Source organism: Sorex fumeus, unplaced genomic scaffold (assembly GCF_029834395.1).
Source record: "Sorex fumeus unplaced genomic scaffold, SorFum_2.1 ptg000030l, whole genome shotgun sequence".
NCBI classification, from domain to species: Eukaryota; Metazoa; Chordata; class Mammalia; order Eulipotyphla; family Soricidae; genus Sorex; species Sorex fumeus.
The window spans coordinates 20760061-20901253 of NW_026606087.1; the positions used below are offsets into that span (position 1 = coordinate 20760061).

At 55.5% G+C, this 141193-nt stretch overlaps 2 protein-coding genes across 2 annotated transcripts; both read right to left on the reverse strand.

Annotated features, from left to right (window-relative positions):
- Positions 1–22371: 22371 nt before the first annotated feature.
- Positions 22372–33398, reverse strand: LRRC32 (leucine rich repeat containing 32). The gene is made up of 3 exons (XM_056116121.1): positions 33323–33398; positions 28802–28895; positions 22372–24471 (listed from the first exon to the last, which is right to left on the reverse strand). Exons 2-3 carry the CDS (start codon positions 28889–28891, stop codon positions 22555–22557), a joined length of 2007 nt encoding a protein of 668 aa, XP_055972096.1. The 5' UTR covers positions 28892–28895; positions 33323–33398; the 3' UTR covers positions 22372–22554.
- Positions 33399–45459: 12061 nt separating this feature from the next.
- LOC130025501 (guanylate cyclase D-like) lies at positions 45460–88617 on the reverse strand. Its single transcript, XM_056116432.1, has 18 exons — positions 87996–88617; positions 81880–82181; positions 79420–79774; positions 75681–75765; positions 74482–74578; positions 74157–74285; positions 73222–73302; positions 71890–72066; positions 71544–71700; positions 71133–71282; positions 66423–66571; positions 62303–62466; positions 61698–61890; positions 56172–56346; positions 54744–54842; positions 53393–53487; positions 51377–51462; positions 45460–45556 (listed from the first exon to the last, which is right to left on the reverse strand). The coding sequence occupies exons 1-18, from the start codon at positions 88615–88617 to the stop codon at positions 45460–45462; spliced, it is 3213 nt and encodes a 1070-aa protein (XP_055972407.1).
- Positions 88618–141193: the final 52576 nt, after the last annotated feature.

The window sequence follows — 141193 nt, forward strand, 5'->3', positions numbered from 1 at the left end:
CGGGAGGAGGCAGTGCTGAAGGGCTTCCCGGGGTGACGGGGCAGCTGTGTCTGAGGTGGCCCCGAGGAGCGGGGAGCATCGTGGCCCTTGCCTGGCCGCCTTCCGGCCATCTCACCTCACTCTGCCCAGCTCTAGGGCCTGGAGGGGCCCCTCTTCCCCTCTTGAGTCACAGTCTCCTCAGAAATGTGAAGTAGGGGCCATGATCTCCACCCCACGAGAGCTTAGGAGACACCACACGCTCTGGGAACTGAGTGCGGCCTCAGATGCTGACGCTAGACAGACCAGCTCTGTCCTGTCCTTCCTTTCCCGGGAGGCTCAGGCCCCAGACTCGCGCATGCCTGGAGTCAGCCTGTGCCAATGACCTGATGCCATCCACCCTGTGTGTGGGGGGGTGGGGGTGGGCCTGCCCTGGTTCTGCACCCCCCCCCGCCCCTGCCCCACTAGTGGGAAGTCGGAATCACGGGTAGTGCATACCACACAGTGATAACCCTTAAAAACCTCCTCCCCCCGGACCCCCTTGTGTGCCTGAAACCGCCCTCTTCTACCCAACTGCCCTGCTCCCATGCATGGGTCTGGCTTGAGATTTCCCAGTGGCCCCCTCCTCATCCCCCCCGCCCGCTGGGACGTGGCCTCCTTGCACTTACTCAGGGTGGAATTATTCTGGGTCCTCCCCTCCATTCATAGGTTGAAGTTCCAGCCCTCAGTGCCTCAGAATGCGGCCTTATTTGGAAACTGGGTTGTTGAAGGTCTGAATCGTGATGCTAAAGTTGGGTGGGCCCGTCACCCAGTGTGACTGGGGTACAGTAAAAAGGGGGAGCGCAGGCCCAGAGGCAGGAAGGGGTGGTCCAGGGATGGGAATCCTGCAACAGAAACCAGAACTAGGAGAGACGCCGGGAGTAGGCCTTTCCTGGCAGCCCTGTGGGTGTGGGCCTCTCTCTGCCGGCACCTTGACCATGGGGGTTAGCCCCCCGGACTGGAAGATGATGCGTGTCTGTCGTGTCCAGCCACCTGGCTTGTGGCCATTCATGACGGCGGCAGCAGCAAACTAGTACGCCTGAAAGGAACACTTGTTTTTCTGCGCCCCAGATTAGCTTCCAAGCTTTCCCTCTCGGCCCAGCCCTTGAGCTCTGTCCGTGCTTCTCTTTATTTTATTTTATTTTATTTTCTAGTTTGGGGGCCAGAACTCATGGTTCTCAGGGGTTCCTCCTGGCTCTGCACACAGGAATCACTCCTGGTGGTGCTAGAGGGACCACATGGGAAGCCGCGGATCGAACTCAGGTTGACCGTGTGCCGGCAAGTGAACTACACACTGTACTACCACTCTGGCCCCCGTGTTTCTCTTTATTGATCAACCCCGGGAAGCAGAGTCTGTGTCATTATTCTCACTGGGTCTGAGGACCTCAGAGCCTGGCACACAGTGGCCATGCTGTGCAGATTCCCTGGTGGTATCCGGAGCGAGGGTCCTCAGGGCCCTGACTCCTGTGCCCTGCAGAGCTATCTGGGGAAGGCACCCCGGAAGGAGAGCAACATGGGCCAAGGCACAAAGGAAGGAAAGGTAGCCAGGAAGAAAGCTACCTGGGCTGGGTGTGGGGTCCTGTCAGGGCCCAGGGGCCAGGGTGGTGACTGTCAGAGTCTCAGGTGCAGGGGACATTGGGCCGGGTAGACAGAGGGGCTGCGAAGAGACATAGAAAGGAGCTGGAACAGACGCGGGACTCTGGGGGGCTTCTTTGCCTCTGGAGGGCAGAGAGACCAGGGAGGCTCGTGTGGGGTCTCTGTGCAAGCCGCGGGGATGGAGGAAAGTCGGGAGAAGTTTAAGGGGAAAGAGGCGGACCTGAGCTGAACTGGGGCTTCCTGTGAAGGGCCTGCCTCCAAGCCCGGCCTTCTGAAGCCACCAGCCGGAGGTTTCCAGAATGTCTTGGGGGCACAAGGTCCACACCCCCGGACTCCCAATAGCTGTCAGTCTTGGTCAGGGCATGAGCCCCCCTCCCCCTGCCCCAGGCAGCTGACACTTCTGGTCCCTGGTTCAAAATGTCAATCCCTGGAAACTGGTCATCCTTCATCTTTAAAAGATCATCACTGGGGCTGGAGCAACAGCACAGCGGTTAGGGTGGGGCGTTTGCCTCACATGTGGCCGACCCGAGTTCAATTCCCAGAATCCCATATGGTCCTCTGAGCACTGCCAAGGGTAATTCCTGAGTGCAGAGCCAGGAGTAACCCCTCTGCATCGCCGGGTGTGACCCAAAAACAAAAAAAGAAATCACCATTTCTGGACATTCAAGAGTAAGTTATCAACTCTGAAGACACACTGGGCGTCGTCACTGGCTCTTGTGAGTAGAATGTTGAGATTGACTCGGGGTAAACACGGCCCTTGAAGAACCCTGAGATGCACAGACCTGGGGAAGGAGAAATGAAGAAGACAAAGAACCCCTGTGGCCTGACCTCTCTGCGTAAGCGAGACTCCTGCTCCCTGGACCACCGGAGCCACGGTCTGCCTTGCAGTGGACAAGGAGGCAGAGTATGGAGGGCGTGTGGGGCTGGATGAGATGTCTCATGGGCGGGACCCTTCTGTATGGAGTCAAGGAGGAGTAAAAGGCGCCCCAGCGCGGCACCCAGTAGCCTCCTTCAGCCTTGTCCTTTCCCTCCTCCCCCACCTTGCTGATAAGGTACATTCTACTCAGCGGAATAAAAGGCACCCCCAGATGTGGCGTCTTGAGAAAGGCATGTCACTCTTGTGGGATTTCTGCCAAAAAAGCAGATCATGACAGAGGAAACCTTGACAAACCCAAACTGAAAGCCGGTCAACACAAGAATCAGCCCAGATTCCAGCGACCTGTCAGCGTTGTGTGAGTCGGTGAGAAACGAGAAACGCCTCCAGATTCTGAGAGCCGAGAGTCACCACAGCCCCATCAGACGTGAGGTTTCAGACTGGATCTTGGGTCCAAGGTTTCTCAAAGAACAAAATCGAGGGCATTCAGCGACATTTGGATCTGGCTCAAGGATTGGATACTGCTATGATGGCAACGTTAGATTCCTAAGTTTGATCACTATCCTTAGGTCCTTATTTTTTTCTTTTCTTAGAAATACATGTTGAGGGGCTAGAGTGATGGTACAGTGGGTAGGGCACTTGCCTTGCACGCAGCCGACCTGGGTTCGATCCCTGGCACCCTATATGGTCCCCTGAGGAGCCCCACCAGGAGTGATTCCTGAGCACAGAGCCAGGGGTAACTCCTGGATGTTTTCATTTCAAAAATGAAAACAACAACAACAACAAAAAAGAAAGAAAGAAACTTGAACTGCTTGGGCTAGGGGCCAGGCATGTGGCTCAGTGGTAAGACACATGCCTGACATGTATGAGAGCCTGGGTTCCACTGCTGCCACCAAATCCACCAAATGAAAATGAAACAATGAAATAAAGTGTTTTTAAAAGGAGGAAATTAGAAAATATATCGGGGAGTGAGGCCTGCAGTGTATTCTCAAATGGTTCTGGGGAAAGATGTATCCAGACAGATATGACAAAGCAAAGCGTTTGTTAACCATTGTTAGCAGCTGGCGAGTCTGAGAAATCTTTGAACTATACTTTCAATTCTTCTGCAACTTTAAAATTGTTTCTAAATAAAAACTCTTTAAAAAATCTCATTCGATTCAAACAGAAACCTTAATCTGTTGGAGAAATATTTGGAAGGGTCTTATCTGAGGGTGAGGGAGAAAACTCAGAGGGGAGGAGCTTTGCACACTGATCTCTAGTTTCAAGCCTTGGCACAACAAGGCCCCTGGGAGGAAGCTCTGAGCACTGAGCTGGGAGTAGCTCCTGAGAACCTCTGGGTCTGGCCTCAAAGTTAAACAACTAAGCCAAAAGGCTTGTCTGAGGGCCCAGAGCAATAGTTCAGAAGGAAGAGTATTTGCCTGCATGCAGCCATCCTGGGTTCAATTCCCAGTACCTAACCACCAAGCCATACTCAAGGTCCCTAATTTGAGAGTATGATAATAAAACTTGGAAATGATCATTCTAGACAAGAACTGAGTGTTAAAAGTAGGGTAAAAAGTAGGTAAAGGGATATACATGATAACCTTTCAGAATCTGTATTGCAAACCATAATGCCCAAAAGGAGAGAGAGAGAGAGAGAGAGAGAGAGAGAGAGAGACAGAGACAGAGACAGAGAGACAGAGAGAGACAGAGACAGAGAGAGACAGAGACAGAGAGACAGAGAGACAGAGAGAGTCTGCCATTGCCATAGAAATCTCCTGAGCACCGTCAAGAGTGATTTCTGAGTGTAGAGTCAAGAGTAACCCCTGAGCACTGTAGGGTGTAACTCAAAAGGGTGAAAAAAAAAAAGACTTATCTAATCAGGACTGCTCTACAGAAAACCTTGCTGTTTAAACAAAACAAAACTCCAGTTTCCTACTGTACTCTTTCCTATGCAATGGATTTGAAGGAACAATACTGACAATATCAAACTGTTGGTGAAGGTTTAGAGCCACTGGAACTCTTACACAGGGCTGAAGGGAATAAAAAAAAAATCCCAGTAATTGGTTAAACATACCCGCTGTTGGATCCGGTATTTATCCAAGAGAAATGAAAACCCAAAGCCTTTATGTGAATGTTCATAGCAGCTTTATTGATAATACAAGCCCCAAACAGAAAACAAACCAAACGGTCCTCGATCAGTGAATAATTAGAGAAACCATCGGTAGAAACCTTGAAACTTCAACCCAAAGATTACCAAAAAAGATGGATCTGTGATTGCTAAGGACTGGGGTGGTGAAAGAGCTGATTATCAGCGGGGTACAAGGGCCTTCTCCCAGGGGAGGGTGCTGTTGGGCACCTGGTGGTGCTCACACACCCATACCCTTTGGGGGGCTGTACTATGGAAGTGAAGTTGACAAGTGCAAATGAGATCTCAGGCATACAGACCACTTGTTTCTCTCATCCTTAGAGCTTACAGCCAGGGTTCAGAAGCCTACACTGAGGAGGGAAGCATTGCTTGTGCCACTGCTCTGATTTTTCAAATGGGGCTCGAAGTTGATTGGGGCTCAGGGAGCCTTCAAGGATTGTTCTAGATCTGCTTCAAATGAACTCACAGGAAACCGGCATGAGACATTTCTGGGTGGAAGATCCCAACCTCTAGCCCTGGCTCTCGTGGAGCAATCACTTTCTGGGGAGTCTGGTGCCTCTGTTGTGGGTCTCTGGGCTTGGAGAAGCTTCTGGTGGTTGAGGAGCCTTTCTACTGGGCGCCTCCAGGTCTAGAGAAGGACGTGACCAAGATGGCTCAGATCCAGCTACTTTGCACTGTCCAGTTGGTCCCACAGAAACACTCTTCTCTTTCTCTGGCCAACTCTGTTCCCACAGAAGCCTCAGCCCTTACCTCGGGCTCCTTCTGGGCCATCCCTTCTATCCTCTCTGCTTCAGACCTTTCCAGGAACAAGGCGGCCCATCTGTGTGCATTCCTTGTTTTCTGTACATTCCTGTGTATGTCCCGGGCCCCAAGTCTTCAGCCATGGGGCGCCTGTGGCAGTTGACTCTCCCCACAAAAGTTCAATACCCACTTTCCTCTCTAGGTTAGTACCTGCTTGGGGGCTGGAGGTGGGGGGCTGAGGGGACATCCCAGACGCTGCCAAGTCCTGTTGGATTTCATCGGGGGGCTGCTTATTTGCTTGTTTGTTTGTTTGGGGGCCATACCCAGCAGTGCTGAGGGGTTATTCCTGGCTCTGCACTCAGGAATCATGCCTGGCAGTGCTCAGAGGACCTTATGGGATGTCAGGGATTGAACACAGGTCGGCCACAGACAAGGGAAGTGCCCTCCCCACTGTACTATCTCTCAGGCCCCAATCTGGAGCTGCTCCTCAGGCCCTGGGACACAGCATAATCCAGAGAGTGAACACTCTATTCAACATCCTATTATACATGACTAATACGTACAAGCAAAGATGGGCACTTACACACATTTTATGAACTGCTGCTTCCCCCCCCCACGCCCCACCACCACAATTTTGTACTGTTTTGAGCCTCTCTCCAGGTCAGTCAATAGATTTCTACATTCATACTACCAAGCCATACCCAAGGTACCCTAATTTGAGAGTATGATGATAAAACTTGAAAATGATCACTCTGGACAAGAACTGAGTGTTGAAAATAGGTAAAAAAGTAGGTAAAGGGATATACATGATAACCTTTCAGTATCTGTATTGCAAACCACAATGCCCAAAGGGAAAGACAGAGAGAGAGAGGAGAGAGAGGAGAAAGAGAGAGAGGAGAGAGAGAGAGAAGAGAGAGAGAGGAGAGAAAGAGGAGAGAGAAAGAGAGGAGAGAGATGATGAACATGGATGCAAAGATTCTCAACAAAATACTAGCAAATAGAATTCAACAACTCATCAAAAAGATCATACACCATGACCAACTGGGATTCATCCCGGGGATGCAAGGATGGTTTAACATTCGGAAATAAATCAACATAATCCATCATATCAACAAAAGAAAAGATAAAAATCATATGATCATATCAATAGATGCAGAGAAAGCATTTGACAAGATCCAGCACCCGTTTATGATGAAAACCCTCGCCAAAATGGGAATAGAGGGAACCTTCCTCAACATAATTAAAGCCATCTACCACAAGCCTACAGCAAGCATCATCCTCAATGGGGAAAAACTGAGAGCCTTCCCTCTAAGATCAGGGACGAGACAAGGATGCCCACTCTCTCCACTGCTGTTCAATATAGTACTGGAAGTACTCGCAATAGCGATTAGGCAAGAAAAAGATATTAAGGGCATTCAGGTAGGAAAGGAAGAAATCAAGCTCTCACTATTCGCAGATGATATGATACTATACTTAGAGAACTCTAAAACCTCTACCAAGAAACTCCTAGAAACAATAGACTTGTATAGTAAAGTTGCAGGCTAGAAAATCAATACCCAAAAGTCCATGGCTTTCCTATACGCAAATAGTGAAAGAGAAGAAAGTGACATGAAGAAAACAATCCCGTTCACAATTGTGCCCCAGAAAAATCAAGTACCTAGGAATCAGCTTAACTAAGGAAGCAAAAAACCTGTACAAAGAAAATTACAAAACGCTACTTCAGGAAATAAAAGAGAACACGAGGAAATGGAAAAATATCCCCTGTTCATGGATCGGGAGAATTAACATTGTCAAAATGGCAATACTTCCCAAAGCACTGTACAAATTCAATGTGATCCCTATTACGATATAGATGACATTCTTCAAAGAAATGGAGAAAACACTCTTGAAATTTATATGGAACAATAAGCCCCCACGAATAGCTAAAGCAATTCTTAGGAAAAATAAAATGGGAGGAATCAACCTCCCTAACTTCAAACTCTACTACAAAACAGTAATAATTAAAACAGCATGGTACTGGAACAAAGGCAGAGCTATAGACCAATGAAACAGGGTTGAATATACTGACATCTTCCCCCAAGCATATGATCATCTAATCTTCGATAAGGGGGCAAGAAAAGTGAAGTGGAGCAGGGAAAGCCTCTTTAACAAATTGTGCTGGCAAAACTAGATGGCTACATGCAAAAAAGTGGGCTCAGATATCTGCCTAATGCCATGTACAAAAGTAAGATCAAAATGGATTAAAGACCTCAACATCAGACTGGAATTCATAAGGTTCATTGAAGACAAAGTTGGCAAAACCCTCCATGATATTGAAGCTAATGGTATCTTCAAAGATGTCACGTCACTGGCCAAGCAAGTGAAAACAGAGATAGACAAATGGGACTATCTTAAACTAAGAAGCTTCTGCACCTCAAAAGAAACAGCAACCAAAATACAAAGACAGTCTACAGAATGGGAAAGGATATTCGCTGAATACACATCCGACAAGGGATTGATATCAAAGATATACAAGACACTGGTTGAACTCCACAAGAAGAAAACATCCAACCCCATCAAAAAATGGGGCGACGAAATGAACAGAAACTTTCTCAAAGAAGAAATCCGAATGACTAAAAGGCACATGAGAAAATGCTCCACATCATTAATCATCAGGGAGCTGCAGATCAAAACAACAATGAGATACCATCTCACACCTCAGAGACTGGCCCATATCCAAAAGAACAAAAGGAACCGGTGCTGGCGTGGATGTGGCGAGAAAGGAACCCTCCTTCACTGCTGGTGGGAATGCCGACTGGTTCAGCCCTTTTGGAAAACAGTATGGACGATTCTCAAAAAATTAGAAATTGAGCTCCCATTTGATCCAGCAATACCACTCCTGGGAATATATCCCAGAGAGGCAAAAAAGTATAGTCGAAGTGACATCTGTACTTGTTTGTTCATTGCAGCACTCTACAATAGCCAGAATCTGGAAAAAAACTGAGTGCCCAAGAACAGATGACTGGTTAAAGAAACTTTGGTACATCTACACAATGGAGTACTATGTAGCTGTTAGAAAAGATGAAGTCGTGAAATTTACATACAAGTGGTACTACGTGGAAAGTATCATGTTAAGCGAAATGAGTCAGAAAGAGAGGGATAGACATAGAAAGATTGCATTCATCTGGGGAACATAAAGCAACAAAATAGGAGACTAACACCCAAGAACAGCCGAGATTAGCACCAGAAATTTTGCTCCGTGGCGTGGAGGCCAGCCACACATGCTAGGTGAAAAGGGAACTCAGATAGAGAAGGGAGCACCAAATAAAGGGTGTTGGGAGGATCCTCCCAGGATGGGAGAAGCATGCTGAAAGCAGACTATAGACCAAACATGATTGCCACTCAATGTCTCTTTTGCAAACCACAACACCCAAAAGGAGAGAGAGAACAAAAGGGAATGCCCTGACACCAGAGGCAGGGTGGATGGGGGAGATGGGGGATGGGAGGGATACTGGGACCCGTGGTGGTGGAAAATGGGCACTGGTGGAGGGATGGGTACTTGATCATTGTATAACTGAAACCCAAGCACAAAAATTTGTAAGTCTACAACTGTACCTCATGGTGTTTCACTAATAAAAAATAAATAAATAAATAAATAAATAAATAAATAAAATAAAATTATGATGTAATAGGATAAAAAGAAAGAGAGGAGGGGGGAAGATAGAGAGAGAGAAGTGTCTGCCATTGCTATAGAGGCACACTGGAATGGCGGTAGCAAGAAGGAAACTGGGGACATTGGTGATTGGTGGTGGGAAATGTACACTGATTGAGGGACGGGTGTTAGAACATTGTATGACTGAGACCCAATCATGAACAGCTTTGTAATGCTCTATATCACAGTGTTTTGATAATAAATGTATAAATAAAAATAAAATAAAACGGATGTAGTGTGAGATGCCTCATTCCTCGCTAGAACTCTGCCTTGGGAGAGTTCCACGGGCTATTTTCCCTTCATGATTTCATCTCCTTTCTGCAAAAGACATCCTTGATTTTTATTTTTTTAATAAAATTTGTTTTAATATAAAAGTTGTAGATATACGTGGTAAAATCCAAACACTATTTAAAGCCATAAGTTAAAAGTGAAAGTCTCCTTTCTCTTACACCCCGTATTCCAAGAGCTTCTTCCTCCAAGTAAGAATTTCTAATAAATTTTTATGTATTTCTGCAGAAAGAATTGAAAGCCTGGTTTGAAATACAAAGTGTTTTTGTGGTGCTGAGGATTAAACTGAGGACCTCATGCGTGCGAGGCAAGTACCCTTTGGCTGAACTTTATCAGTGAGCCCCCTACATGTAAACATTCTTTGCTCTTCTTCTGTGCTCGGTGCTCAGGGAGCACTCCTGGCACTGCTCAGAGACTCTTTGGGATCCTGGGGATCAAACTTGGGTCGGCCTCATGCAAGGTAAGCACCCTACTACACTGCTATTACCTCTCTGGCTCCATTTGCTTTTCTTTTCCCCACTAGGGATCATCATTCTCTAAGAAGAATTCTGTTTTAACCCAAAAGGGCCCTTTACCCCCTCTAAGCTGCAGGTAAAAGCTGACTAGGGGTCGTCATCACACTCAGTGTTCCTCTGGCAACGCCTTTGTTCCTTAGGAGAAACTCCGAGAACTAGAGTTGCTGGGTTTAAGCAGATGCACATTTTTAAGATTTTTGGAGTAGCCTGCCAAAGAGCCCTCCAGAAACAGTAATCTAATTTACACCCAGGCCTGCCTGACCCAGCACACGCAGGACGGGGGGCTCTGTGGGATCCTGTTTCTTTGCTATTTGCTTTGTTGTAGCTGCCATTAGCGCCTTCTTCCCAAAGCAGGCGTCTTGACCCCAGATCCGTGGGAGCCTGGGTCGAATTCTTGGGGTTTGCAAACTTGGATGAGAACAGAAATGACATCTTTCTTTTCCTTGTGAGCCCCTGATCAAAGCAGAACAGCTTCTTCTGCTGTGAGCGGACGCCTCAAACTCCCCAGAGCTCACCTCTCTGTGACATGAGGCAGAAGACACAGACATCGCAGCTGTCTCCAGCCTGGCTGGAGCCGTGACCTTGCTCACGGCCGGCAGTGTCCGTGAGGGCAGGCATTGCTGGGCCTCCTTCTTTTATATGTTCATTACAAATATTTGTTTCTAAATCCAAACTTTTTAATTTGGGGGTGGGGGCTTCTTTGGGGGTCACAGCCAGCGGTGCTCTGTCTGGGCGTAACTCCTGGCTCTCCACTCAGGGATCACTCCTGGCACTGTTCTGGGAACCCTATGGGATGCCGGGAATTAAACTTGGGTCTGCTGCATGCAAGGCAAACGCCCTCCCCACTGTACTATCTCTCTAGGCCCTCAAATTCTTTTCGATGTTTTGGCAACAGCAGTCAGTTAATTGATTTCCTTTATAATTGTGTGCGTTGTATATTTTATGACATTTCGAAATCATATTCCAGAGTTGGAGAGTTGGATTAAGATACTTGCTCTGCATGCAGCCAATCCTGTTCGATCCCCGGCTCTGCAAATGGTCCCCAGGCCTCTGCAAATAGTGGTTCCTGAGTGCAGAGCCAGGAGTAAGCCCTGAGTACTGCTAGGTGGGGTCCAAAAAGCCAAAAACAAGACCAAAAAAAAAAAAAAAAAAGCAACAGAGTCCGCAGTAAGATGAAGATCGTATCTTGCTGGTAGGGATTCCCAACTTGGTGTCCTTGCAGCCTGCAAATGGGACAGTAGAGAGAGTTTTCATGAAGGGAGTCAGATGGGTGTCATGCCCTGGGGTGCAGAGGGGACTGGATGCTGGTGTCCTTGAGGCCCGGCTGTCTAGGTGGGAAGATAAAGTTTCGTAGCTTCTGCCGCTCATGGGCCTGGGGGTGGGGGTGGAGGTGGGGCCCAGCCCTCAGGTTTTCTCATCTTTTAAGAAAAATCAGATTCCAGATCCTTCTGTGTTCCCATATGAAATGACTCCTCTATAAGTTTTAAATGTTGGCAAGTAATGCAGATTTTTTTTTTTTTTTGCAAACTGTTGTGTGGGCCAAGTAAAGCATGCCCAGAGACTAAATCTGGACCCTGGACCACCCATTTTAACCTTTGCTCTACAGCAGAATTCCAGTGAGTGGAACAAAATTGCTCTGTGAAACAAAGTAGCCAGAAAGGGAGGGGGTGGGGGCTGGTGAGGGGGGGGCAGGTGCCACTGGGTGAGGCCCTCGAGGAAACCCTGGGTACAATGGAGCCAGCACAATGGGGTTCCCAGAAAACCCAAGGGACCCTCGCAGAGCAACCAAACACAGATGCAGAAACAAAACCAATGGATCTATTTAAACTCAGAAGAAAGGGGCTGGAAAGAAAAGTCAGAACGGGTCAGGTGCTTGTCTTGCATGGAACTGGCCCTGTTGGGGTTGACTTCTGGTAGAACATGGGGTCCCACGAGTCCTGTCAGAAACAAAACAAACCAACCAAACCTCAACATGACCACAAAAAGAAAGAAAATAACTATTTTTTTTTAGTTGGGCAGGAGCTCCAGTACAGGAGTTACAGCAGGCAGGACAGCTTACAGGGGCTGGACACTCCCCCGCACCACACACAGCATACTGAGCCCCACCAGGAGTGAGCCCTGAGCGCCGCCAACCAGGTTCCAAAAACAAAAAGGGGAAAAAAGAAAAATCACACAGTTTTTGGATATTAGAAAAATATATAAAAACCAATCACTGTCCTCTATTTTGTCAGCAAACATGTTTAAATGGAAATAGAAAAAAAAAAACCCATATTCCACTTACAGTGTTGACACGGAATATAAAATAGTCAGGAATGAAACCAACGGAGGCCAGATCAATAGCGGGCCTTTCGCCTTGCCCATGGCAGACCTGGGTTCAATTCTCTGGCACCCCATATGGTCTCCCCTGAGCACCGCCAGGAGTAATTCCTGAGTCGCAGAGCCAGGCGTAAGCTCTGAACATCTCCGGGTGTGATTCCAAAGCCAAGCATAAAATAAAATGAAATAAATATTTATGGTAAATAGTGGCAGGGCGTTTGCCTTGCACGCGGCCGACGCCGCCGACCTGAGTTCGATTCCTCCATCCCTCTCGGAGAGCCCAGCAAGCTACAGAGAATATCTTGCCCGCATGGCAGAACCTGGCAAGCTCCCCGTGGCGTATTTGATATGCCAGACACAGTAACAACAAGTCTCACAATGGAGATGTTACTGGGCCCGCTCGAGCAAATGGATGAACAACGGGAGGACAGTGCTACAGTGGTACTAAATACTAAAATATTTTTTTTAAAGGATGAACCTAACAGAGAGACCTAGAGCCCATACAGAGACGGGGATGAAGGTTATATAGTCGTGGGAAAGGTAGAAGTCTGATCTAAGCAGAGAGAGACACACCGTGTGGCTCTGGGTGGGAAATTTTAATATTGGAGACGTGCCAATCGCCCCAAATCAAGGGACTGGACTTCCATGTGACCCTCTCTGTTCAGTCCCTGGCACCCTATACGACCCCCTGGGACCTGCCAGGAGTGATTACTCAAACACAGAGCCAGGAGGAATCCTGAGCACCGCCGGTATGACCCAAATCCCCACCAATTCACCTCAAATCAATTCCAGTGAAAGTATCTTAATATTTATGTGGAATAATAAAGGCCCAAGAGCAGCATTATTATTATTTGAAAATAATAACGATGCAAACAGAGGAGTTGCCCAGGAGGGCATTATCACAAACTCTAAAACTAGCCGCAGAATATTGCTTCAGGGTTTGAGAAACCGACCAATGGAATGGATGGAACAGAGCCAACAATAGATCCCAAAGATAAATAAGAGCAGAATTTAATAGCTGATGGATGAGCTTTTAATTATTGAATAAGCTATATTAGCACCATTATTTTCCCTCTGGACAATCTGTCATAAAAATGCATTTATTCCAAAATTTCCCATAAAAAATACATTTTTGATTGAAGATCGAAATGTAAAAGAGGAAGTAAGAAAATTTAAGCGACTGTGGAAGAATCAAATGAAGAAACTATAAAGGAAAAACAAGGCATCAAAAAGAAACAGAGAAATCAAAGCAAATAGAGTGTTAACTAGAATTCATCTGCCCCACAGGGACTGGGAGGGGTGGGGGGTGGGGTTTTATTGGGGTTCTTCATGGTAAAAAATAAGTATTGGTAAAGGGAAATGTGTTTGATATTTGCAAGACTGAGACCTAAACCTGAAAGCTTTGTAACCTTTCCCACCGTGATTCAATAAATAAATAAATAAATAAAGAAGAAAAAAAAAAGAAAGAAACAGAGAGAAGGGGCTGGAGCGATAGTACAGAGGGAAGGGCTCTTGCCTTGCCGCAGTCAAATGGAGTTCGATCCCCCACATCCCATATGGTCTCTGGAGCCCTGTTCCTGAGTGTAGAGCCAGGAGTAACCCCTGAGCACCACTGGGTGTGCCCCCCCAAAAAATAAACAAAAATAAGCAATATAGAACTACAAAGCAGGAGTTGGAGAGATAGTAAAGTGCTTGCCTTGCATGGAGCTGACCAGCGTTCAATCCCCAGCACCACATGTGGTTCCCTTGAGCATCTCCATAAATGATCCCTGAGCTCAGAGCCAGGAGTAGGCTCTGAGCACCTCCAGGTGTGGCCCCAAAACAAAACAAAACTACAAGGTCAAAAGACAAGGAAGGAGATTTGGAAAATATTTCTTATAAAATTGCTAGGAAAAGCTCAATAGCCACAATATACATCAAGCTTTTACAAATGAAGAGGTTTGTGTGTGTGTGTGTGGGGGGGGGGGGGGGGATAGTTCAACAGGAAAAAGGGGCAAATGACAAAATGGACAATTCTCTGAAGTCTTTGTCCAAACAGCTGCTCAGATCCCACTGCAGAGAAATGCGATTCAAGGTAACAATGAGATGGCCAACAGGCACGTGAGAATAAAATATGTATCATTATTTATTATCCAGAGCTGTAAATCAAAACAATAATGAGAAGCCACACCTGTGAGAATGGCGTATATCACAAAGATCAGAAACAGCATCTGCTGAAACGCTGGAGGCTAAAGGAACCCCCAAGACATGGCTGGGAATGTAAATTGGGCACCCTCTTTGGAAATAAGTACAGAGGTTTCTCAAGATGCTAAAAAGGGACCTGCCATATGATTCAGCAATAATCCTGGTATCTGCTATCTGTTCAGTGAGTGAAAAAAAAAAAACACGAATTTGAAAGGAGATACGCACTCTGGTGTTTACTGAAGTTCTATTTGCAGTCGTCTAGATATGGAAGCAACCCAGACACCCAACAACAGATGGATGGGGAAAGAGAGGCGTACAGACACGAGGAAACGCTACTCGGCTATAAGAAAAGATAAAATTTTGCGTTTTGCAAGGACATGGAGGGTGTTGTACTAAGCCAAGGAAGACAGAAAGGGAAAGATAAATACCAGATGAGCTCACTCCTATGTGAGATATCAAGAGACAATGCAAGAGAACAGACAAAACCACTTGAAAACTGAGCTTGGATTTGAACCACAGAACTGAGGTTGTGGGGGGAAAGTGGAGTGTGCAGAGAGGGTGGAAGGGGACGGACAGCGCCGTGGTGATGGTGTGATGTTACAACGCTTGTTTGAAGGTCTCCTGAAATACACACACTGAAGCCAAACGATGTGATCTCAAACAATGAAGTAAGGAGACTGTTTTAGAGCTGAAGTCACAAAATTGCATTTGACAGGGAGGCTTGGAAGATGCTCTTCCCCTAAGGGTTCATGGAAATATGAAGCACTGCTGTCTTGTTTCAAAGCAGGCTTTGGGGCTAAGTCAATAGTGCAGTGGGTAGAGTGCTTGCCTTGCATGTGGCCAGCTGGGTTCAATACCCGGCACCCCAGATGGTCCCCTGAGCCTGCCAGGAGTGATTCCCGAGTACAAAGCCAGGAAAAGTCCTGAGCCCAGCCGAGTGTGACCGTCCAAAACCAAAATAAAATAAAGTATGTTTTTTTTTAAAAAAAAAGCATATATCATGGGTAACGTTCATCAGTTGAGAATCTCACTTGTAATGATAAAATTGAGCAGGAGCCTGTGAGCGGCAAGAATGCTTTTGTGGCAGGTTTGTAGGTGCCAGAAAGGATAATAAAATGACTATCAACTAGGGAATGGCTGAATAACTGAGGAAATAGTCGCACTATTTGACAAAGTTGCGCCTTGTCAAAAATGAATCAGAGTTGTACGTTCCTTGGCAGGGGATGTCCTTGAAGTTACTGCTGAATAAAAGAAGAGGGATCAAAGAAACTGGACATAACAGAATTTTGTCCTTATATATATAGGAAGATAAAGCCCTAGCACATGATCACACGTGCATGTTTTTTCCCCAAGCTTTTTAATTAATTTATTTCGAATACCCATCCCTCCACCAGTGCCCATTTCCCACCACCACGGATCCCAGTATCCCTCCCACTCCCCATCCCTCCATCCCACCCTGCCTCTGTGGCAGGGCATTCCCCTCTGTTCTCTCTCTCCTTTTGGGTGTTATAGTTTGCAAAAGAGTTTAAGTCTGATTTTCAGGGAGAAACTTGGATGATTTACTTTCCATTGATCACTTTGTGTATAAGGAGATGTCACGTGGCCGCTTATGCGGCTGCGTGGTTTGGAAAGAATGTCCTGGTGCCCGCTTGCAGGCTCATGGTCATCGGGGTTCCATCTGGAGAAGGCGGTATGCAACACCTACCCCATCTGGGACCTCCTGGTGATATCGGCTCTGTTTGGGATCTGGAGCATTCTCCGAGAGCTGTGGGGCCCCCCAGTCGGTTTTCTTCTTTGTTGCGCTGTAACATGGCGCTGGGGGGCAGGTTGTGGGCGTTACTTCCGGAATCAGAGGTTGCCTGGGAGCCGGGGCAGCCCATTGTACATGTGCATGTTTGAGTACAATTTAAATGTATCTGTCAGTGATCAATAACCTCAGAGCAGAGAGAGTTCATGCCAGTCACCAGGGGGCAGAGGGGAGGACTGGCATTAGCTGGCCGGGGAAATGAAGGGAGGATTTTTATGCACAATAGAAAACAAAACAAAACACAAAAGTCCACAATGAAATAAAATTCAAAATCAAAGGACTTTATTCTTTGGATTTTCCTTATTTATTTGGCGGGGGTGGGGGTGGTGGCAGAGGGTGGGTCACACTCGCAACACTCAGGAATTAGTTCTGGCTCTGCACTCAGGAATTACTCCTCGTGGTACTACTCCAGGGGACCATATGCAATGTCAGGGATTGAACTCAACCCATCATGGACGGGCCATGTGCAAGGCAAGCGCTCTACCCACTGTACTATCTCTCTAGCCCTTAAAACAGATGACTTTGGGACAAGACCCTCTCACCCGGTGACCTAGCCAGCCCCATTTTCACAGCGCTTAACTTCGGGACCCCTCCCTTGAGAGCATCACCCCCACCCCCCTGACAACTTCCTTCCCCGTGATGGTAGAATCAGGCCACCAAAGCACAGAGGGCAGAAGTGGTGTGTGAGTCCCAGCATAGGGGGCCGCTCCAAAAATGACAAGAGGGGCCCGAGTGACAGGACAGCAGTCCTTACATGCAACCAATCCAGGTTCCATCCCTGGCATCCCAGAGGGTCTCCTGAGCACAGCCAGGAGTGATTTCTGAGTGCAGAGCCGGGAGTAACCCCTGAGCACAGCTGGGTGGGACACCTCCCTCCCCGCCAAAAAACAACCTGACAAGGAGTGTGTGGGCATCCCTGGTGGCTCTAGCTCTACCCAAGCGTTTTGATAAATTCAAGGGCGTGAGGGGCTATGGATCCACGTTCCGAGAGACTTCCGGCTCCTCTAGCCAAGCTCCGGCCCCTCCCAGGCCTTTTGGTAGATGGCGCCGTGAGCGTGTGGGGCCAGGCACGTAGGTCGATTTCCCGGCCCCCTTGGGCAGCGGTTCTCCTGCAGGGCGTCAGCTTGTATGTTTAACACCTTGTATGGCGTGCGGGCTCTGCGCACCGAGGGTCCGTGGGATTTATTTCCTGACTCACTCACTCTCTTTCCCACTGACTCACTCTTCTTCAGTCCTTGATTCATTCCAGAAGCATCTGCTCTTGACCACTGGCTTTCTCCTATCCTAATCTTACACTTTCTAGGATGATCTTTGGGGGGATCTCGGGCTGGGGACATGCAGTATTCCGGGAATGTCCGTCTGAAGCACTCCAGAGGAAGGAAAGTTCCAGGAGGGAGGAATAAGCTCAGAAAAGAAGGTGCTGGAAGATCAGGAGGCCAAGTCGGGAGGGATGGGCTGACATAGGGCGGAGACAGACCAGACCCTCAGCTGCACCCCAGCCTGTGTCTGCCTGCAGCCTGGATGGGCTGGAAACTCTTCCCCCCGGGCTGTGATCCCACCCTGCCCTGTGAGGCCAGCACGGATGTCCCCCAAATCTCCCCTCACTCCATCCCTCCAGCTGGGAGAGCCACTCCCTGCGGCAAACAAACTGCCTGAGCCCCAAATCTGGACCTCCCTCGCCGTGCTGACCACTTCCTCTTCTGGTGCTCGGCCACTGGCGGTCTGGCCGGCTCTCCAGAGAGCCCGCAGGGGCCAGCGCAGAGCAGATGCTCAAGTCACTGTTGCTTCACAAGCAGGCTGAGTGGGGATGGAGGGCGGGGAAAGGGACCGTGACCCCATTTCACAGCTGGGGAAACAGAGGCACAGGCAAGCAGCCCGACTTGCCATGTGCCCCCCAAAACGAAGTCGAGGTGGAGTCCAGGCCCTGGATCCTTCCCAGGCTGCCTTGGGGGAGGAGGAGGGCGGGGCGGGGGCTGGGCCTGAGAACGGGCAGGCTGAGAGCCGGAGTTCAGATTCAGATGGCCAAGTTCAGGCCGAGCACAGCTGGGGCAGGGCCGAGGCATTTATTATCCTTGGGCCCCGGCTCCAAACAGAGCTGATGGATGGAGCCGCTCCAGTTCCTATAAACAGCCTGGCCTCCCTCCTTGCTCTCTGGGAGGAGAGGGGAGGAGGGGATCAGAGAGGAAGAGAAGATGGGAGGGGGGGAAGGGGAGGAGGGGAAGGGGAGAAAGGGGGAGAAGGGGGAGGAAGAGGAGAGAAAGGGGAGGGGCAGGGGCAGGGGAGAGAGAGGAGGATAGTAGGGAGGGAGGGAGGAGGAGGAGGAGGGGGAAGGGGGGGGGGAGGAGGCGGGGAAGATAAGACAGTCCCAGAGGCAGAGGGACTGGAAGGAAAGGAGGAAGTGAGATGAAATCCCTGGACTCTCCCCCCCCCCCCATGTCCTCTGGGTCCCCTGGATGTGTCCGAGAATATTTGTCTGAGTCTGGACTTAATCCCCACAAGTTTGGGGGGTTTCCCAAAGGGCAGGGGTCACAGGGTCAATCAACCTCTGCTGCACCCGCCCAGTGCTGGCTCCCACAGTAAGGCAGATGTAGGACCACTCTCTCTAGCAAATGACGCAGATGGGAATTATGAGCGGTGGGAGGGGAGAGCAGAGAGGTCTGCCTGGAGGTGGTGATGCAGGCGAGTGTTGAAAAGGAGGAGTTTGGCTAGTGGGTAGGAAGCGGGCTGTGGTGAAACATTCCAGGAGGCGGCTGGTGTTGGGGGAGGGCCAGGAGGCAGTGCTAGGCAGTGGGCAGCTTACTGACTCTGCATGGGCAGCCGTGGGGTCGGTCTCAGCCCTGGCCCCTTACAGCTGTGGCCTATGTGTCTCCGTTTCTCTACAGGGAGGCATCACACCCAAGCCGGCGGGACTGAAACAGGACAGCAGTGCTCAAAGGGCTCTGTGATTCGGTTTGGAGGTGCTAGAGATGAGCCCAGGAACTGCCTAAAGGCCCCGCAGAGGATGAATCTGGGCACTGCACCTCGGCCTGCAGAGGGCCCCCACCCTGGGGTGCTGCCTCTCCTCCCTCCCTCGTCCGGCCCCCCTGACCCTCGGGCTGATGTGGCAGGGGCTGGCGCCTGGAACCTGCCACTGCTCCCATGACCTATTTGGCAACGGTGTCCGTGTTTGGCTGAAAACAGGAATTTCTGCCTCGTTGGGGGTCTCAGCCAGGTGACTGAGCGCTGCTGTTTTCCAGGAAAAGGGGTCAGGGACCTCGCGGGCTTGGGGCCAGGCGGCCCGGCCCGCACCGCTCTCACGCCCATTTCCTCCACTGGGACCTGAGTGGCCCAGGCAGCAGGGAGGAGCAGACTCAGGCACGCAGATGCCGGCACTGGGGGAGCAGCCTGGTCCTTCCTGGACCCCAAACTCTCCCCCCATCTGGGGGGCTCTCCTTTGGCCCTCCTGCTCTCCTAAATTTAACTGGGATCTGCCACCTGCGATTACCCCTCCCCCCACTCTGCTGTCTGCTTTCACTCTGGGTGCCAGGACGCAGGCGTGGGTGTCATCAGAGCCAGGGGTGGCCACCAATGAGGCAGGACAGGCACCGGGGAAGGTGGTCCTTCAGACAGCCCAGAGAGGGGAGCAGAGCAAGGGGAGGCCCGAGGACCACAGCGCCCTGGGATTGGCAGAAGCAGAGGGGAGGCGGGATGGGCAGGGTGTGGATGGGAGGTGAGGTAAGGCCCGTGTGTGAGGGTCAAGGAGGTGGGCGGGGGGGGGGGGGCGGCTGAGATTGCCTGAGTCTGGAGAAGGCCCGTGGGGTGCAGGGCTGAGGGAGTCTCAGGATGGGGGGCTACTGTACCCAGAGGGGGATGAGGTGGGGAAGTGGGTCGGGGACTACTGGTAAGGAGGGGTGGGAGGAGAGGGGAGGAGGGGATCAGAGAGGAAGAGAAGATGGGAGGGGGGAAGGGGAGGAGGGGAAGGGGAGAAAGGGGGAGAAGGGGGAGGAAGAGGAGAGAAAGGGGAGGGGCAGGGGCAGGGGAGAGAGAGGAGGATAGTAGGGAGGGAGGGAGGAGGAGGAGGAGGGGGAATGGAGGGGAAGTGGGGAGGGGAGGAGGGGAAAGGAAGAGGAGAGGAGGGCAGGGGACAGGGGGAGGGAAGAGGTAGGGGAGGGGGAGGGGGAGGAGGGCAGGGGGAGAGGGAGGGAAGGGAGCAGGGGGAGGGGGAGGAGGGCAGGGGAGAGGGAGGGGAGGGGGCGGGGGAAGAGGGCAGGGGGAGGAGAACAGAGGGAGGAGGGGGAGGGGCAGCGGGTGGGGGAGGGGAGGGGAGGGGAAGGAGAGGGGGAGGGGAGGGGCACTCTCAGGAGGCAGTTGCTGGCCTCTGAGGGCAGGGAAAGGGCTACGGGCACCAGGTTCCTGGCCCAGTCCCCCTCCTCAGGGCCAGGCAGTGTGCCTGCCCAGCCCCAGGCCCCTCTAACCCCTCCTGCAGAGGAGAGCACTGCAGCCGAGAACCCACAGCAAGCTTCCAGGCCACACTGTTTCTGCAGAAATGGCTTTATTCCGTCACAGGGGTTATACAAAGAAGGGGCCCCGGGCCCGGGAGTGAGCAGCATTGGGTAGTGTTCCTGAATCTCGGGCAGGCGAGCCGGAGCCGTGCCCACCCGCCATGCCTGAGGAGTGTTTGTGTGCACCAGTGTGAGCCCACCCAGGGCTGGAGCCCCCCACCCCCTCTACCGCCCCCCGGACCCCAAGCAGGGCAGGAACCAGCCCCAACTCTGCCATTGACTCCCTGAGTCCTCGACCTCCTCTGGGCCTCAGTTTTCCCGTCTGTAAAATGGGGTGGAGAGAAGGAAGGACCTTTGCTGCCCGACGCTTTCCTAAGCAGTAAGCAGTATCAGAAGCGAGCACAGTGACGGGGGAAGAGAGCAGCCGTACGCCTGGCCCAGCCTCTTCCTTCCCGGACAAAGGCAAGTCCCTGAGGGATGGCTCGGAGGGTCACGTCAGGAGGGCTATTTCTACTCCTTGTTCTAGGGGGAAAAATTCCTGCATGGTGGGAACCAGAAAGAGCCTTGGAGCCAGCGTCGGCTTGTCACGTGAAGCTGAGCAAGCAAACCATACGGGTCCGACCCCTCTCACCCCTGCACCATCCCTGTGAGGTCGGATGCCCAATCGGTTTTCTGGTTTTAGGTGTGTTCCGTTTTGTTTTGGAGGTTTACCTGCAGTGCTCAGCGCATACGCCTGGCTCTGCACTCAGGGGACAGTCTTGGTGGGCTCGAGGGAACAGATGGGGTGCTGGGAACAGAGCCCCATCAGTCGTGTCTAAGGCAAGTTCCTACTGGCTGTCCTATCGCTCCGGCCCACAATGGCCCCACTTCTCCAAGTCCTCACCTCACCCCAGCCGCTGTCAGTGACTTGCGCAGCTCTGAGCAGACGAAGTATTTCTTTGCCTGCCTCAGCTTCCCTATCTGACTGCAACGGGGAGACTCAACGAGTCTCGAACACTGGCTCTGCTCAGTGGAGGGAGCAGCTGGGTGAGGGGCTCGAGAGACGAGGAGAGGACACAGAGAGAAACCGAGGCAGGGCGGGGCGAGGGGGCCTGGCTGGAGAGCAAGGGGCAGCACGGAGAGGCTCAGCTTCCAGGGCCCCGTCCCGTCTACACCCCGTCCTGGGCAAGGCTCTGGGCTTGCAGCCAACAGGGTAAGCACCTGAGTCCCAGTCCTGGCATTTCTTGGCCAGGGACGCCGGTTGGGACCTTCGAGAGCCACATTCATGAAGAACGCCAACCTCAGAGGGTTGCGGTGAGAGGCACGTGGGGTCTGCATCCTGACTGCCACGCCTGGTGCAAAGCAGAACCAGATGCCAGAGTTCCTGCCCGTCAGACAACAGGACCGAGATCACAGGAGGGCCGGGGCCAGGGTGGCCACCCCATCCCAGGGGGCCCGGAATGGGCCGATCCAGGGCAGAAACTCCACAAAGCCACGGACAGGGCGCCAGCAGGTGCTGCTCCTGCCTCAAGCACCCACCATCCAGGCCACCAGCACCTGGTGTCCCGGCAAGACAGAGCGTCACAAGGAGACATGACAGTCTCCCTGGAGCCCAGGCGGGCAAACCCTCCTCCCTGCAGCCCTCGGCCAGCTGCAAGCTCAGGGGGCTCCTACGCGCCTCCTGCCGGGGTCTGGGACTGCCGCCTTCTCCCACCTGCACCGGTTTGAGGGCTGGGCTGTGCCCTCCTCACCCACACCCCGTGTCCAGGGCGTGCCGCAAGCTAGTGGACCGTGGGAGTGCTGAGCCGGCGGCCTCTCTTGCTTCCGGAGTGCACCGCGGCTCACCCACGACACCCACCAGGGGAGGGCGTCACGTGCACCCCTTGGGCGCACGCTGAGTGGCCACCCCCCACATCGTCCACCCGCCTTGCACGCTCCTCTAGGCCTTGTACTGTTGGCTGAACTTCTGCCGGCGGACACAGCAGCAGGTGGCCAGCGTGGTGAGCAGGATGGCCGCCACCAGGGCAAAGGTGAGGAGGAGGAGGAGGTTGAGGTTCTTGAGCCCACCCTGCTCGCAGTCCTCGGGGCGCACGTGGCCCAGGGAGCCCTCCTCCTGGGAGCCGAAGCGGCACAGCAGGTCCTGGGCGGCGCCCACGTCCACGTCCACCTGGCCGCGGTGCAGCTGCGAGGCCAGCCAGCCGTTGCCGCAGCAGCTGAGCGGGTTGCCCTGCAGGTAGAGGCGCCGCAGGCTGGGCTCCAGGCCGCCCATGGCGCTGCCCGGCAGCTGGCGGAAGCTGTTATTCCGCAGGTCCAGCACCTCCAGGGACACGGCCTGTGTCCAGGCCGGCAGGGCACTCAGGCGGTTCTCGGCCAGGTTGAGCCGTTTGAGGCAGCTGAAGCAGGGCAGGTCCACCTGCAGGACGGTCAGCCCGTTGCCCCGCAGGGCCAGCACCTCCAAGGAGGCCTCCAGGCCCTCCAAGGCCCCCGTGGCCACCTCCAGCCCGGGATTGGCCGAGAGGTCCAGCTCGGTCAGCGGGGTGCCTCGGAAGGCCCCCGCCCGCAGCGTCTCCATCTCGTTGTCCACCAGACTCAGGACGCGCAGCGAGGGGATGCCCGAGAAGGCCACGCAGCGCGCGGAGCCGGGCGCCCCGGGGCTCCCGCAGGGCCGGACGCGGTTCTGCCGCAGGTCCAGCCGCTGCAGGCTGGCCAGGCTGGTAAAGGTGTCGGCGGGCAGGTCCTGCAGGCCGTTGTCCTGCAAGAACAGCGTCTGCAGAGAGCCCAGGGCCCCGGCCCCGACCTCCAGCGTCGCCAGCGCGTTGTGGCTGAGGTCCAGCAGCGCGAGGCAGGGGAGCGCGCCTGGACGCGGGGCCGCGAAGGCGCGCAGGCAGTTGCGGCTCAGGTTCAGCGCGCGCAGCCCGGGCAGGCGCTCCAGGAACTCCTGCGGGACGCGCTCGATCTCGTTGTAGCTCAGGTCCAGGTTGAGCAGCCGGGGCGCCAGCGAGCCATTGCTGGCCGCCCCGCCGGGCGCGGACAGGGACCCGGCCGGCCGGCCCGCCGAGGGCAGGTGGGCGTCGGCGCGGCCCGCGCCGGCCGGCCCGGCCGGGAGCTGGATGAGGTTGTTGGACGCGTTCAGGTAGGTGAGCCGGGGCAGCGCGTCCAGCTCGGGCAGGCGCAGCAGCCGGTTCTCCCGCAGGTCCAGCCAGGCCAGCTGGTACTCGGCGCGCGGCTCGGGCTCCGTCTGGAAGGCCTCCAGGCTGTTGCAGCTCAGGTCCAGCGTCCGCAGCTGGGGGAGGCTGAAGCCCGAGATGCAGGTGAGGGAGTTCCTGGACAGGTTGAGGTGGGCCAGGCGGGGCAGGGCCTCGAAGGCGCCGTCCTCGATGTCCAGCAGCACGTTGCTGTGCAGGTCCAGGCGCTCGAGCGCCGGGCAGCCGCGGAAGGTGTGGCGGGCCAGGCGGGTCAGGCTGTTCTCGGCCAGCGAGAGGGCCCGCAGGGTGGGCGCCGGCCCCAGCAGCCGCTCCAGCAGGCCGCTGTACAGGCTGTTGCCCGACAGGTCCAGGGTGGCCAGGCGGGGCAGCGGGCCCAGGCCCCCGCCGCTCAGCGGGGCGCCCACCCCCAGGCGGTTGCGGGCCAGGCTGAGGCTCTGCAGCAGCGGGAGGGCCTGGAAGACCCCCGGCTCCAGGATGCTGATCTCGTTGGCGCTGAGGTCCAGGTGCCGCAGCGCCCTGTAGAAGCCCAGAGGGGTGGCCAGGATGTCCCGGATCTGGTTCCTGGACAGGTCCAGGGCCTCCATGTCTAGCGGGAGCCCAGTGGGCACCTGCAGCAGGCCAAGGCCCTGGCACAAGGCCTCCTTGTCCACCTGGGGAGGAGGAGAGGGGAGAGCAGGCATGAGACCGGGCAGGAGGGTGAGCCAGACCTGACCCCCGCGGGCAGGTGGCTCGGTGGGGCCTCTTCTGGTAACCCAACATGCCGGACACTCCTCTATCCTCGCTTCATGACCCCGAGTCTGGATGGAGACCCCCCACAGCTGCACCCGGGACAGGCCGGGCCTCTGGGAAACTGATGGTCAGAGGGACAGAGCAATGACTGGCCAACCAGAGGACAGATGAGCAGCTGCCATGGGCCATAGTCTCTCTCAGGCCCAGGCAGTGGGGCCAGGCCTCGCCCAGAGTCCATCTGCTTCAACTGTGGGGGCGTGTAACTGAATGTGGGGGCTCGTTTAGCAGAAATGTCTTCAGAATGTCTGGCGTAGTCTGTCCCATTGACCCATCTACCCGAGCTTACGGGTGAGAGAGCCCCCCCGCCCCCACTCCACCCCTGAAGACTGCCCAGTGGACAAAGCTTAGGGAGCCCTAGGCCAGCAAGCAGCAAGTCCCTGAGGGGGTACTAGCCTCCTGCCTCCATGGTTCAGGACCATCTTTGGGCCCAGAGCATCCACTAAACCCAGTTGGGGTCAGACTGAAATCCACGCGTGGAGAAATGTTTGCAAAGGGGAGGAAGCGCCCCCGACCCCCCAACCCCCCTGCCCACAGAGCTTGCTGGGGCCATCTTTTCTCCCGATGCACCCCTGTCGTGACCTCCTTCCCACTGCTGCGCCCCAGAACCCCCTGTGCCCTGGGGGTGAGGGCAGAAGTAGGGATGGGGGGGAACAAGATGGCTACGGGGCCTGGCCAAGTCCTTCGGGGGCAGGACTGAGCCCTGCCCCATCTCCTCCCCAGAACGTGGCCCTTTCCCCACCACCGACCCACTCAGCAGTTCACATGACGGAGCACTTTAAAGCCTGTGCCTCAGGCCTGGAGCACTGCACAGCCGGGATGGTGCTTGCCTTGTATGCAGCCAACCCAGGTCTGATCCCAGACACCTCATACGTTCCCTTGAGCCCACCAGGAGTGATCCCTGAGCACAGAGCCAGGAGTAAGCCCTGAACACTGCCAGGTGTGGCCCCCAAACAAAGCAAGCAGGGGCTGGAGTGATAGCACAGCGAGTAGGGTGTTTGCCATGCACGCGGCCAACCCGAGTTCGAGTCCCAGCATCCCATGTGGTTCCCCAAGCATTGCCAGGAGTGATTCCCGTGTGCAGAACCAGGAGTAACCCCTGTGCATTGCTGACCCAAAAGCAAAAAAAAAAAAAAAAGCAAACAGAAAAGCCCGTCACCTCCCTGGACCCCATCAGAGCCTGCCAACAAGAAGGAGAACCCCTATTTATAGGGCCCCTAGCTCAGAGAGGCCAGGGGGGACCCGCAGCTGGTAAGGAGCAGACCGGGATTAGAGCTTTGTCTTTCCATCACATTTGATTTCTGCAACTAAAATTCTTCAGTGTTTGGAATTGATTTTGTGGTGCTAGAGGTTGAACCCTGGCCTTCCACACACAAGGGCTCTCTGTACAAGCCATAGCTTCAGCTCTTGGAGCTAGGATTCTTGATTTCTATTTTAAGCCATTAATTATTGTGGCAGTGCTAGGGGTCTAACCCGGGCACTAGAATTCCCTCTGCAAATGTGCTTCCCTCCCGCAGTCTCCAGCACCTGGGACTCCTGACTCTCCCCACAGAGGACCACACAAGCCCACCTGTCCATTCAGAATCTCCCCTCTGCCATGCACCTGACAAAGGCTCGGACCCTGCCCTCTGCCCGGTGCCCTCTGCACAGTGTCCTGGTCACTCTCCACCCCCTACAGGGCACTCAGGCTCTCTGTGGCCCTGTGCCCTGGCTCCCCAGCTCCCTGCGTGTCCCGGAGCTGCCCAGTCGCCACAGCAGCCCCTGTCCCTCTCGTCCACCGTGGGCTGTCCTCCACATCCCTGCTCCCTGAGGTCCCCCTGCATACCCAGCTCCAGGACCCCTCATGGCACTCACTGTCCTGTGCTCCTCACACTTATCCCTGAACTGGGCCCATCAGCATGGGGACCTGCTAGACAGGGAAGGGGCTGGCCAAGCGGCTGTGGGGGGCCCTGGAGGAGTGGGTGAAGCTGAGAGTCCCAGACACCGTTGGCCCAAGTGTCAGCCGCCTTCCGGAAAGGAGAGAGAAGGGGGATGCTGTGTCCAGCCAGGGCCAGAGAGCAGAGAGCCTGAGAGAGGGCGTGGGAGATGGGGGTGTCAGGAGATCGGGGTGCCAGGAAACAGGGGGTGTGGGAGATGAGGGTTTTGAGAGACAGGGGTGTTGGGAGATGGGGGTGTAGAGAGACGGGGGTGCCGGGAAACGGGGGTGCCGGGAGATGGGGTGTTGGGAGACAGGGTGGTGGACCCTGGGAGACAGGGTGGGGGATACCAAGAGATAGGGTGAGGGCCTCTGCAGAAAAGAGGGGTCCTGGGAGATGGGGGTGCCAGAAGACAGGGTGTGGGGCCACGGGAGACGCAGGGTAGGGGCCATAGGAGAAGGCAGCCCCCCACAGACAGTGCTGGGCAGCTGGTGGGCATGGCCTTTCTCCTGGCTCTGTGATAGGCTGGTCCCCTGCAGTGGTGGCCCTGAGCTAGACGCTGTGCGGAACAGATGCCCAGCCTGCCCTCCTTGCCTGTCCCCTCTGCCAGCCTCCAGGAACACTCCGCACAGCCTCCAGGGCCCTCCTGGGCTCCTACAGCCTCACCTCCAGGAGAAACACCCGTCTCAGAGCACCCATCCTGGCTCAGGACACCCTCTCCTTTACGTGCCCCAGGACTCACCCCACTGGAACCACTAAAGAAATGGAGGCCGGGGGCCAGAGAGACAGCGCAGCGTGGAGGGCACTGGCCTCGCACACAGAAAACCCCATTCTGATCCCTTGTATTCCATGTGGTCCTCCAAGCCCCGCCAAGAGCGATCCCTGAGCACAGAGCCAGGAGTAATCCCGGGTACCTGCAGGTGTGGCCCGAAACCAAAAAGAGGAGAGGAGAGGAGGGGAGGGGAAAGGGCAGGGGAGGGCAGGGGAGGAGGGGGGAGGGCAGAGGAGAGGCCGGAGCAACAGTACACGGGTAGTGCATTTGCCTTGCATGTGGCTGAGCGGGTTCGATCCCCGGCAATCCAGAGGATCCCCTTAGCACCACCAGGCGTGATTCCTGAGTGCAGAGCCTAGAGTAAGCCCTGAGCATCACCAGTTGTGACCCAAACATCAAGAAGAAAAGGAAACAGAAAAGCAAAGAAGCGGAGCAGAGCAGGGTGGACTCCCCCGAGATGAGACCCCTCCAGGACCCCCACCCATCCCACCCCGTGCCTTATCTGACAGAGCCAGGGCTGTCCCAGCTTCCTCCTTGAGCACAGAAAGCAGCCACTAAGGGTGGGACTGGTGATGGGACAAGCCAGGGATGTGATTCCATGTCCCGCCTGAAAGTGTTTCACCTCCGGACTTTCTGGGGACGGGCCCGAAAGCTCAGGCCAGGGCCCAACATGCTCTGATCGGGCTCCAGATGCCTGCACGGAGCCCAGACAAGCTCAGGACAGCACCAGGCTACCCAGCACAGCCCGTGAGGAAGGTGCTGGTAAGCCGTGATGGCCCAGATGCCCACATGCCCGGGGTCCTGTTGCTCCCGGCACTCCAAGCCCCCCACCTAACTGCGCCCACACTTCCAGGGGTCCTGGGGAGGAGTATGAGGTCTGCCTTTAGAAGGACCTGCACCCCTCCTCATTTTGCTGTTGCAGGGAGCACTGTAGCACAGTCCTCCCGTTGTTCATTGATTTTCTCGAGCGGGCCCAGTAACGTCTCCATTGTGAGACTTGTTGTTTCTGTGTTTGGCATATTGAATACGTCACGGGTGGCTTGCCAGGCTCTACCTTGCAGGCAAGATACTCTCAGTAGCTTGCCGGGCTCTCCGAGAGGGGCGGAGGAATCGAACCCAGCTCGGCCAGGCCGGCCGCGTGCAAGGCAAACGCCTTACCATTGTGCTATCGCTCCAGCCCAGTTGCAGGGAGAAGGGCCTGGAAAGGAAGTGCAGGGGAGGTGCGGGAGCTGGGCGCAGTGCCCGGCTGGTGCCTGGCTGGTGCCCGGCTGCTCCTCCCCTGGGTCCGAGCCCCAGCACCCCATATGGTCCCCTGAGTTGCTCCAGAAGTAACCCCTGAGCACAAAGCCAGGAGTCAGGGCATGGTCTCTGCAGGGTATGGTCTCAAATAAACCACCGCCATAAAAACCCCAAAACCTCTTTGAACGTCTCTGACTTCTAAACTGGGGCTGGGGCCGTAGAGCCCCGGGGTGTGTGTGGGGGGGAGGGGGCTTACCCTCTTCTTACCATCTTACAGGGCACCTTGTCTGCGCGGTGTTGGGAGGTAGCCAGGGCCAGCGGCAGGACGGCCAAGGACAGCAGGAACAAGCAGTTCATGGCTCTGTGGAAGGAAGGCAGGAGACACGGGGTCACATCCCTGGTTTGTCCCACTACCACGAGTCCCACCCTCACACGTGTCCATCCTCACCCTCTGGGACCTCCAGGCCTCTCCTCCCCCGGCTGGAGCTGGGCAATGAGGGGCTGAGCCCATCACGAAGGGCCCCCAGCATCAACCCAAGGGCTTGGCCTTGACTCTCTGCCCAGCAGGAATTTTGAAGCTGAGGGTGATCCGATTTCGGTTTCCAGAGACACCCCGTGCGGCGGAAGGGAGTCTGGAGTGGGAGGTGGGCTGAGCTAGAGCCGAGGAACCCAGAGGGCTCCAGACCAGACTCAGGGCCAGCTCGGTGACATGGGGAGCGAGGCCAGTCCATGGCCAGCACTCCCCCACCTCCACCCAACCACTGCCCAGCCCAGCCCCTCCTGCTGGACCCAGAAGGAATTCCACCCCCCACCTGCCCCCAACCTCTCATTTTTATTTTGTCCCTTTTCTTTTGATTTTCTGGTTCTGGAATCCCTGCCATTGTCTGCAGGTCGGGCCTGAGGCCTGGACAGGAAGTGCGGGCAGGGGGCCAGCCCTGGCCTGCACCGCTGCCCTCCACGCTTACTCTGGCCTCGACTTTCACTTGCTGGGCCAACGTTTCTCTCCTAGCAGGTGGGTGGGAGGGGGCAGGAGCCAGAGGCTCCAGGTAGGGACGAAACTCCGTTAAGTTCATTCATTCATTCATTCATTCATTCATTCATGCACGCCTCTCCCCAACGCCCCCTTCTGGTGGCAATCTGCTAGTATTCTTGCTGACATGTCTAAAGGCAGAGGCTGCTTCACCAGCCTTTTTTTTTTTTTATTGGAAAGGGAGTTTCCACCTGCAGGACTCAGGGGTCACTCCTGGTTCAGTGCTCAGGGATCACTCCTGGCAGGGCTCAGGGGACTGTATGGGATGCCGGGGATGGAACCTGGGTTGGCTGAGTGTAAGCTGTGCACCCTGCCTGCCTGAGGGACTACTATTGCTCCAGCCGGTCATCTACTCTTGCTCCAACTCGCCAAGGTTACACGGATCTTTTAAATCCCTTCCTTAGGCTGCCACCCCCCACCCTGCCCCCTTCCCCAGCCCTGTGCCCCAGCTTTTCTCTCTCTCTCTCTCTCTCTCTCTCTCTCTCTCTCTCTCTCTCTCTCTCTCTCTCTCTCCTCTGCCGGTGGGGCTTTCACAGATTTTGTTTTGCCATTTAAAATGCAAAATCTTCACATTCTCTTGAATGCTCTGAAGACTGGGCCCTGCCTGGCCTCTGTCCCCCATCCTGACCCCCCACTTGGGCCCCTGACCATGCCCGTTTCTTGGGGGGCTCCCCTTCCCCATGCCTTGCTTCCTCCCTTCCACATTCAGTGCTCCTGGCCCTGGATCTCCCTGAGTGTCACCTCCCAATGGGGCCCGCCCCATCCTCAGGTCCCAAGGACTCAGCTCGGAGCAGGCTCCCCTGACAGGAAGCCCCCGAAAGTGTAGGGCCATCTCCCGCTCCTCTGGGACCCATGTCCCCGGCTAGCGGCCAAGCACTGGGCACCCAGAAGCAGTGCTTCTTGCCTTTGAACACCTGCCATGCCCTTAGCCCCATTCTGGGTTCTGTCTGCACTGCCCCCACCCCCCCCATACACCTCCCACGAAAGCAGTGCCCCCCATACACCTCCCACGGACCCTTCCCTGGAGCAGTCGGTGCCTGCTGTCCCCCCTCAGGGCCACTCTGGGGCCTGTGGACAGACAAGAAACCCGTCCTGGCCTCATCCCCTCGCCCTCATGCAGCCTGGAACTGCCCCGGGCCTCTGCCCCTGCTGCCCCTCCACCCCTCCCTGAGGCCTGTTCATCCCCCACGGGTCACTGTGGGGACAAGGACTGAGGGAGGATTGCTCTCACTGGGAAGGGAGGGAAGGGGTGAGGGGGCGCTCACTCTCACTGGTCAGGGAGGGGTGAGGAGAGCTGACGGGGGGGGGGGGGGGGGGGGGGGGGGGGGGGGGAGGGGGGAGGGGAGCTGACTGGGAGGGGAGGGGTGAGGGGGTACTCACTCTCTCAGGGAGGGGAGGGGTGATGGGATGAGGTGGTACTAGGGGAGGGGTGAAGGGGTGTTCGGGAAGAGGTGAGGGGCTGTGGTGGTGGTGTGGCGAGACACTCGGGTGGGGGCTGGTGGCGAGTGTGCGAGGGGAACCTGAAGTCAGAGCTGCAGGGGATGGGGGGGGGGGGGGCGCCCGTCCCACCTGCCCGCACAGGGACAGACCCCTGCCTGACCGCCATGCTCTGATCTCTGGCTGGAAGGGACCCTCCACAAGGGCACCCCCCCCCCCATGGTGCCCAGGAGGCTGTGAGGAGCCCAGAGGACCAGGCGCCTGCAGTCTCTGGGCCCAGCCCCTCACCTTTCAGCCCCTCAGCCTGGCCGCAGCCTGGATCTGGCTCTGCGCCAACTGCCCCCAAGCACTGTGGTGGGGGACAAGAGCAGACACCCCATCTTTGCCTGGCTACTGCAGAGACCCGGCCTGGGGAGGAGGCTGGGGGCAGAAAGGTGGAGGCAGGGTGGGGGGACCTCTACGGCCCGTGGCCACCCGAGAGATGCTGCAGCCTCTAGCGCGGGATCCAGACCTCGGTCACTCTCCTCAAGCCCAGCTGCCAGCAGAGCTTCCACTCTCAGGCAGGGACACCGAGGCTCAGAGGCGGCTGCCCCCAGCCCAGCTCTACCGGCCCAAGGCTGGACTTGCTCGGGCAGTGCCTGTCCCCTGTGGAACGGGGCCTCCTTCTGGCCGGGATGAAAAAGGAAAGCGCGGCTCTGTGAGCCCCAGCAGGGACGGGGCTGGCTTGGCAGGCACCCCACCTGCTGGGACCCATCCCGGGAACCCCTGAGCACTGCCAGAAGTGAGCCCTGAGCACCAGGGGGGAGTGGCCCGAAACCAGAAAGAGAAAAGAAAAACTGAGTCTTGCAGTGACTTACCCAGAGTCCCAGGGTACAACCCACACCCCAGCCTCATCTGCCTCCGGGGGAAGATTCCAGCACAGCAGACGCCACCCCTGCGCCTCCCTGCCTCAGCGCCATGCACACACACACTCACGCACGTGTGCTCCCTCCCACACACTCCCACAGGACCCTCATGCACTCACTCACACGGGCACACCCCACACGCACCCTGCACACACCCACACCCATGTCCACCATGCACTCGAGTCCACCCACGCACCCCGTGTCCACCCCCACACCCATCACCATGTCCACCCACGCACCCGAGCACCCCATGTCCACCAGCTCACCCCGTGTCCACCTGCTCACCCCGTGTCCGCCCACACACCCCATGTCCACCTGCACACACACCCACCCCGTGTCCACTGCGCACCCGTGTCCACCTCACACCCATCACCCTGTGTCCACCCCGTGTCCACCACACACCCCGTGTCCACCTCACACACATAACCTTGTGTCCACCCCGTGTCCACCGCACACCCATCACCCCTTGTCCACCCGTACACTCACTCACCGTGTCCACTGCACACCCCATGTTATGTCCAGTGTGCACCCCGTGTCCATCCGCACAGACTCACCCAGTGTCCACCCACTTACCCCGTGTCCACCTGCTCACCCCGTGTCCGCCCACACACCCCATGTCTACCTGCACACACACCCACCCTGTGTCCACTGCGCACCCGTGTCCACCGCACACCCATCACCCTGTGTCCACCACACACCCATCACCCTGTGTCCACCCCGTGTCCACCGCACACCCTGTGTCCACCGCACACCCCGTGTCCACCTCACACACATAGCCTTGTGTCCACCCCGTGTCCACTGCACACCCATCACCCCTTGTCCACCCGTACACCCACTCACCGTGTCCACTGCACACCCCATGTTCATGTCCAGTGTGTACCCCGTGTCCATCCGCACACAGACTCACCCAGTGTCCACCCACTTACCCCGTGTCCACCCGCTCACCCTGTGTCCACCGTGCACTCCGTGTTCACCCGCACACGCGCCCACCCCATGTCCACCACGCACCCCGTGTCCACTGTGCACGCACCCCGTGTCCACTGCGGACACCGTGTCCACCCGCTCACCCCGTGTCCACCCGCGCACCCCGTGTCCCCCGCGCACCCCGTGTCCACCCGCTTACCCCGTGTCCCCCGCGCACCCCGTGTTCCCCGCTCACCCCGTGTCCACCGCGCACCCCGTGTCCACCGCGCACCCCGTGTTCCCCGCTCACCCCGTGTCCCCCGCGCACCCCGTGTCCCCCGCGCACCCCGTGTCCACCGCGCACCCCGTGTCCCCCGCGCACCCCGTGTCCCCCGCGCTCCCGCCCCTGCTCTGGCCCGGGTCGAGTCGGGCTGGGCGGCGCGGTGGGTCGAGCTGGACCTGGCCCCGGACAGTGGGGGCCCGGAGCGGGGGCGGGGCGCGGGGGGCTCCTACCTGGCTCGGCGCGGCCGCGGCGCATCTTGCGGCTCGGCCCTGTCCCGGGGTCCGGCCCGCTGCCCACCGAGCTCGGCCCGCGAGGGGCGCCGGCCGGTTTAAATAGCCTCGCGCGCCGCCGGCCGCCCGCCGCGCGGTCCTAGCGCCCGGCCGCCGGCTCGGGGGCGCCGCCCCCCGCACGTGCAGTCCGCGGGCCGGCGGGCCGGCGGGGTCAGCGGCGGCGCGGCCAGGCGCCGGGAGCCGCAGGTCCGCGCAGGAAATCCGGCTCCGATTCCCCCGCGGCCGCGCTCCGCGGAGGCAAACAGGAGAGGTGAGGGACCGAGCGCGGAAGGAAGTGACCCCTCCGCCAGCCCTGGGGCAGCCGCCGAGGGGGATCCCCCGGCCGGGCCAGCCCCGCTGTCCAGTCCTGGCTGGGCACTTCCCCTCCGGATCCCCGCGCGCCCTCCCCGGTCCACTCCGGGGTCCTTAGTGAACTGGCCGGGGAAACCGAGGCGAAGGGACCCGCCTAAAGGTTTAGTGACCGGTCCCGAGTGAGCGCCTATGGGAGGGTCAGTGTCCTGTCCAGTGGCCTTCCCGGGCTCGCTTTGCGGGGCCTGTGCTGGGCCGCCGAGCACTGCCGCCGTGAGCAGCAGGGCTTGAGGCTTCCCAAACTGCCGGGTCCAGGAGCCGGGAGCGCCTCCTGGCCTGCCGGGCGCGCCCCAGCTGGGTGCCTGGGGAGGGGCTCCAACCGCCGGACCCAGCTCCTCTCCCGCCGCCTCTCTTCCAGGGTAGACCGGCGGCGGCGGGGCGCCCCCCTGTACCTGGGGGCCGGGGCGGGAGGAAGTGCCGCCTGGGACCCGTGGCCTGTTGGGGCGGAGTGAGGCTTGCACGCCGGGTTCCTTGACTCCCCTCCAGGAGGCTGTTCTCTCCGGCCCCATCTGTGTGCTCATGGGGACCCCCCGCAGGGCAAGCGCTGGGCACCCTTCCCCAGAAACCGACCCCCGATAGGAATGGGGGTGGGGGAGGGCAGGACCTGGGGAGGAGGAGGTCCAGGTCCTCTGCTTCCCTCCCAGAGACTCAGATCTCAGCCCCCTCTCTGCCAGGTGTCCCAGGGACGAGCCTCCTTTTTCCTGTCTCTAAAGTGGGTGGATAACGTGGCCTTCCAGCTAGCCGCCAGTGTCAGGGCCGAGTGTAGGGGACCCAGCCTGTGCCCGCACTGCCCAGGCTTTCCCGCCCTAGCTGCTGCCCCCCCTCCCCCCCTGCCCCCCAGCCCAGGCTGAAACCACAGGGCTTCCAGTGGGGCTCGTGGGAGGTGATGCAGGGGCTGTGGGCGTGCCCATCTCCCTACACCCCGAAGGCTGTGGCCCTGATCACTTAAGTCACTCAGTGCTTGGCTGGGGCCCCCCGGGACTCCGACAGCTGGGCACCCAAGCATGCCACCTGCTGCAGGTGGGTGGCTCTTGGGTCCAGAGGGCTTGACGCGGGAAGCCACACACCGAGCACCCCTTCAGCTGCCGCGTTGCTCCGCAGTTCTGATTGCCTGAACTTGCTGACCTCAGTTTGCTGATCTGCAAAATGAGACTAATAATAGCGGACACTGCCACCCCCACCCCCACCCCCTGGGCTGACTCGGTGCAGAGTATGTGTGTGTGTGTGCAGCACCTGGTGGGCGCTGGCCCTGCTCGGTAACTAGGGCCTCCTCCCCAGGGGCCTCCGCGCAGTTCCTGGATGAGGTTAAATGTCCAGGACGGACCCTTGTAGAGAGGCCGGCCGGAGGGGAGGCAGATGAGGACACAGTGATGACTGAGCCCAGGGGCCCCAGAGGCCAGATCTAGGAGCCTGAACTTGACCGGAAGGAGGAGGAGCATCAAGGCGGGGGAGCCGATTGCTTTGCTGAGGAATAGATTGGGGGAGGGGAGTCTTTCCTCTAAAGACCACCATACCGACTTCCTGGCCAGTGTTGTGTGGTTCCTGCCCGCACACCTTTTCCCAGGTTGCTCATCAGTGGCCGCCCAGCCTTCCCCGGTGGGTGTTGGTGGACGTGTCTGGATCGCTCCAGACATCTCGCAGGGAAGACAGCAGGCGTGGTTTCTGGCGTCTTCACGGCAGCCGTGCTGGTGGGACAAGACCCCCTCAGGCACCAAGTCAGGCGCAGGGTTCACCGGGACGGTTTGCCTCAGTCGAGGAGGAAATCGATGGTCCCAACAGAGATGAGTGGCCTCAGAGGCAGTAACTAACGCGCACATCCTGTGTGACCGGGCACCAATCGCTAAACCTCTCTGACTCTCACTGTCCTCATTTGACTTGTAGAACGAGAGAGGGAAGGACCGGGGAAGGCTTAGACCCTTCCCGCCAAAGGCCTCCCACTGGGGAGAGTGGGAGAGAAGAACAAATGCTTCCGGGTCAGCTGTCGGGCGTTTGGGGACCCAAAGCCAACGCTGGGTGCTTGGGACGCAAACGCTGCTCAAGGGACCGTGTGTGTGGGCCTCGCTGCGAGGAACAAGGGGTCCTGGGGCGGGTTGTGGGACTGACTGGTGTCTGGTCCTTGACTGGAACTGACCGGCCCCTCCCTGGCAGCCAGGGGTGAAGGGGAGCCTTTGCATAGGGGCGGCTGCACAGAGAGACTGCATGGCTGCCTGAGGCCCCACAGCTCCGGGCAGATAAAGGCTCGAGTCCTCGGACCCTGAGGAGGATGGGTACCAGGCTGGACCCTGCTCCCCCATGACCCCTGGGAGACCCCACCCCCAGGGAGAGGAGGAGTGTGAGGGGAGAGGGGAGTCCGGGTGCAGCAGGCAGGGCCACGGACCGTGAAACCGCAGCCCCAGGCCTCACCTGGCAGCTCTGCCGAGAACCTGCCACCCGGGCCCTGGGGACCACCAGACACGTGCGTCCAGGTTAACCACAGGGCGGTCACATGTGTGTGCCCTTCTCTCCACCCAGGGGGGTCTGGGGTGTCATCGGCGTCACTGCTGAGCTCATAGGCACAGCTGCAGAGCCAGGCCAGGAGGAGAGGGAAGAAGGTTCTGGAGAGCACCCCAAGGTGGCGTGACCGAGGGCCCAGCAGCCGTGAGAGGGGCCAGTGTCTCACCAGCAAGTCCTGCTCTCGCGTGCTTGTAGAACAAGGGAGCTGTTCTGCTGGCTCTGAGGGGCTGTTGAGCTGGGGACCCTAAGAACTGTGTCACCTTGATTATTGATTATTGACTCTGACTTCCTCCCGCCAAGATCTGTGATCCTGCCCCTGGGTGGAGGGAACTGTTGGCAAGTAGGGCACCCAGCGATGGTGAAGTAGAGAAGGGGCTGCCTCAGAGGCCAATGCCCCCAGAGCTCAGGAGACCCGGGGCAGATGTGGGCCCTTTCTGCCCCCGCGGGCATCGCAGGGTGGGGGCACCCCGTCTCTTGGGCCCCCCAGAGATCCTTTCCCAATACCTGACCCTCCCTAAGTCTGGGTTCCCAGTGCCGAGCTCCGAGCTGCCTCTGGGCCTGAGACCTGCAGGGCCAGAAACGGACTCACGTGGCCCTGAGTGAGCCCCACAGGTAATAGCACCCCCACAATCTCAGAGAACCCCACCGACGCCTCGGCTTCCACATGGCAGGACACGGGTTCTTGGCCACGTGCTGGGGTCATGTGGGCAAGGGGGGGGGGACAAGGTTTCTTTCTTTCCATGGGCTCCAAATGCCCAAACAGCGTCAAACAGCCCCCGAGGGCTTGTTCAAGCAGATTGCCAGCTTACTCCTGGGCCCCAGAGTCTGGTTCAGGGAGCGAGGGGTACCAGAACCTGCTACTCAAGCAGACTTTGACCTGGGCCACACAGGTGAGGTGTGAACAGGTGAGTTTTGTGGTAGGTACTTCTGGGGCAGCCTCCAGCCCACGGGGAGATGAAACCCCGCCTCCCTCCCGTCAGGCTGCAGAAATGAAAGCATGAAGCCAGAGTGGTGGTGACAGGACTAGGAATCTCCCCTAGGAGAGAGCCCTGAGGCCAGGGCCGGGGAGGAGCCTGCACATCCCCCACGTGGGGGACAGATGGCTGGCCAGGACTTTCCAGGGCACGGTCACCTCATGAGTCCTTCAGTCCCCGACTCCTGGGCTGCAGAGAGAGAGAGAGAGCTCAGGGCTTAAGGCACATGTCTTATGTGCAGCCGAGCCCACATGGACCCCTGAGCCTCATGGGGATGGCCCTGGGGCCCCCCACGCTCGACCAGGTTGGCCGGGGTAAACCGAGCACCACATCGAAGGGCCTGAACTTGAACTCCTCGATTGGCTGAGAGTTCCGGGACCTCCTGAGCAACTCTTAGCACTGTAGCCCTGTCCTCCCGTTGTTCATCGATTTGCTCGAGCGGGCACCAATAACGTCTCACAACAAATTGTGAGACTTGTTGTTACTGTGTTTGGCATGTTGAACACATCACTGGGAGTTTGCCTGCCGTTCAGGGGAGAGATTCTTGGTAGCTTGCCAGGCTCTCCTAGAGGGGCGGAGGAATCGAACCCAGATCAGTCATGTCAGCTGCGTGCAAGGCAAACGCCTTACCCACTGTGCTATCGCTCCACTTGGGAGACAAAAATCAATAAGTCCTCCGACTCCTAATAACGTATCGCTACTGCTGCTGCTACTGTCATTAGCTTTACATGCTCTGCGCGAGGAAGCCCAGAGAGGTCATGTCACTGACTTGGACCTTGCACAGCCAGCGCAAAGGCGCCATTCAGAGAGGGCCTGGTTGGCTTCCGTCCCGGCTGCCCGCATCTGTGTGACGGCTCCTGACCTTTCGACGGGCAGCGAGACACGGGGCCTCGGTGAGGTGGGAGCTTGAAGAGAAGTTCCTTTGTGCTGGGCCCAACAGCCACCTGGTTGCTGGGGCCCAGCATTTGCTGACTGGGCTTCCTTTATGGTGGCTCATGCCCCCCACGCCCCAGCCCCAACCGTGCCTGGGCCATGTGTGTGGGGTAGGGAGTGGAGGGGAGGAAAGGGAGGTGGGCAGTGTGGCCATCTTTCCCCAGAGACTGGGTGTGGGGCATAAGAGACAGAGCCCTCCTGGGCCGGGGTCCTCTTTAGCACAGCCTATGGGGGACCCCTTTCATCTCTGTCACGTGACTCTCCTGGAGTGGGTCAGACTCCGGCCCAGGGCTGTGAGAGGCCAAGATGTGAGCAGACACTGGACTCCAACCTTTTCGGCGGCGTTGGGCACCCCCAGTCCAGTCCCCGCCCCAGGTGCACTTAGACATGGTCATGGCCCCTCTCCTCAGAAGCCCACCCCAGGTGGGCCGGCAGCGACACCAGGTGCTTCACGGGTGTGGGCGGGAGGCAGGGGCACATCTGCATAGGAGTCTGCTGTCTCGGGGCGGCCCTGGAATGAGGAGATGCACCCAGAACCCCAAGCTTGGCGGCTGCTCCCTGAGAGGTGCTCCCACAGGCCTGACCCCCAGACGCCCTGCGTGAGGCCTGGATGCGTGGGGATCCGCCTCCACGTGGCTCTGTCTGACCTCTCCTGGGGGAGATTCCTGGCAGGACTCGGGGACCATATGGGGTACCAGGGGTCAAACCCAGATGGGCTGCGTGCAAGGCAAGTACCCTACCCACTGTACTATCTGACCCAATTCTCCTTTATTTAAATAATAAAAAATAAACTTCATGATTGAGTTTCAGACGCACCATGTCCTGACACCAGTGTCCACTTCCTTCCACCACGTCCCCGCCTTCCCTGCCGACCCCAGCCTGCCTCCACTTCCTACTTCCTTTCAGCACTCCGTTCTCCTCCAGAGTGACCAGGCCTCCCCGCCAGAATCCTCCCTGACCGCTCCCACGATCCATCCAACTCCCCTCCCCTGTGTCTGGGCACAGGAGCCCCCGGCTACCTGAACCAGACCCCCCAAACCACCCTCACCCCACCCACCTCCACGCCTGCCGGGCCTCTTGGGACATGCGGGCAGCCCCTGTCCCCGCAGCCCCGCCCCTACTTTGTACCTCCCAGGTCCCCAGCTGCTGCTGGCACTCTGCCCGCCTCACCCCAGCGGGGCAGCCGGGGTCTCTGGATGGGTGCTCGGGTCCCTGGTTCCCCAGGCCACCTGATCACCTTCCTCCCCGCTGCCCTACCCAGCCTTCAGTCATTGGTACCTCAGGGCACCTCTCCTGGGCCTCTCTCTCCCCACCTCCCCATCCTGGACTCATGGCTGGCCCCCTCTCCTTCTCATCCTCCCCCTCCTTCCTGGGTCTGCCTCCCCTGCCCCCCCCCCAGGCCCCTGGGACGGCTTCCTTCCCCCTGGGGTCTCCTTCCTGCTGCTTTCTTCCTCCACGCGTGTCTGAGCTGTCGCCCCCCTGCTAATAACTGTTTGCGCCAGGGGCCAAGGCACCAGCCAGGTTGCGCACACACGCGCCCTCCATCCTCCACACTCTCCTTTCCTGTTCTCTCCCGACAGTTTTCTCCATCCAAAAGGAAAAATAAAGGCTGAACTCATGGGTTTGGGGCTGGGGAGGGCAGCATCCTTCAGTGCCAAGGGAGAGGGGAACTGAGGCTGCAGAGGGGAGAGAAAGCACTATTTGGGGGCCGCCCCTGGCGGGGAGCCTGGAGGCCTGAGGGTCCCCTCCCGGCTCATCTGCTCACCCCACGCTGCCGCTCTTGGGTTTGACCCGTGTCCACCGTGTGCTCTGACACCGCCCCTTCCGCCCTGCCTCTGCCCTCCGGACACCTGACTGCTGCCCTCGGCTTCCCCCCCACCCCGCCACGCCCCACCCTCACTGGCGCCCGTTTCCCTCAGCTGGTCTGGCCAGACTGTCCCTGGGTCTGCGTCATCTCTTCCCACGGACTGTGTGACCGGGGCCGCGGCCTGCACGCGTGACTCTGCAGCATCCAGGCTCAGTTCCAGCCAGTTCTCTGGCGATGGTGTCGGGAGCTTCTGGGAATCACGGGGAAAGACGTTTCCCCCCTGCACCCCTTACAGAGCGGGTCCTTTGTAGGACTCCTGGGTGCCCTAGGACCCTCCCAGCTGCTGAGATGGCGGGAAGGTGGGTGCTGGCTGGCTGGGGACTGCAATGGGGTTGGCAAGCCGGGGACACAGGATAGACCGTGCAGTCGCTGGGGGTGGGGGGTGACTCACAGGGAGACTGAGTTTAAGGGGCTTATGAGGCTTAGTGGTGTGGTTTCTGGGGACCCCCAGGAGCTCTCCTGTGTCCTGGATGCACAGGCAAGTTGGAGCTGGTTACAGGGTGATGCCAAAGTGCTGAGTGCCCTACACGGTCCACGGTGCATCATTGGTGGCCCCGAGGACGGGGTGTCGTCCCCAGGGGCCTGGCTTCTCCTAGGGCACACACATGACAACTCTGGGAAAGGGCCTAGAGGAGGAGCTTGCGAGGAGCCTGAGGCCTGAAGGGTTTTGTAGCTGGACCCAGAGGTGACAGGCCACGGCCACAGCCTTCAGCCCACTGGTCCAGGACTAGGATCCATTTACAGAGATTAATTTTTTAATATGGGGGGGCACTCCCAGAGGTGCTCAGAGGCTACTCCTGGCTCTTCTCCGGGGCGACTCCAGCAGCGGCTGGGAGCCATCTGGTGCCGGGCGTCAAACCTGGGTCTTCAGCATACTGACGCGCACAGCCCAGCCCCTTCAACCACCTCCCCAACCCAGACCAGGTGACCTTCGGGGTGAAACTGTTGGCGTCGCGAGAGGAAAGGTGGGCCCTAGTGTGGAGGCAGGAGAGGGTGGGCAGCAGGGTCCGGAGTGCAGTGGGGGTGGGGGGCTGTGCTGTGGGGTGCCTGGACAACAGCAGCAGGAGGGGCTGGAGGCAGTTGGGGCATCACCGGGTAGCCCGAGGATGGGGAAGAGACAGAGGTGAGTCCCTGGCAGTGGGGGTGGGGATGGGAGCAGGAAGGACCTGGCGAGGGGGTGGGGGTGGGGTAAGGGGAATTCCCCCTCGCTCTGGTCAGGCCAGCGAACAGAGCAGGGTGGGGACGCCCATGGCTCATCGGGGACCTGCCACGGGAGACGCTACCCACAGGACTGTCCTGTCTGTGGGGTCCCCACAACCCCTCACACGACAGCCTGCGCCCCCCAGATGTCCCTGCAAAGATTGAGAGGCACCTGGCATCGTTTCACGGAAAGTGCAAATGGCTGAAACTAGACAAGCCTTGGACGCCGTGTCCCCTTGGGTCAGGCCTTTGGTCTAGGGACAGCTGCTGTCCTCTCACTGTCCCCTAAGTTCATCTCCTTGGAGTCTGGGAAACGGGCTTGCCACGGGCGCTTCTGCCTCTCTCTAGAACGCCGTGGCTGCCCCCTAGTGGGGGGCTGGGGTCTGTGCGCATCACTCCCGCGCTGTCGGGTGCTAAGGGCCACGGCCTCGGCCTCGGGCAGAGCTGGGGCAAGAGGCTGAACCCAGCACCCTACAGGCCGCAGCTGCAGGGGAGCTCGGCCACAGCGGGGATGGCACCTGCTCAGACGACACGTGCCCTTCCCGCCCACCCACGGCTAGAGCAGTGGCAGGCGGGCACACTGCACCTGCGTGCACAGAGCTAGGCAGACACACGTGGATGCACGTGTGTGCAGATAGACACCTTATTTGATTGCACGTTGGGGATTTGGGGGGGGCTGTGCTCCCACTGGTACTCAGGGCACCCCTCCTGGTGATTCAGCAGGCTGGTGGCCCGTTGCAAGGGCCTGAGGCTATCTGGCTGCCTGGCTTACCTGGCCAGGATTACCTGGCCTACCCTGGGCGCTCAGGGGTCTCCAGGACCCCACCCAGTGATGCTCAAGTCACCAGCTAGTGCTGGGGGCCGGCTGCTTTCAAGGTAAGTGCATCCAGCTCTCCGGGCCCTCGCGCTTATCTCTGGACGGCGCCCTTTGGACTGTATCTCTCCTGTCGAAGCCTGTCTGCATGGACCTCGCACTGGGTGCCTTCTCCTGCCCCCCGCCACCCCCCCCATGCTGCTTCGGGTCTCCAGAGGGGCTGCGCTTCCTGAAGGTCTCTGCTTTCTTAGATGCCATGCTTCAGCTCGCCGAACAAACTGCAGTACCAACAGATTCTCTGCGCGCTGGGAAACCCACAATTCAGTGACTCATGATGGAGGGATTTCTGTCTTTGTGGTGGTCTGGAACCCACCCCGCCCATCTCGAGGGCTGCCTGAGTCCGCGGGCAGATGGCTCACACACAGACGCCCCCAGACAAGCACACACGTGCAGGCATGCACGAAGGTGCTGTCACGAGACCGCAGGGCCCTGGGCCACATCGTCACATCATGTTCCCAATCACACACGTTCACACACGTGCCCCCCCCCCACCACCACCGCTGAAGCCCCTGGCACAGCTGCCGCCTCCTCCGACCTCACAGGCTGCCCTGCGCCCTGGCCCAGCCCCAGGCAGGCTGCTGGTGGGTGCTGCCATGCCCAGGGCTTGGGGACTCACTGCGCAGGGATGAGTCCTGTGTAAGGGGCTTGGCGGTGGCCAGTCCCTGTCAGTCTCACCCCAGGACATCAAGGCTACCAAGGCCAACACTCCTTTACCCACTTTTTTGGGGGGCTTTCTTTCTTTCTTTCTCTCTTTCTTTCTTTCTTTCTTTTTCTTTCTTTTTCTTTCCTTCCTTCCCTCCCTCCTTCCCTTCTTTCTTTCTTCCCTTCCTTCCTTCTCTCCCTCCTTCCTTCCTCCCTTATTTCTTTCCTCTTTCTTCCCTTCCTTCCCTCCCTCCCTTCCTCCTCCCTCCCTTCTTTCTTTCTTTCTTTCTTTCTTTCTCTTTCTTTCTTCCCTCCCTCCCTTCCTTCCTTCCTTCCCTCCCTCCCCCCTCCTCCCTCCCTCCACCTTTTCTCTCTCTCTTCCCTTCCTTCCCTCCCTCCCTCCCTCCTCTCTCCCTCCCTCCCCTCTTTCTCTTTCTTTCTTTCTCTTTCTTTCTTTTTCTTTCTTCCCTTCCTTCCCTCCCTCCCTTTCTTTCCTTCCTTCCTTCCTTCCTTCCCTCCTTTTTCTTTCTTTCTTTCTTCTTTCTTTCTTTTCTTTCTTCCCTTCCTTCATTCCCTCCCTCCCCTCTTTCTTTCTCCTTCCTTCCTTCCTTCCCTCCCTCCCTCCCTCCTTCCTCCCTCCCGTCTTTCTCTTTCTTTCTTCCCTTCCCTCCCTCCCTTTCTTTCCTTCCTTCCTTCCTTCCCTCCCTCCCCCTTTTTCTTTCTTCTTTCTTTCTTTCTTTCTTTCTTTCTTTTTCTTTCTTTCTTTCTTTCTTTCTTTCTTTCTTTCTTTTTCTTTCTTTCTTTCTTTCTTCCTTTCTTTTTCTTTCTTCCCTTCCTTCATTCCCTCCCTCCCCCTTTCTCTTTCTCCTTCCTTCCCTCCCTCCCTCCCTCCCTCCTTTCTTTCTTTCTTTCTTTCTTTCTTTCTTTCTTTTCTTTTCTTTCTTCCCCCTCACCCCTTTCTCTCGGTTTTTTGGGCACACTCAGCAGTGCTCAGGTCTTACTCCTGGCTCTTCACTCAGGAATCGCTTCTGGTGGTGCTTGGGGGCCCACCTGGAGTCCCACAGATCAAACTTGTGTGCCAGGCCAGTGCCCTACCAGCTGTCCTATCACTCTGGCCCCGCACCAGACACTCCTTTTACAGATTGAGGTCCTGAGAGAAAACCCACTGACTTCAGGTGGACCACACAGAGAGGTCAGAGGGACTCAGACACAGTCACACCCAAGTGTCCCCTGAGGATCCTTCCTAGTCCTGCAGGGCCCAGTGAGCTCTGTCCTCCTCACACAAGGACACACAGTGGAGCCTTCCAGCTCCAGTTTGCTTCTGAGGAAACTGTTCCTGTGAGTGTCACACCTGGCAATGATCCCCAGGTCAGTTAGCGCCACCCTCCACCCCCTGCAAGCCTGGGGTCTTTTGAAGCCAGATGGCTTTGTTTAGGGCACAGCACCCCCCACCCCCACCCCCATCCCTCTCCCCTCATCAGAGAAATGAATCCCACCTGCCCAGTGCTCTGAACCCCTCCTCGGGGGTTGGTGAGAATCCTTTGATGTTAGGAGCCAGTTTCATGAGGGTGTGTGTAGGTGTGTATGTGTGTGTGTGTGTGTGTGTGTGTGTGAGAGAGAGAGAGAGAGAGAAAATGTGTTATCTGTGAACATGTGTTCGTGTGAGAAAGCATGTGTTGTGCACGAGTGTGTATAAGTGAGTGTGCAAATGTATGTAAAAGTACGTGCAAGCATTTGTGTGTGAGAAAGTGTGTATTTGTATGTAAGTGTATATATGTGTATGTGTGCATGCATGAAGAAGTGTGTATATTTGTGTGTGACTAAATGCACGGGTGTGTAAATATATATACGTGAGTGTGTGTATTTGTGTGTAAGTGTATATATGTGTATGTGTGTATGCATGAAGAAGTGTGTATATTTGTGTGTGACTAAATGCACAGGTGTGTAAATATATATACGTGAGTGTGTGTATTTGTGTGTGAATCTGTGTATGAGAATATGTGTGTGAGTGCATGTCTGTGCATGTGTGAGAAGGTATGTGTTCGTATATGTGTGTGCGTGAATCTGTGTGAGAGCGTATAATGTGTGTGAGTATATGTTTGTGTGCACGTATGTGTGAGAAAGTGTGTTTGTGTGTGTGAGTCTGTGTGTGTGAGGATATATGTGACAAAGGGTCTTGCGAAGACAGAAATGTCCTTTTCCTAGGAACCAATGAGCTAGCAGTCCCCTTGTTCCGTCCCCTGAGATTCCGGGAGCCCTGGCCCCCAGCCCCAGCCCTCACAGACACCCCAGGGAGAAGCGGTCTCGGAGGAGAGGTGGGAGGAGGTGCGGCCTTGGAGTGCTGGCTGTGTTGGGAACAAGCCTGAAGGGGCCTTTACGGAGAGGAGCAGAGGCTGTGAGGTGCTGTGAGGTGGGGCGGGGTGAGGCTCTGGGTATATCCTGGGACCAGGCTGTAGTGTGTGGGGAGGAAGAGCCTCTCCTAACAAGCTCTCAGAGACAGGGGCATTTATCAGAGCCCAGCACTGCGTGAAAGGCAGGGAACATTTCTATTTTTACTGCCTCGGTGACAAGAGGCATGTTTATCCATAGGACTCCTGTGGAACTGACAATTAATCTCGCTCCAGGGTACTGATTAATGAGCAGGGCGTTGGCCTTGGGGAGCTCATCCACACAACTCCTGGCTGGAACGGAGAGGCCTGGGGCAGCGTCTCTGGGCCCACTGAGGCCCCATCTAGGTCTCTCCTCTTCAAGGCCCTGGGGAGCTGCTGGGCCCCTGAGGACCCTGACGTGCTTTGACAAAAGCCACCTTGATTTCTTGCTTGATGAGGTCCTGCCAGGGCTCCCTAGAGGAAAGAGAGAAGCCAGAATGAAGCTCACTGCTCAGAGCACGCGTGAGGGTGCAGCACCCGCCCCTTACAGAAATCCCTCCCCGCCTGTCTTCAGGTGCCCCCTTCAAGAGCTCAGAAAGGTGAGGTGGTTTTTCTTTTTTTTTTTTTTTTCTCCCCACACCTGGCATGCTCAGGCATTGCTCCTGGCTCTGTGCTCAGGAATTCCTCTTGGTGGGCTGCGAGGACATGAGATGTGGGGATCATACCTGAGTCTGTCTGTGGAAGGTAAACACCCTCCCCCCACCCCACCCCTGCCCCGTGTTCTTGCTCCAGCCCCTAATACTGACCCCTGAGGGTGGGCTGGGGGTGGAGTGGGGGGGGGAATTGTCCGAACTGTCCCCCTTCCCTGAAGATGACAGGAAGGCTGTGAAGCCCTGTCCTGGGCAAGAACCCTGGGCCCCCTCCCTATATGCTTATTTTCCTCCCTGGTGTTCCCCAGAAGGTCGAGTGGGGCATTAGCTTTACAGGGAAAAGCTCAATTCTGGGGGGTGGCCAGGCCCTCATCAGCCTCACAGGTACACATGTGAGACGGGAGGGGCGTGGAAGAGCCCATGAGGAGTGTCCTGGGGACAGGACGAAGCCCTCCCTATGGCCACTGCAGCCTGGGCTATGACGACAGAGAGGACTTTCTGTCCCCTTCCTCTGTCTCCCCAGTCATGTCCAGGCTCTAGTAATTTCTACAGATGGTACAAATTCATAGCATATGAACACTCAGACAACATGCCTTTTTTTTTTAAACCAAAAAGAGCAAGCTCAGCATAGTTAAGCTTCGCTCAAATTGGAAGAAGCGTCTGCCTTATTGACAACCCCTTGACAAATGCCGCCCACCGGTTCCCGAAGTCCTTTCCACAGAGACTGTGCGTCTGTTGACGACCTCCCAGCAGGCAAGGTGAGGGGCAGGGCTGTGTCTCCACTGGGGAAGGCCCCCTGCCCACAAGAAGTGTTGTGTATGTACACCCGTGTGTGAGCATATGGTTCCAGGGACTCCGGGGTGAGCACGCAATCCTGTGTGTTCATGTGTGATCCCATGTGCCCATGTGAGCACAGTTCTACATGCACATGAGAACATACTGTCCTGTTTGCCCAGTGTGAGCACGTGGTCTTGGTCTGCCCAGGTATGAACACGTGGCCCCGGGTACCCAGGTGTGAGCATGTGGCCCCAAGCGCCCAGTGGTCCTGGTCTGCCCAGGTGTGAGTGCGTGGCCCCAAGCGCCCAGTGGTCCTGGTCTGCCCAGGTGTGAGTGCGTGGCCCCAAGCACCCAGTGGTCCTGGTCTGCCCAGGTCTGAACACGTGACCCTGGGTGCCCAGGTGTGAGCACGTGGCTCCGGATGCCAGTGGTCCTGCAGGTGTAAGCACGTGGCTCCAGATGCCCAGTGGTCCTGGTCTGCCCAGGTGTGAGTGCGTGGCCCCAAGCACCCAGTGGTCCTGGTCTGCCCAGGTCTGAACACGTGACCCCGGGTGCCCAGGTGTGAGCACGTGGCTCCGGATGCCCAGTGGTTCTGGTCTGCCCAGGTGTGAGCGCGTGACCCCTCCGTGAGCCCGCGTGCTGGCTTTGAGCCCGAGCCTGGTGTGTGAGGATTCAGCCCCCTGCCTGGAGACCCCACGCGGCTCCGTGGGACTGATCTCCACTCTCCTCCCTCCCTCCCTGAGCCAGCAAGATGAAAATGTTTCTGGCACTTCCTGAAGTTTCTGTCCCGGAGTGTAAAGGCATCTGCAGAAGGGAGCTCAGGGATGACAAATGAGGTCAGACGTGCGGCTCCCACCCAGGATGGCAGTGCAGGAGCGCAGGGGGCCGGCGAGGGCCTCCTGCAGACTCACTCCCAGCCAGGGCGGTTGCGTGGGCGCAGACACCGCCCGGGTTCCCGGCTTCTGCAGCTGGGACCAGACTCCACCAACTTGCCAAGACACAACAGTGCGCAGAGACACGAGCGAAGACCGAGAGAGCCAAGAGCGACCCCTGCGCCCCTCCCCGAAGCAGAGACAGGAACAGCAGGGCAAAGGCCCCCCTGGTCAGGGCGGCAGCCCTGCGGAAGGGGGCTGGGGCGGAGGGGAGCGAGCTGGACGAGAGGGGCCTGGGCGGCAGCACGGAGGAGCCTGGCCCTCAGGGGTGTGGACACAGCTCAGAGTCACTCCCACGCTGCCGCTCCAGCCCTCGCCCATCTGAGGGGCGCAGGCCCCTGGGAGTGTGACCCCTGGGCACTGCTGGGCTGGGGCCTCTAGTTTGCTTTTGTCTGGTGTTTGAGCCACTCCTGGAAGTGCTCAGGGCTCACTCCTGGCTCTCCGCTCAGGGGACTACATGGGATGTTGCGGGTAGAATCCAGGTCAGCTGCAAGCAAGACAAGCGCCCTCTCCTCTGCACTACCACGCCAGCACCCACCCACTCAACAACCCAATTTGTTTTTTTAAAAAGCAGGTAAGGTGCTTTGCACTTGCTGGAGCATACGCCCAGCAAGCGTGAGGCCCTGAATTTGGTCCCCAACACTACATGCTCTCTTGCCCCAAGCCCAGCTCGGTGCCCGAGTGGCCCTGGAGGCTCCTGAGCACTGCTCAGGGTGCACCTTTGAAACTATCAGTCATTTCATTTCATCACAGCTTCCTCCTGCACCGGCTGGAAATGGGTGGAGGGCCCTGTGCACAGAGGGATGCAGAGTTGCCGGGAGCATGTCAGGGGACAGGAAGTGACAGGGTGGGCCCTGATGGGGCCGAGACCAGGACTGACTGACAGAATCAGGTGTGGGCATGGTGGAGGTTCCCGGACAGGGTTCGGATGGTGAGGCCTCAGGAGGAGAGTTGGGTCACCAGGGAGATGCCCATGGGGGCCTGAGGTGCTAGGAAGAGTCAAGGCAGTGCCACACAGCTGCCCACGAGCCAGTGACTGTGACAGAGGTCATGGGTCTTCCCAGGACCTTCTGGAATGTGTTGAGAGACTGTGGGGCCAAGATGGAGAAGGACGAGGAGATGAGGCAGCAACACCAGAACGGGGTTCTGAAAGAGTGGCTGGGCTGAGGGGGGAGGGCAGGGGGCCATGGGCCCCTCTCAGAGGGGAGGCCAGGGCAGGCAGATGCCCTGCAGGAAAGGAAGGGCAGAAGGCCTATCTCTCCCTCGCCCAGGGACCCCGGAGGACCCCTGAGGAGAGCAGTTCTGGAGGGGGTCCTCCCCAGCTCACACAGCTTCCATGCTCCGGATCCTGGTGGTCAGGGGTCACCCCGAAAGCTGCAGTCCACAGACATGCCCCCCAACCCCCCAATCCCCAAGGACAGGCCGGCAAGTGGCTCATAAACAGTGCGTGGTGGGGGAGCTCTCGGGGGTCGGGGTGCAGGCCTGCACGAGTGTGGTCCTCAGCGCTGCGTGGCCCCCAGACATGCCCCTGCGGGCACCCGAGCACTGTCTGTGTGGCTCTGGAGGCCCCACACCATCAGCCAAGTTATCTGGGTAACACTATTAGTGCCCCCTAAATAGTGCTGGGGGTCCCCCACTCTCATAGGGGACACGTGGGTCCCTCTGCTACGCTGCCTCTCCTGCGGCGTGGCCATTTCCTGCTTCCTGAGGCCTCAGGGCTCTGAAGCAGAGCAGCCCTGGCCTCAAGTCCCTGCCCTGTGCAGAAACCTCCCCAGGAAGCCCCAGGGCGTCCCACGTGTCCCTCATCTCTGAGAGAGGACAGGGGGTGGCCTGGGCTGGGAGTGCCATCCGGCATGGGCAGGAGAGACCAGCTGGCAATAGTCTGAAGGATAAACTCGGGCAGGGCCCTCTGGGCTGGTCCCATGGCCAACCCTGGAGCTCCTCAGAGGAGCAATGAGCCCAGGGCTGATGCAGTCCATGACGAATCTCAGCCACTGGGGGCCCCTCGGCTCTTGCCCCGTCTCTCTGGGGACCACCCTGGGCTGGTGGGGTGCAGCGAGGAACAGCTCTTGCAGTAAGATCCCTGGGTCTCCCACACCTCTGCTGCTTCAGGGAGGAGCCTGGGTCCCAAAGGATGGAGGACTAAATAAGGATCCCCACAAACCCTGAGGCTAAAACTGTGGGTGCCCTCTGCTCTGTAAACCCCTCCACAGGGGAAGCCGGCTGTATGGCAGTTTACTGACATATGTCAATTAAAATATTTACCCACCCGTGACGCAGCCATCAAGGACTAAAGAATCTTCCCACTCAGAATGGAAAGATTACAGGCTCAGGACAACAGCGGGCCCGAGCCAATCAGGACATAGCTCCTGCAGCAACAGCGGGACTGAGCCAATCAGGGCACAGCTCCTGCAGCAACAGCGGGACTGAGCCAATCAGGGCACAGCTTCTGCAGCATCAGCAGGAATGAGCCAATCAGGGCACAGCTCCTGCAGCAACAGCAGGACTGAGCCAATCAGGGCACAGCTTCTGCAGCAATAGCAGGAATGAGCCAATCAGGGCACAGCTCCTGCAGCAACAGCGGGACTGAGCCAATCAGGGCACAGCTCCTGCAGCAACAGCGGGACTGAGCCAATCAGGGCACAGCTCCTGCAGCAACAGCGGGACTGAGCCAATCAGGGCACAGCTCCTGCAGCAACAGCGGGACTGAGCCAATCAGGGCACAGCTTCTGCAGCAACAGCAGGAATGAGCCAATCAGGGCACAGCTCCTGCAGCAACAGCGGGACTTAGCCAATCAGGGTACAGCTCATACAGCAACGCGGAACTGAGCCAATCAAGGCACAGCTCCTGCAGCAACAACGGGACTGAGCCAATCAGGGTACAGCTCATACAGCAACGCGGAACTGAGCCAATCAAGGCACAGCTCCTGCAGCAACAGCGGGATTTAGCCAATCCGGGCACAGCTCCTGCAGCAACAGCGGGACTGAGCCAATCAGGGCACAGCTCCTGCAGCAACAGCGGGATTGAGCCAATCAGGGCACAACTCCTGCAGCAACAGCGGGACTGAGCCAATCAGGGCACAGCTCCTGCAGCAACAGCAAGACTGAGCCAATCAGGGTACAGCTATACAGCAACGCAGGTCTGAGCCAATCAAGGCACAGTTTCTGCAGCAACAGCGGGACTGAGCCAATCAGGGCACAGCTCCTGCAGCAACAGCAAGACTGAGCCAATCAGGGTACAGCTATACAGCAACGCGGAACTGAGCCAATCAAGGCACAGCTCCTGCAGCAACAGCGGGATTTAGCCAATCCGGGCACAGCTCCTGCAGCAACAGCGGGACTGAGCCAATCAGGGCACAGCTCCTGCAGCAACAGCGGGATTGAGCCAATCAGGGCACAGCTCCTGCAGCAACAACGGGACTGAGCCAATCAGGGTACAGCTCATACAGCAACGCGGAACTGAGCCAATCAAGGCACAGCTCCTGCAGCAACAACGGGACTGAGCCAATCAGGGTACAGCTCATACAGCAACGCGGAACTGAGCCAATCAAGGCACAGCTCCTGCAGCAACAGCGGGACTTAGCCAATCCGGGCACAGCTCCTGCAGCAACAGCGGGATTTAGCCAATCCGGGCACAGCTCCTGCAGCAGCCCAGATGCTTGGCTCTGTCCAGGCCATCAGTGAAGTGCTCAGACGCCCAGGCAGGGCCTGCCAGACTGGCGCGGGTGGTCCTCACCCGGACCCTGAACCGTGACTGTCTGTCGGGCATCTGCTTCCTAGCGTGGGGAGATAGTTGGTTCATCTCAAAAGAATTCTGTCTTTCCCCAGCTTTCCACTCTCAACAGCTAGTACTCCTATCATCAGAAAAATAACAAATATCAAATATCAAAAAAAAAAATGCCGCCAAACCTTGGAGGGAAATTCCTCTTACTCACCCAGGCTTGATCTGCAGCGGCGGCGGGAGTGGCCTGAGGAAGCCGGCCTTCCCTGCCAGCCAGTAGGTCTCCTCCACGCCCTTCCCCTGAAGAGAGAAGTGATCAGCACACCTGCTCGAGCAGACCACCCCCTCCCTCGCCCACTTCTTACAGGGGCACAATTTCCAGAGCTCGGGGAGAGCAGCCTAGAGCCTGGAGTTCTTGCAGGCTGCATGACTTTGGCCAACTAGCTTGACCTTTCTATGCTTCAGCACACCCAAAACCTCAGACTTGTGAGACTGAAAGAAGTTAATGGGGCGGGAGTCACAACTCAGGGCGAGAGTCCTTGCCTTGCATATAGGAGGCTCTGGGTATGATTCTCAGCCCCACAAAACCAAATAAGCAACCACCTGTTCGAGAAGTTGAATGAACACTGCACCGTGAATTCTATGAGCAGCGGATCCGTGCGAAAGACACCAACATTGTATGATGTGTCATTCTCTCCAACTACTGAAGGACTGGGCTGGCCCCCTCCACAATGGCACAGCAGGCCAGAGACTAGGATACAGGACAATTCCATACCCCAGCCTGGGCCAAGGATAAGTATTGCTCCTCAGGATCCCTGGGCCAGCGTGGAGGCCCTCCCTGAGGCTGGGTATAACCCATCCTGCTCCTTTTCTGGCCCCCTTTCTGTTCTGGGGGTCTTCAGATACCCCCTGTCTTCTCCCTGAACAGGAACAGCTGCCTTCATTTACTTCATTCTCCCTAGGTCCCCATCTCCTGAGCCAAGGACCCCAAGACACCGGCCTGTCCAGCTCTGCCTGCAGCTGCAAACTGCCAGTCCTCTCTCAGCTGGGCCCTCCCGGTGTGCCATGACCCTGGGTGGGAAAGGACGCACCACCCTCGGGACCAGCTGCTGCCCTGGGCCCTTCCATGCCCCGGTCCTGCAGTGTCCTGCTGGGCCAAGCTCTAACCACTGACCTAGGGGATTGGAAGTAACGAGGGAGGAAAGGAACTTGGTGCCATTTCCCTTCTCACATGCTGACAGTCAAACACAGGCACAGCTCCACTTGGTGGCAGCTTCTGCTTATGTTTGGGAGGGCTCAGAGGCAAGGTTTCCCCCACACCATACACACAACAAGCCGAGCTCTGGTTCCCAGACTGGATATGTCCAGAGAGAGCACAATCGCCACTGCTGGGAGTGCCAGAAGTCTGGTCAGAGCAGGCTGCAGAGCAAGGACATCCAACTTAGGGTTCTGAGGGATGAGTAGGAGACTAACAGTGCTTGAGAGCAGGCACAGTGCTTGGAAAGCCAGTGCGTGGAAAGCCAGCTGTGTGGCTTTGGACAAGTCACTGTGCCTCTAGCACAGCGGTAGGGCGTTTGCCTTGCACGCAGCCAACATGGCCGACCCGAGTTCGATTCCTTCGCCCCTCTCGGAGAGCCCGGCAACCTACCGAGAGTAGCTCGCCCGCACGGCAGAGCCTGGCAAGCTCCCCGGGACGTATTCGATATGCCAAACACAGTAACAACAAAGTCTCCAATGGAGACGTTACTGGGCCCGCTCGAGCAAATCGATGAACAACGGGAGGGCCTTTACCTTTTACCTTTAACTGTAAGATGGGCCCCTGGAGGTGGTTCAGGTGAATCTAACATGTGGGGAGTCCTGAGCTGGATGCCCGGCACCCCCAAGTCCAGGCTGCACTGCCTGGCACAGCTGGGCCAAGCACGGCTGGGAGTGGCCCCGTGGCCCTATAGAAAGCAGAGACACTGACCCTCCCTTCCTCATCTGTCCCAGCACGCTGCACTCTGTCTGCTGCCCAGGCAGATTGTGGACAGAGAAATGACTGCCCAGGGCATTCTCACACAGCAGGAGGAGGAGGAAGCCTCCAGGAAGAAAATATTCCATGGGATTGGGAGATAAGTCTCTAACCGCAGGCGGACACTCCCGTCAGCCACTTAGGAAAGACTCTCCCACTCCTCGTGGAAATGGGCATTTGGGAAATTCCCCACCAATCCCAGGAAAGCAAATCTCCCACCTTCAGCTCTGTCTGGCCTCTGATGTCGATTTTGTAGCCTTCATCAAGGCTGAGCAGCGTCTGGACAGTGCTGTGGCTGATGTGGATTCTGTAGGCTGAGAGGCAGGACCCAGTCACCACCTGTGGTGGCGTCCCTGGGGGCAGAGCGCCTCTCCCCCACCCCCCGCTCTGGACAGAAACACCCACAATTCTGATTCCTTTGGTGGCTTCTTCTCCCAGCCCATGGCCCTCTATCAGGGAGGGGGTCACTAACACGGAGGCCTCGAGGAAAGCAAATGAATTACTTCATGGTCAGAAACTCAAGGGGGCTGGAGTGATAGCACAACAGGTAGGGCACTTGCCTTGCACGCAGTCAACCTGGGTTTGATTCCCAGTATCCCAAATGGTCCCCCGAGCACCACCAGGATTAATTCCTGAGTGCATGAGCCAGGAGTAACCTCTGTGCAATGCCGTTTGTGACCCATAAAAGAAAAAAAAACTCAAGAAACCCTCAAAATTTCTACCTGCAGGGGGGTTGCTGGCAGTTAAGGAAGGACAGAGAAGCATTTTTTTTTAATTTCTTGTTCTTTATTTCCTTTTTGGGTGAGCCCAGTGATGCTCAGGGCTCACTCCTGGCTCTGTGCTCACTGCTGGTGGGGCTCAGGGAACCCTACATGGAAGGCATTCACCCTACCCACTGTACTACCTTTGTGGCCCCCAGAGAAGTTTAATTTTTTTTATTGATTTTTATTTTTAAGAAGGGAGCACCCCTGCAGGGGCAGCTGGTGGGGGCTCGTGTGTGCTCAGGAGCAGAGCAAGTGGGACCATCACCGTGTTTTCAGCGGTTCTAACCATGTCATCAAAGGGATCCACAGGAGCCGGAGCGATGGTCCAGCCAGCAGGGCGTTTGCCATGCATGTGGCCGACCAGGGTTCAATCCCCATCTCCCATATGGTCCTCTGAGTACTGCCAGAAGTGATTTAGTGATTCCTGAGTGCAGAGCGAGGAGTAAGCCCTGAGCATCGCTGGGTGTGGCCCCAATCCAAAAAAAAATCCCTAAATAAAGGAATTAATAATGGTGCTACACGGGGAAGGAGCTCCCCACAGTACAGATGAGGAATCAAGGCCCAGGGAAAGCACGTTTAGCTCAGAGCTACAAAGCAAGGCAGCTGCCTTCAGGAGAAGAACCCTGACTCTCTCTTCACAACACCACAAAAAAGGCCAACCCCAGGGCAGGTGAAAAGTCCTGACAGCTGCTTCACCAGGATGCAGCCACTAGGGGGTGCTCCCGTTACTGGGCACCTAACAGCAGGTAGGGGTCACTGACAGAGTCCTGCCCGGCGCTCACTTGAGAGAAGTACGCGACACTTACGCAGCCCCGTGGACTCCATCCGGGATGCCGTGTTAACAGTGTCCCCAAAGAGGCAGTACCGAGGCATGGTGAGACCCACGACACCTGCCACACAGGGCCCTGAAACCCAAATGTGCCCGGTGAGTGCCAGTAGGGCCTGGAACCAGAAAGGTCCCTGTGGCAGTCTTGCCATCCCCACTCCTCAGCCCGACCTCCAGCTGGGAGGAGGGGATGAAGCTTTCTGTGCCATTCAGAATGGGGACTCCAGCCCAGCCCAGAGGACTTCCTGGAGGAAGTGGTATCTGAGCAGTGTCTAAGGAGGAACAATTGAATGGATGAGTGTGTGTGTGTGTGTGTGTGTGTGTGTGTGTGTGTGTGTGTGTGTGAGTAAAGCAGAGAACCACAGATCTGTGGGAAACCGCATGCAGCCTAGAGAGCGGGCCAGCAGGGAATGATGGGAGTTGCGGGTGGCAAGATTAGCAAGAGGCTGCAGGTTCTGAAGGACGCCAGTTCTGATCTCGTCTGATTGCAACACCAGCAGGAGGACAAAAAGGACTCAGAAAGGGCCCACCGGAGAGCACAGAGCTCACTCTGTGTGCAGGACCACAGAAGGTCGAGCATGGACTAAGATGCCTTTGCCGGCTGCCCCAACAAGCAAACACCGATCAACACACAAGACTGGAGGGTCTGAGCACCCCCACTCCCTGCTGTCACACCTTAGAATCCTAAAATAATATGAGAAAACACACGGAGCTTTTCTCTGGAGCGTTTTAGAAGCAAGAAATTCCAGAATTCTCTCCTTGAGGCCTGAGCCCCAGGGAAGGGAAGGGGGAAGGGTCAGAGTCCAACAGCCACCCGTGTCCACCACTACTCAAGCCCCTCATCTGAGTGCAGGCAGGTCCTGATGGCCCCCACCCCATCCCAAGCCCCTCACGAGTGCAGATCGCCCCATGAGCCCCCACCCTGCTCCTCAACACAGCTCAGGCCGTCTCATGTGCCCCCACTGCGCGCCCCTCACCTGAGTGCAGGCCGCCCCATGCACCCCCTCCCCCCACGGCCCTCACCTGAGTGCAGGCCAGCCCTGATGCAACCCTCCCCACCCCACCCCCGTGCCTCTCACCTGAGTGCAGGCCGGCCCTGATGCGCCCCCCACCACCCCGCACCTCTCACCTGAGTGCAGGCCGGCCCTGATGCGCCCCCCACCACCCCGCGCCTCTCACCTGAGTGCAGGCCGGCCCTGATGCGCCCCCCCACCACCTCGTGCCTCTCACCTGAGTGCAGGCCGGCCCTGATGCGCCCCCCACCACCCCGCGCCTCTCACCTGAGTGCAGGCCGCCCCATGCACCCCCTCCCCCCGACGGCCCTCACCTGAGTGCAGGCCAGCCCTGATGCATCCCCCCTCCTCCCGTGGCTCTCACCTGAGCGCAGGCCGCCCCACGCGCCCCTCACCTGAGTGCAGGCCAGCCCTGATGCGCACTGGCACATCGGGCGCGTGCCGCATGCGGAAGTCGCCCACGGAGCTGAGGATGTCCAGGGCCATGTTGGCGATCTCCGCCGCGTGCCGGCTGCCGTTGCGCCGAGGTAGCCCCGAGGCCACCATGTAGGCGTCCCCGATGGTCTCCACCTAGAAGTCACAGCCTCACCCTGCGGTGGGAGCTCACGTCCTCCCACCTTCCCCCAAGTCCCCACAGCGCAAGGCGTTGCCGGACCCCATGCCAGCCCTGGCAGGGGACTCCCAGGTCCACAGCGGTGAGCGGACTGGCCTATTTCTGCCCCTGTGCCTGATTTTTCTCGTGTTCTCTGAGCCAAAGAAGCCCATGGCCACAAGCAGGTGGACTTCCCCCAGGGAAATGCATGTGCACATGGACGTGCATATACACATATACATGCATGCCTGATGTGTGCTTATATGCATATATGTGCATAGACATATTTACATGCATGCCTGATGTATGTGCATATACATGTGTACCTGCATATACTCATGTTGGTGCATATATGCATGTGTGTGCTTATATGCATACAGGTGTATATACACATAGTTGTGCCTATATGTGCATACACTGATATGTATCGTACTTTCTAAGCCCTTTGGCCTCCCAAGGTGAACATGGGAGAATGTGGTTTTGGGGTGAGAATTACCCAGCTCTGCTATTTATCTTAGATGAACCACCTGTGTCAGGTCATTTCCTCCGAAGGGAAGGACGTATTAAAGTACTCACTTAACTCCAGAGGTTGGGAGCCTGCCTCATGAGCTGGGGGAGAAGACAGTTGGGATAGAGAAGGGACCACTAAGTCAATGATGGTTGGAGGGATTGCTCGGGAGGGAGATGTGCACTGAAAGGAGACTAAGAACCAAACATGATGGCCTCTCAGTATCTGTACTGCAAACCATAAAGCCCAAAAGGAGAGAGATGGAGAGAGAGAGCGAGAGAGAGAGAGAGAGAGAGAGAGAGAGAGAGAGAGAGAGAGAGAAGGGGCCTGCCACAGAGACAGGGTGTGGGAGGCAGGAGGGATATTAGGGACATTGGTGGTGGAGAATGTGCACTGGTGGAGGGATGGGTGTTTGATCATTGTATGATTGAAACTCAATCACGAAAGCTTTGTAACTGCATCTCATGGTGATTCGGTAAAAAAATAAATAAATAAATATTCACTTAAAAATTTTTTTTAAAGCAGGTCCATCCCAGAGGCTCCATAAGCAGAGAATTTGTCTTTAGCACTGGCACTGCCTCCTTGGCTAATGCTTTTGGAGGAAAGACTACCCAGGATGTCGGAATTGGAGGGGAGACTTTGGTGCCCCTACCACAGCCTCCCCAGTGGCTGGCCTGGTCTGCTCATATCCCTGTGACTGGGTCCCTCCTGGAGGTGGCCACTTCCCGACTGTCAACACTGATTTTGGAACACTGAGTTGAATCAGGTAGACACTACTTCTTGCCTGCTGAACACCCGCTGCAGACGGTTCCCAGCATCTCCTTAGGCCAGCCAAGGCGACGGCGCTGGTCCTCCCTGGCCCTCCTCAGTGTCCCCTGCAAGGGCTAAAGCACCCAGCTCTTTCCTGCCTTGCTGGACAGTGACAATGACGGTGATGCTCCTCCCAGCCAGAGGGGGCGCTGTAACTCTACAAGGCAGAACCATGTTCTGCAGTCCCGGCCCCCAACCTTCCCTCAGTGGGCTGTCCTCAACCCCAACGCCTGGGCCTGAGCTGTCCTAATCACCTTCCACTCAGATACGTTCTTGTTGTGTTTGGGTTTTTTTTTTGGTTTAGGAGTCACACCTGGCAAGTGCTTGGAGCTACTTCCGGTTTGTTGCCTTAGGCTTGCTTCAAGATCAACCCCCGGTTGGTGCATGTGCTCCAAGTATGTGCTCACCCCCCTGAGCTGCCTCTCCACCCTCCACCTTTGCTCCAGCAGAGACGTTCCTGGTTGGCAGGACCTCCTGACTTCATCCCCTAACTGGCATCCCCATGCATCCCTGCTTCACCCCACTCTGTCCACTCCACAGAGACCCTCCCGCCCCTGTCCACCGCCAAGTCTCGCAGGAAATGCCCCATGGTGTGCAGGAGAGAGATCTCCACGTCACACCCCAGAAGGGAAAGACAAACCAACCCTGTGCCCCTCTGTATTGCATGTCAGCCCCACAAGCAGGTGTGTGACCATCCTGCAGCCCTCCACGAGCATCAAAGCCGTGACTCGTGTTTTCAACGCGGAGACTGAGTCCTGACAAGCATGTGTGCAAGGGCAGAAGCCCCAGGAGCACCAGTGTCCAGAAGCACCGTGGCCGCCTGTGGGAGCACCGACCGCAGCCTGAACCGCAGTCCCTGGAGAGCGCCCACACCAGGGCTGGGCATCACTGACCCGGCATCAGCGCTAACAGGCACAGGGCTGGAGAGGTTCTTGCCTGCAGAGGCCCAGATATGGTCCCCCAGCACTGCCAGGAGTGACCCCTGAACAGAGCCAGGACTCACCCCAAGCACAGAGCCAGCACTAATGGCCTGTCTCACCCGCCTAAGGCCTGGTGGGTGGGGGTTAAATCTCTCCCCCAAAGACACATGGTTCCTGCATGTTCCAGCCATCAAAGTGCTCACTCAGCGTGGCCCAGGAGGGATCACAGAGCCCCAGAGCCCCAGGAAATGACGGCCTGGCTGTCTCCCAGGCCGCCCGGATTAAAGGGCAGTCGGTAACCAGATCCTGCTGGGCCGGAGGGGAAAGCTAGGCGGAGGGCGTGAGTGATGAGCGACGCGCTCACACATCCTGGCGCGCGGCCTCCGTCCCCCACATCTGGAGGGGTGAGTGGGCCTCGTTTCATTTCGCTCCGCCAGAAAGGCGCAGACCTCCTGGCCAGCGTTCAGAGCAGAGCAGAAGGCATGATTCAGAGCTGGGAGGAACACATGTGTGAGAAAAGATTAGCAGGGGAGGAAGAGCCAGGCCAGGGGTGACTCGTGAATATCAAAGCTGTGCGAGCCGCCAGATGAGATGAGGAATCTTTCTCGGGGGGCCCCCCGGGGGCCAGCACAGCACTGTACGCAGGATGGAAACTAAGTCGGCGTGAGGCACGGCGGCTCAGAACCGGACACAACCGGGCTGTGATGAGGAGGCAGGAAGGAAGCCGTGTCCAGCCACGGCTGAGGCTGGGGGCCAGCGGGTCGGAGCGGGGTCCTGGGGCCAAGTGGACAGAGCAGGGATGCGCCTGTATGTCCTGTCCTGGCTCTCCCCCTACTCGCTGTGCTACCTCAGCCCCAGAATTGCCTTCTTGGGACCCCTGAGGGTGCTTCAGGCAGTCCATGCGTACTGTCCACGGACCAGCCACGTGGTGGGCACTGCCGGGTTTGGAGGAGAGAGTGGTGGAGGTTGGACGCAAGAAGCGGGTGTGGCTGTGCGGTCTGGGAGTTAGTGGGGAGAGCAGTGGAGTGCCCGTCCATGCTGGAGATCACGTGCCAGTCACAGGAGGGAGACGGGCCAGGAGGAGAGAGTTCCAGAAGGAGGGAAGGGCTTGTGCAAAGGCCTGGGGGCCGATGCGGGCAATGTCTAGGGAGAGAGAGTTCATGCAGGCCCGGTGCATGGGAGGGGAGGAGGGGCACAGTAGGGAGGCAGGTGAGGCTGGTTGTGGGGGCCACTGTGCCCCTTTATAAGGAAAGCCACGTCACAGGGCCAGGGCATCCACCAGGGAGCCCTTGTGTCTGCAATGCCCAAGTTCATGCTTGTTTCCCACGTCCCTCCCCCCACGCCTTGCCAAGTCTCTTAATCATTTGTTTTTTGGTTGATAATTGGGGGGTCCTGGTCAGTGTTTGCCCCACAGAGATTGAGTAACTTCCGGCTTACAAGCCTTTGGACCAGTGTCTAGCACAGAAGAAGCCCTGGGCAGTGTTGGCCACAGCTGCTGTTGACTTGCTGTGCTGACGTTATTAGTGCCCAAGCCCTTGCTTCTGGAACTTTCTGTATGGGCTCTCTGTCTGGCCTTGGGGCGACCCTGCTTGCAGGGAGGGCCATGGCAGCAGATGGTAAAAGGATGACTGTGAGCAGCACCTGCACGCAGCTGTTCTGGGTAGAGGCCTCTTTTGGGGCACCTGGAGCAGGCTTAGGGGCAGGGGTCTGTGAGGGGTCCCGTGCAGGAGCAGACGGGATGGAGGAACAGAATTGTGCAGCACTGTGACCCACAGAGCTGATGGCACGGAGGCCAGGCGGGAGAAGCTGTTTGCCCTCAGATCCACAGACTTGGGCTTGGGGCAGGACGGGAGGCAGCCCATGGTCACGAGCTGCTCAGGGGCCAGTCACAGAAGGCTCCCACTGAGGATACTTCCACCTCCCAGTGCCCCTGACCTCTTGTGCCCACTTCATGTCTAGCCACCGTCAGTGTCCCACAATCATCCATCCGCTCCAGCCTCAAGCCTCATGCTTCTGCTGCCCAGGTGGAGCTGCACCAGCGCCTCCTCCAGGAAGCCCACCCTGCTCTTAACGTACCCATTCCTAGCTCAAGCGGCACCCATCAGCTTCTGCTCCCACTCCCACTGTGGGCTGGTATATCTTTAACCACAGCCTGGAGAGCTCCCCTGGAGCAGGGGCAGGGGCAGACGCAACTGTCCAGCACAGGGACTGTCCACACAGAGTCAGAGAACATAAGAAGACCAGAGTGATAGCACGGTGGGTAGGGCATTTGCCCCGCACTCAGCTGACCTGGGTTCCATCTCTGGCAGCCTATATGGTCCCTGAGCCTGCCAGGAGTGATCCCTGAGCCCGAAATCCCAAAATAAACAAATGAAAAGACGGACGTATAGAAGAGTGGGCCCTCTGGCCAACGAAGGTCAAAATGACCCACTCTCTGGCCCTCTCTATAATCACCGTAAGTTTTTCTCATCTAGAGGTATATAGAAATTTTACACCTAGTGGTGCTCAGAGCTTATTCCCAGCTGTGCCCTCCTGGTGCTGCTCAAGGCACCATAGGAGATGCTGGGGATTGAACCCAGTTCGACCACATGCAAGGCAAACGCTCTCCCCACTGTACTATGACTCCAGCCACCCAGAGGTGTGGTTTATTGTGGCATCTCTGGATTCTGGGTTGGCCTTGAATTTGCTTTGATAAATAGATCACAACAGAAATAGCAGCATGCTCCATCCTAGCTCAGACCTCAAGAGGCCTTGGTCCTTCTGCCTTCCCCCTGGGACCCTCGGCACCAGCCTGCTGTCAGGTGAGAGAGAACACTTGGGACAGAACCAAGTGGGTCCCACCAAGGCTGCAAAGCTCCAACAGGACCCAGGCAAGCTCAACAGGACCCAGAGCTTCCTGTTCCCCTCACGGCTGACCATCAGGAATGAATCCAGCTGAGTCCCGCAACCTCCCAGATGACCAATGCACCTGTGAGCAAGAGGAAGTAGTGACAACTTTACCCTCTTGGGCTGGGGGGCTAGCAGGAGAGTGACAGTGACCGGAAGTCGACGCGGACACAAACAGTAGTAAAGGAAGCAGAGGGTTCCTCACCTTGTACACATCGTGGCTGCCCAGAACAGCATCGAACAGCGTGTAGAGGTCGTTGAGCAAACCCACCACCTCGATGGGCTCACTCAGGGCTGAGATGGTGGTGAAGCCGACGATGTCACTGAAGTAGATGGTGACCTGGTCAAAGTACTCCGGCTCCACGGTCGCACCCATTTTCAGAGTTTCAGCCACAGAGCTGAAGGGATCGGAAGGGCCCCTTTACCACAGTGTGGACTGAGGGGTAGATTTGAGGGGTCCTAGATGAGCCTCAGGGGATCTGGCAGTGACCTCTCTGTCACTGTCTCTGTCTGTCTCTCTGTCTGTCTGTTTGTCTATCTCTCTCTGTCTGTCGGTCCCACTCTCTGGACAGACTTCCTCTGAGGTGATACAGGAACAACATGCCTGCTTCCTGCACACAAAGGACAGAGGGATCAGAAATGTAATAGCCATGTGCCTAGCACAGAGCCTGGCACACATAAGGACTCCGGGGAAATCTGTTGGAAGAATCGAGTGAACCAGATTTTCCAGTTCCTCCATATATCCCCTGGGCTCAGAGCCCCCACAGCTGCAGTCCCACCCCCACTCCTGAGGGGCTCAGAGGCACTCACGGAGGCAGCATCTGAGAGAGAAGCCTTTCGGTCTTCTGCCGCTCCAGCTCCAGCTCCTCTGTCCTCTCCTGGATCAGGTCCTCCAGGTTCTGGGAGTACTTCTCCAGCATCCGCAGCATTGAGTCAGCCACGCTGGTCTTCTTGCCCTGCGTGAGGCCTTTGAACTGAAGACAGAAGCCGAGAGTCAACTCACCCAGGCGGGAGTTGGGTTGCTATGATCACTCGAAAATAATGAGGGTGCATTCTACTCTAGAGTCACCTGCATCTCAGCTTGGGGTATGTAATTTAACTTCCTTACTTTACAGGACTCTCCCTTTCTCGACTCTGTATTTCCTAAATAAAACTAATTTGTTTCACTGGGGGGGGGGGAAACACCATATTTATATGTCTTTCATTTTCCTTTATAAGTTTCATGCTCCATCACAGACAGCCAATACTGTCCTGGTTCATTTGTCTAACTAAGAGATTTTGGGCTAAATGCAAAAGGAAATGGGGTGTGCCAATCATCTATCTTATAAGCTTTTATTTATTCAAGAAACAATTTTAAACATTTGAAATATAATTTAAAAAATAATATCAAGAACTCAGTTTGTTGGAGAGGTTGTACAAAGATTAAGGCACTTGCCTGGCATCTAGTCAACATGGGTTCGACTTCCAACATGGGATCTCTTGAGCCCTGCCAAAAGTGATCCCTGAGGAGAGCCAGGAATAAGCCCTGAGTACAGTAGACTGTGGCCCAACCTTCTCTTTACATATGCTCAAAAAAACTGAGTCCTCACACAGCTAATATTCCTTCAAGAAAAAATATAAAATGGATGCATAAATTGATGGATTATCATAGTGCATTAGAATTTAATAAACATGAGGGAAAGGGTCCTTGCTTAAGCAGTTGGATTCGTGGGTCGGGAAAGCAAGGATGGAGAGCAGAGCAGAGCACAGGTCATGGGGGGAAGAATGAGACAGGCAGGCGGGGAGATTTGCAGAGAAGGCTGTGCCCAGCACAACATTTTTGCCAACAACTATGAGACAGGCATTCTTTGCTCTTCTTAAAGACATAAGACACATAGGTAGGCCCACAGATGGATGAGTACATGAATGGGTAAATAGAGAGATAGGCAGACACTAGATGGGTAGGCTATGATGGATGGATGGATGAGAGGGTAATGGGACAGAGGGTAGGTAAGTTGAATGTAAAAACATTCTATGTATGTACAACATCTCCGTTTCTCTCCTTGTTCCAAAAATTTTTATAGTAAGAAAAAGAAAATAGTACCACAAAATGAAGGCATAAATATGCACAATCACCAGGTTCAAAGGCAAACGAACGTTTGAACAAACACACACTGTCAGTCCTGAGCAGAGACAAGGTTCTCTCTTGGGTCTCTAGAGGAGAACATTCATGGGTCATGAATCACATCTTCAGCAACTTCCAAGAAAGATCACAGCAACTTCCCAAAGGCCATTTGCCAGGTCCATCCCCCTGTGGTCGCCAGTTTCCCAACGGGCAAAGTAGAAGCAAATTTATGATGGTCAAAGTGAAGGATTCATTCCTCTAACCCAGCACCTGAGTGTGTGTGTGTGTGTGTGTGTGTGTGTGTGTGTATGAGAGAGAGATAGGGAAAGAAAGAGAAAGGGGGGCTGGAGCGATAATACTTGGGTAGGGTGTTTGCCTTGCACGCGGCAGATCCGGGTTAGATTCCCAGCATCCCATATGATCCCCCAAGCACTGCCAGGAGTGATTCCTGAGTGCAGATCCAGGAGTAATGCCTGAGCATCGCCGGGTGTGACCCAAAATTAAAAGAGAGAGGGAGAGAGAGAGAGAGAGAGAGAGAGAGAGAGAGAGAGAGAGAGAGAGAGAGAGACCACCTCACCTCCATGAGTACCACTTCCCAGCCAGATGTCTGTAAGAAGAGGGGAACTTTCACTTTGTGCTGTCCATTAAAGCAAGGACACACACACACACACACACACACACACACCCTTGAAGACCAACAGGGTGTATGTGTCATTGCTGAATTCTGAGCCTCCTTGGACAGGAAGTACCTGAGAAGGTCGCTCTGTAAGGACAACCCCAATTTTATAGTTGAAGAAACAAAGAAGCTGGGGAGTGACTTTTCAAGGGCCACATAATGCTGGATCTGCCCCCACTGAGTTAGTTTATCACTTGAAGTGGTTTTCTCATGATTTCAGTTTCTCAAATACACACTCACAGGATCTGCAAATAATTTTCTTCTTAATATTCTTTTTCTTGTTTAATTGCATTGGCTATTACTCTCTGGATGATGTCAAGCCAATATACACCCAAGTCTTTTGATTTCAAGGTCAGTGTCCTTTCTCTCATACCTTATTTACTCTCTTCTCAAAAAACTATTTTGTTGTTGTTTCTGGGCTACAGACAACAGTGTTCAGAGCTTACTCCTGGCTCTGTGCTCACTGATCATTCCTGGCGATGCTTGGGAGAATCCTATGTGTTTCTGGGAATGGACCCAATGTCAGCCATGTGCAAGGGAAGCAGCTTACCCACTGCTTATTGCTCTGGCCCTCAGAGACATTTCCTCTCAGAGACATTTCCTTTCTGAATTTTTTTCTTTTAGTTTTGGACCACACCCAGTGATGCTCCTGGCTCTGCACTTAAAAATCACTCCTGGCAGTGATCAGGAGACCCTATGGGTTGCAGGAGATCACACCCAGGTGGACCACTTGCAAGAGAAGCACCTTATCCACTGTACTATCTCTCTAGCACCCTACCTGCTGTACTATCTCTCCAGCCCCTAAACAATGTTTTTTTTTTTCAAACAAAACAAAACAAAAAAAACTTAGGGGACCAGGGATATGATAGCTCAGCAGTGGACCACCTGTCTTGAGGCCCTGATTCACTCCTTGGCACCACAAAAATAAAATGAAAAATTGCCTTTCTTACTTGATGGTCACCCCAATATGGCAGGTTATGCTCAGTGTTGTTCTAGGCAACATCAAAACCTGAGCAGAACCAAACAACTCAACCAAGCAACTCAGCCAAGGTGGACTAGCAGTGAAGACGTCCCTGAAGGCATTCTGACCCCTTCAGGTCCCCGCTGGGCCATGCAGTTTCCCCTTTCTCCAGATGTCTGTACCCTGTACCACCCTGGCCCTTTCCACCTGAGTGTAGGCCAGGCCTTCTCCTACACTCACCCCTTGCTGAGGGCAAGAACCTCCTGTTCTTTCGGACCGGGCAGTCTCTGGTTTGGGAAGGTTCCTGCTGGGACTGGAGCACAGGTAGCCGGTCAGAGCTCGCGGCCAAATGCTCTGACTCTGAAGAGTAGATCCCACCGAGGCTGGAGGGCAGGTGGGGGAAGGAGGGCAGGCCCTGTGGATGCCTCTGTCTTTTTGCCTCTGACTCTCTCTCCTTGACAACATCCCTCCCTGGCTGGGGAATGGAGGACGGGAAGGGGCAGCATCAAGGTGTCACCTCGGGCTTGGAGATGGGCCCCTGGGAGCCATTAGCCAGCCTAGTCAGGCCCGCAGCCCCCACTGAGGCCCTGCCCTACCCCACCTGACACAGTCTCCAAGGGCGCCTGGGGGCCCCCATAGCCCTCAGATCTACTCACTGATGCAGGGGATTAATGCTGCTGACCCAGCCACAACAGGCCTCTCGGCTCTGGCCCTGCACCAGCACTGCAGTCAGGCGCACACTGGATAAGGCCCGTGCTCTGCTGGGGCCAGAGAGACAGTCCAGTGGGGAAGGTGCTGGCCTTGCACACAGCTGACCCAGGTCACCTGAACCCTGCCAGGAGTGATCCCTGAACACAAAGCTATGAGCAATGCTGGGTGTAGTTCAAAACCAAAACAACAAACAGAAAAAAAAAAACAAAACAAACGCTAGCTGCACCTTCGGACCCTCAATTACCCAGGGTAAGTCCCCTCCCCTTGCTGCTGCACCCCTACACTTCTCCCCTGCAGAGCCATTATCACTTCCTGGCGTTTTCTCTGGGTTAACCCCAGGTTGCAATGAAGCAGAGGCAGCCCCAACTGAGTGCAGGGCTCCTCGGGCTTCTCGAAGATGTTGCTCAGGGCTGTGGGAGTCTGCTGCTGCCTCTCTGCTGAGAGGTCTGAGTCCCCAGCTCCTCCAGGGAGCACCGACCTGGGTGTAGACGTGGTCCAGGCTGGGCCTGTCGTCCGGAGCCTCTTCCCAGCACTGCTCCATCAGCTGGATACACTCGGGAGGCCCGTGGTCCGGGGGCACTGTCGGCCTGCACAGGGGCGGGGCAGAGGCCACCTTCCGGACGATTTCTGCAATAAGCCGGGACAGGAGGCTCGTGGGAGAGGACTAGCCTGGGGCCAGGGGACACAGGCAAGGGCGTGTGATCAGGCCTGGAGGATGCACCTCAGAGTCCTGCTTGCACCGCAGGTCGGCCTGTCCCCTGGACACAAGGGCCACTTCCGTGCTTTCTCCCAAAGGGTCTCCCACCACATGATGGCAGCCACCTCTCAGACATCGTGGACTCGGCTCTGACCGCCTGTGCCTCAGTCTCCCTCTCTGAAATGAGCCTTCTGGGGAAGGAATCTGAGGTGAGAGGGGTCACCACAACTGGCACCTAGTAGGATCTTGGTCAACCCCAACTCCCACAGGGGCACCAGAGAGATACTACAGTAGGTAGTCTTGCCTAGCACACAGGCCATCTGGGTTCGATCCTTGGCACCCCATATGGTCTCCTGAGCCTGCCAGTAGTAATTCTTCAGTGTAGAGTCAGGAGTAACCTCTGAGCATCACCGGGTGTGGCCCAATCCCATCCCCTCCCCCTCCAAAAAAAACAAACCCAGTTCAACTGCTATTCCCCCAACCCTGCCGCAATGTCCACTAATGTCCACCTTCAGGTGGCTGGTGGGGGTGTCATTCTCCCAGCCCTGCCTCCAGAGACCTTTGGGAGCCAATTTACTACAAGTGTGAATGAAACTGGTTGACGCCTTCCTTATTATTCTCATTAATATTTTCCCAACACAGCCTAGACCTTCCTGTCCCCAAGCTCCATGCTAAAGATCACAGGTGTGGGCAGTGTTATCCTCCTGGCTCTCCTCTGTGCCAGAGCTCTGTGCCTCAGATTCTCACCTGACAACTGATGGAACCAGCCCTGTCTCGGGAAGCACAGTCCTCGGCTAGGCTAAGGGTTTGTTGGCTCCCAAGGGGCCTTCCCGAGCACCCAGTCAGGTGGCACAAACAAGTTTCAGCATCCCAACCTGAAAAGGGGCAGAACGGCCCTGGGCAGTGCAGAGCCCAGAGTGGAGACTGGATTGCCCATTTGGGAGGGGCTCAAGGACAAGTGTTTACACACGAAAAATACTTCTGGGGTCCTGTCAGGGGCTGGCCACTGGCTTGTGGTGGTGATAGTTCTGTGCTATGGGCAGTGTGGAAGCTTTATGCTATGCACAGAAGCAAACAGTGTCACATGCCAATCATCACTGGGACAGGGGTAGGCATTTGGCATACATGCAAGTGATCTGGTCAAATATGGTCCCCTGAGCGCCACCAGGAGTGATCCCTGAGCACAGGGCCAGGAGGAAGCCCTGAGTGCAGCCAGGTATGGACCAAATAGCAAAAACATAAAAATAAAAGCGGCTGTTTCTGTCTGATCCCACCTCTTTCCTCTTCACGTTCTCCTTAGATACAGGAATACAGGAATTCAGCACTCAGGAATTGCTCCATAATGAATAGCCAAGAAGGCTCAGTAAGAATTCCAGGACAGGGCCTGGAGTGATAACTCAATGAGTAGGGCACTTGCTTTGCATGTAACAAACCCAGGTTCGATCCCTGGCACCCCATATGGTCCCCTGAACCCACCAGGAGTGATCCCTGAGCACTGTCAAATGTAGCGCCAAAAAAAGAAAAGAAAAGAAAGCAAAAACTAGGGCTTTCTAATCTCAAGCTCCTGCTTTAAAAAAAAAATTAAAAAATGGCTCCAGTTTTCTTTTTTAAAGTCGAAGACACAATTATAGATCACAGACAGCAGCTATTCACCTGCTCTGAGGGGCCCCCACACCCTGCAGAGGTAAGGAGGGAGGAGGTGGGAGTGGGGAGAAAGTTCTTTCTGAATTCCCATCTGTCTCTCTGTCTCTTTGTCTCTCTGTCTCTCTATATCTCTGTCTGTCTGTCTTTCTACCATTATCCTTGCCCCACTTCGTGGATGGGGAACCTGAGGCTGCTGGGGAGACCCCCAGAGGACTGGTTCACAGAAGCAGCCTCCAACTGGGTCTTCTCTGCATCTGCAGCTTCCTCTGGTCCAGGCACCAGACGCGAGCCCCCTGCGGGCTCTGGAGCCCGCATGTGTGCAATGCAGATGGAATCGATAAAACATCACACATGGTTGTGACTCTTGGGTAAAAGCGTTTCCACGGGGCTCGGATGAGTAAAATACAAATCCATTTTATAAAGTGTTGCTGATTTTAGAGCAGATACCCCCCAGGCCACTTCCTGGCCCCGGATATGGGAATCAGACAGATGGGCATGCCCCTCGCTCCGGGCATAGCCCGGGCTGCAGATGGGGCCTCTGTGAAAGCGAATGCCCTCTGCTCCTGCCCCAGCCGGTCCGGCTGTCCCACTCCGGAAGGCTCTGGGGAGGTGTGCCATGGGTCCCCCGGGGAGTCTGGGACAAGGACATTGTGTTTGGAGCAGGAGACTTTTGCTGTTATTTGGGGGAGGCACACCCATCAGTGCTCAGAGCTTACTCCTCAGTGTTCACTCCATGATGAGTAGCCGAAAAGATCAATAAGAAAACCAGGATGGGGCTGGAGTGATAGCACAGCGGGGAGGGCGTTTGCCTTGCACATGGCCGACCTGGGTTCGATTCCCAGCATCCCATATGGTCCCCTGAGCACCACCAGGAGTAATTCCTGAGTGCAGAGCCAGGTAACCTCTGTGCATCGCTGGGTGTGACCCAAAGAGCCAGAAAGAAAGAAAGAAAGAAAGAAAGAAAGAAAGAAAGAAAGAAAGAAAGCAAGCAAGCAAGCAAGCAAGCAAGCAAGCAAGAAAGAAAGAAAGAAAGAAAGAAAGAAAGAAAGAAAGAAAACCAGGAATCGGGGGGGGGGCGGGTGTCTGGAGCAAAACCAGCGAGGAGGGTACAGGCAGGCAGCCGCCAGGTTTGATCCCCAGCATCCCAGATAGTCCCCTGATCCTCAGGAGTTACTAACTCCTGCTTCAGCACCTCTGGCGGTCCTTGGGGAACCATCTGGGGTGCTGGAGATGGAACCCAGGTGGGCCACGTGCCAGGAAAGTGCCCTACCCGCTGTACTATCGCTTTTGCCCAAATCCCAGAGCTCTGCACGGTTCCCCGCTGAGCCCCACTGTGGTCGCCTCGGGAACAGCAGCCACAGGAGGGGCCAGTGCTACAGCACCACATGGAGAAAGAGCTTTGGGGACAGCAAAGCCCCCCGGCGTCCTAATAGACGGGCCTCTGTGCCCTCGTGGAGGGCTGTTTCCTGAGCTCCCACTGCTCTGGGCTGCGAGCAGTATGGTCCCCATTTAACAGAGGAAGAAGCTGAAAGAGGGTCTGCAAAGCTATGCTTGACACAAGCCCCCGAGACCAGGGAAAGCACCCTTGGTCTCCCGGGGTTGGGGGAGAGGGGGCCTGGGCAGACAGCACAATCTGAGGGGACCCTGGGTGCCAGGCCCCGTCCTGATTTGGGGGAGAAGGCCCCATCAGCGGCCCTTCCTTGTCAGAGGCAGATGGGGCAGGGGAATGTTACACAAAGGGCCTGACAGAGCCCCTCTTCCTGCTCCCCAGTCCATAAATCCAGGGCCTGGAATGTGCATAACTCCCGAGCCGCGCTTTGTGGAGAGAGGAAGCAGGGCTAAGCTCCCCCTGCCTCCGGTCACTGGTCCAGATTACGGGTCAAGGGAGGGAGACGGGGACAGCTGAGCCCCCAGGGCAGACTCTGCTATGGCCTGCGAGGAGGAGGGGGGTCTGTGGGGGCAGACCCAGGGGCAGCAGAGAGGCTTTGGGGGGGGGACCCTGCTGAGAGCTGTGTTGGCTTCAGGCAGTCCCTAGGGGGGACGTCTCTTGGTCAGCCTGAAGCTGAGTCAAGAAAGAGAATATCCCAGATCAGGCGGCAGGAGAGGCTGAGATGAGTCTCCTGCAGGGCCGGTGGCAAGACACGGAGGCCCGAAAGGACCCCTGATGGGCACGAACCCAGCACCTGCATGCCGCACGGATAGACATCAGAGGGCAGTTTTACTGGGTCCCAGTGTGTTTGCTACGGGATCACACACTGACAATGCTGGCAGGAGAGAGGTTCTCCCAGCTCTGTACTCGGGGGTCTGCAGCATTGATCAGGGGTCCCCTATGCTGGGGAGCAGCAGACAGCACACAGGTGCACCTGCCCTTGCCGTTTGCTTTTGTTTTTTTTTGGTTTGGGGGCCACACCCAGTGGTGTTTGGGGGTTCCTCCTGCCCTGCACTCAGGGATCACTGCTGGCGGGCTTAGGGGGCCATCTGGGAGGCAGGGGATCGAACCCGGGTCAGCCATGCGCAGGCAAGTACCCTGCATCTCCAGAGCCTGTTCCGACTATAAAGACAAGACGTAAGGGCTGTGCCTGAGGTCATATAAGAAGCAGCAGATGAGTCTGCAGATGCACTGGGTCTGCGGACACAGCCTGAACTGGGCACAGCCCCCAGACTCATGTGGCCACTTGGTGGGGGCTCACGCTGGGCAGTTCCCACTCTGGCCAACTAGCCGGGTCCTCCTGGGTAAGGCCAAAGAAACCCAGTTCTCCTGGTTAGGCCAGCGTGAGTCTCAGGAGCTGTTTCGGGCCTGGAGCTCCCCGGGGCCCCAGAGCCGGTGGCAGGCTGGGAGTGGGGTACCTTCCGCGGAGAGCCCCGAGGAGCTGTAAGGGGCGCTGCGTGTCAGCACTTCCTGCAGAATGATGCCGAGGCTGAAGACATCTCCTTTGAGGGTGCCCTGCCCAGGCACCCCAGTTTCCCGCAGCAGCTCTGGGGCCGTCCATAGCAGCTCTGCAAGCACAAGGCAAGGTTACACGCAGCCCGACCAGGAGCATCACGGAATGGGGGGGCAGGTCACAGTGCTCTGCAGAGCATGGCCAGGAGAGGTGCTCCTGGGCCCCCCATTCCCAGCCCAGTATAAGAAAACACCATGGGCCGAGGCTCACACAAGTCGTGCCCGTCTACGGGAGCTCCCCACCAGCACTCCACTCCAACAGGGCCTCCGAGTCCCTTCCGTCTCACAGTCCCAGCTCTGGTCCCTCCAGAGCTGACCTTCCGGGGCCAAGCAGGCGCGGGGAGCACGTTGAGCCTCCAGGAGCCCCCCATAGCCGTAGTCAGTGACCTTCAGGACAAAGCGCCCGTCCACCACACAGTTTCTGGACTTGAGGCGGCCGTGAGGGAAGTGGCGATGGTGCAGATAACGCAGGCCCTGGAGGAGAGAGCGGGTCCCTGAGCCGTGAGGCAGGAAGGCCTGCTGTCTCCCAGACTCCCTGTCTGCATTCAGATTTTCTTGAATGAGGGGGCTGAACCTAGGGGCTCAGAGCCTTTTATGTCCTGGTGACACCCCCTCCCCCTGATGACACACACACACCAGCTCCAGGCCAGCGAGGTTTCTCACTCGAATCAGATCCAGCAGCAGGGAGGCCTTGAAGGTCCAGTCCAGCCGTAGGGCCTCGTTCCGCAGCAGCTCGTCCAGGCTGCCCCGCACACAGTACTCTAGCACCAGAGCACTGAGTCCAGGGGCCATGAAGAAGCCCAGGCAGGCAGTGACATTCTCATGCCTCAGCTCTCGCATCTGCTGGGAAAAAAAAATCCCTAGCAGCTCCCCTAAGTCTCTTGAAGGCAGAATCTGGTACAGACTAGCCCAGACCTTCGTATTCAGCACAGCGCTGAGTACAGAGACACTGAGAGATGGATGGATGGACGGATGGATGGATGGATGGACGGACGGACGGACGGACGGATGGATGGATGGATGGATGGATGGATGGACGGACGGACGGACGGATGGATGGATGGATGGATGGTGGATGGATATAGGGAATGAGTGGATGGATGGATGATGTATAGGTGGATGGGGATGAATGGATGGATGGTGGGTGGTTGGAGAGTAGATGGATGCGTGGAAGATGGATGGGCATATGGGTGGTTGAGTAGGTGGGTGGGTGGATGATACGGAATGAGTGGATGGATGGATGGTGTGTGTGTAAATGGAAGGGTGGGTGGGTAGGTAGATGAATGGATAGAGGATAGGTGGATGAATGGATAGAGGATAAATGGGTGGATGCATGATGTGTGGATGGATAGATGGATGGATGGATGGGTGAATGAAATTCACTTACCACAGGCACACTGCTGGCTAAGGTCTAGGTTATTTCACATACTCTATGCATTCCTAACCTCCTGGATCTCTCTGATTCCATTTTTTTTGAGGGGAGCTTTGTTTCATAACCCTAGTGGTACTCAGTGTTCACTCCTAGCTCTGTGCTCAGGAATCACCCCTGGAAGTGCTTGAGGAACTGTATGTGGTTCCAGGAATCGAACAGCTGCATGCAAGATAAGCCCTTTACCTTATTGCTGTCTCTTCACGCTCTCTGCCTCCCCTACACCCCTGCTCTATTTTGAGGAAAGCTAGGTATTTGTGGAGGCAGGATTTTATCTGGGGCTCTCCTTGACTCTGTTTCCAACACACCATGCCTCTCAAGATAGTGACAATTCTTTGGGGTTCATTGATGGCCAGCAACTGAAGTTCCCCAGGGAGGAAAGTCTCTATCTCTGTTCCTCTGTCTCTCTATCTCTCTCTATCTCTGTGTATGTGTCTCTGTCTCTGTCTCTCACACATACCCTCCCACCACCAAACAACCTGCTCTGGCTCATAGGTGGGGTTTGGCAGCCCCCAACTGCTCCCCATCTCCCCACCACCACCACCACCACCACACACTCAGCCTACCTTTCTCAGGAGGCCCAGGCAGCTGGGACGCAGCTCGGGGACTGTGCCCATGTCAAACTTCTTCAGCCACACCCACTCGCCCTGTTGAAGGAAGAGCAAGTGTCATGGCTGCTCCCATTGTGAGTGTCCAGCGCAGTCTCCACCTTAGAGATGTCCTCTCTCAGAGCCGGCCAGGCCACGAAGTGCCATCAAGTGAGACCCAGTTGGGCCCGCTCCCAGTCCTCACTCCCTCTCCCTCTCTGTGACCACAGAGCCAGGCCATGAGGGCTGACAAGCTGTTGGTCAGTGGCAACCCAGCACCCCACGGTCTGTGAAGTGAGAGGAGAGCAGCAGAGTCAGGAAAGACATACATGACTCTGGAGCCAGCCTCTGTCCGTGTCATGGACTATACCCCCTGCTGGCCTTCCCCGTGACCTGTGAGCTAACCCGGTTCTGTAAGAATCAGCGCTCGCCTTCAACAAGGGGGAACAACTGGGGAGATGGCAGAAAAGAAGCCAGAAGCAAGCACTTGGCCCAGAGCGTCAGCCGTGAGGGTCACTCGAACCTCGCAGGCCTTCTTCCTGCCCCATCTCCACTGGCCGCCCATCTCAGCCTAGAGGCTCTGCTGGGCTGGGCTGCCCTCACGTAGGATCTCTGCCAAAGCTAGCAGTAGGGTGGCCCAGGCTGGACCCCCTCCTGAGAGAGGGTCAGGAGGTGGCTATAGACCAAGGCCTGACCCTGAGCCTTGCAGGCTGGGAGCGGAATGTCCACTTCCTTCATCCGACCCTACCGCCTGCTTGCTGAGTGCCCCCGGGAAGTCACTGCCCTTCTTTGGGCCTCAGTTTCCTGTTCTGTAACAGAAGGAGGCATACAGAGGCCCCAGAGGATGTGGCTGGGCTTTTAAGATTGTCCCACAAAGACCCCCAGCCTGGGCATGGGGGTGGCAGAAGGCTCACCTGGTATAAGCCCACATTGGACGGCTCCTGGGGGGCTGGCAGGCTCCTTGCGGACCCGTGGGCTGCTGATCTCAGGCTCCCGCCATCTGCCACGCTCCTTGACTCGCTAGCATTGTCCATGTGCAGTCTCTGGAAGGGCATGGGAGAATGTCTGGAGCCACGCCCCTTAAGCCCCGCCCCGCCCCTAAACCACGCCCCCGGTCATGCCCATCGCTCCAGGCCACGCCCCACTGCGCCTGCCAAAGCCCCGCCCCCACATGATCTCATCACTCCTGTCACACCCCATCAGGTCCGCCCTGTCCCCCAAGCCCCCACACAGGCTCACCCGTCTGCTAGGGGGCCGATGGACAAAGGTGAGCTCCTCTGTGTTCAGCACGATCCTGTGCGGGCCCCATACCATCCTCAATTGGTGGATGCCGAGCCTGAAGCCAAGATAAATCTGGGAACACAGGATCCCAACTGGCAGCTCCCCCAACCTGCACTGACCCAGAATCTTCCCCCCACCCCCCAGTCTCTTCCTATCCTCTCTTGTCTGCCCACCTGTCTCGCCCAGGCTGAGAGCACTCCTGGTTGAGCCCCTCCCCAACCCCTGGGTCCCCACTCAGGACCCCTGACCTGTTAGACCTACTCCAGAGCTCCCAGGACTCCCGGAGGCCCCTGGGGGCTGAGCTGAGGTAGGAGTACAGAGAAAGGGAGAAGGTCCTCCCAGGGGACAGAGGGGACTTCCGACCTGGGAAGATTTGTTTTCCACTGCAAAAGGGCCAGGCTGTGGACATAGGACAGGGTGAGGGTGCAACCTTGCAAGTGCGCCATCCAGGGTCCATTCCTGGCCATGACAGCACACCAGGTGTGGGCAACGAGGCCCGAGTTCTGAGGGGAGGTCCTAGTGGCTGCCCCTGGCACCAAGGGTCTAAAGCAGTGCCCCATCCTCAGGCCCTGGCACTGGACTGTCTGCCTGGTTGGCTGATGTTTCTGGGTCCCTGGGTCCCCTGTACCAACTGAGAGGCCACAAAAACCAACAGCAACCCCAACGCTGAAGAGTCCAGGCCTGGGGGAGTACTCGGAGGTTCCAAGTGCCTGGTCCTGTGAGCAGAAGGTCTTGAGTCCGACCCCCAGTTGCCGCCCACACACACCAAGCACAGATCTAGCAATTCTGCTATGGGGACTCGACGGAATGTGGAGCACCCAACCAGGTGTGTGTGCAGCCAGGTCATGTGCAGTGAGCACCCATCGAGGGGAGCGGAGCCCGGGCGGGTACGGGCCATCAGCGGAGCTTAAAAACTGTACCCCCCACCAGCATCACAACCATAGGGCAGAGGGCAGAGCAGGAGGTGTGGGGACACTGGGCGGAGGGGGGCAGCAGCCCAGCCCTCACACACAGAGGCACTGTCCTGTCTGAAAGCGGGGCTTGCCCCAAGCTCGGTTCACTGGGGCACAGAGGAAAGCAAGGCAGGCAGGGGGTCCTGTAGCTCTGCATCTGAGAGAAGCCCCCTGTGTGGGGAGCAGAGTCCATTCGAGTCTCACCTGATGAGGCAGCTGAGGGCACCCCCGGCCAGCATCAGGACGAAGGCCAGGGCCAGAGCCAAGATGCTGCTCAGCGGCTGCGTGCCTGCAGGAATGGGGAGACGTAAGTGCACGGAGGAACAGGGGGCACCCCGTCACCCAGCCCGACCCCACCTCACCCTGGGAAATGGGCACGCAGGACCTGCCCGCTGCAGGCTGAGGGCCTTGCCACACGCCTCGTCACGCATAAAGACTGGCTCCCTGTTTGGCTGCCTGGAGTCTCACCTTGGGCTCTTGGGCCTCCAGGACCCTGTGGGTCCTGCTCAGGCCCCTCCTGTTAGACTGAGAACACAGCTGGGCACGGTGCCAGGCTATGAACGTAGGCCTCTCTGCCTGCTGGTACCCCTCTCCTTGCATACCCCGCATGATGGGCCACTCACTACTTGTTCCGGCAGTTTCATTGTCATTCATTTGTTAGAGGGCCCCGCTTACACTGGGCGGAAACCCCTCAGCTCAGTTCAAGGGGAGAAGGGCAACCTGCTAGGGCAGCCGTGTTTGAGTGACGTCCAGATGATACAACCTAGGGGCGGATTGGATGAGACATGCGTGAAGGGACCACTATTGCACCCAGCATCTATTCTAGGGACTGATTCTGTGTTTCAGTCCGGTTCCTCCTCACCGAGGCCTGGAGGTGGGCACGGTCAGTATCAGGGCTGTGTAGAAGAGGAAGCTAAAAGCTATGTGTGGCTGGAACAATAGTGCAGTGGGGGAGGTGTTTGCCTTGCATGTGGCTGACCCAGGTTCGGATCCTCCGCATCCCATTATGGTCCCTCAAAGCCTGCCAGGAGTGATCCCTGGGCCAAGAGTAAGCCCTGAGCACCACTGGGTGTGGTCCCCAAACAAACAAAAAGTAAACCAAAAAAAAAAAGATACATGGGGCTGGAGAGATAGCACAGCGGGTAGGGCGTTTGCCTTGCACATGGCCGACCCGGATTCGAGTCCCAGCATCCCATATGGTCCTCTGAGCACCGCCAGGAGTAACTCCTGAGTGCAGAACCGGGAGTAACCCCTGTGCATCGCCAGGTGCGACCCAAAAAGCAAAAAAAAAACAACAAAAAAAAATGTGTCTGCACATGTCAGCCTGTGACAAGCCTGGTGGGGTTGCAGCATTCTCTGGACACTCGCTGCTTCTCCAGCAGGACCCCTGAAAGGAAGCTCTGAGCAGAGGATGGGGGTAGGTGAGGGGACAAACCCTTTAAGTGTGGGAGTGTGGGGCTGGCAGAGGGAGCACTTCAGGCCAGGGGCACAGCCAGCACCAAGGCTGAACAGGAGTGGGTGGGGTGGGGGAGGGAGGGCTGAGAAGTTCTGAGGGAGGCCACGCCCAGAACGGGCAGCTCCTGGCTCAATTGGGATGCTGGGCCACCTCTGCAGGCTCTGAGCGGGGGTCGCACTAGGTCTGACTGATCTGGAAGACCCTCCATTCTGCCAGAGGGCTGCAGGGCCACTGAGGCAAGGGGAGGCAGGTTGGAGCCAAGGAGGGTGTCCTGGGAGGCAGCAGGCACCTCAGCCTCAGGAGAATGGGTTGCAGTTTCCGGCCATGGGCCGTGTTTGGCAGCATGGGGATCCTCTCTGCACACCCCCACATCCGGGATGCTCAGAGCCAAGCGTCTGTGAGATATGAAAGGAGAAGGTTGGCTGGATGTGAGTGTAGGTGACAGCAGGCTGGAGAGGCCGGGTGGGACGTCGGGGGGTGAAATCCCCGAGAAGGGACCCGATGCCAAGGGAGCAAGAGCCAAGGGGCAGGAATGTTCGCAGCACCGAGCCATAGAAGGACGTGGTGGATGGGTCAGAGGGGCCGAGCAGGGTGAAGGCGACCAAGGGCACGGCAGAGGGATCCCTGGAGGGAAGCCTGCATGGGAGAAGTGGCCCTCGCCCAGGTTACAGGCCAGAGGGCAGATCTGCAGCCTCGGCTGGCATCAGCCAAGCGGGCCTTGTGGCCCGTGGTGAGGAGTGTGCCGGGACATCCCGTGCCAGAGACTGGCTGCCCTCTGGATCCCGTGAGACAGCAGGTCTGGAAGCTTCCCCAGCTCCCGGCCCTCCTCGGGGTCCCCACCTGGGGCCTGTCTTACAGCATCTGCCCTGACCCTGCTGTCCACCATGCAGTGAGTGCCAGAATCCACTCCAGAGGCAGCCCTGGAGGGTAAGCGCCTGCCTGACTAAGTGGCAGGGCCAGTGAGGGAGCTAAGAGCCTGGTCGTGACGGGAAATATTCTAGCTTGCACATCTGAGCGTGGTTTCCAGGCTTTCCGGGCACTTCACAACTGTGATCTAGTCTTCTCCAAGGAGTGTCACACTTCTTACTTGTCCCTGTTCCTGTTACCATGTAAGACTTACCGTGGGGAGAGGCTTAGTGAAGGATGAATGGTGGATGGATGGATGGGTGGGTGGATAGATGGATGAATGGATGGATGGACGGACGGACAGATGGATGGATGGACAGATGGATGGATGGACAGACGGATGGATGGATGGATGGATGGACGGACGGATGGACGGACGGACGGACGGACGGATGGATGGGAAGGTGGATAGATAGGCAGATGGATGGTTGATGGATGGACACATGGATAGATGGAGGGATAGATGGGTGGATGGGAAGATGGATGGATGGAGGGATGGATGGGTGGATAGATGGATAGATGGACAGATGGATGGATGGATGGATGGATGGATGGATGGATGGGAAGGTGGATGGATAGGTATATGAATGGTTGATGGAGGAACAGATGGATAGGTGGAGGGATAGATGGATGGATGGGAAGATGGATGGGTGGAGGGATGGATAGGTGGATGGAAGGACAGATGGATGGTTGAGGAGATGGATAAATGGGCAGATGGATGGATGAAGAATGAACAGGTGGGTGGATAGATAGATGATGAATGAGTGGATGATAGATTGATGAAGGGGTAGATGGATGGATGAATGGATGGATGGATGGATGGATGGGTGGGAAGATGGATGAATGAATGGGCAGGTGGATGGGTGGTTGGGTGGGTGGATAGATGAATGAATGGATGGATAGGCAGATGAATGGATGGATGGACAGACATATGGATGGATGGATGGATGGATGGATGGACAGATGGATGGTTGATCAGATGGATAAATGGGCAGATGGATGAAGAATGGACAGATGGATTGATAGGTGATGAATGAGTGGATGATGGATGGGTGATTGAATAGATGTCTGGGTGGATGATGGATTGATAAAGAGGTATATGGATGAATTGGTGGATAGATAGCTGGGCAGAGGATGAATAATGAATGGAAGAATAGATGGATAGATTATGGACAGAAGATGAATAGACGGGTAGATGGATGGATGGAAGGATGGATGGATGGATGGATGGATGGAGGGGTAGATGGATGGATGAATTGGTGGGTGGGTGGATGGGTGGGAAGATGGATGAATGGATGGGCAGGTGGATGGATGGTTGGGTCATGAATGGATGGACGATGCATGGATGGATGGATGGAGGGTGGATGGATGTATGTATTGGTGGGTGGATGGATGGATGGGAGGGTACATGAATGGATGAATAGGCAGTTGGATGGATGGAAAATAGATATATTGGTAGGTGGATGGAAGGATGGATGGGTGGATAAATGGGTAGGTAGATGAGTGGTAGATGGTTGAATGGAAAATGAGTAAAGGGATGAATAGATAGATAATGGATAGGTAGATGAAGAAATGAATTACCTCTTATGCATAGTGTATTGGGATCAAACCAGCAGCTGGAGTCCTGGGCTGGGGGGCCCCCTCCAGGGAAGTGTATGGGCCTCCCGAGGGGCTGCACTTGCCAGGATGCTGTGTCCAGGATGTGAGTGGGGACCAGCTGGCTTCCTTGACCATCTGTGTCCAGAATGACGTACCGTGCCAGCCTTCTGCCTCTCTCATCAGTCCGGATCCTCTGGCTAAAGCCAGCCACATCCAGAGCCCCCGTGTGATCCCCTAAGTGGGCTTCTGGGAGCCCCACCCCAAGGCTCTGAGAACGGTTCAGGGCGTGAGCCAGCAGCACCACAGCATCGTAGATGGTTCCGAAAAGGGGAGACACCTAGGACAGGAAGGACCTCAACACCACAGCCCGGGGCCCAGGTGCCCAGGCACCCTGAGTGTTGCTAGCAACCAGCATTCAAATTACAATCTCAACCACCCCACCACACACAGACACTACTCACACTCACACACACACACACACACACACATTCACACACTCCCTAACATGTGTTCACACATCACACACTACACATGTTCACACACACACGCCGCCCTTGTACACAAACACACCTCACACATGCACACACATTCACACTCACTCGCCACACACACACACACACACACACACACACACAACCACACAGTCCTGCTCTCGGTCCCACCACCCCTCACCTCCCAGGCTGTCCTCACAGGCACCGGCACCAACACGAACGCTCTGCCTTGTGGGTCTCTCAGAGTATTCATTCCCAACCAGGATCTGGGTTCTAGAGGTTTCAGCTGGTTCTACAACCAAAGCCCCACAAAACTGGAAGTGTGATGACCGCTAGCCTAGTCTTGTAAGCCGGAGGCAGATTCCTCCCGACTTTCTCTCTTCCAGCTCATCATCCAGTCTTCGTGGCTTCATTTCTGGTTATATTTCCACCAACCTCTACTCCCCTGCGGGGCCTGAGTCCCCCTCCTGGCTGGTGAACACACCAGCACCTTCCCGGGACCTGCCTGCTTCCTTGGCCTCTCTCGGATGCTTCCTACAAGGCAACCCCTGTGATTTTTTTTAAAAACACGAATACTGGGGCCAGAGCAATAATACAGTGGGTAGGGCTTTTTTTTTTTTACATGTGATGACCTAGGATTGATCCCCAGCACCCCATATGATCCCCTGAGCACTGCCAGGAGTGATTCCTGAGAGCAGAGACAGGAGAAGCCCCAAGTACCACTGTGTGTGGCCCAAAAACAAAAACACCAAGAAAGCCCCATGAATACTTGGGTGGGGGTGGGGTGTTGGAGCCACACCTGGAGGTGCTTAGGGGCTCCTCGGGGCTCTGTGCTTAGGAGTGAGCCCTGACTCTGCTCTGGGAACTGTTTGTGGTGCCAAGGATCGAACCTGGGTCCTTACTGCCAGAGCCGCTTGCAAGGTTCTATCTGTTCTACCTCTCCAGCCCTTTCTAAGTCCCCATGTCACTGGTTTCAGTTCAGAGTCCTCCCTGTGTCCCGCAGGGTCTCCCAGGCCCCTTTCCCACACCTCTGGCAGTCTCTTGCAACTGGCTGCTGAAACCCATGCTGCCTCAGGGCTGTTGCACTCACCACTGAGTGCCTGGTTGCTCTTCCCCCAGACCTTCTCCTGAAGCCTCCTTAAGGTTCAGAGGTCAGCTCGGGGCCACCTCTTCCAAGCGGGCTTCCTTGCCCAGCTCATCTGTTGACCACCGCTCCATCCCACCGCTCTCTCTACTCCATCACATGTTCATTTCTTGGTGGCATCACTCCTCCTCGGCTTTGGTCATCCTCAGGCTGCTTGGCCATTGTCTGTCTCCCCCAAACAGAATGGAAGGTCCCTAGAGGCCAGACCTGTGGGTCCATTCTGTGCCCCCAACTCCAGAAACAAACAACAGGGACCCTCTGTCAGCATCTACCTTCCTGCCACCCCCAACAGAGATCAACAGCTTCTCATCACTGAGCCGCGCGCGCGCGCGCGCGCGCGCGCGCGCACACACACACACACACACACACACAGACAGACACACACTCAGATTTACAGCAGCGACCTCTGAAAAGCTCTGAAGAGCTTCCTGCCCTCCTGCACACCCCAAGGGCTCCCCATGTGGTCTGAAGAAGCGGAAGAAGTAGAACATCTGGCCCAGGGCCAGAAATAAGAGGGGTGAGTGGAGGCAGAAAGCCTAAAAGCAAGAGAGGCCATGAAAAGGAGAACTGAGCATGAAGGCTATAGAGTAGATGACGAAGAACGAAAAGATGACCCCACAGATAGACTCACAGCCACACACCAGAGAGAGGAAGAGAAACCACCCAGTGTAGTCGTCTAATAAAAGCCACCAATGCAGAGAACAGGTAGCAATGGCCAAGGAAGGCTGGCAGGCTCATGCCAGGGGACCCCCACCTGCTCGCCTGCTCCTGCCCCACATCTGGGCAGCGAGAAGGGCACAGACCTACCTGCTCTGGCTCCAGGCTGGCAGGACTCTCTCCAGGGGTGTTGGCATCTTCTGAAATCCCACGGGCTCCCGTGGGCCCCGACTCCAGGCTGATGGTGAGCACAGCATCATAGGCCTCCCGCAAGGGGCCGCCGGAGCCCAGCGCCGCGTAGGAGCGGTTGCGGTAAGGCAAGGCGAAAAGCAGGGTGTCGTAGGGCAGGAAGACCAGCCTCCCGTCCCCCAGGCCTCGGGCCCACGCCTGGCCCAGCAGGGCGGTCTGCTCCGGGCCCCCCAGGAGCGCCGAGTGCATGCACAGGACCACGACTGCGGGCAGAGGGGCAGATCAGCATGCTGTGGGGACTGGGGGACCCCACTTCTGTTGGTACTGATTTCCTCAGCACCTCTGCCCTGAGTCCAGGGATGAGGGCATGGAATTTTCCTCCTTCATCTCCTCACAGCTAGTCACCAAAGATGGGACAAAAAAACCCTTCCCGGGGATGTTCCCAGCTCGTTCTTCATACCCTACCGAGGTCACAAGTTGCCCCCCACGAGCGGCTCTCCGGCACGGCCATGGCTCCAGAGGCACAAAGACTTAATGCAGAGCCCGGCAGCTTGCGGCAGAAAAGTGAACGGACTATGCGTTAATCCATGGTACCATGCCTGCCCAGGAGGGAAGGGGTATCGCTCCCTTCCACCTTTTTCCCCCGGGGCAGCAACATGGCAGCCTCCTCAGAGCTTTTTGGAAGGCCAGGTATGAGCTCTGGTGATGGGGCGAAACCTCATGGGAAGGGGGCGTTCCCGGCTTGTCCTTCATGCCCTACCGAGGTCACAAGTTGCCCCTCACGAGCGGCTTTCCGGCACAGACATGGCTCCAGAGCCACAGAGACCAATCTCGTAATTATCTGACTCTTGGCAGAAATACCTCCAGGCTTAATAAGTAAAATATCAAAAACCCAAAGTCACGCGGCCGGCCGCGCGCTATCCTATGGTTCTCATAACTAACTGTAGAAAACAAATTATTTCACAACGCCTTTTCAGCAGTTCTGATTGTTGGGTGTAAACTCTAAACAATAATGGTGCATCTTTTGTCGAAATAATGAATGTAATCAAAGTGGATCTCAGCATGGTGGTGGCTGGTCCTGGAGGTCTTCAGCTGCCGGAGCCCTGGTCGGGGCGGGGAGGAAAGCTCAACCCACTCCCCTCCAAGGGGTCCCGGCGAGGACAGCCAGGCGTGGGGGCAGGACCAGCCACCACCATGCTGAGACCACTCTCCGCACACATGAAGGTACCAGCAGAGGGACAAAACCACGCGGGTTCCGGGGCCGAGATCTCCAAGCCTACTCGGATTGGGGCCAAGCATCCTACACCCAGATCCTCCAAATTCCACTAGGCGGGGGTCACACCCACCAACTGGCCCCCTGGCGCCGTGTAATCCCATCAACGGCCAAGACCCACAGACTATAAAAACCAGCTCCCAGAACCGCGTGGCCGCATTCACGGCCGCATGACATCTTATTATGACCTCTTATTATCTCATTCCTACTTTGGACAAACTGGCAGGCTATCGAATGTAGCCTGCCCACACGGCAGAGTCTGGCAAACTCCCCGTGGTGTACCCAATATGCCAAATACCAGTAACAATGATGGGTCTCATTCTGCTAAAGAGCCTTGAATATAATCTCAGGGCTTGGATGAAAGAGACGTTACTGGGGCCTGCTCGAGGCAATCGACGAATAACAGGATGATTTGTGATTTGTGATTTTGTGAATCAAAGTGGATAGAGTGTTAAGTAGAATTCATCTGCCTCACAGGCATTGGGAGGGGTGGGAGGGGCGTATATTGGGGTTCTTGGTGGTGAAAAATAAGTACTGGTGAAGGGAAATGTGTTTGATCATTGCATGACCGAAACTTAAACCTGAAAGCTTTGTAGCTTTTCACACAGTGATTCAATACATAAATTAAAAAAAAAAAACCCTTCCCACATGCAGAGAGATCTGGGTTCTGTGTCCTCAAAGCCTCCCCCAAATCTGATTGGCTTCCCAATCCCCCCCTTGCTGACCCCTTGCAAATTGCTGTTTATCCGTGAATTGCAAGTGGCCCTAAAACACTCCCGGGAACGTGCAGTCTTCTTTGTCACCATAGTTCTAAGCTGCATGCTTAGCCTGGTGACAGCTTTTACACGGACTCCAAGAAAGCCAGCACAGGAAGAATAAATAGATCCTAACCGCAGTGCTTGCAAACCAGGTCTGAAGCCAGGCAGCTGGCTCCCAGCTGTAATCCTTAACATTTAAGTTTTTAATAAGATAATTGGTATACCTCAAATTTCGCCTATTGAAAGTATTCGTGGGTGGGGCCAGTGCGACGGTACAGCCGCGAGGGCACTTGCCTTGCACGCAGAAGACCTGGGTTTGATCCCTGGCACCGGGTCCCACGAGCCTGCTGGGAGTGAGTGATCTCTGAGTGCAAAGCCAGGAGTGAGCCGAGAGCTCTGCTGTGTGTGGTCCAAAACCAAAACAAACAAAAAAAGTGTACACGGGCCGACGAGATCGTACAGAGATGAAGATGCTTGCCTTGCATCCTGCCAGCCCTAGTCTGAGTCCTCGACACCACATATGGTCACCTGGGCACCACCAAAGTCAGTCCTGAGCACTGAGCCAGGAATAACTTCACACACCTGCAGATTCTGCACTTTTCAGAACTGTACACTAGGGGGCACTGTGACCCTGGCCTCCCAGCAGAGCCCGTTTCCCAGTCCCTTAAGTAGCCCGTGCCTAAGCTTTGTCCCTTCTTTGGCAGTACCAAGTCCCCTTACGGATGGGCCACATTTTGTTTCTCCCTTTATCATCGACTTCAATCTCCGCTGCAGCCCAGGTAGCATCCTAGGGGCCTAAGGACAGGGATTCTGTGTCTTTGCAAAAGCGATGGATCCCGCATGACAAGGCAGCCGACTTCACCCCCAGGTCCCCGAGATGGGAAGGAGCCCGTCCAAGGTCCACCCCAAAGGCAAGGTTCTCTGCCTCTGGGGTCCTTGATCCCAGATCAAGAGGGACAACCTGGGTCTCTTTCCCAAAGAAATGGAATTGCCAAGTCTCCTTGCCAGGCCCTGAGGCCACTCGGGCCTGTGGAACCTTGTCTAGCCCTGGCTCTGCTAAGGGCAGAAGCATCCTTGGTCCTTGGTCCTGCCTCAGCTTCCCTGGGGAGGCGCCTGCTAGCAATTGGGGCTGCTGCTCTGCATCTGGCCACAAGGGGGAGCAACTCCCCGGGGCCAGGAAGAAGATGGGGGGGGGGAGTAACTGGGATCCCTTGGAGGTGAGGACCCTTCACAATCCTATCACTGTGTCGCTGATGAGAAACTTCAGCAAAGGGATTTAGTGGCTGGCCCGAGTCACAAGAGCCGGGCAGTGGGGGGAGGGGGGGGCAGACAGGGGCCTCCAGCCTCTTGCTGCAGAGAAGGGACCTCAGTGCCCCCAAGAGCTGGCCCCGCCCCAGGCTGCCTGCGCTCCAGCCAAAGGGCTGCACTTTCCATTTCAGACCACGCTGCCCCGTTCCGCTGCCCACCCACCACCTCCCTGGTCTCCACCCGCAAACAGCCGTCACCTTCAGGCCCGTCCCAGTGTCACCCACAGTCCCTGTGATGCCCCCCCAGCATAGCTCACACCGCACAGAGGAGCCCTGCCGGCCTCTGGGCTCCCGGTGCCCTGTGGGCGCCCCTGCCTGCAGCAGCCTCGCGCTCCACGACACTCCCGGAGAGTGGGTATGGTGTCTCTGGACCAGGTGACTGGGGAGTTTTCGGCGCTACCAGCCACCCTCACCCTGAGAGGGGTATCATCAGTCCCATCTCACCTGAAAGTGGAGAAGCCAATCTCACCAGCAGCTCCAGCTCCCACACCCCCCACCCTGTGCCCACAACAGGGACCATGGGGCGCTGGGGATGGAACCCGCAAGGGCAGCATGCAGGGCAAACATCTACCCACAGTGCTGTCTCTCCAGCTCTTCCTTCCTTCCTTCCTTCCTTCCTTCCTTCCTTCCTTCCTTCCTTCCTCCCTCCCTCCCTCCCTCACCCATCCCTCCCCTCCCTCCCTCCTTCTTTCTTTCTCCCTTCCTTCCATCCTTCCTTCCTTCCTTCCTTCCTCCCTTCCTTTCTCTGTTTTTCTCCCTCCCTCCCTCTCTTCCTTCCTCTCTCCCTCCCTCCCTTGCTCCTTCGTTCCTCTGTTTTCCTTCCTTCCTTCCTTCCTTCTTCCCTTCCTTCCTTCCTTCCTTCCTCCCTCCCTCCCTCCCCCTCCCTCCCCCTCCCTCCCCTCCCTCCCTCCCTCTTTCTTTCTCCCTCCCTCCCTTCCTTCCTTCCTTCCTTCCTTCCCTCCCTCCCTCCCTCCTTCATTCCTCTGTTTTCCTTCCTTCCTCCCTTCCTTTCTCTGTTTTTCTCCCTCCCTCCCTCCCTCCCTCCCTCTCTTCCTTCCTCTCTCCCTCCCTCCCTTCCTCCTTCATTCCTCTGTTTTCCTTCCTTCCTTCCTTCCTCCCTCCCTCCCTCCCTTCCTTCCTTCCTTCCTTCCTTCCTTCCTTCCTTCCTTCCTCTGTTTTGCTCCCTTCCTCCCTCCCTCCCTCCATCCCTCCCTCCCTCTCTTCCTTCCTCTCTCCCTCCCTCCCTTCCTTCCTTCCTTCCTTCCTTCCTTCCTCTCTCTCCCTCCTCTCTCTCTTTTTTTCTTTCTTTCTCTCATTCATTTTTGGGCCGCACTTGGTGATGCTCAAGGATCACTCCCACGTCTGTGCTTGGGAATCACTCCTGGCAGGGCCGAGGGGAACCAAACCCGGCTGGTCCTGTGCAGCACACAGCCCAGCACCTTGCCCACTCTCCAACCCTAAGAACCCGAAGCTTTTCTAACTTTCCTGCCAGGGATAACAGGAAGGACGTGGAGGGTCCCAGGCACTAGTGCAGTGGCTTGGCCCCCGCCTTGCAAGCATAAGGCTGCGAGTTTGACCCCGGTGCCTCCCGCGTATGCTGAGCTCCTGAGGGCAAGTGGCCCCACGACTGTTTGAATCTGGCAGCTCCCAATTGGGAGCTCTGGCCTTAGAGCCCCTCAGATGCGTGTGTGTGTGTGTGTGTGTGTGTGTGTGTGTGTGTACACCCCAACTAAAGGGAGGCAACATCATGCCTGTGGGCCACGGCCGGCAGAGTGACCACAGTCAGCAGAGACCCCCACAAACAGCAGAGACTCCATGGTCAGTAGAGATCCCCATGGCCACCAGAGACCCCCACAAACAACAGAGAGACCCCACAAACAGCAGAGTGACCATGGCTAGCAGAGCGACTCCCATGGGGTGTGCAGGCGAACTTGCCCTGGGAGACTATGGCAGAGTGTGAGGCCACTGCAGGCAGAGCTGGGGTCCCCCAACCCCCAGCCCACGCCAACATCATGGTGGCACCAACAGGGATGGGAAGGTAAGTGTGGGGGGACGGTGATAGACTTGGTGAGCCCCAAGCTGGCTGAGCCATCCTGGGAAGTTGCTGGGACCCGTCCTTCTGCCCGGTCCTTCCTGCCCTCGTAGACTTCTCAGGCCTCACCCAGATGCTCTTCCCCACCCAAATGCCAGACGTACTCTGACAGCCCCGGAACGCAAAGGCACCCTCTGCCCTCCCTGTGCCCCCCGTCTACACCCCATTCATGTGCCTCTGCCTGCTAAGGGGTCCTTAGACCCAAGGCCCGGCCCAAGCCTCTCCCGAGAGCCATGTGTCACCCCCCACGGTCGCCCTGAAGACCAGGACCCAGCCGCATGTCTGTCCCGTTTGCACCTTGGGGCCTGACCAAGACAGGAAATGCATCATCAGGAGCTCCAGGGAGCTTTCTGATCTCAGGAAGCACAGCACAGGCTGGACCTCCTCCCGGGGGTGCTGTGGTACCTCGTTCTTTCACCGTATCGGGCAAGAACCAAACAAGCTGCTCTCCCGTTCCACAGCCCACCCTGGGCCCGAGCCCGAGTCTGCAGGCGCGGGTGTGGCACGTGGGCTGAGCTCCAGGGCTGCTGGGGGCCGAGCACACAGGCAGGGCACCGAGCACACAGGCAGGGCACCAGGTCTACAGAGCGAAGGTCCCACGGGGCAAGCTGTGCAGGCGGGGAGCCCCCACCCCGGCACCCACTTACTTTTCAGGCCGTCCACACCACAGAGCTGCTGCAGGACTTCCGACGCCCCCTCCTGCCCGGGCCCCAGGGCGGTGACCAGCCCCACGGGCAGCCCGAGCGTCCTGAGAGACGTGGCCAGCTGCTGGGCTGTGGCCAGCCAGATGTCCTGGCGGGAGGACACGATGGCCACGCGAGCCCAGCCAAAGTGCCTCAGGACAGAGAGCAGCACGTGGGCGGCGGGCGGCAAGGTGGGCACCAGCTCCTGCGGCCCCTCTGCCGAGCCACACGTCCAGGAGAAGAGGTTCTTGCCCCAGCCGCGGGCCAGCAGGGCTGCCGCGGGGCAGTAGCCGGGGTTGGTGGGGCCCACAAAAGTGGCCACCGTGTCCTTATGGGTCAGGAACTTGGCCAGGGCCCCAGGGGTGTCGCAGCCCGTGGGAAGGACCATGGCAGCCAGCCGCGTGCCTGGCAGCAGACTCGGGTCCTGGTTCACGCGGTCCACTGCCAACTGGGCTGCCGCGCCAGGCAGGGCCTGTGCAAAGATGGGGTCACAGTCCCAGGGGCCCAATACCCCCACAGTGAAGGTCGGTGTTCCCCCGGTCAGGTCAGGGAGACAGCCAGCCCAGACAAGTGCCCCCCAGAACATCGCCGAGAGCAGAGGCCAGAGGCAGGTTGTTCTGGTTGGCATGAGAGCGGCTAGGCAGCTCCGGGCACACAGCAGCATCCAGGGCTGACCTTCGGGGCACAGGTGCCCTGGGTGTCCTGGGGAGGGAAGGACTAGCGTCATTTCCAGAATTTCCTGCCATCACCTGCTGCTTGATTCTGAGGCAGACTTTATCCCTGAATCCTGGCCTCCTCACGGGGCACCCACGGGCCTCATGGCCACTGCCTGTGACTGGCTTGGGGCTCAGAGGCAGCAGGTCCCGGGCTCACTTCTTGTTTCTGGTCTAGTCCCTCGGCCTCAGCCTCACTGTGGCGGCCAGCAGGGGCCCCTTCTCCAGCAGGACAATCCGGGACTCCATGTTCCTCCTTTTTCCCTTCACCTCCAGGGCTGAGCTCCTGGGCCTGCAAGCCTCTCCCCTGAAACCAGCCCCATCTCACGTTCCCGGGGATGCTTCTGGGCCCTGTACGTTCAGAGAAGCAGGTAGGGAGGGGGTAGCTTTCTACTGTGTGTAGGTGACTCGGGGTTCCCTGGGCATGAGCCCACCCTGATCTGCTCAGACAGAGGAGGGGACAAGGAGGGACAGAGAGGCGGGTGCCGAGGTCTGCTCACGCTGGGGCAACAGGGAGTAGTACTTGGTTCCATCCCTGCCATCACCCCCAGCACGCAATATCCCCAGGACTCCCACTCCCCAGAACTTCACCCAGTATCCCCTTCTCAGTACCCCCCTGCACCTCATCCCAGAGCCCCTCCCTAGTACCTACACCCCAGCACCCTCAGCCCTCCTGGGTGCCCCAAGTCTGCACCCCCACCCCAGCACACAGCATCCGCGGAGGCCCTGGGTTCATCAAACCCGTGTCACCTTAAGAAGCTGTTGAACCACAGGTTCCCTGTTCAGGCCCGCTGACTGGGGTCCCTTGCACCCTCCTTCTCTTCTAACTCATGCTCTGAGAGCTCTATGGCGTTCCCAGCCACCACTGAGCCCCTGGGACCAGGGTGGGCTCGCCTCACCCTATGCCCCCCACAGCCCCCCTCTCCTTAGCCGGAACTTCCCCAAGCCCCTGAGAGCCAAGGGGGCTCGTGCCCAAGGAGAAGGACATCAGCAGTTGGCACAGCAGTGCTTGTCAGGCTTTGCCCCAAGCTCAGGCTGAAGGGGACCCCAGACTGCGCATCCCCCTTCCAGCCAAGGATGAGGGCCTCCTCATTCCCTGAACTTGGGGACCATCAGAACAGAGGGTCCTTGGACACCTCAACTCTAAAGCTGCTTCTCTGAGAACAGATGAGGAAACAGAGGCACAGAAAGGCACGGGATGCCCCAGCCTGATGGCCCTGCCCCGCCCTTGGGGGACGGGGACAAACCCCTTTTCTGCCCATGCCTCAGTTGCCCCATCTGTATGAGATGGCTCCGTGTCCCTCCAGTTGCCCACGGAAAAGGATATGCCGTGGGTGGCTTTGCCTCTGGGGTGGCCGGGCTGCCCATCCCAGCCCTCCCTCGGCAGCAGGGCTGCTGGGGAGCTGGTACATGTCATCCCCCCACACGGAGCATCTGAGACTTGGCAGTGGGGCACCAAACTGCTGTTCTTGGTGCTCCGAGCCAAGTTCACGGCTCCGTCAGCCCCACGAATCCTGACTCAGAGGATGAGCCCTGAGCTGCAGCCACAAATAGCTCAAATACGGCGGATGTGAGGGGGGCAGGGAAGGAGACGGGGGGACAGTGTCAGAGCCAGGACTTGGGCCACCCTCCATCTGAGCCCACTTTGCTCGCCACCCCGTGGGGTAGTTCACAGCACCCACCTGTCACGTTGCACTGCACGCCTGCCTTCCTGCCTCCGTGTGGCCCCTCAGACTCCCACGCCAGCATCCTTGGGCCTCAGACCTCCTGAGCCAGCTGCCTGGGGGGCTCCATAGCTCCCCACTTCTAGGGCGCTCAGCTCCCCTGTCTCCTGCCTGGAAGCCAGTGACTCGTTCATGGCTCATCCCTGTACACTGTCTCCAAGGGCCCGGGGAAGCCACTCGGAAAATCCAATCTGTTCAGAACCCAGGGCTCTGGGGAGCTGGGCATGGGCGGGAAAGAGGGGATGACGGGGAGAGAAAGAGAGAGAAGTGCGGGAAGGCATGAAGGGGAGAGGAGGGTGGGGGAGGGAGAGAGGAAGCTGCAAAGAGAGAGCAGAGAAGATGGGGAAGGGACAGAGAGGAGAGGAGAGGAGAGGAGAGGAGAGGAGAGGAGAGGAGAGGAGAGGAGAGGAGAGGGGAGGAGGGAGAGGAGAGGAGAGGAGAGGAGAGGAGAGGAGAGGAGAGGAGAGGAGAGGAGAGGAGAGGAGAGGAGAGGAGAGGAGAGGAAAGGAGAGGAGAGGAGAGGGGAAGAAGTGAGAGGGAGGAGTAAAAGAAGAGAGAGGAGGGGAGAGAAGGGGAGGGAAGGAGAGGAGGGGAGAGAAAAAGAAAAGAGGAGAGGAGGAAAGGAGAGGAGGGGAGAGGAGGGGTGTGGAGAAGGGAGGCAACAGGATAAAGGGAGGGGAGAGGAGGTGGTGAGGGGGGGAAGAAGGGGAGGTGAAGAGAAGGGAGGAGAGGGAGGAGTGGAGAGGAAGGGAGAAAAAAGGAAGGGAGGGAGGGGAGAGAACGGGAGGTGAAGAGAAAGAAGGGGAGGGGAGAGGGGAGGGCAGGGGAGGGGAGGGAGGAGTGGAGAGAAAGAGAAGGGAGAGGAGGGAGGGGAAATGAGAGAAGAGGGGAGAGCGGGGAGAGGGGAGAGAAGGTAGGAGAGAGGGAGGAGGAGAGAGGAGAGGGGTGAGGGGTGAAGAGGGAGAGGAAGGCGGGGCAGAGGATGTCTTCAGCACTCCGGACAGCTCCCAGCTGACTGGTCCTGGGGAGGTCTGCCCAGAGGGCTGCTCAAGTGAGCACTTCTCACAGGGCCCTGGGGACAGCTGGGGACAGCCGTCCCTGCTGTCCTCGCAGATAGGGAAGGGCAGTTTGCTGAGTGCGGGCGCAGGGCTAGCAAGGCCAGTTCCTGCTCAGCGATTCCACTGAGTCCTAGAGAGTTACTTAGTGGTGATTCTCGCTCCCCTCTGGGGCGGACGCAGGCGCCCCTCCTCTAGCCAGCCCCTCCCACCCACCGAGACCAGGAGGAGCCTGGTTCCCGCCTTAAAGCAGGGGAGAGGTGCGGTGGGGACTGTCTCCTGTTCCCTGCTCACCTCTTGCCCATCTCTGCGTGGTGCCTGCTGTTTCGGGCAGCAGAGACTAGGGACCGGGATGCTCGAAATACAGCCACAAAGAAACTAGAGTTGAACGCGGGGCGGCGCCCCTCACAGGGCTAACTTTCCTGCAAAAGCAAGGGGCGCTGTGTGTGTCCGACAGTTCCATCGTGAATAAGTGGGTTCTTAACTGCGTCAGGGAAGGGAGCTGGCTCAGTGGCTGATGGGCTGTCTTGCAGGTGTGAGGCTGAGCGTTCAATCCCTAGTCCACCCGCAGGCCCCAGCACTGCCATAGCTGCCTGAGCCACAGTGATGACCGGTGACCAGCTGCCTTGCCGCTAGCTGCCGATGAAGCGAGAGAGGGCAGCCCCCATCCGCAGTGCAGCCTAAAGAGAAGAGGAGGGGAGGGGAGGGGAGAGGACCAGAGGGAAGGGAGAGAAGGGGAGGGGGGAAAGGAGGGGAGAGGAGGGTGAGGAGGGAAAAGAGGAGAGGGGGCATGGGAGAGGAGGGAAGGGGACCCCACAGATAGCCATGAGCCCTCAGGCAGGACGTGTCTAAGCACCATAATGGTGGGGTGTGTTTTCTTTTATTGGTGGGGGAGAGTGTTTGGGCCACACCCAGTGGTGCTCAGGGCTTACTCCTGGCTCTGCTCTCGGGATTCACTCTTGGTGAGCTTTAGGGGATCACTTGGGGTGCTGGGGATCAAACCTGGGTTAACTGCATGCAAAGCAAGTGTCCTACCCGCTGTACTTTTGCTCCAGCCCCAAGATACTCTTTTTTTTTTTTTTAAAGAAAGTGTAAAGGAACTAGAGAAACAGCACAGAGGTAAGGCATTTGCCTTGCACACGTCAGACCCAGCTTTAATCCTTAGCACTGCTTTCCTAGGCACTGCTGGGTGGGTCTCAGACTCCCCCACCCCCCAAAGAAAGAAAGAAAGAATAAAGGAGGATGATAATATCATTTTGACTCTAAACAAGATTTTTCACAGTGTGACATAATCCTCATGAACTCATCCATTATCATGCCAGAAACCAGGAAGCCAGCAGAGTTGGTAAGCTGTGAGTTAGTCTCTCTCGTTTGCTTGGATATTACGACTTCATCCAAATCTTGTCCCAGTCAAGATTCTAGGGTCCACAGCAATACCACTCCTGGGAATATATCCCAGAGAGGCAAAAATGTATAGTCGAAGTGACATCTGCACTTGTTTGTTCATTGCAGCACTCTTTACAATAGCCAGAAACTGGAAGAAACCTGAATGCCCAAGAACAGATGACTGGTTAAAGAAACTTTGGTACATCTACACAATGGAGTACTATGTAGCTGTCAGAAAAGATGAAGTCATGAAATTTACATACAAGTGGTACAATATGGAAAGTATCATGCTAAGCGAAATGAGTCAGAAAGAGAGGGATAGACATAGAAAGATTGCATTCTTCTGGGGGATATAAAGTAACAAAGTATGAGATTAATACCCAAGAATAGCTGAGATCAGCACCAGGAGGATTACTCCATAACTTAGAGGCCAGCCGGGTATCCTAGAGGAAAGGGCAGCTCAGATAGAGAAGGGAGCACCAAATAAAGGGTGTTGGGAGGGTCCTCCCAGGATGGGAGAAGCATGCTGAAAGTAGACTATAGACCAAACATGGTTGCCACTCAATGCCTCTTTTGCAGACCACAACACCCAAACGGAGAGAGAGAACACAGGGGATTGCCCTGCCACAGAGACAGGGGGGATGGGGGGATGGGGGTGGGAGGGATATTATCCATGGTGGTGGAAAATGGGCACTGGTGGAGGGATGGGTATCTGATCATTGTATAATTGAAACCAAAGCACAAAAAATTGTAAATCTACAACTTTAAAAAAAATAAAATAAAATAAAGGGAAAAAAAAAGATTCTAGGGTCCCCTTGGATGTGCCACACCACTCATTCGCTCCTGCTCCATTCTCTGACCTCCTAACTGGACTCCCAGGAAGGAGAGTCTGAAGGGGCAGCCTGGACTACCTCTCCAGCCACACATGAGCCAAAATTTAAATCCATATGCTGTGTCTCTAGAGACAGAGTTCTTAGAATTCTGCCATTTCCCACTGGCGATGACATCAGTGCGGCAAGGCTGGCGGGGTTGGGGCAATGGTTACAGTAGGGCAGGTCGCATTCTGGGGGATTAGGAGCTGGAACACAGGCTCCTCATGTGAGAGCTCCGGGGTACACCCCCAGCACCACGTGATCCTCTGAGCACCTCCAGGAGTGGCCCCAGATGTTTCCCCAAACATTCAACATTGTATTTGTCATTCAGGAGACTGGATTTCAAGAGACTGTCCTCCCGTTGTTCATTGATTTGCTCGAGCGGGCCCAGTAACGTCTCCATTTTTGAGACTTGTTGTTACTGTGTTTGGCATATCGAATACGCCAGGCTTTGCCGTCTGGGTGAGATATTCTCGGTAGCTTGCCGGGCTCTCTGAGAGGGGCGGAGGAATGGAACGCGACTCAGCCGGGCTGGCTGCGTGCCAGGCAAATGCCCTACCACTGTGCTATCTGAAGAGTGATGTGTGCACTGAAGAGATAGTACAGGAGGGAGAGAACAAGTCTCGTACGTGGCTGACACAAGTTTGATCCCCAGCACTGTGAGCACTGCCGAGGGTCAGCCTTGAGCACAGAGCCCAGAAATAGCCCCTAGTGCAACAGCATGTGGCAGCAGCCGCAACAGTGGTCTCCAACAACAGAATTGTATTCCGGCGTCTGTGGGTCTAAGCCTGCGTCTCACAAGGGTCTCACAGCTGAGCGCAGGGTCTCCATCAGGGCTGAGATCTCGTCCAGAGGCTGGACCAGGGCAGGATCCTCTTCCAAACTGCCTCCGGCTGCTGGCGGCAGCAATCCTGCTGGCTGTTGCTTCTTCCTGGCCAGCAATGGAGAGAGTTTGCTAGCAAGAGGGTTGGGTATTTGGCTGGGTCTGGAGCGATAGTACAGCGGCTAGGGTGTTTGCCTTGCATGCAGCTGACCACGGTTCAATTCCCAGGATTCCATATGGTCCCCCGAGCACCACCAGGAGTGATTCCTGAGTGCAGAGCCAGGAGTAAGCCCTGAGCACCACCAGGGGTGACCCAAAAGGCAAAACAAAACAAAACCAAAAGATAGCTGGGTATTTGGGGAGGGGCGTCCCAGAGGTTCCCCTGGGAACCAGGATTGAAGCTGGGCTCCCACATGCAGTGTAAGAGCTTCAGCCCTTCCAGCACGGTTGTCTCCCACACGTGGTGTGACCTGCTGCAGAGAGCCTCAGTTCCTGGCTCTGTCATCCACTGGGCAGAAGCAAGTCGTGATGCTGTTACCTGGAGAGTGCTGTGCATGTCACGTTACCTCCTCTCAGCACCCAGTTCTCCCTCCAGAGAGATCCTTCCCCTCTCATTGTCATAGTGGCCAATGACCTATTCTCTGACCTAGCCACCCTCCCCCTCCTGGGGCAGAACTGTAACCTGGGTGCTTAGCTGCAGCAGAGAGGAGGGGACAGGTACGGAGCCGAGAAGGGCCAATCAGATCAGGAGGGAAGGCAGCCTTGAGAGGGCAATGGCCTGGGGGGGGGGGGGGGTCGGGGTACTGATACAAAGAGACAGCTATGCCCGAGGGCAGCAATGGGAAGGAGGGGGGCAGAGGGTCTCCTCCCCATTCCCTTCCACCTTCCTTGGCTATTGTCCACCCAAAGCCAAGGGACATAAAGGCCTAATGATGTTCCCAAATGAGTTAGCCTCCCTGGGTGGGATGGGTGGAAGGATGACCTGTCAGGCTCGGGGGAGAGAGCCAACCCAGTGCACGCCTTGCCACTCCTCCGTGTCCTCTATCTGTTGCTGCCACTCAGGACCTAAATGGTGTGTGCCCACCCATGGCACAAAGGACCAGGCAGCAGCACCCAGCTCAGGGGGTCCCTTCTGAAAGCTGCCTGGGCGAGTACCCAGACACTGTGTCTACCTCGACGGGGAACAAGGCTGAAGCGGGCACAGTGCAGGAAGGTTGCATCTCAGGCTCATGAGCGTTGCCCCCTCCGTGCCCTGTTGGAGCTTGTAAGAGATTCCCTGTGGACTCTGAGCTGCCACCGCGCCCCCCGGGGGGGGGGGGGGATGCTGGGGTAAGGCTCCGTCTTGGAGAATGCTGCCCTGCATCTGTGCAAGAACATCTTCCCAGGCGGGGCTCTACTCAAACCTGGCAGAGCCCCGGGGTACCTGGTCAGTGATCAGGGCCATGCAGCCGCATGTGGGCCGTGAGTTCCTCCAGCATCCACACCCCTCTCTGTCATGGCGCCACAAACCCCCAAGTTGACCTCTTGCTGTCGAGGCCGTGAGTCAGGTCTCGTCATCGGGAGTGCCGGGAAGTTCCCCCTGTGGATTCCATCTCGGTTTCACAGGGTGTATGTGGGGTGAATGGCTTTGGGGCTGCTGGCAGGAAGGTCCTCGGCACGGCCTTCCCTCTGAGTGACCAAGGCTCCTCAGCCTGGGCTGCGGGCCTAGGCCTGGGTCTGGGGTGCGGTGAGCAGAAACAGCCCAAGGCCCTGCCCAGGATGCTCCCACTGGACTACCCAGAACTGCTCCTCCCGCAAGGGCCAGCTCTGCCCAGGCAGCTGCAGAGCGTTTGCCGCCAGAGATGCTGTGATTAATGAACCGATTCACAGAGCCTTGAAACGCTCCCAGCCCTTAGTCGCCCCCACCCAGGGCTGGTTCCGGGAAGGTGCCCAGTGGCTTCTGAGGGTTGTGGGTCATTGTTCAGTGGGATGCCTGTTAGTCACAGTGAATGTGGGGGCGTGAATGACAGAGGGCGACCCCATAGAGCTCTTTAGGAATGACGTGCCCCCCACACACACACTGAAGAGTGGCCTGGCCCCCGAGTACCCCCTTCATCCCTGGACCCAGGTCCTCCCTTGGGTCCTCATGGCCAGAACAGCTGACCCTTCTCCCAGGGATGCAGTGACTTGCTCGTCAGAGACTGCCTCCAGCTGCTCATTTTCCTGAGCCTCCTACTCTTTCTTCCATGGAATCCCAGGAAGGTTCCGGCGTTTCAGCCCTTTCAGCAAAGTCATCGTCTCATCTGAGTTTCCGTTTGTTCATCTAGAAGATGACAGACACCCCTCCCGGGGGAGTCAGCAAAACTCTGAGGTCCTTGATCCTGGCCTTGGGCCCCGATGTCAGCCAGCCACGCCTCTTCACTCCATCAATCACCCTCATGCAGAGCTTCCTGCCCGCATGCCAGGGTTGGGCCTCTGAATGTTCTACTTGGAGCTGTCTTCTCACACCACACTCTGCACGTCTCTTCTGGGCTCTGCCGGGAACAGGCTCTGTGGGTGGGCGTGGGGGACAAGGAAGAATGAGGACTGTGTGTTTTGTGGTGGTTTGTTTTCTTTCTTACTTGCTTTTTGGGCCACACCTGGCGATGCTCAAGGGTTACTCCTGGCTCTGCCCTCAGGAATTATTCCTGGCGGTCTTGGGGGACCCTATGGGATGCTGGGAATCGAACCTGGGTCTACCACATGCAAGGCAAACACCCTACTTGCTGTACTATCACTTCAACCCTGACATTGTGTTTTGAAAGACCAAAGTGGACAACTTCCAGAATGTTCTCTCTAAATGCAACTGCCTAAAGCCTTCCATGCCTAAAACCTAAAGCGTCTGCTCAGACTCAGCAAGGGCCTGTCTCGGCTGGCAAAGAGTCTGAGGGGAATTAGCAGGTCAAAAATCATGTTGGGGTTCCCTTCCTTTCCTCTTGAGCGCCTCCTTTAAAACAAGAGACCCGCTGGAGGCTGTAATGGCAGCCTTTAGCATCAGCTCCTGCCACTGGCCCTCAGTGACCCTTCCCCGCACTCCTCAAGCCATCAGAGAGACACAACACCGCCACACCCTGCGTTGTCTTCATCATCGGGACAATAGTCCTGATGACAAAGGACTGAGTGCCACGGCCACGAGATGAACCATGGCCCGACCTCCCCCATGGTCTCTGCCCCAGGCGGCTGCCAATAAGCATTTCGAGGGACAGGAGTGGCACCAGTGTCACAATTCACTTGTACCTGTTCCCAGCAAGGAGTTGTCCCTGCATTGCTCAGACACAGCACCACCCCAGTTTCCAGATCCCCAGGTCTATTCCTACAGTCACTCCTGGCTCCAGACAGGGTTCTGACAGGAAGCACAGGGGGGACCCTCAAATCATATTGATTCTTATTTACAAAGACCTTTTACAAATGCCAGAGTAGAGGCCCTCCTTCGCCCCAAATCTTAGAACAGTTCCCTGGGATGGTTCAGAGGCTTAGTGCTCCTGGCTGGCATGCCTGAGGTGGTGAGTGCCCCTCGTCCTGTGGGGATCCCCCCTGTGCCCGGCACAATCCTGGCAGACCTGCTACCCGTGTCCTCCCTGCCGCACATGATCTCAGCACTGCTGCTAGAAAGATGTGTGTTCCCAGGACATCATTCATGTTCTCATTTTATGGGGGAAGCGCTGGCCGCCCACTCTCAGCGTGCTAAGCTTTCCACCCTGGGGGTGAGGAGCAGAGCACGAAAAGCGTTCCCAGGTAGTGCCTGCAGGGGGCAGTCTCTGGCTCAGGGCTGACCCGAGTGGCTGCTGTCTCTGTCGCTCAGGATTCTGCGTTTTGTGTCCAGCTGGGCAGGTCTCTCTGGCCCACGCTGCACCAGCCGGGGACAGGCCCTACCCAGGACCAGGAGGCAATCCTGGGAAAGGGGTTCAGCCTCCACGGGAGATGCAAGGGATAGACAGCTGGAACATCCACCGTGTAAGGTCAGGGAGTTGGGGGTCTTTCTAGTCCTGTTCATTGCTGTGTCCCCAAGACCAAACCTGGCACACGGTGTAGACCAAGTAAATCTAAGTGGGCACACCGCCTTTATCAATGAGGTGGTGAAAGCTTTAGCTTGCCCAAGGTGGCAAATCAGGAAATGGCAGAGCCCTGATTCGAAATCGGTGTCTGGCCCTAAGACTTTCTGCTGCACCTGCTCTTCTGACCCTCCGGGCCTCGGTTTCCTCACCAGTTCAATGAGGACTCTACACTAAAGGCTCCATAGTGTTGCCATGGGGCCAAGACTGTGGTGGCCAGGAGGGGCTCTACACACAGAGGGGAAACGGTTTTCTTGTTTTCTTCTCCGCACTGTGGAACAGCACAGGACCGAGTACAGAGGGGGATGTCCCTCTGGCTTCCGCTCCCGGTGTAGGTGTGAAGGCGGATGGGTGGTGGGGAGGTGAGTGGGTGGATGGAGGATGCGTGTATAGGTGATGGAGTAGAAGAGTGAATAGTGGGTAAAGTAGATGGATGGATAGATGGATGGGTAAGTGGGTAGATGTATGACTGGGTGGGTGGATGAGTTAGTGAATGGGTGGGTGGGTGGATGGGTAGGTGGATAGTGATGAGTGGGTAGGTCAGTAGAAGGAAACATGAATGGATGATTTGTGTATGGACAGAATAGATGGGTGTAGTGGTGAGTGGGTGGATGCTGGCTGGTTGGATGGATGGATGGATGGATGGATTGATGGATGCGTGGATGGATGGATGGATGGATGGATGGATGGATGGATGCATGCATGCATGCATGAATGGATGGATGACTGGATGGATGGATGGATGCATGGATGCATGGATGCATGGATGCATGGATGCATGGATGGATGGATGGATGGATGGATGCGTGGATGGATGGATGGATGGATTGATGGATGCGTGGATGGATGGATGGATGCATGCATGCATGGATGGATGGATGGATGACTGGATGGATGGATGCATGCATGGATGGATGGATGACTGGATGGATGCATGGATGCATGGATGGGTGGGTGGGTAGATGGGTGGCTAGCAGATGAATGGATAGGTGGTGGTAAGTGGTAGGTGAGTAGATAGATGAACGAATGATGGGTTGGAAGGGTAGATGGTGGGTAAAGAAACGGGTGGGTCAGTGGGTGGCAACTGGATTGTTAGATGAGTGGATGGGAGTGTGGGTGGATGGATTTGTGGGTGGGGTGAATGAAAGGAAGGATCAAAAGTTGAAAGGAAAACTGAAAGGAAAACGGAACCGGCCAGTGTGGCCTCGGCTGTTGTTTTAGATCTTATCCAGCAGAGGTCACCAAGGCTCCAACAATTGGCCTAAACCAGTCCAGGGGGTACAAACTCCAAGTCTGGGCATGGCCTGCAGCTTCTTGACAGCTCTGGGTGAGGAAGCTAGAGATACTGAGGCCTGAGCTGGGTCTGTGAGGAGAGGCCCACAGGACCCCAGGGGAGACACAAAACCCACAAAGAACACAGACTATGAGCCCCCTCCCTGCCCCCCATGGGGGTTTCAGGGCAAGTGCTTCACACCCTGGGGCTGCTTCCTCAGGGGAGGCAGGAAGCATCCCTTCCTGTGTAGGGACTCAGTGAGAGATGCTGAGACAGGACCACGTGGACCCAGGGCTCACCTGAGGACACCCCGCAGGCAGTGGCAGGAGCCGGTGTTTCTCTCAGGGTAGCAGAGACAATTCTAGGGCATGTTTGTCCGAAGGATGCCAGTGCTCCCAGGCTGAGGGGGAGTTCTGGGGCTCTGCACCACTGCAAGAACACTCAGCCCCACCCGCTCCGGAGGGTGCAAGAGGTCAGGTGGGAAATTAGCATTTTCGATCAGAACTTGCCTCACCTCTCCTGCTGACTGAACCCCTTGGTGGATCCTTTATTCGCTGCTCTGGTCCCTGGCACAATGAGCCTGCTTGGCCGTGGCTGTGGAACACCAGCATCCTGTCACCCTGGAGCAGGCCGCCTGGATGGACCCACCAGTGTCCAGTCCAAACCTCAGAACCATGAGTGGGCTTCAGGGTCTGGCCCGTTCCCTGACCCTGAGGACATGGCCTGCATGCCATGGGGCAGCTGGCGGAGGGCAGGCCTGCAGAGCCGGAGACACCCAAATGGGTTTGGGGGTGGGACAAGAGGCAGGTATGTGCTTGCTGTTTTTCCTTTTCTCTCCTTAGGCTGCATCTAGAACCTTCTCTGGTGCTGCCAGTCAGTGCAGAGCTGCGCTGGACTTCTGCTGGCACCCAAGATCATCTCTGGGTTTCAGTGCCCGCGCCGGCTCTCTTCTTGCTGCTGGGAGAGGGAAGAGAGGAAGCCAGCAACTCTGCCCGAACCCAGAGAGGGGGCAGAAGGCTGCAGCCTGGCTCCAGGGAGAGGGTGGGGAGCATTCAGCCTGGGGAGCACTCAGAGCCGGGGGGGCACACAGGAGATGGGGAGCACTCACAGCCTGAGAAGCACTCATGGCCTGGGGGCACACAAAGGATGGGGAGCACTCACAACCTAAGGAGCACTCACAGTGAGAGGAGCAGGCACAGCCTGAGGAGCACTCACAGCTTGGGGGTACACAGGAGATGGGGAGCACTCATAGCCTGAGGAGCACTCATAGCCTGGGGGCACACAAAGGATGGGGAGCACTCACAACCTGAGGAGCACTCACAGTGAGAGGAGCAGGCACAGCCTGAGGAGCACTCACAGCTTGGGGGTACACAGGAGATGGGGAGCACTCATAGCCTGAGGAGCACTCATGGCCTGGGGGCACACAAAGGATGGGGAGCACTCACAACCTGAGGAGCACTCACAGTGAGAGGAGCAGGCACAGCCTGAGGAGCACTCACAGCCTGGGGGCACCAGCCCAGGACAAGCAATGAGAACACTAGCCAGGGAGCGGGAAGGCTCGATTCTTCCCTGTCAGGGTGGGGTGCCAATGGACGGCGCCTCTGTCCAGGGGAGGAGAAAACATAGGACCCCACTCCCACCTGGCACAGAGAGAAGCAGAGCAAATGAATGAACAAAATTCAGCACAAACACGCTTTTAGACACGGGGATAGACTGAGGCTTCTGGAAAGAAAGCGGTGGGAAGGGAGGCCAACAGGGTGGAGGTCACCAGGATGCCAGAGGACAGTGCCCTGGGATCTGCAAGTCATAAACCCATGTGACCTTCATCAAAACAGCACTGTCGCCTGGATGGTGCCATGACCTTCCCCGCCCCATCACCCCAACCCTTGCCACCCCTCTCCCCACCACTAATGAACAGCCCCCAAGTCTTTGATGAGACTGACACCAGAGGGTCCCCCTGCTCCCAGCAGCCCCGCTTTTACTTTAAATCTCAGGGGGCTGCGCCTGTGGGCGGCCGTGAGCTGAACTACTGTCTGAGACCGGAATGGAGCCCTGATCCTAGACAATGGGCGCGGAGCTGCCCTCGTCACCCTCGGGCCCATGGAGGTGCCAGTCTGCTGGTCCCAGCCCCCTTCCCTACTCCTCTTTTTATTTTTCCAAGCGGGGGACAATTGTTAAGGGTAGTTTAAGGGTACTGTGTCCTGATTTGATAGTGGCACATCACGACGATCACAACCATCCTGTTATTCGTTGATTGCCTTGAGCAGGCCCCAGTAACGTCTCCTTCGTCCTAGCCCTGAGATTTTTTTTTTAAAGTGCCATATTCAAGGCTCTTTCAGAATTAGGAGAATGAGACCCATCATTGTTACTGGTATTTGGCATATTGGGTACGCCACGGGGAGTTTGCCAGACTCTGCCGTGTGGGCAGGTTACATTCAGTAGCCTGTCAGTTTGTCCAAAGTAGGAATGAAATAATAAGATGTCGCGAGGCCGCAAATGCAGCCGCGCGCTTCCGGGAGCTGGGTTTTATAGTCTCTGAGTCTTGGCCGTTGATGGGATTACACAGTGCCAGGGAGGGGGCCAGTTGGTGGGTGTGACTCCCGCCTACTGGAATTTGGAGGATCTGGGTGGAGGATGCTCAGCCCTGATCCGAGTAGGCTTGGAGATCTCAGCCCCGGGACCCGTGTGCCTTTGTTCCTCTGCTGGTACCTTCATGTGTGTGGAGAGTGGTCTCAGCATGGTGGTGGCTGGTTCTGGAGGTCTTCGGCTGCCGGAGCCCTGGTCAGGGCGGGGAGGAAAACTCTAGCAGCCGAAGATAGTGGCACATAGAGCAAAATAATCACAATTAGTCTGATTGACACCTGTCATTACACATGATGACGATTGTTCCCTGACGCCGAGGCTGTTTCAGACCCAGGAACTGTACCCCCAGTGCTGCCCAGCACATCCCCAAAGCTGGGTGACTCCAGAACCGGAAATTGGTCCCTGGACCCATCTCCTTTCATCCAAGCAACCACCAGCTTCTCCCCTGCATCCACACACTCAGAATTTTGTGTTTATTCTCATTATTTTTACATTTTAGATCCCACAAAAAGTGCTATCATGGGGTCTGTCTGACTTATTTCACATAGCATGTTCCCTCCGGGGACACTCAACGTTGCAAATAGCAGGAGCGTCTTTGGGTTATTTATTGCTGAATAATAGTTCCCTGGCTACTTACCACATCTCCTTTCCCCATCCATGCACAAACGAACAGAACCAGCTGTTCTCATACTTGGGCTGTTATCAGCAAAGCTGCAGTGGAATAGACGTGGGGCACGGTGTCAAGTTGGAGTTTTTGTTTGTGTTGAATCCCCTGAATGAAGCTGGGTTAAGCTTTGCTTCAGCGTTCAGCTTTTTGCGACACCCCCATACTGTTTTCCAAAGCAGCAGTGGCAGCCAACATTCCCTTCAGCAGCAAGAGGTTCCCTTTCCCCACCTTCTGGCCAGCGCTAGTTCTTGTTTTGATTTGGTTTTGAGAACCACTGTTCACACAGGTATGCAATGGTGTCACCCACTGTCTGGCTGGGTCTTGATCCGTATCCGCCTGGGGAACATTCCAGGCTCATGAGGACACAAGCCTGCCGTTGAGGCTAGACTAGACGCCAGAAGGTGCAGCACTTCCCAGGAGACCCTGAGAGACAGCTGTTCCCAACATGACAAGTGCACATGTCCCAGTGATAGGCACGTGTGCATGTGAGTGTGTGTTTGTGTATGTATGTGTGTGTATACAGGCACAGTGTGGGTATGGATGTGGATGTATGTGTGTAGAGGTGTGTGTGTGTGTGTGTGTGTGTGTGTGCACATGAGTCCAGACATCCATGAGATAAACAGATGTATACAGTGTGGGTGTGCATGTGTTTGGACATGTGTCTCACTGACATGTGAGCATACATGTTTCTGTGTACACGCAAGTGTGTGTTTTCACACGTGTGCATACTTGTAAATTGTGTGACATGCATAGGGTCATGCATGTGTATGCACACACACATGAAAGATGTTTGTGGGGCCGAATCCTGATCTCTGGGTGTGGCGCTGTCAGGTAGGATGCCCATCTGAGTTCTGGGTCTGACTCAGCCTTCCCTGAGACAGAGGCAGACCCTAGGCCCAGCATGCCTTTTCTGTTTCCAGTGCAGGGAGGAGCCTGGCTCTGATCAGGGCTGTGTGACCCCCACCCCAAGCTCCTGGCAACGGGACATAAATGGGAAGGGGGTGGGGACCCGGAAGCATGGACCACGGAAGGGGCAAAGAAAGTGATGCCGGGCAAGGAGGTCAGAAGCAGCAGCCAAGTGCAACAGAATAAGAGGAGCTGATCAGAGCGAAGGAACTTGTCACCAATGGGGAAGACGAGAGAGAGAGAGAGAGAGAGAGAGGACGAGAGTGAGGGAGAGTGTGAGCTAGAGTGAGGGAGAGAAAGAGAGAGAAAGGGAGAGGGAGGGAGAAAGAGTGAGAGAATGAGTGAGCTAGAGAGAGGGAGAGGGAAGGGGAGAGAGAGGGAGAGAGAGAATGAGAGAGCAAGAGAGAGGGAGAGAGCAAGAGAGAGGGAGAGAGCAAGAGAGAGGGAGAGAGAGCAAGAGAGAGGGAGAGAGGTACAGAAATGGAGAGAGACGGCAAAAGAGAGAGTGAGAGTGAGAGAGAGAAGAGGGAGGGAGGGAGAGAGAGAGAGAGAGAGACTGCAGAGTGAAAACAGTCTCCAGGAGAGGGTGGGGGAGCAAGGAAGGGCCGTGATGGTCCCTGTAGATTGAGTAACAAGATGAGTAAGAAAATACATTAGGGACAATGGGAGTCAGGCTCTCCACTTTTAGCGGAGGAAATTACAAATATGAAAAGAAAAATCAATTGAACCCTGTGCGTTTGGAGCAGAACTAAGCAGTGGTAGAAATTCATGGCTTTCCAAGAGACATGTTCTCGGCAGCAACACCCCAGGGGCCATGACTACCCCGTTACTTCGATCGTGGCTTCTAGAGGGAGCAGGCATTCTCTGTAGAGCTGGAGGAGGCAGGGAGGGAACAGGCCACACCTGGGTCAATACATGGTTCTGGAAACTCAGGAAGTGCTCAGAGAATGTTGGGAATACAGCAAAAAGAATAATGACATTCTGCTATCAAAAATGGAACACTCAGTGCATCGAAGAGCAATGATAGTAACAGATCATAACTCGCCGAAGAGATTAAGGAACCAGGAGCCCAAACCTAGGGAAGAAAGGAGAGGGGAGGAAGAGAGAGAAATTAATGAGGAACAGGATAATATATGTAGTTTCAAAATACCTCCCCACAAAATACTTATTCATTACAAATGAAAAAGCAGTCATTTCCTGTAATAATTTTCCCGGGGAGAAGCCTGGCAAACACGATCAAAGCAACCACCAGCGGTGATGGGACGAATTGAAATCAGGTGCCCAGAAAAGAAAACAGTCGTGCGGTGACGTTCTTGCAAAGGAGTCAAGCCCAGCATCGAACCGTAAGGAAACATTAAACAAGCCAGAATTGAAGTTGCTCTGCAGGATGACTCTGTCTGTAATCATCACCGCTATCAAAGTCATGAAAGTGAAGGAAGGACTGAAGAGATTAAAAGAAAAGCATCGCATGCGATTTTAAATAGGATCCTTTGGCTGTGAAGGACAAATGGAAAAATATAAATGGATTAGAGAAATGGATACAAGTTTATTTTCTGATCTTGGCATTATTGTGTCTGGAGAAAGAGACAGTCCTCATTTGTAGGAAACACTAAAATATTTACTCACAAAAAAATTATGTATATTCTGCTTGCAACTTTTCTGTCATAGTAAAAATAGTTTTAAAAAACAGTAAAACTCCCAAATGTGAATTTTCATATAACCAATGCTAATTTTTTAAAGAAACAAACAAAATCCTAATTCCTACAGCTCTTTGTCTCGGTACCAGCTGTTATGGTGAAGGAAAGTTGTAAGTTTATAAATCCTATAGACACATATATAAAAACTCCAAATAAATTATAAGCAAAGTTTAGGGCACCAGCCTCCAAGAACCTTTCTAGAATGCCAGCTGGCTCCATTTGCCTCAATTTCACCCATACTCCACTCTGGAGAAGGACACTTTGCTGGCAGGAATGCCATCTTAGATCATGGAGGTGCCAATTTGGATCATGAAGGTGCCATCTTGAATCATGAAAGCATCATCTTGAATCACGAAGGTGAAGCTGCCATCTTGGATCATGGAGGCACCAGTTTGGATCATGGAGGTGCCATCTTGAGAGGCGGCAAAACACAAAGTGGGAGCAACCTGGGGCATTACGCTTCCTGAAGCACTACCTTTGAGTGGTCAGTGAAAAATGTATGTGAGAGAGAAAGAAATTTCTTATGTCAAAGCCACTATTACGTTGGAATTTCTGCCATTCATAATGAGCTTTCTCTTAATTCACATTCAATAATTGCAAATTAAAGGGAAAAAATCACATTTCATACCATAGATGGAAAAAACATGAATTTTTATAAAATTCAATGTTAACTCACAATTTTTTAAAAAAATCTCGGAAAACTCTGAAGAGGCAAAAACATCCAAAGGCTTATGAAGAATATGTTCAGAATGCAACAAACATCATATTCAATAGTAAACTCTTTTTTGTAAAATCCTCTTTAAATCAGGAACAAGACAAGAATTTCTGCTGTCACGACTTCTATTGAATTTTATTCTGAAAACCCCTAAGCCAACATAACAAAATAAGGATAAATAAGATGTACAAAGATATGAAAGGGAAAATCAAAACACGTTATTTGCAGATTTTAAAGTCTACATAGAATACACACTCCTCAAATAATTAAAATAATAGTTTGGTAAGCTAGATGAATATAAGATAAACACGTGAAAAGCAGATGCATTTTTTTTTTACATATGAGCAACACAAAATTTCAAGATGTACATTTTTGTTAAAATCGCATTTGCAAAAATTTTACCTTGAAACACATTTAACAAGAGAAATGCAAATCTATTTGTGGAGAAAGATTTCAAGCTTGATTGAAAGCATTTGAAGAAAAGCTTTGAAAATCAGGGCGGTATCTAAGTTTCCTGGATTCAGAAAATTATCAGCTGACAATGTCAGTATCAGTGGATATATGTTAAATATTTCCAAATTGGTCTCAAGATTCTATATCATTCCAATCAAAATTCCAGAAAATTTCTGAGTGTGTGTGTGTGTGGGGGGGGGGTGGTTTGCAAGTTAATTTAAACATTTTAAAAAATAGGTGACCCCGCTAACAAAATTACATTCCTCTTACTGCCCCCATCCTGCACGTGAGGGGCCCCTAAACCAGCAAGAAACAGGAATTAAGACAGTGATTGTTGATACAAGTGGTGACCTCTCTGAACAACGGATTCACACAAAAACAGAAACGAGCTCCCTTGAGCATAGAAACGTGATAGTTGGCAGCTGCATCCTAGATCCTCCAAGAAAGGCCCCTTCCCTTCACGGGCGGCCCTGCTGGTGAGCTTTCTGGGGGAATTGAAATGTGATCTGTACCTCACACCTCACACAGAGATTATTTCCATATGGATTAAGGCCTCAAGTATGAGAGTCAACATTTGTTAGACTTCAGAGAGGGATAGAGCAATAGCACAGCAGGGAGGGCACTTGCCTTGCACGTGTCTGACCCTGGTTCCATACCCAGCATCCCAAATGGTCTCCGGTGCCCTGCCAGGAGTGTATACCATGTAAGCCCCGAATTCCACTGAGTGTGGTACTCCCCAGTTTTTTTGAGGGAATATAGGGACGTGCCTCTATAAACTTAAGATTGCCAGAAAGATAGGACAGGGGTTCGCTTGCCTTGCATGTGGCCAAGTCACGTTTAATCCCTGGCGCTCCATGTGGTTGGTTCCCTGATCTCTGCCAGAAGTGATCCCTGAGCACAGAGTTGGGAGAACTGAATACTGGTAAGTGTACACTGCAGAGAAAGAAAGAAAGAAAGAAAGAAAGAAAGAAAGAAAGAAAGAAAGAAAGAAAGAAAGAAAGGAAGGAAGGAAGGAAGGAAGGAAGGAAGGAAGGAAGGAAGGAAGGAAGAAAGAAAGAAAGAAAGAAAGAAAGAAAGAAAGAAAGAAAGAAAGAAAGAAAGGCTAGAGCAATAGCATGGCGGGTAGGGCATTTGCCTTGCACGCGACCAACCCGGGTTCGATTCCCAGCATCCCATATGGTCCCCTGAGCAACGCCAGGGGTAATTCCTGAGCGCAGAGCCAGGAGTAACCCCTGTGCATTGCCGGGTGTGACGAAAAAAGAAAGAAAGAAAGAAAGAAAGAAAGAAAGAAAGAAAGAAAGAAAGAAAGAGGAAGGGAGGGAGGGAGGGAGAGAGGAAGGAAGGAAGGAAGGAAGGAAGGAAGGAAGGAAGGAAGGAAGGAAAAAGAAGGAAGGAAGACAAGAAGAAAGGAAATTCAGACTAAGATACCAAAGGCAGAAGACTCGAGCAGGGACATATCAGAGATAAAAATATATAAATTCCTAAAGCATGATCCCCCAGTGGCTGCCAGTGGGAGAACCGAGGACAGGCTGGACAAATGAACACCAGGGTCCATTGTATGTGGAGGTGAGGTTAGATCTTTGACCAATAGGATGCAGCCAACTCAAGGGACCAAAAGTGGCCTCCACACCTCGGCCTCCACTGCACTTTGCTCTCCCACCTCTTATGTTGGATGTGTATAACATGGACTTGCACCAGCTGCCTGGGTGTCTCAGCACAGCCTCCTGGCCTGGACACTGCCCAGACTACCCACCGAAGGGCAGGCACTTAGGCCAGACAGCAGAAATCAAGGAACTGGCGGGAGGCGTGGTCTAGAGCAGGCCTGTGTGGTACCTTAGAGAGGGGAGCCTGGGATCTACCAGTTGTTAAGTACTGTTCTTGAGACATACCCAGAAAGGTGGGGAAAGGTTGGCACTTCAAGATTTTCATGCTGCTGTGTGACTCTAGGCTTGTCACCTTGCCTCTCTGGGCCTCAGCATCAGCATTGCTGTGTTGATCTGAAGCCTAGCTGTGAGACGGAGCAAGTGTTTCATCATTGGAGTTGGACATAGGTCTTCCCCTGACCGCACATTGTTGTAACCAAGCAGTCATGATGGTGGATCGGAGCCCCTCATCTCTGCCCCCCACCCCCCTTTGGAGGCCTCTCTGGAGACTCATGGGCCTCCTGGGCAATCTGTGAGCCTCGCCCAATGCAGTCCTGAGCTTTTGGCATGACCGTCTTGTGCGTGACAGATGGGATCTGTCCCCCGTCAGACACACCTACCGTTGAGCAATCAGTTCTGAACCCTGGGGTCACAAGTCCCAGCCGGGGGCCTGGCACAGAGCAGGCACCAGAGAAGTGCCTGAAGGGGGCTGCTCGATCCATCACTACGTGTGGGAACTGGGGGCTGCCAGGGCTGCAGGGCCAGAACACAGCTCTATGTACTTGCCTTGCATATGGGCCACTGGCACCACCGGAAGGGAGTCGTGAGCATGGAGCACTGACCATCAGACCGGGCATCGCCAAAGGGCCACTGGGTGTGGCCCAACCCCAACATAAATAACCCCAACTCTTCCTTGTGAGAGGGCCCAGAAGCAAGCTCTGGGCTCCTGGTGCAGTGAGTCAGGCCCGGGCGCGGGGCGTCAGGGGTCCCAGACAGTGGCTCCTCTGGGTCCCGGGGGCCCGGGAAGCTCCTGTTACTCGGTGATTCCCAGTACTGGCCCTTTCCCATGGCAGCTGATTCCTTTCAGGTAAAAGCCTCAGATCTTAGAGCAGAACAGTTGGCATGAATGGAAGCTGGCTTGGATGCCACGTCACACATTTCAGGCTTCGTCAAGAGGCTCTGGGAAACTCCCGGGGATCTGCGTGTGGGTGGGCTCTGGCCAGTGCGGCTGCCAGCCTGTCCAGTCACCCAGAGCGCCCTGCTACTCCCAGAGAAGCTCAGGGCTCGCCTGCCCTGGGCCGCCTGGCCTCAAGCAAACCTGATGTCCTGAGGATGACCAGGCCAGCCCCGTCTGACTCAGCCTGGATCCAACTGATATCAGGCAACCCCTCCATGAGCCCCACGGTGGGCAATGGACCCCCAAGAGTCCCCGCTGAGACCTCGGGCACTGACAGGCACGTTTTCCATCCATTCTGTCCAAAGACACAGCCTGCTTGCTTCTGTGCCTTCTTTCTGAGGCCCGCTCTTCCATACACACACACACACACACACACACACACACACACACACACACACGCTCACAAACACTCCCATATTGCCACATACAGTCCCACGCACTCTTTTGTTCCCACACAGCCACACACACACAGCCAGACACATACATGTACTCACACATACACACGCATAAATATATGTACATACTCACACCTACATACCATACACATGCTCACACTCACATTCACTTATATGCTTGAATATACTCACACCAGACATTCACAGAGTCACACAGTTATACTTACACACCCTTACACACACACACACAGAGCCCTTTCACCCCTCCCTCATCTCTTCCTCCCCTGCTGTGGTCCCTTCAGGGAACCTTAGTTCCATGTTAGTACTCACTGGTACTGTCTTTGTTTTGGCTTTGGGCCACACCCAGCAATGCTCAGGGCTTACTCCTGACTCTGTGCTGAGAGATCACTCCTGGCAGGCTGAGGGAACCACATGGGATGCCATGGAGGGAACCCGGGTCGGTCACATGCAAAGCAAATGCCCTCCCCACTGTACTATCACTCCTGCCCCTCACTGGTAATGTTGATTTCACTTTGTTTGTTCATCAACTTTAAATCTTTAGTGTATGTGTGGGTGGTTTCCATACTTCAACCCAATACTTGCCATTTTCTTTCTGATTCATTGTACTCTGCATAATCCCCTGGAGCCCCTTCCAGGTTGCTGCATGTAACCACGCTGCATCCTTTTTTTATGAACAGCTGGATTCCACTGTGGACCGCACATCTTGATTATAGAGACCCGGGAGGGAGGCTCTGAAGGTGGAGAGAACGGGCTAATCCCAGGGAAATTATGAAGTCAAAGTGGGTCAGACCTGGAGGCTGGGAAGAGAAAGGGGATGTGTGAGGAACGGATGGAGACTGGGAGATGCTGCAGGTCTAACTGGAGACTGGAGCCTGCCCAGCCCTTTCCGAGGGCAGCACTAGCCCCGACCAGACGGCAGACAACTGGGTTGTGAGAAGAAATCATGGAGCAGTAAATTTGAGAAAGATTTGAATTCATTCCTATTTCAATTTTTCTACACATCCTTATACCATCCATAGTATATATTCATGAGAGTGCTTCCATCATGTCAAAAAGAAAATAGAATATACTTAATATGTGATAACGGTCAGAGAGAGGATGGTTAAGGCACTTGCCTTGCATACGCTGACTCTAATTTGGTTCCCATAACCCCATAGAGTCCCCTGAGCACTATCAGGAGTCATCTCTGAGCACAGAGCCAGGAGTATGTCCAGGGCACAACCTGATGTAACCCAACCCACTCCCAATCATGGATGTATAGAGACGCTATCAATGAAATGTTAAAGGCATTTATAAAAATGAGGCTGCAGGGACTGGAGTAATAGTACAGTATGTACAGATTTACTTTGCCCACAGTCGACCTGGGTTCGATTCTCAGCACCCCGTATGGTCCCCCAAGCACCACCGGAAGCGATCCCTGAGAACAGAGCCAGGAAGAAGTCCTGAGCATGACCTGTTCACTCTACCGCCAACCCCCCAACGTCAGTATAGAGAGAGGCTCTCAGTGAAATGTTACAGGCATTTAAGTCATTTATACAAATTATGATGCAGATAATGTCTGATGGTGGGGGAACATGTTTTAAGCATTTTCTGAAGTTGTTTTTTTTTTGTTTTGTTTTGTTTATAAGTATAGCCTATGAAAGAGTAATCCTACATGCACACTCCTGGTGAAAGAGTGCATCTGCATATCTGCATATCTAATCACAGACAACTCAGATGTGCAAAAAAGGTTTTCTAACTTAATTTCTGTTACAAACCACAATTCTGTAAAGTGCAAGTTATTCTCAGGTTTTTTTTTGTTTTTTTGGGGGGGTTGTTTCTTTGTTTCTGTTTCTTGTTTTGTTTTGGGGTCACACCTGGTAGTGCTCAGGGGTTACTCCTGGCTCTGCACTCAGGAATCACTCCTAGTGGTGCTTAGGGGATCCTATGGGATAATCTGGGAATGGAACCCAGGTCAGCCACTGTGCAAGGTAAATGCCCTCCCTGCTGTGCTATCTCCCCAACCTCCACAAAGTTGCAGAAGGGTCTTCTTTGAACCATATTCCAGTTCTTTTTTGTTTCATTTTGTTTTTTATTTTTTGTTTTTGAGCCACTTGGTTTTTGTTTTGTTTTGTTTTGCTTTTTGGGTCACACCCAGCGATGCACAGGAGTTAGTCCTGGCTCTGCACTCAGGAATTACTCCTGGCGGTGCTCAGGGGACTCTATGGGGTGCTGGAGATCGAACCCGGGTCGGCTGCATGCAAGGCAAACGTCCTACCCGTTGTACTATCACTCCAGCCCCTGAACCACATTCCATTTCTACATGGTCTTTCAGGCCAGCTCCTTAACTTCCTAGTATTAGCCAGCATTATTTTATCACCAAGGAGATACTCTTTTAAACAATGCAAAGGACACAGCAGGAGAAAAGTTTGGGTTTGGGTTGGGCTCGGGGCCATGCCTGGCAGTACTCCGGGCTCTGTGCTCACTGGGGATCACTCCTGGTGGTGCTCGGGAAACCATCCGTGGTGTCAGGGACCGAACCCAGGTGGGCTCCTGCAAGGTTGCATGTGTGACTTGCTGCAGCCCTCTCCGGCCCCAGCACGAAGGCGGTGTGAAGGAGGTATGGAGGGGCCTGAAAGGGAGCACAGACTGTGCCCAGACGGGGTGCCGGCTTCCGGCAGCCCCACAGCTGTGGGCCCAGCAGAGCAGCGTGAGCATGAGGCGAAAGCGGGCCAACTGCTCAGCAGAACTGCTATTCTTAGACGAGGAGCAGACAGGGACCCGCGCCAGCGCTGCCAGACAGTCCTCCTCTGCTTCCTTGCTTGGCGGGAAGTTTCTTGCGTTCAAGCCGGAGCTGGGACTTGAACCTGCAGAGCAGCCGTGAGCAGCGCCCCCTTGTGGGTGCGGGCCACATCGCGGCGCTGGGACTTGAACCTGCAGAGCAGCCGTGAGCAGCGCCCCCTTGTGGGTGCGGGCCACATCGCGGCACCAGGGCTCCGGCAGAGCGAGCGTCAAAGCTGAGACCTGGCCTGGCCCTGTGCCTGCCCAGCCCTCTGCCACCTCAGAGCCTTTGCCCTGCTGCCCACCCGGTCAGGAACACGCCCCACAGGTGTTGCCACGGGGCCAAGTCCAAGACCCTCTTTGAAGGAGCCCCTTCTGGCTCCCCCGTGGGAGCTGGAGCCATAGTACAGTGGAGAAGGCGTTTGCCTTGCACGAGGTCAACCCGGGTTCCGTCCCCGGCATCCCATATGGTCTGCAAAGCACCTCCAGGAATAATTCCTTTTCTCTTTCGCTTTTTGGCTTTGGGGGTCACATGTGCAAGGCAAATTCCCTCCCTGCTGTACTGTCACTCCAGCTCGCAGGAGTAATTCCTGAGTGCAGAGCTGGGAGTCACCCCTGAGCATTGCCAGGAACGGCCCACAAACAAACAAACAAACAAAAATTATAATAAATAAATTTAAAAATAAATGAGCCCCCCTGGACCAGCCTCCCTAACATCATGTCTCCTTCCTGTTCCCCAGCCTCCACCTGCCCGGCTCTGTTTCTCTTTTTCAATTGTTGGGCCACACCCAGCGGTGCTCAGGGGTTACTCCTGGCTCTGCACTCGGGAATCACCCTTGGCATCCTCGAGGGACCATATGGGATGCCGAGTATCGAATCCGGGTCGGCTGTGTGCAAGACCAGAGCCTTACCTGATGCACCATCGCTCAGCCCCAGCCCTGCTCTATTTTTATCCCTGGCGTTACTGGCATCTGCTGCCTCTGTGGGATATGTGACACTGTGTCACCTGTCACCTGAGTGCTGCCTGACACTGCCACGCTGGGTGCCCCTCAGATGGCTGGTGCTCAGGGAGCACCACTCACCCTGAATCGCACCCTCTAAACAGCCTGAAGATGAAGCTGTTTCTCTAGGCGCCATCAAGGTGGGACGGCGACTCTCTCCGGGGCTGTGGTATCACACCACTGGGCACAGGGCCAGCCTCGACAGTGCCCCCTTCTAAGGGGGAACAAATTCTGACATGAGACATCTCAAGGATGGCACAGAAAGACAAATGGTTTACTGGAGGGATGAAGAACATCTCAAGGAAGAATCATTTGCTCGGTTCACGCAGGGGCCTGTAGAGGCATCCCTCAACCTGATGCTCTGCTCGAAGCCCAGGGGGCTAAGGACCCTCTCCCAGGGGAGCAGGCTGGGGCTGTGAGGGGCTGAGCACCCTCTCCCAGGGGGGCAGGCTGGGCCCAGGTCAGTGACTAAGTCACTGTGAGCCCGGAGCTGGGGGCAGAGGAACCGGCTGGCCACTGAAGGACCACGGGAGGAGCAAGTGGGCCAAAAACAGAAGGGCCCAGCCAGGGCTGGTGCTGTGGGGACAGTATCCAGTGTCCAACCTGGAACAGGAAGCACCAGACCCCTCCCAGCCATGGAGATGGCCTCACCTCTGCCCCTCGCCCTATGCACCCTGCTCTGGCCCTGGTCTGCCCAGACTGCAGCTGCCCCCGTCACCCCGCTCCCACCGGCCACTTGGTGCAGCGCGAAAGGCATCCAGCACCTCCGTTCTCCACCGCGGGTCTGAGACACCCCAAGCCAGCTGGGGGCTGTGCTCAGGCTCCTGAGCACTGTGGCTTCAAAGAGGGTGGAGATCTCTGTCTTAGGTACTGGAAGTGCTTGGGCCATGATTACCCCATTTTTGTCAGCAACTACTACACACACATCCCACACAGACCCACACACGGGCTGGCTGAGCCTGTGCCTTACACTCCTTATTTAGTGCCTTCCTTATCACTGCACAAGGCAAAGACTTTTTCACTCTTCCGAGACTGGATTCACGCACGCCACAGCCGTCGGTAGCTGAGTTGGTACTCTGCACCAACTGCTGGACCCCTTCAGCATCTCACTCGTCAATAAAACATCATAGTCATGACACACACACACACACACACACACACTCCACGCACCCCACACATGATACATATATCACACATCCTGTACTATACACACCCCTCACACATGCCCACACATGGCACATACATCACACAACACCCACCCCACCAACACACACAGACCCCACACATATCCCAACCATCCCACGCTCCACACAGAAACCACACACAGAGCGCACATCCCCGCACAGAGCACACACCACACATTCAAACACCCCGCAGATGACAGATACACCACACGACCCACACACACTCACACACACATCACACATCACACATCACTGTGCTCATCTCAGCAAGGATATGAACACAAATCTGAGCTCATTCCTTGGTCCTATATTCAAATTTAAGTAATATTTGTGGGAGCTTTCATTTTGGGCGATTAGTCATGAGCACTTTATTTGCGTGACAGTGTCTGGGGAGGAAACTCCAGTCTGATTTTGCGGAAGAGAGCAAAGGCAGCCTAGGCAGGGGGTACGATTGGCCTCCGACACCCCTACTGCTGAAGGGTAAGGGTGAGTCTGGAAATTCCCGTTCCATTCTCCATGGACTTGACCCTTTCGTCTCCCCTGCACCTCTGCTTCTCGCCCATCCCCGGTTCCTGAGGTTCTAACTCCTGGACCAGAGTCCTGATCTCTCAGGAGACATGTAAGGAAGAAGGGGCAGGGGCTGTGACCCCGGGGGGCTCCTGAGATCAGGTTCTGCTCTCTGGCCTGGACCCTGCCCTCGGTGGCAGGCGGGGTCAAAATGGCCAGCACGGAAGGGGTGCGGTCTCCAGGCCGGAAAAGGCCCCAGGTCCGACCTGAATTAGCGTCAGCCCCTAGCCCTAACCCGCCCCCAACCCCACCAGATCAGCAGGGCAGATGGAAATGCAGCTTTTGGGGCTAGGAGGGTCTCTAGGGTGGGGAGGAGACCGAGAGGAGGAGAGCGCCAGAGGGACGGAGACCCAGCATCTAGGAGCTCGGGAGACAGTGCCCCCAAGCACAAGGGCTGAGAGCCAGAGCGGGTAGGGAGCCGTGGCCGTGGCCGGAGGGAGAAGGATGCAGGAGGCGGAGGACTGAGGGGTTCCTTACCCTCAGCCCCAGCAGGCGGAGACTGCGGTCAGCCCCTCCCCGGGCTGAGCTGGACTTCAGGCAGGAAGTGGTGACCACACCCTTCTGGAAGCTTTGGGGTCCCTGGAGGAGGGCGTGGGGGGAAAGCCAGACAGGCGTCTCATCTGCAAAGAGGAAGCAGCAGGATTTAGCCTAGGCCTGACCTGGCCGGGGGTGTGGGGAGGCCCAGATGGGTTCTCAGTGGGCCGAGAGGACAGTTGTCCTCCCTGCTGTCATGGGCTCTGCTGTGGGCATGGGGGGACAGATGTCAGAAAGAAGCCCAGCAAGTCGCCCCACCTCTAGATGAGAAGACCCTTCCCAGGCCAAGCGGTGCTGGTCCCTGGCCCCACGCTCAGAGCAGAGCCAGAACTGAGGCTCACGGAGGGGCGGGTGCCCCCCGGAGCCCACAGCCTGACTAGGCAGCGTGTCTGCACCCACCAGGCTAAGCCACGGAGCTGAAGGGAGGCCTGAAGAGGAGAGGTTGGTCCCTGGGGCTCAGGACAGCTCCCCATTAGGGGCAGGAAACACAGCCAGGCCAGAGACTGAGGAGCACAGAGAACCAAGTTCAGAGCCAGGTTCACCAAGCGCTCGGCCCAGCGGGTCAGGAAGCTGTAATTATTTTGTTTGTTATTAATCTGACTTTCCGACCCAAACCACTCCCACCTTGGTTGACAGGAAAAAATGACACCATGTCCTCTAATTTGGTTTCAAGGCTGAGCCTGTGAGCTGTATCTCTAAGTAGCACCTGCGGGGTGGGGGTGGGTCTGCCTTGGATAGAAACGCGTCACTAGCTGTGTAGGGGGCATGTGTGGTGGGCACCAATCACCCCAAAGGGGTCAAGCTCTCCTGGGTGGCCCCGTCCTGGCCTTGTTGCTGGTTCCTCTGTGATCTCAGGGTCCCCTTTCATCACAACTTCCCCCCAAGATGGCCCTGCCCCCTGGCTGCCTACTGGGGGTGATGCCCACAGAACCAGTGTTCATCTGGGGTCCCCCCCTCAGCCCCAGGCTGCTCACCAGGGTCTGTTCGCTCACTGACTCTCGGCCTAGCCCCCCCCGGTGACTCAGCTGTGGGACCATCAGGGAAGCCAAGGGCACTGGCTCCTGGTATGTGCAGCTTCCGGGGCTGAGCGGAATAGACAATAAATCATTGGAGAAAATTAAACGCGTCACTGCTATTCTTGTACCTGTGGCTCGAGACTCTACTACTAGCAACAGTCCCACCGTAAAGGCCTTTATTCCTTCCTTTTACTGCACCCCCTCCCCGGGGGCTTTTTTTGGGGGGGAGAAGATGGACCGTGGCTCCCTGGGATCGATCCATCGAGTAGAGGTGCGAGTTTCAATCCTGACAGCACCTGTCACTTGCATCCCCTTCATTGTCAGCATCTCTGGTTCAGCAACTGTCACACCCACCTCCCCAGATCTGCCGTTCTTACAGGAAATGAGTTGGAGGCTCGTTTCAATTTAAGCTCTGATCGGTTTCCCCTTCACTGCTCACTATTGTTTTATTTTATTTATTTTATTTTATTTTATTTTATTTATTTATCTATTGGCCTTGGAACCACACCCAGCAGGGTCCAGGCAGGGCTCGTCCTGGCTGTGTTGGGGGACCAGGCAGTGCCCAGGATCCAGTCTGGGGTTCACAAATCAAGGCTTCTTCTCTTGTCCTCTGAACACCGCTGCAACCCTATTTATCATTTCACTTTTTCTTCTCCAAGGAGTAACCAGGGGGTCTTTTAGAATGCTCATGTCCTTTCTATTTTACTTTTTGGTGATTTTTCTGTTCAAATTCCTTACCCAAATTTCTTTTATTATTTAAAAAAATTTTTTTAATGGAATCACTGTGAGATAGACCCTTACAAAGCTGTTCGTGATTGGATTTCAGTCATACAGTATTCCAACACCCATCCCTCCACCAGTGTACATTTCCCAGCGCCAGTGTCCCCAGGTTCCCTCCCATCAACCCCCACCTCCTACCCCCTGCCTGCCTCTATGGCAGGCACTTTTCTTCTTTCTCTCTCTCTCTCTCTCTCTTTCTCTCTCTCTCTGTCTGTCTATCTCTCTCCCATTTGGGCATTGTGGTTTTCTTTACCTACTTTTAATCCTCAGATCTTGTCATGCACGATAATTTCCAGCTATTATTGTCATACTGGTCTCTTCCCTAACTTACCTAGTCTCAGCCCCTCAGCCCCAAACACACTTGTGGTTAGTTCCAACCATTGACCAGTCCTTCTAACCCCTGTTTTCCCTGGCCATGTATATTTAATATATATATATATATATATATATATATATCATCAATCAGGCTGGAGGGATAGCACAGTGGATAGGGCGTTTGCCTTGCACACAGCCAACATGGCCGACCCGAGTTTGATTTCTCCGCCCCTCTCAGAGAGCCCGGCAAGGTACCAAGAGTATCTCACCTGCATGGCAAAGCCTGGCAAGCTACCCGTGACGTATTCAATATGCCAAAACACAGTAACAACAAGTCTCAAGATGGAAACGTTACTGGGCCTGCTCGAGCAAATTGGCGAACAATGGGAGGACCGTTAAATATATATATATACACATATATATATATATACATATATATATGGGCTGGAGCGATAGCACAGCGGTAGGGCGTTTGCCTTGCATGCAGCCAACATGGCCGACCCGAGTTCGATTCCTCCGCCCCTCTCAGAGAGCCTGGCAAGCTGCCGAGGGTATCTCGCCCGCATGGCAAAGCCTGGCAAGCTCCCCGTGATGTATTTGATATGCAAAACACAATAACAACAAGTTTCACAATGTTACTGGGCCTGCTTGAGCAAATCGATGAACAACAGGAGGACAGTGACAGTGATACCACCAATGAGTGAAGTCATTCTCTCTCCCTTTCCTTCTGACTCATTTCATTCAGCATGATACTCTCCATGTCCATCCATTTATAGGTAAATCTCATGACTTCATTTGGCCTAACAGCTGCATAGTATTCCATTGCGTAGATATGCCATAGTTTCTTTATCCATTCACCTGCTCGTGGGCACTCAGGTTGTTTCCAGATTCTGGCTACGGTGAATAGTGCTGCAGTGAACATACAGGTGCAGATGGTGTTTCTGCTGTGTTGGGGCCCCTGGGGTAGATTCCCAGAAGTGGCAGTGCTGCTTGCCAAACTTTCTGTTGGTGATCTCTCTCCTGTGAATTGATGAGTCCTTTGTCTTTCCCAGACATTGAGCTAGTCCTGTGTGGTGGATAGTTCTGTGTCTCTGTATAGGTGTTTCACATTATCCCCCAGAGAAGCGCCTCCCTCATAAGGGCACATGCCAGTACCCTTGTGTATCCTCTAGAGCTGTCAGCTGTCCCTGCTAGATTAAAATGTAGGTTTACTTAGATTCTCTCTTCCTGGGAGACACCTGGCCGATGGCCCCGCCTGCCAGGGATGTGTTAGCAGCAAGTCTTAGCAGCCTCTCCCAGCTGGTCCCTGCCGGCCTGCCCTGTCCCCCCAGGGAAACTAACTCAAGGCCTGATGGCCGCAGCAGGGCCCTCCACCAGTCCACTTGGTCCTCCCAGAGGCTTCCTGTCCCCTCCACTGTAAGCTTCAATGGGGGCACTCAGCATCAAACTCTCTTTTTTTTATTAACACGAACTAATGTTTTTTAATTCACCGTGAATTACAGGGTTACAAGGTTATTTATGATTGAGTTTAAGGTGTGCAATAGTCCAACACCAACCCCTCCACAACGTGCCCAGTTTCCCTCCTGCCCCGTGACCTACCTCTTGCTGGGCAAGGGTCCCGCCTGGTCCCCCAGCATGGCCGGCCCTCGCTGTGTAGAGCTCACCCTTTTCCTTCTCAGATCACCACAACGCCTTTCCTCCTTCTTCCCCTGGATCCAGTGGTTTTCCTCCTCCAGGCCACAAACCACTCTAAATACACAACAGAGAGATGGCTCAGCGGCCTCAGTCCCCAGCACTCCCAGTCCCCTGAGCACTACCAGGAGCAACCTCCATGCTCCGAGCAGGAAACGGCCCCCAGCACCCATAGGGTGTGGCCCCAAACCAACACAAACAAACCGCCTTATTACACTCCATCCCCCCTGAGCCCCAGGAGGCCCCGCAGCAGAGACAGGTTGGGGAGCCCTTAGCCTCTCCCTGTCAGTGTCTGGCCAAGTTCCCAGACCCCAGCAGCTTCCCCTCAATCCCGCTCCCCACAACCCTGCCCCCAACCAGGCTTATGCCAGCCCACATCTGTGGAACCTTCCAGGCATCCCCCTTCTCTGTTTTGACTCCCAGGCACCCCAGAGCTGAGCTGGCAGCTCTTTGGGGGTCTGCCTTCTCGTCGACCCTGACCCACTGCCCAGGCCTTCACTCTCCCTGGCCAGCGCCGGCCTCCCCTAGGGCCACATTCCGAGGAAAGGAGCATTTGGTCATGGGTGACCTTGGGCAGACGGGGGGCCGGGAGGAAAACGAGGGATACTGGTAGAGAGAAGTGGGTGGTGGAAAAGGAATGGGTGCTGGGTTTTCTGCATGAAACCTAGTCTCAAATATCTTTGTAATTCACCATGGTTCAATAAAAAGTAAATTAACATTTTTAATTTACCTGTTATCTGTAGGATTTCTAGGGTGACCACAAAGGTGTGCATGGACATCCGGAGTGGTGCCCAGCAGCTGCCATGCCTGAACTAGCCCCACGCATGCTCCCTGTGGAGCACTGTGTTGGTGGGGGAAGTAGGGGACAGCTCTGCCTCTACAGGCAAACACTTCCAGTCTCTGTGCTCCGGAATGAATTAACTTACCACCAGCTTCCCTTGAGATAAGATCGTGACCACGACACAGCCCAGGGTTTCCAGGTGTGCTCTGAGTCTAGCCATTAAAGGCCTGTCTGCTGCTCTCTATAATCACCGTGGCTTCTCCTTGATGTCACTTTCCTCTGGTCAATGAAATGACTTGCTCGTGTGTGACTTGCGGTTTCACTTTGATAACTTGCTGGCTCTGCACAATGTCCCAGACTTAAGCAAGTCCAAGGACAAAGGAAAATGTCCCTGGATCCAGATGGAGCAGCCAGCCAAAGGGAGGACGGCTGAGAGCAGCTGTACCTCACTCCGTACCAAATGCCCCAACCAGGTGTGGCTGAGCTTTTTGAAGAGAACCGAAATGGTTAACAAGCTGCCTGGAGAAAGTCGGGAAGGATCTCTGGGGGTTCTCAGACTGCTGAGGGCTTTTAGACAGAGGGAAGCAGCCTAGCCTCAGGGGCCAGAGCAGCAGCCTCTGGGCTGGGAGCAATGGCAAGGTGCTGGGTGTGTGTGGGCCACGGAGTGTGCAGGTAGGAGGGAGGCAGGAAGTCCAAGGCGGGACTAAGGTGTCACTGAGGGCAACGCAAAGGCCGGGTTGCCTTGCACTGACCAGGCAGAGCCCTGCACGGGGCTTGTGGGGTTCATTTGGAATGCAGCCAAGAACCCCAAGAGAGTCCCAGGGAGGTAATACACGAGAGAAGGCGTTGGCCTTGCTCTCCTCGTCCCTGGTCCCCCAATCACCATCAGGAGTTGCACCTGATCTCGGAGTCAGGACTAGCCCCGGAGCACTTCAGGATGTGGTACCAAACCCCACTACTCCCCACCCGCCAAAGAGCCTGGGCAGGATTCTGTTGACTTGTGGTGGCAGTAAATATGCATGTATCATTCTGCTGTCAGGAGACATAAAGTTCAGAACATTCTTGAAGCGGTCCTTGTGTACATATACGTACACGTTTCTGCTTTCTGCCTGAGCGCGCGGGACTGCTGGGTCCATCGCTCTGTTCGGCTTTAGTGTGTAAGCCACAGTTGTTTTCCAAGCACGTGTAAAACAGGAGTCCTAAACAAGGCAGAGTGCCTGCCTCCACAGCCGCAGGGCAGATCTGTACTCAGGCCTATTCTTTTTATTTTTTTTTCTTTTTAATCCTCACACACACCCCTTTGAAATAACATCATTTTCTCCCTCCCCTTCTTTGGAGTTTATGGGGAACATCTGGCAAGGCCCAGGGCTTACTCCTGGCTCTGTGCTCAGCATGAGATGCCGAGGGTCGTATCGGAGTCGACTGTGCCCTACCCCTGCCCTATCTCTCAGCCCACCAGGCTCCTTTCTAAGCTTCTCCACTCTGATCTCCAACCACGGCCCACATCCTGGTGATGACTCAGGAGGTCCAAGGCACAAGTCTAGTGTGGAGGGAAGCTCCAGTGGGAACAAGCTACACCCCACGCTTGGGTATCCTTGGGCAAGATCTTTGCTCCTGAGACACACAGTCCTCCCTGTGAAGGAACAGCTGAACCCAGCCACTTCCTGCTATCCTGGCTGCGTCAGCTGCCTGCCCCCTGCACGGAAGGTACCATCATGTCTGCTCAGCTGCACCACCAGGGAGGTCATTGACTCAAGGGGCCTCAAGGACACTCAGGGAGCCTCAGGGAGCCTCAGAGTTCCTCCTAAACTGCCAGGAACGCTGAGGGAAAGAGAGGCCTTGCGTGGCTGTGCTGGGGGTGGACAGGGAGTCGCTGTGTGGGGGAGTGGGTAGCTGCTCTCTGGTTGGTGCCAGGCAAGTCCTCCCTGCCCAGGCCTCAGACAGGCCTCTGGAGGGGAGACTGTGAGTGGCTACTGTGGCACTCACCACCCCAAGGCTGGCTCATGGGCTTCCCTGGGCCTCCTGGAAGCCCGGGATGGCGCTTACTAAAGGGTTACATGTCTAGAGGCTGAGCTGATGCTCTTGGCTGCTCAGCCGTGCCCCTCACCCCACTCTAGAGAAGCCAAGACCAGGGGGATGCACTGGGGGACACAGACGGGCTCTCTGACGCCACCGCCAGCAGCTCGGGGGCTCTGAGGAGGGCGGGAACTAGAGCAGTGCTTTTTAGTCAGGTTGCAGGAGGCGACAGACTGTGGGAGGCTGCCGGGAAAGGACTCACAGGTGTTCTTTCTCTGCCATGGCCCCAGCTGGCCGCCTTGCTCCTGAACTGCCTCCTACACTGTGGGAAGACTCTGGGCCTGTGTCTGACTCTGACTGGCCAGTCATGGGAGCACTAGGTGAACGACGATTGTGAGTCAACGGAGCTGTTCAACTGTGTTTACCAGAATTCAGCTTCATAACACCCCTGTGAGTAAGTTACTATTTTTAATCCCCATTTTAAAACTGAGAAAATGAAATCTTGGAGAGGTATTTTAACTTGCTCAACTCTATAAGTGTTAGAGAAAGGATATAAATCCAGGCTACAAAACTTGGACTCTCAACACTGCAAAATAGTAGTTTTATCTAGTCGACCAATCAACCATTCATCCATTCATGCCCCCATCCATCCACCCATCCATTCAACCCATCTTAACAATGAAAAATGCTAGTTTTGCCCGTCCATCCATCCACTCATCTATCCAATCATTGTCCATCTATCGCTTCAACCAACCATTATCATCCACCCATTTATCCAACCTTTCATTTATCTAAACATCCATCCATCCATTCATCCATCCATCCATCCATCCATCCATCCATCCATCCAACCAACCCACCAACCAACTGACCAGTTATTCTCTTGTATTAGATAGGTCCCAATAAAAAAATTATACTTAAAATCATTCAAAGGGTGTTTAATAAAGGAACTATTTATAAAATGGGGAGAGGATGGTTCGAAGACCAATCATACTGCATGATCCTAGACTTCAGAAGAACAAGTTTAACCTAGGACCTGAGCCAGTGAGAGGCCAGGGAGATGTGTAATTTGAGAAGTGACTGGTGAGGGCGCCTGAAGGGATCAGAGACCTCTGTTGGAGGAACCATGCAGAGCAGGGTCTGTAGAATAAGTACCCTGGCTTCTTGCCTTCCTCTCCTCCTGTCCTGCTGGGCTTCCCTCTAACTAACCCAGTGGCAAGTTTAGAAGCCCCTGGATGTCAATTCAGACCAGACTCCAGGGTATAGGGCAGTGTGGGGCTCAGGGGAGGTACCCACATACCAAACATCCTCCATGCACATCTGTCCTGGCATTGTACCAACTGCATATTGCCATTGCTCCTTGGATACTTGTCAGGTGAAATAGACATGGATCATTCACTCGTTCATTCATTCATTCACTCGTGCACCAGATGTCCTTGAGGTCTCCATGATAAGCCCTGTCCAGGCAGGACGGGGAACCAGTTTCTGCCTGTGACTTGCTCGCAACCACTGAGAGGTCATCTCAAGATGAGCTCTGGGCCTCCCGAGCCCTTTCTTGGGGCTAGGGGTGACGTCAGTTGAGACTGCAGTAATCTAACAAGCATTCATTCATGTTCATTCATTTGCCTAAATTCCTCTTTTCTCCAGCAAGTCCAAAGATGTGTTTGTCCTTGGGGGGTGGGGGAGGAAGGCTGTTTCGCCAGGCTAGGGAGGACTGGGCATAGGCCGGCAAGAGTTGAAGACCTTTAGCAGAGCTCTTGGTCTGGTCGCATTTCTAACACCATGAGCTTACGATGAGGGGCAAAACCCCAGCATGAAATATCGGCGTGCCAGACATATGGAAGCAGCAGCCTCCGTCCTTACTGGCCTGTTTTCTACTCCAGTTTATCTCTCGAAGGGATCCCAGCCTCCAGCTGGGCCTGTCCTCCCCACCTCACCCCACCCCAGCCTCTTGCTATGAACAGGGTCACAGGGTCAAAGCAGGGGCACCACGAAGGATTATGAAATGAGACAGAAATAAGAGAAGCAGGGGTCCCCTCGTGGCCTGAGAACCCCACCTGTTCCTTGACTGTCCCTCACGTGGGATACTGCTGTTTTGAACCAGGACTCATCAGAAGGAGGGCAGCAGTCCTAGCCCACGAGTCCAGCTTCTAGCTGAACAAGGCGAGACGTTTCCATATCTGCAGGCTTCTCGATTGTTTCTCCAGGGAAACCCAGCAGAGATAGAAGCAGTCTCGGCCCCTGCCTCCGTGTCTTTCCACAGTGGCGCCGTCAGCTTCCTGTTTTCAGCCCATGCTGCTTTTGTCCTCATTCTGTCTATCTGAGCTCTTTTTCCCCAACACCCCCGCCTTTTCCCATTGCCTCATGAGGGCTGAGTCTGGGAGGTCACCACGCGGGAACCCCTGCTTCCTCCCCTGACCTCTCTCAGAGCTGTGGGCACCACTGAGCTCCTGCTTTACTCTCTGACTGTACCCAGGCCCCTCTGAGGAACAGCCACAGAGCTCACTTGGCTTGCGGTGCAGTTCCTGGTACCCCCAGGGCTGCTTGCTCTAAGGATCCAGATGTGTTAGAGGCAGCGGAGATGGGGAGCACCTCTGAGACCTTCCCAGTCCATCAGGGTGCCGGAACTCAGGGCTGGAGGCCCTCATGGGCCGTCATCTCAGCCCAGGCCCTGGACTTGGCTGGGATCAGCCACTGTCTCCTCCTTCTATGATCTTCTCATTCGTTGAGCTCGTGAGTGGACTTTCAAAATAATATCTGCAAGATTCTGTCATTTTTCCTTGTAGGAGTTCTGAAATAGTCTACAAGGCTGTCTCCCTCCCTTGCAGGAATTCTCCCCAGAATCCTCCAAGGATGCTGCCGACAGGGATCTGCCATTCGGTTTCCGAGCTATGCCAAAGCCCAAACTCAGCCTCTTTGCCTGGGGGTTAGATGAGACCAGCCTGAGAGGCGTGTGGGGCCTTCCGCAAATGCCAGCATCTGACCTCTTGGGGACCTCCAGCCTCCGAGCAGGCCTTCTGCAGCTTCTCCCCTGAGTGCCCAAGTGCCACCCCACCTCCTGCTTCTTTTTTTTTGGGGGGGTCACACCCAGCAATGCTCAAGGGTTACTCCTGACTCTGTACTCAGGAATTACTCCTGGCGATGCTCGGAGGACCATATGGGATGCTGGGAATTGAACCCTGGTCGGCCGCGTGCAAGGCAAATGCCCTACTGCTGTGCTATCGCTCCAGCCCCCACCTCCTGCTTCTTCTCTCTTTCCTGTGACTTCTCAGACCTCACTGAGGGGTTGGAATGTCCTCTAGTTCCAGCTTTCCAGCCACCTCCCAACCCAGTGGCACTGGCCCCAGCTCCGACCACCTCCCTCCCACCCACCACCCTCAGCAGCCTGTCTGGAAAGGGCTCACCTCCTCCTGATTCTCCCTCAGTCTTCGTTTCCTGAGCTTTTGAAATTAAAATAACAGATTTCCAGAGAATTCCTACAAGATTGAATTCAAAAAGGGAAGGAATATCTTGCCTTTGCCTGAATAACAAAGATAAAGCCAGGCCATAAGAAACTGTTGGGTCGGGCCCAGAGTCAACACGGTACTGCGTTACAGGCAGTTGACAAGGTTTGATCCCCAGCACCTCAGATGGTCCCCTGAGTCAGCCAGGAGTGATTCCTGAGTGCACAGCCAGGAGTAACACAGAGCGCTGCAGGGAGTGGCCCACAGACAAAGAGTAAAAAAGAAACTATTGGGTCTTGGTGGCCAGAGAGATAGCACAGTGACCCTTGCCTTGCAAGCGACCGACCTGAGTTTGAACCCCAGCATCAACCTCAAATCATGGTTTCACCTAATCACCGTCACTGTATTGGGTTAGCAGAATCATCGCTGATAGTATTCTAAGTGCCTATCACCCAGCCTTATCACCCAGCCTCATCCCCAAATCCAGAGACTTGTGGGAAAAGGAAAAGTACGTGCTCATTAAACCTCCATCTCCCTCTTGTCCCTCCTTATGCAGCCACCGCTCCCTGTTCCCTCTTTTTCGAGAGCCGCAGTGGTTTACTGATGGGTCAGAGCAGTCTGAGCGAGGGGAGAAGTGGAACAGAGTGGCTGAAACTACGTGGAGAAGCTTAAAGGGGCCCGGAGTGTCATCATTCTGTCTCTCCCGCTGACTCATTCCACTCAGCAGGAAGGATACTCCCCATGCCCATCCACAAATAAGCAAAGTTCATGACTTCATTTTTCCCAACAGCTGCATAGCATTCCATTGTCTAGACGTACCACAGTTTCTTGAGAAAAACTTCCAAAGACAATAGAAAGGAGGGCCAGGAGGCCTGGTCCATGGTAGGAAGCTTGCCACAGGGGATGAGGGAGGTCAGTTAGGACAGAGAAGGGACCACTAGGACAATGGTCGTTGGAAATGGTCACCCTGGACAAGAATTGAGTGCTAACACGGCTGCTCTCACACGCTCAGACAAGCCTCACCCAGGAGGGAATCTATTCCTGGACATTTCGTACGGGCTGGAGCCATAGCACAGCGGGTAGGGCGTTTGCCTTGCACACAGCCAACATGGCCAACCCGAGTTCGATTCCTCCGCCCCTCTCGGAGAGCCTGGCAAGCTACCGAGAGTATTCGATATGCCAGACACAGTAACAACAAAGTCTCCAATGGAGACGTTACTGGGCCCGCTCAAGCAAATCGATGATCAACGGGAGGGAAAAAAAAAATTTACCAAGAGTAGCACACCACATTTGATGGGGTTTAAAGTAGAAGGCATGGGGCTGGATCGATAGCACAGCGGGTAGGGCGTTTGCCTTGCACGCAGCCAACATGTCCGACACAGGTTCGATTCCCAGCATCCCATATGGTCCCCCGAGCACCGCCAGGAACAATTCCTGAGTGCATGAGCCAGGAGTAACCCCTGAGCATCGCTGGGTGTGACCCCCCCAAAAAAAGCAAAAAAATAAATAAATAAAGTAAAAGGCAACCACTCTTAGGGGGAAATATATTTATACAGATATAGATCTAAGCACACAAGGCTTAACCTGGCTTCTGGGTGAAATCTTCACACACTTTTCTCTAAGAAACCTTTTTTGGATCATTTTTAGTCAATTACTCACAACAAGCAATACGAAATAAATGATTTCGGTTCTGCTTTGGGGGTAGGGTTTGGGGTTCGGGATGGAAACATTTGAAATATGGTGGCAGGACGATGTAATGGTGGTGGGATTGGTGTTTGAATATTAAATGTAAATCAAATATTGTGAACATCTCCATAAACATAAAATTAAAAAAATAATAGAAGAACTGAGTGCTGAAAGGAGGGAAAAGGCAAAATGATATAGAGGGTAAACTTTCGGTAATAGTATTGCAAACCACAGTGCCTAAGAGGAAAATGACGAGAGAGAGAGAGAGAGAGAGAGAGAGAGAGAGAGAGAGAGAGAGAGAGAGAGAGAGAAAGTGAAGTGTCTTCTGTAGAGGAAGGCTGGAGTGGGGGGTTCTGGGGAGAAATTGGTTGGAAATGTACTCTGAAGGAACATTGTACAACTGAAACCCAATTGGAACAACTTTGTAACTATGTATCTCATGGTGATTTAGTAAAATAAACAAATACTTTTTTTTTTTGGAAAATAAATGGGGGTTGGGGAGAGACCTTAGTTTCAGGCAGGCATTGCATGCCCAGGCACCCAAGTTTGAACTCAGACACCATCTGCACCCCTGGGCACTGTGAGTGTGGTCCTGGAGACCACAGAACATGGGGCCCAGCAACGCTGCACCCTCAGCCTCACAATGAATGTCACCGCTGGCTAGTGCAGTATCCCTGGGAATGATACCTGGGTTCCCTGAAAGCTTCTGGAAGCCCTCCCCAGGGCCCCTTCAATAAGGTAAAAAAAAAATACCCAAATCAGTTCCTGATTTTGAAAACCTAACACAGGACATCAAGCAGTGCCCTGATCCCAGGTATTCGGGGCAGGGGGTGGATTGGGAGGGGGAGAGGAGGAGCTCCCTGTGGCATCCCCCGACCTCCACTCGCTCAGACTCCTGAGCAGGGATCAGGAAAAAGGAGGCTGAGCATGTTCCGGGCTCAGCCACTGTTACCTCATAGAGCAGATGGCCAGCACGTGTTCGGGCACTGGGGTGCCACAGTCTGGGTCTGGGGGTGTCTGCCTCCAGCCCTGTGGGTGCTAACCCCCAGTGGAATGCAGCCCCTGCCTTGCTCTTCCTGGCCGGGACTTTTCATCCCCACAGAGTTATTCCTTCCTTCCTTGCCCATCAGCATCTGTGCCAGCCCTGAGCGCACCAGGGTGGGAGACATGGGACCCCAGAGCAGCCCGGCCCAGCCCTGCTATGTGTCTGGGAACTGTAGCTACCTGGATAGCAACCCAGTTCCTCTGCTCACAGAGCTGGGGACCCATGAGTGGCAGCATGTCCGGCTTCTCCTTCCCAGTGGGCACAGCTGCCCCTGGGTCTTACCCAGGAAGAGGTCAAACCCGGAGCTGCAGGACCCACAGACCCAGGAAGTCCCTAATGCCAGTCCTGGCTTGTCCTCAGCCCCTCCTCCTTCACAGACTGGGACCTTCTCAGCACCGTTTCTTAGAAGGAGACGTCGATTCAGAATATGAAGTACTGGAATTGGGCCAGAGCCTGCCTTATATATGGCAGACCCAGGTTCGATTCCCGCCCCCTGAGCATGATCCCTGAGTGCAGAGCCAGGAGTAATCCCTGAACATCGCCAGGGGTGGACCAAACACCGCTACCCCACCCCCGAATAAAACGTTAAATTCTGGAATTCCTGGAAGGAAGTAACCACTGGAACAGGGGCAGGCACCCTGCCCTGGAGCTGGGAGTGGGGATGCTGGGGTGACCGCTGGGGCAACTACAGTGGTTCTAGTGGACGCGGTCACCAGTGAGGCGTGGCTGCCACTCCCCAGGGGTCACCAGGGCCCTGGTGTGTGTGGTGGAGCCATCTGGTACTGGGGATCAACTCGGCCCTTGGACTTGCTCGACCACTTGAGCTAACTCCTGACCCCTGGTTTCTTCTTGAGGGGTTGGGGGTTGGACCACACCCAGTTGTGCTCAGGGAGCACTCCTGGAGGGGCCTGAGGGAACCATATGTGGTGCCAGAGATGGAACTAGGGTCAGCTGTGTGCAAGGCAGGTGCCTGACCTGCTATTACTATCTCTCTGGTTCTTGTTTGTTTATTTATTTATTTATTTATTTATTTTTCCTTCTGGCCACACCCAGTGATATTCAGGACCTACCCTAGCTTTGTCCTCAGAAATCACTCCTGGTGATGCTCGCGGACCATATGGGATGCCAAAGATCAAACCCAAGGTAAACACCGTACCTGCTGTCCCATCACTCTGGTCCCCTAGTTTATTTCTAAGAAAGATTAAAGTGTCTGCCTCAGCACATTTCTGTGAAGATTATCAGAGGAACCAGGAGGACTTCTATTCAGCTGACATGCGAAGATTTCATCTGAACACAGCTTAGTTTAAGGGAAAAATATATATATAAGAGCTACTACTCAGAGCTGCCAGGAGTGCCTCCCCTCACCCCGTCCAACACCCCCTTTTATGATACGGCAACTGAAGAGTTAACATCTGGCCCAATAGAGGGTCTCCTGGTGGCCCAATGGTCAGTGTCCCAGCTAAACTAACAAGCATGTGGAAATGCTGAGGAACCTTCTGGAAGTGGTTAACTCCCAGCCCCACACCTCCAGCCCAGCACCACTGTCTGAACTTGGCTGTCCAGCCTTGCTCCCTCTCCAGCCTGGGTATCTCACAAGCGTGGTCTGTGCCTCACCCCCAAACTGGACCAAACCCCAGTAAGGCCTCTACGTTGGCCCAGTTGACCCCTGAGTCTTCCAGCCTCTCCTCCTCTGCCGTTCTGTTTCCTCTAAGTCCATCCCAGACACCCCTCCTTCCTGCCTGCTCCCCCACGCCTCCCCCCCCACACCTGGTCCCCTCAACTTCCTGCTGCTGAGATGAACCAAACCCCCTCCTGGCCTCTGGGCTCTGTCCCCTCTGACATTTTGTCCTCACCCCATGGACAGGGTCACACTCCTGGAGCAGACACTCTCCCATCGCCCGTGGACCTTGTCTTCTTTGGTTTCTATAATCATTTTTTTAGGAAAAGGATATTTTCATGTAGTTCTTAATTATTTTTTATTTAAGAGCTGCGATTTACAAAGTTATTGGTAGTTGAGTTTTAGGCATATACTATTTCAGCACGCGTCTCACCACCAATGTCAACTTTCCTCCAGTAATGTTCCCATATTCCCTCCCTGCCCTATTCCCACCCTCACCCCCATGTGTCACCTTGACAGGCACATTACAAAGTCCCGGGGGATGCAGCTTAGGTCTCATGTTGTCAGTGTTATGAGTCTGTGTTTGGGGTGTATGGCTGTACCGCTCACCCACAATTATCACCTGTATAACTGCAACCCTGGTGCCTGTCTCCCCACTACTTCCCCTTCTTTTCTTCCCTTTTGATTTATTTAATTCTTTGTCTCCGTTCTAAACACAGGGCTCGTGGGTGACCTAGGCATCCCCCTTTCCTACAGTACCTTTCCAGATCCAGTATTCTGTCCATCACAGATAAGTGAGATCTCCTGCGTGTGTCTTGCTCCTTCTGTCTTACTTCACTCAACATATCTTCCAGTTTCACCCAAGTTGAGCAAATCGCATGATTTCATCATTCCTTGCAGCTGTGTAATATTCCATTGCATATATGTACTATATCTTTATAATCCATCGTTGAATATCTAGGCTGATTCCATATCATGTTCACGGATCAAAAGAATCAATATTATTTTTTCTTTTTTGGGGGAGGTCACACCTGGCAATTCACAGAGGTTACTCCTGGCAGAGGAGGTTCACTCCATTACTTGGAGGCCAGCCTCACACACTAGGGGAAAAGGCAGCTTAGATAGAGAAGGGAGCACCAAATAAAGGGTATTGGGAGGATCCTCCCAGGATGGGAGATGCATGCTGAAAGTAGACTATAGACCGAACATGACTGCCACTCAATGCCTCTTTTGCAAACCACAGCACCCAAAAGGAGAGAAAGGACAAAAGGGAGTACCCTGCCACAGAGGCAGGGTGGGATGGGGGAGGGAGGGATACTGGGATCAGTGGTGGTGGAGATTGGGCACTGGTGGAGGCATGGGTACTCAATCACTGTATAACTGAAACCCAAGCACAAAAATTTGTAAGTCTACAACTCTACCTCATGGTGTTTCACTAATAAAAATTTTTAAAAAAAGAAAAAGAAAAGAAAAGAAATACTCCTGGTGGTGCTCGGGGGACCATATGGGATGCTGAGAATCAAACCCAGGTCGGCCACGTGCAAGGCAAATGCCCTACCCGCTGTACTATTATTCCAGCCCCAGAATCAATATGATTAAAATGACTATCCTACCTAAGCTATTATATCGATTCAATGCAATCCCCATCCAAATTCAGACATCATTCTTCCCTGATCTGTCAGCAAGATAATTTGCATGAAATCAGAAAAGACCAGGAATAGCCAAAGCCTACTAACAAAAATAAGAACTTGGAGGTATTTCATTATCTAATTCAGTTTCTGTTTTTCCCTGTTGCTCCCTTCGATGTTATGGTCGAGGTCGCTGTCCGTGCATAGATGAGGTTGCATGCTCGGCCTGGCTGTGATGCTCACATATTTCTAGTGTTGCTTGTGGGGTCGCACACCAGGTCACGGTGTTAGCACAGTCAGCCGAGTTGCTTGCTGAGGTTTCCTTGTGGGAGACATACTGCACTGAAGACACAGGCTGTGAGTGGCCCCAGAGTGGCCGTGCTGCCCGCAAAGTTGCTCAGGTCCTGGCCGTGGCATTCATGCGTCTTTTCCAGTGCAGTGCTCTGGAGTGGGTGCACCCCTTTGTCTGTGGTGCCCACACAGCTGGCTGGGGCAGGGGAGATGGCAGATCACGGAGCTGCCCCATGGTGCCAGGTACATGTGGGATGCTGAGATTTGAACTTGTGACCGCATGCTTGCCGGGCAGGCGTTCTGAGCCCCTGTGCTCTTCTTCCAGCCCAACCTCCCTCGCTAGTGGCTGTCTCAGACCAGGCTCCTGGTGCAGGCGGTTCTGAGCTGAAGCTTTTGCTGGCAGGGGGTTTACTGGGATTGGAGTCCCCTGTGGGGGAAGATGGAAGCAGGACTAGGCAGAGGGATAAGCAGAACAACGAGGAGCCCCCACGAAGGCCACCTGGGAAGGGTCTCAGAGGGCTCAGAAGCTGAGCCACTTCGGCTTTCCCAGATTGGGACAATGGGTAACTGGCCCACCTGAGCCTGCCATTGCTGGGTCGGTCACACTGACCGGCATTCCCGATCCTAGGCAGGGTGCCTTGCCTTGTTACTTCCTCCCAGGAATCCCAGAGCTTCTGATCCTGAACCAATGTCTCCTTCAAGCAACAGCATTGAGAAGGTCCCGGACTGTGGGGAAGAGGGGCAGAGAAGGAGAAGCCAGGGCAGGCTTTAGAACTTTCTGGATTGTGGATCTCCCAGCTCTTGGCAAGGTTCCTGTATGATCTCTGGGTCAGGAGACCTGGCAGTCAGCTGTGCCTGGGGGGCTCACCGGGAAGGAGCAGCCCCAGTGAGGATGAATGGCTGGTGGCTGAGCAAACTCTTGAGGATATAGATAGATTTGTGGGGAATGGTTGGGCCACGGCCAGCTGTGCTCAGGGATCACTCCTGACAGTGCTTGGGGCATCCCGTGTGGTGCCAGGAATTGGACCAGGCTCTGCTGCATTCACCTCTGTACTGTCTCTCCGGCACCCAGCAGAGAGTTTGAATGTTCTGGTACTTCCCTCCTCGTACCTGCCGCCCCACTGTCCCGGCTCCCTCTCCCACATGGCCCCTTCTTCCTAACCTCACTGAGCCTCTCTGCAGAGCTGCTCCACACTTCATCTGGCCGGGGTGCCTTCGATGGAGAAGAAGCCCTATTCTCTCCTGCCAGCCGCTTCCCACTCTGCCAGCAGGATGCGGGCTAAACTCTGCTCCCCTGGGAAACTTTCTATTCACTCCTTTGGCTCTGGGCCCCTCCACACCCAGGCCACAGCTGCCGGCTGCCTGCCAATAGGCCACTGAAGAGCTTCAGTGGGGTTCTGAACCACCTGCCTATTGGCCTGAGGGGCGCGCTCGCGGTCTAGGAACAGAGAACATCAGGCACAGTAGCTGGCAGAAGGAACAGGCCCCGAGAAGGCCGCTCCTAGGTGCTGGGACAGTCCCCCTGCCCCCGCCACCACCCCGCCTTGCCCTGTCCCCAAGGCCTCATTGCTGCTAGCTTACTCCCTACCAGGCCCTGTACCCAGTGCCAGTGACAGACACAATGGACAATCCCCTCGCATCCTGGCAGCCCCGTGGGCGCGCTCATCATGGCCAGCTCGTCTTGGGGACACTGAAGTTCAGTGAAGGTCAGCGGGGTTCTGGGCTGGACCTGAGGTCACACAGCCCAGCTGGTGGTTAATGATCTGCTCGGCCCAAGGACACTCCACCCTCAGTGGATCACTCTGATGTCATCCTCTCCCACAGACACTGCCCTTCGTGTCAGTCTGTCCCGCCCTGTCTGCTTCTGAGGGATCGAAAAGGAGTCAGACCCCCTCCCTGCCACCTCCAGAGAACTTGGGTGGGGCCCCAAGCAGGGCTGAGGAGAACCCTGGACCCCCGTGAGCCCTTAGAAGAGGTTTAATGAGCCTGTTACATTGCTGTTGGGGAGTGGGTCCTGCCCAGAAAGGGTCTGAATATGGGGAGACAGTTGGGCCACAGCCCAAACTCTGGGTTCCCAGGGATGGCATGGTGCCACTTAATTTAATTAATTAATTCATTTATTTATTCATCATTTCCCACCTTATTTAAACACCATGGTTTACAAAGTTGTTCATGACAATCTGTAACAGGCATTCACTATTCCAATCCCAATCCCACCACCCCTGTCTCCTTCCATCCACCACTGTCTTCATTTTCCCAGGCACCCCTCAAGCCTGCCCCTGTAGCAGACCTACAATAATTTATCTTATATTGCTTGTTGGGCTGGAGCAATAGCACAGCGGGTAGGGCATTTGCCTTGCACAAAACCAACATGGCTGACCCGAGCTCAATTTCTCCGCCCCTCTCGGAGAGCCTGGCAAGCTCCCCGTGATGTATTCGATATGCCAAACACAGTAACAACAAGTCTTACAACGGAGATGTTACTGGGTCCGCTCGAGCAAATCGATGAACAATGGGAGGACTGTGACCGTGACCATATGCTTGTTACCATTAAGTGGCCAATGGAATGATCAAAAAATATATTTGTAGAAGAAAATTTGTCAAAGTGGTCGTATGTCACCGTGCCTGGGGACATTAAGTCCTTGTCTGAGGGTTACTAAGCTGTTGTTGCCAGTGAAGCCTGCTGTGTTAATGTTCCTGTTAGTCGAGATTGCTTGGCCTCTGCGTCACATCCCGCCCAGTCCCATGTGCTGCTCCTGGGCTGTCAGGGTTGGAGTTTGGGATGCTGTGGCCTCATGCTCCAGATAATCCAATACTTGACTGGGCAGTGCAGCCGGAGGCATGGTGGTGGCTTGGGGAGTGGGGGCAGCTGCTGGACTTTGTTTAGGTGGAAGCTGGCCCACCTACTCTGAGATCGCCCTGGAGGTCTCAGCCGGGTAGGGGCACAAAGACCACTTAAAAGGGATTGAAGGGGGATAAAGAGCTGCTTCTCACCCACACTCCTGAAATCCCCAGATCCCCTCAGAGGCCCACAGCCTGCACCCAGCTCTGAGCTGCCCAGACACCCCAGGGCTTGTTCTCAGGAGGTGTGGGAGGGAGCAGACTCCCCAGCCTAGCCACAACACAAGAGGCAGCAGGGAATTCCCGGGGAAGATTCTCCTCGTCGCTCTGGGCCTCCATTTTTCCAATCTACAAAATGGGAATGCGCAGTGCTTCCTGCAGGGTTGGGTTGAGGGTGCAATGAAGCAGGTGTGCGAACGTCTGGGAAAGTCCTGGACCTGGCGCCCAGAAGGGCCGGAGAGGGCAGCTGGGCTGATTGCCCGCGTGGGGCGAGGCAGAGCGAGCTCACGAGGAGTCCATCTATTCCCGGACAACCCAGAAACTGCTCAGCCCTCCCCTGAGTCCTACCTGCCATCCTGCTCAGCCCCTGTGGACAAGCCTCTGCCCCGCGCCCGCAGCTCATGCTGAAATGCAGGTCACTACTCTAGCTCCCTGCTAAGCTCTGCCTCTTCCTATCTGCCACAGCACAGTGCACGGCCGGGTCAGAGCCCAGGGCCATGGGTCTGCCACTCTGCGAGTTGAGTGACCTCCAGTCCCACACGGAGCCCATGTGGAGTGACGCGGGAAGGCTGGCAGAGCCTGGGTCGGCCTCTGCCCAGAACTCGCCAAGGAAGTTTCAACAGGTGGGGTTTCCTTTTCGTTTTTCTTTCTTTCTTCCTATTTTGTGTTTATTCCTTTTTTTTTTTTTTTTTTTTTTTTTTGCTTTTTTGGATCATACCCGCTGATGCACAGGGGTTACCCCTGGCTCACAGACTCAGGAATTACTCCTAGCCGTGCTCGGGGGACCCTATGGGATGCTGGGAATTGAACCCAGATTGGCCACGAGCAAGACAAATGCCCTACTCGCTGTGCTATCGCTTCAGTCCCCTATTCCTTTTTTTTTTTTAATTAATTAAATTTATTGAATCACTGTGAGATAGTTACAAGCTTTCATGTTTGGGTTACAATCACAAAATGATCAAACACCCACCCCTCTACCAGTGCACAATCCCCACCACCAATATCCCCAGTATACCCCCCCTTTCCAACCTCCCCCTGGCTCCATAAAAGGTAAAGGTAAAGGCCCTCCCGTTGATCATCGATTTGCTCGAGCGGGCCCAGTAACGTCTCCATTGGAGATTTTGTTGTTACTGTGTCTGGCATATCGAATACTCTCGGTAGCTTGCCGGGCTCTCCGAGAGGGGCGGAGGAATCGAACTCGGGTTGACCATGTTGGCCGCTTGTAAGGCGAACGCCCTACCGCTGTGCTATCACTCCCAGACAATATTTCCCATTCTCTCTCTCTCTCTCTCTCTCTCTCTCTCTCTCTCTCTCTCTCTCTCTCTCTCTCCTTTTCAGCATTGTGGTTTGCAATGCAGATAGGAAGGATTCCTGCAGAATCTGGGGGCCAGAACAATAGCACAGCAGATAGGGCATTTGTCTTGAGCGCTGCAGACCAGGTTTGATCCTTAATTCCCAGGATCCCGTAGGGTCCCCTGAGCACCACCAAGAGTGACCTTCAGTGGAGAGCTGCTCCCTGGCACAAGAAGATGGACAGATGGGTGATGCCCAAACCTGGGAGAAGGAGCAGGAGGACCATGCCACAAACCCCCGCGGGTGCTGGGAGAAGGACAAGCTGAGCTCTGCAGAACATCAGCAGCGCCCCCAACGCTGAGCTGCCTGCCCCCGCAGCACCTCTGCCCCCCGCCCTTGGTGACCCTTCCTGTCTCGACAGCCTCACATGCCGCTAACACTGCCAGACTTCCCCGCCTTCCGGCCTTTTCGGGTGCTGTTCTCTGCCTGGAATGTTGCCCACCTGCCCTTCTCCCAAGGGCTCTATTTTTGCTGTTGTTTCAGGGGCACACCAGCTGTGTTTGGGCTTAGTCCTGGCTTTACACTCGGGGATCACTCCTGGCCGGGTGCAGGGGACCATCTGGGGTGCCGGGAATCAATCTCGGGTCTGCCACATGCAAGGCAACCTCCCTGCCGCGGTCCTATTGATGTTGGTGGGCCCCACGGGTGACTTATGTGAAGTGGGGAGGAGAAAGACAGCCACTTTCTCCCCACCCGCCTCTGCCACCCGGAACCCTGGGTAGGCTAGGACCGGTAAAGTCTGCAGTGAGCACCTGCTCGGCACGGGCCTAAGCCCCGCCAGCCCCACAAGGTGGCCGTCAAGCCACACCTGAAGTCCGCTTGACCTTTTCGGCATGGGAGTTAATCCCCGCCACCCGATTGCTCGGGGAGCCACGGACTCAAGCTGGGGCGAGAATTTGCTCTTCGCAGGAAAGGAGAGACCAGTCCCAAGCCTTACCCGGGGTTTCTGGGGTTCTTGTCTCGCTCGCAGAAAAGAATTTCAGGAGTAGACGAGCAGTGAAGTAACAGGTTTTATTTGGAGGCTTTTGGAGAGGGAGAGGAAGGGATGAGCAGATAAGCGGGGGAATGGAGAGTAAGAGAGAGAGAGTAACGCGTCCAGAGGGAACGCGGGCTTCTCCGAGGGTGGAGAGAGCGCCAAGTGGGCTCTCGAGCTGGTTCTTATAGATCCTTCTGACTCGGAATGTTCTGGAATCTCCTTGGGGCTTGGTCGCTGGAGTTAACCGGATTGAAAGGGGGTTCGAGAATCATCTGACTTGGAATGTCCTGGAATCTCCTTGGGGCTGGGTCGCTGGAGTCAACCGGATTGAAAGGGGGGTTTGGGGGAAGGAGGAATTTCATGGGGAGGAGGCCCATATCTTCAGGGTCTGGGGATGGTCTTATCAAGTCCTTATTCTCTGTCTCCACAGGGTGGGTCGGTCCTAGAATTCTTCTTTTATGAGACTTTGTTTCATTGCAGAGAGCCTTTCCCTATCTACCTGCCTACATCACTATCACTCCGGCCCCTCTACATTTCAGCTGAGGAGTCTGGGAGCTTCCTGCATCTTTCTCCCCCAACTGGCGCAGATGCTCCTCTGGTTTACCCTACCAGGTGCCTCCACCCTCTGTCTGACACAGCACGTCATTCCAGAATTACTGGGCTCGTGTCTGGCAGCCCCAAGAAAGCCCAGCTGCACTCTGCATTCAGGCCACACCCCTAAACACAGGCAGACAGGACTGATTAGTTCATGCATTCAGGCCACACCCCTAAACACAGGCAGACAGGACTGATTAGTTCATTAGTTCATTCATCCACCCCCCCCCCCACACACACACACACCCCGTTGCCAAGCCCAGACTGCTCGCAGACAGTGGCCAAAGAGCAGGACCCTGAGTGGGATGAGCCCAGATGAGCCCTGGGGTGCAGGGAGGTTGGAGGGACAAGAGTCAGACACAGAGGCAGCATTTGTCTGGAGGGGGTTCAGAGGGGGGAGGAGAAAGCAATGCTTAGGAACCCCAAACTGCGGGCTGGGAGCCCGGGTTCCAGACAGGGGCACTGGATCATGCGGGAAGGGAGCTCTAGACCCCGCAGCCGTGTCCCTCTGTCCCAGCCTTGCCCGACACCAGGGAAAGGAAGCACGTGGGAAAGAATCCTGGGGCTCTGGAGGTGTCAGACGCCTCCACCCACACGCGCTTCCTGGCTCTCCAGGAATCCCATTCAGCAGCGGTTACTGAGCAGTTCCTTAGGAAACAGCCACAATAGCTGCCTTTATTGCAGGGTGATGAGTGGGGCAAAGAGGCCTCTGGGGCTTGCCTTGGCTGGTGGGAGACACCGCCTCCTGCTCCTCACAGCCCTGGGCTCTGGCTTTGAGTCCCAAGTCCGGGCACTTCTGGGTCCAGGTGCTTTTGGACATACCCTCGGGCCCCACAAAGGCCTCGAAGGACAAACAAGTTGGCTGAGCCCCAGTCTCTCTTTGCCTCCATGGAAGGCCATTCACCAGCCCACCAGAAAGATTCTGCGTGCTAGAACCGGAGCCATAGGACTGGAGGAAGCATTTGACTTGCACATGGCAGACCCTGGTTGGGACCCCGGAACCCCATAGGGTCCCCCAAGCACCACTAGGCGTGATCCCTGAGTGCAGAGCCAGGTATAACCCCTGAGCATCACTGGATGTGACCCAAACTCCTCCCCAAAAAAGATCCTGTGTGCTCATAGTTTGGAAAATGCCCTTCATGGCTCTGACATCAAGCTTTCCACCCAAGACCCCTCGGGGTCCTCTTCGTTCGTACCCCTCCAAACATACCCTGGTGTCAGGACCCTTCCCGCCCCCACCCCCCCCTACCCCCGCAAACTAGTTGATGAGAGTCCATGGCAAGCTGCCTGCTACGCTTGGGCAGAGGCAAAGCCTCTGTGAACCCTGATCACCTTTGCAGCCTGGTGGCCCGATCGATCATCAAAGCAGAGGGCAGGGGTGGGGCTTGAGGGCAAACAGCAGGTAAGGCAAGATGACTCATTCATATCTCTCCCTCTCCCTGAGAGAGCCCTCGGCCACCTCGGGACAAGAGCAAGGCAGAGCCAGCGTTTGCCCTGGGCCCGTGCAGGGCTGCGGCTGTCTGGATGGCACACCATCCGTCTGCTCTGAGACTGCAGCACGAGCTTCGTGTGGCACTGTGAGCGTACTGGCCGGTGAGCGTGCCGTAAGGAAGTCGCACACCCCAGCTGGTTTGCGCAGCGCTGGCAGCTGAAGCGTGCAGCAGGCGCGAGCAGGCTGTCTGTCTCCGAGCCCGTCTTCCTGGCCCAGAGGGCCGGCTTCTTGTTCCCCCACTTCCTCCTTGCGTGCCAAGTCTTCTCTGTGCAGAAGGGCACCGTCCTGGCATCTGGTTACTTTATAGAACCTCACCTTCATCACCCCGGTTAGACGTGTGTGCTCAGACCTTGGAAAACACCCCACGTTATCAAGATTTCCACCCAAGACCCCCGGGGTCCCCTTTGTACCCCTCCAAACCTACCCTGGTGTCAGGACCTCCCCCAAACTAGTTGGCGAGAGTCCATGGCAAGCTGCCTGCTATGCTTGGGCAAAGGCAAAGCCTCTGTGAACCCTGATCACCTTTGCAGCCTGGCGGCCCGAACGTCAAAGCAGAGGGTGACCCAGGTTATATCCCTGGCACCATTTATGGTCCCCTGAGCACTGTCAGGAGTGATTCCTGAGTGCAGATCCGGAAGTAAAATCCTGAGCATTGCCATATGTGACCCAAACAACAACACAATAAAACAAAAATCTACCCTTTTTTTCTCATGCTGTGTGAATCTTCCTCCTCTTCCCCAAACCCAAACTTTTCCCCCTGGCTTCCCACAGCTGCTACGTTCTGAGGGCCTTTCAGCTGCCTTTCCCATGAGTCCCTTTGTTGTAACCACCCCCTTGAGGAGGGCCACTGGAAGAAACTGAAGCTGAGAGATGGGAAGTGTCAGAATAAACGGTCAGGCAGGGCACAGCGTTGTCTGTCTGGAACCCTCCACTCAGCCATCCTGCTTCAGTCCTAGCATGATCCTTCCATCACTGGATGGCAGGGCTGTATGGCCACATGGCCCTGGGGGTGAGGGCTGCTGGCACTAACTCTTTCTTTACTGGGGTCGCTGAGCAGGATGGGACGTGGCAGGGGCAGTTAAGGCAAGCGGCCGTGACCTATACAACCGCCTCTTCATCCCAGGCAGCAGGTCTGAGGTGTACGTCTGAACATCAGC

What these genes read in the sequence shown, in the direction of transcription:
- LRRC32 (XM_056116121.1), bottom strand. Translation starts at nt 28,891, where the DNA reads ATGAACTGCTTGTTCCTGCTGTCCTTGGCCGTCCTGCCGCTGGCCCTG. An exon ending in ACAAGGTGCCCTGTAAGATG is followed by an intron (nt 24,472 to 28,801) that starts GTAAGAAGAGGG and finishes CCTCCTCCCCAG; the next exon opens with GTGGACAAGGAGGCCTTGTG.
- LOC130025501 (XM_056116432.1), bottom strand. Translation starts at nt 88,617, where the DNA reads ATGTTCTGGGGGGCACTTGTCTGGGCTGGCTGTCTCCCTGACCTGACC. An exon ending in CAATACACTATGCATAAGAG is followed by an intron (nt 75,766 to 79,419) that starts GTAATTCATTTC and finishes CCATTCCTGCAG; the next exon opens with GCACGCAGCCGCTGAGCAGC. An exon ending in GCCCTCAGCTGCCTCATCAG is followed by an intron (nt 74,579 to 75,680) that starts GTGAGACTCGAA and finishes TCTTGGCTTCAG; the next exon opens with GCTCGGCATCCACCAATTGA.